General features: G+C 40.2%; 1 protein-coding gene and 1 long non-coding RNA gene across 21 annotated transcripts; one reads left to right on the top strand and one right to left on the bottom strand.

Moving 5' to 3' along the window:
* Positions 1-11646: 11646 nt before the first annotated feature.
* LOC145547156 (uncharacterized) lies at positions 11647-62557 on the bottom strand. Of its 2 annotated transcripts, XR_014083624.1 has the most exons (4): positions 62127-62557; positions 48396-48535; positions 19488-20051; positions 11647-14716 (listed from the first exon to the last, which is right to left on the bottom strand). It is a non-coding gene; the product is annotated as an uncharacterized LOC145547156 (long non-coding RNA). The 2 variants fall into 2 exon arrangements; XR_014083613.1 differs by lacking the exons at positions 48396-48535; positions 62127-62557 and having other exon boundaries at positions 19361-19566.
* Positions 62558-63191: 634 nt separating this feature from the next.
* Positions 63192-106615, top strand: FBXL5 (F-box and leucine rich repeat protein 5). 19 transcript variants are annotated; one of them, XM_081595011.1, is made up of 13 exons: positions 63192-63327; positions 63915-64776; positions 68663-68879; positions 71383-71598; positions 74346-74441; positions 75772-75958; positions 78084-78266; positions 81031-81156; positions 84129-84277; positions 84991-85073; positions 86305-87030; positions 98923-99071; positions 105826-106615. In XM_081595011.1, the coding sequence occupies exons 4-13, from the start codon at positions 71464-71466 to the stop codon at positions 105900-105902; spliced, it is 1911 nt and encodes a 636-aa protein (XP_081451137.1). In that variant the 5' UTR covers positions 63192-63327; positions 63915-64776; positions 68663-68879; positions 71383-71463; the 3' UTR covers positions 105903-106615. The 19 variants fall into 19 exon arrangements, with proteins under 19 accessions (XP_081451137.1, XP_081451049.1, XP_081451232.1 ...); XM_081594923.1 differs by lacking the exon at positions 68663-68879 and having other exon boundaries at positions 63915-64050; XM_081595106.1 differs by lacking the exon at positions 68663-68879 and having other exon boundaries at positions 63915-64050; positions 84132-84277.
* The last annotated feature ends 315 nt before the right edge of the window (positions 106616-106930 follow it).

Raw genomic sequence — 106930 nt, forward strand, 5'->3', positions numbered from 1 at the left:
TCGAATGTTACAGACTCCTTTCCAGATAGATGCAGAATTCCTGAGATATCAGTGCAGGGAGCTAAGATTAGCAGAACTCCATGTGGAGGGCCAAGTCCTCAGTCCCTCGTGATGATAACTTTGAACTGAGTGCCAGGCAAACATGTGATAAACGTGGGAGGTCTGTGAGAGGTAGGGTGGGAGGATTCTAGAATTTACATTATTAAATTTACATTTAATAAATTTAACTTTTAATGTAAATAATAATTTACTTTATTAAACTTACATTTAATAATTTACAGCATTTACATTATTAAAGTTTTATTTTTATCTCCTTTTTTTCTGTTTTTGAAGTTTTAATCAAAACCCTCATTGTCCTGTCAAGTCCCTTCCTAACTGAAGTCCACTTTCCAGAAATAGGCGTTTTAAATTTTTTCAGCAGGTTTTTTTTCCCCCTGGTATTGACTTCCACATTTCCAAATAATAAACCTATATGCTGTTTCTTGATGTTTCCATCTTGGATAGCATCTTTGACTTCCCATCGTGGAAAAGGAAATTTGAACTTCAACTCCACATATCCTCAAAAGGCAGCTTTAGGACTTCCCTGGAGGTTCAGCAGCTAAGACTTCATGCTCCCAATGCAGGGAGTCTGGGTTTGATCCCTGGTCAGGGAACTAAATCCCACAAGCTGCAACTAAAAGTTTGCATGCCACAGCTAAAGATCTCCCATGCTGCAATAAAGACCTAGTGCAGCCAAATACACCGGGGGAAAAATGCAGCCTCTGTATCTTCCTTTAGGCAAGTCTTTTTTGTTTTATTTTTAAGACTTATTTATTTTTATTATGGCTTCCCTTGTAGCTCAGTCGGTAAAGAATCTGCCTGCAGTGCAGGAGACCCAGGTTCAATCCCTGGAGAAGGAAATGGCAACCTACTCCAGTATCCTTGCCTAGAAAATCTCATGGACACAGGAGCCTGGTGGGCTGCAATCCATGGGGTCGCAAAGAGTTGGGCACGACTGAGCGACTAACACTTATGTACTTACTATGATGGCTGCACTGGGTCTTGGTTGCTGCCTGCAGTCTTTCTCTAGTTGCAGTGAGCAGGGGCTCTTCTAGTTGCAGTGCACAGGTTTCTCCTTGAGGTGGCTTCTCTCCTTGCGGAGGACAGGTTGTAGAGCTCAGGCGCTTCAGTCTTGTGGTATGTGGGCGTAGCTGCTCCGAGGCATGTGTGATCTTCCCGGACCAGGGATCGTTGGCAGGCGGATTCTTTACCACTGAGTCACCAGGGAAGCCCCCAGGTGGTTTTTATCAAAAGCTTTAACTCTGTAATCAGCATTTACATTATTATGACTTGTGAGTATATCATACTTTGGCCACCTGATTCGAAGAACTGACTCATTTGAAAAGACCTTGATGCTGGGGTTGATTGAAAGCGGGAGGAGGAGAGGACGACAGAGGATGAGATGGTTGGATGGCATCACCGACTTGATGGACATGGGTTTGAATAAACTCTGGGAGTTGGTGATGGACAGGGAGGCCTGGAGGGCTGCGGTCCGTGGGGTCGCAAAGAGCCGGACACGACTGAGCGATTGAACTGAACTGAACTGTGAGTATTATTCATGGTTGAATTGTAGTATTCTGCGGTTCTGTTTCCTTTCTTGTGAACTTCATGCTTACCCTGGAAGTAGTCACTGTCTTTCTCCCACTATTCCCCACCACTGGCTTATTTGTTTGCTTGGTGTAATATGTACACTTATGATTATGGTCAAATTCTCTGCAAGGCTTGTAAATCCCTCAATGCATTTTAAAGCATCAGTCAATATTTCAGGCTCTCTCTCTTTTCTTTTTGTTTCTTGGAAACATCCTTTCTTGTCCAGTTTCCTGGCCCAATCTGAGCTCACCGCTCTCAGGTTGCTGCGTACTTGTCTTGCAGAGGTCCAGGAAGATGCTGGTTCTCCTCTCTCTTGGGTTGATGTCCTGTTTGCTAGATCTCCCGTCTTCTTTCTTGTTTTTTAGATTGCATCTTCCAATAGCATCTTCAGAAGATGCCATAGGGGCAAAAATTTTTGACTTTTGAATAATAATGTAAAATGGCATTATTCTACCCTCACACTTTACTGAGAGTTTGGTTGGAGAGAATTTTAAGCTCAAAATCATTTTCCCTCAAAATTTTGAAGGTAGGGCGCCATTGTTTTCTGATGTCTATGTTATTGTTGAAAGAGCCAAGGCCATTTTCCTAATCCTGTTTATTTGACTTTCTCTCTGGTAGTCTTTAGGATAAATCTCAAGAGTATGAAATTTCAGAGATGAACTTGAGAGCAAGCCATTTCCGTTCATTGTGCTGACAGCTCTAGGAAGGATGTTTCCAAGAAAAAAACAAAAACAGAGAGAAAGAAATCACCTGAAGTATTGACTAATGCTTTTGAATGCATTGAGAGATTTATACATCTTGCAGATAATTTAACCATGATTACAAATGTATGTGTTAACAGAATACTGAGCAAATAAACTTGGGAGAAGGGAGACAATTATTACCTCTAAGTTAAGCAAGTTTACAAGAAAAAAACATAATCACAGAATACTCTAAGCTCAGCTATGAATAATATTCATGAGACACAATAATGTAAATGCTGACTACTGCTTCAACGCTTACATCCAGAAAATAGAAAGAATTCAACAACTCAAAAATAAGAAAAACCACCCAAAATTTTAAGTGGCATCTGCTTTTAAAATATGAGCAGACACCTCACCAAGGAAGATATTCTACTACTAGGTATTTGCCAAAGAGAAAAATGAAAATATGTCTGGAGTAACAGGAAAATTTGGCCTTGGAGTACAAAATGAAGCAGGGAAAAGGCTAACAGAGTTTTGCCAAGAGAATGCACTGGTCATAGCAAACATCCTCTTCCAACAACACAAGAGAAGACTCTACACATGGACACCATCAGATGGGCAATATCGAAATCAGATTGATTGTATTCTTTGCAGCCAAAGATGGAGAAGCTCTATAAAGTCAGAAAAAACAAGACCTGGAGCTGACTGTGGCTCAGATCATGAACTCCTTATTCCAAAATTCAGACTTAAATTGAAGAAAGTAGGGAAAACCACTAGACCATTCAGGTATGATCTAAATCAAATCCCTTATGATTATACAGTGGAAGTGACAAATAGATTCAAGGGATTGGATCTGATAGAATGCCTGAAGAACCTTGGATGGAAGTTCCTGACATGGTACAAGAGGCAGTGATCAAGACCATCTCCAAGAAAAAGAAATGCAAAAAGGAATAATGGTTGTCTGAGGAGGCCTTACAAATAGTTGAGAAAAGAAGAGAAGCTAAAGGGAAAGGGGAAAAGGAAAGATACACCCATTTGAATGCAGAGTTCCAAAAAATAGCAAGGAGAGATAAGAAAGCCTTCCTTAGTGATCAATGCAAAGAAATAGAAGAAAACAATAGAATGGGAAAAACTAGAGATCTTTTCGAGAAAATTAGAGATACCAAGGGAATATTTCATGCAAAGATGGGCTCGAGAAAGGACAGAAATGGTATGCACCTAACAGAAGCAGAAGATATTAAGAAGAGGTGGCAAGAATACACAGAAGAACTGTATAAAAAAGATCTTCATGACCCAGATAACCACAATGGTGTGATCACTCACCTAGAGCCAGACATCCTGGACTGTGAAGTCAAGTGGGCCTTAGAAAGCATCACTACGAACAAAGCTAGTGGAGGTGATGGAATTCCAGTTGAGCTATTTCAAATCCTGAAAGATGATGCTGTGAAAGTGCTGCACCCGATATGCCAGCAAATCTGGAAAACTCAGCAGTGGCCACAGGACTGGAAAAGGTCAGTTTTCATTCCAATCCCAAAGAAAGGCAATGCCAAAGAATGCTCAAACTAACACACAATGGCACTCATCTCACGCGCTAGCAAAGTAATGCTCAAAACTCTCCAAGCCAGGCTTCAACAGTACGTGAACCATGAACTTCCAGATGTTCAAGCTGGTTTTAGAAAAGGCAGAGGAACCAGAGATCAAATTGCCAACATCCGCTGGATCATCGAAAAAGCAAGAGGGTTCCAGAAAAACATCTATTTCTGCTTTATTGACTATGCCAAAGCCTCTGAGTGTGTGGATCACAATAAACTGTGGAAAATTCTTCAAGAGATGGGAATACCAGACCACCTGACCTGCCTCCTGAGAAATCTGTATGCAGGTTAAGAAGCAACAGTTAGAACTGCACATGGAACAACAGACTGGTTCCAAATCGGGAAAGGAGTACATCAAGGCTGTATATTGTCACCCTGCTTATTTAACTTATATGCAGAGTACATCATGCGAAATGCCAGGCTGGATGAAGCACAGGCTGGACTCAAGATTGCCATGAGAAATATCAATAACCTCAAATATGCAGATGACACCACCCTTATGGCAGAAAGTGAAGAAGAACTAAAGAGCCTCTTGATGAAAGTAAAAGAGGAGAGTGAAAAAGTTGGCTTTTAAGCTCAACATTCAGAAAACTAAGATCATGGCATCTGGTCCCATCTGGTTTCCAAATAGATGAGGAAACAGTGGAAACAGTCACAGACTTTATGTTTTTGTGCTCCAAAATCACTGCAGATGGTGACTGTAGCCATGAAATTATAAGACGCTTGCTCCTTGGAAGAAAAGTTATGACCAACCTAGACAGACATTACTTTGCCAACAAAAGTCCATATAGTCAAAGCTATGGTTTTTCCAGTAGTCATGTATGGATGTGAGAGTTGGACTATAAAGAAAGCTGAGCTCCAAAGAATTGATGCTTTTGAACTGTGGTGTTGGAGAAGACACTTGAGAGTCCCTTGAACTGCAAAGAGATCCAACCAGTCCATCCTAAGGGAGATCAGTCCTTAATATTCATTGGAAGGACAAATGCTGAAACTTAAACTCCAATACTTTGGTTACCTGATGTGAAGAACTGACTCTGGAAAAGACCCTGATGCTGGGAAAGATTGAAGGTGGGAGGAGAAGGGGATGACAGAGGATGAGATGGTTGGATGGCATCACTGACTCAATGGACATGAGTTTGAGTAGGCTCCAGGAGTTGGTGATGGACAGGGAAGACTGGTGTGCTACAGTCCATGGGGTCACAGAGTCAGACACGACTGAGCAACTGAACTGAACTGAAAGATTTATACATGAAATATGCATAGCAGCCTAATTCATAGTAGTCCCTAAACAATGCAGATACCCAACAAGAAAAGAATAAGCAAATTGTGATGTAGTCTACAATAAAATACAACTAAGTGACACAAAGGAGAAAACAATGAAGAATCTAAAAATATACACATGCTTAATGAAAGAAGCTAAACACAATAGAATACACACTTTTTCATTCTCCTTATATGAAGTTCTAGAAGAAAGAAGAGAATGCTAATATACAGAATTGGGAGAAAAGAGATTTCAGATGGAACCAATTGCCTGAGCAAAGGCAGAACAATGGGAAAGCATGGAGCTTCTCTTGAAAAAGGTGTAATTTTATTTTCACTGATAAATAGGGTGCAGATTGAGATCTGACTAAAAAAGTTAGGGTCATACCTTTTTTTTTTTTTTTTTTTTTGGCCCTACCTCAAGGCTTGCAGAATCTATTTCCCCGACCAGGAATTGGACCCGTGCCCTCAGCAGTGAAAGCAAGGAGTCCTAACCACTGAACCACCAGGGACTTTCCAGGGTCGTATTTTATATCTTAAAGATCTTGGACACAGTACTAATTTGAACTTTGTCCTCTTGAACAACAAATGCTTTCAATAATTCCTGAACTTCCTTACTGAAATTTTGTCTTGTTTGCTGGTTGGAATTTTTGGTTGCTGGAGGATGAAGCAAGAGACAGAATGAATTTGAAGGTTTGAACAACATTTCATAATGTTTTAAATACTTGTGCTCAGTTGTTCAGTCACATCCAGCTCTTTTGTGACCCCATGGATTGTAGCCTGCCAGGCCCCTCTGTCCATGGAATTTCCCAGGCAAGAATACTGGAGCTGGTTGCCATTTCCTACTCCAGGGGATCTTCCTGACCCAAGAGTTGGGATGGAAGCCATGTCTCTCTGTCTCCTTCATTGGCAGGCAGATTCTCTACCACTAGGGCCACCTGGTAAGTCCCTTTAAATGCTTATCATTGCCTTATTTGCTCCTTGTGTTTATTTTCAGTTGTGGTCAACTGAGTAATGGTCCCACAGAGATGTCCATGTCTTAGTCCTGTGGAACCTATGGATACATCAGCTTACATGGTAAAAGGGACTTTGCAAATGTGGTTAAATTAGGGATCCTGAGATGGAGGGATTATAATGGCTCATCTGGATGGGTCCAATAGATTCATAAATGAAGACAATCGTAGAGAGAAGGCAATGTGGTGATGGAAGCAGAGAGATATTTGAAGGTGCTTTGCTGCTGGCTTTGAAGATGCGGGAAGGTGCTGTGAGACAGTGAATGCAGGCAGACCCTAGAAGCTTGAAAACTCAAGGAAACAAGATTCTTCCCTGGGGTTTCCAGAAGGAACAAACTCTGATGACACCTTGACTTTAGTCCAATGAGATGATTATTGGACTTCTGTCTCCAAAGATAATAAATCCGTGTTGTTTTAAGCCATTCATATTGTGGTCATTTGTTACAGCAGCAATAGGAAGTGAGTACAGGTTTTGGTCTCTGAAAGTGTCTGTCTTTCTGCCTCCCTTTGCCTTCAGATCCAAGACTGAGCTTGGGAGGGACGTCATGAGCATTTACCTCTGGCTAATCTTGGCCAGAGTCTGCCAGGAGCATGCTCCAAAGAAGTGGAATTGGAGAAGGAGTGTGGTGAATTCAATCATCAGAAAAAAGATGTTTTTCCGGCTCCAAACTGTGCCAACTCTACCGTAACAAATACTAAAAATATGAAAGTGGTTTGGAAGTGGGTAATGGGTAGAAGCTTGAAGAAGTTTGAGGAACATGATAGAAAATCCTAGATTGCTGTGAACAGATGGTCAGTAGAAATATGGGTTTGGGGGACTTCCCTGGTGGCCCAGTGGTTAAGACCCCAAGGTGCCACTGCAGAGGCATGGGTTTGAACCCTGCTCAGGGAACTAGGATCCTGTATGCCATGTGATGCAGCCAAAAAAAGAAATATCGGTGTCTGCTGATAAAGTCTCAAGAGGAAAAGAGGAATATGTTTTTGGAAATTGGAAGCAAGGGGGTTCTGTTATGTAATGGTAATACTGTGCCCTATAAATTATACAGAAAACAGAACTTGTAAGCAATAAATTTGGGTATTTGGTTGAGATTTCCCAGATAAGTTTTGATGGTGTGACCTGGTTTCTCCTTGTTGCTTTTGGTAAAATGTGAAAGAAAAAAGTGGAGAGAAGTGTTACAAAAAGTTAGCAGAATTTTATTTGAGAAATTCGTAGACTACACAGGTTGCAAATAATGCTGGAGTTAAGAGATTTACTGTCAGGAAAGGATGCTCTAGAGAGTTAGCCAATGATGTGGTTGGTGAGGTATTGTTGTCTTTTTTTTTTTAATTAAAAATGTAACTGTGGTAAAATACACATTAAAGTTATCATCTTAATCATTTTAAGTGTGGATAGACTTTTGCTAGTGCTTGGCAAGTACAAAAGGTTATCAGATTCAAGTACATAGAGGGCTCTTTGAAGGGTTCTATGACTCAGAAGCCAGAAACAGAAATGAAATGGGTCAGGAAATACCTGTGGAGTAGCCTCTTCTAACAGAGTGAATTTATCACCCACAATGTTTATGAGACTGCTGTACCAACAGAAACATATAGCCAGGTTGGATGGAAAGGGACAGAGGACAAAATTGTAAACGCTGTCAGATTCCCAAAATTCTACAGACAGAAAACAGGCTGTGAACAACAGAGCTGTATTACTCTTCATAAGACGATTTCAAGTGTGGAGAGCTCCGGAGAGTGGAATCAGGAGTCCAGGGGGCAGAGGCGTGAGCCATGGAAGTTATTTCTACACTTTTAATGGAGTTTCTTAGGTGGACCTCACAAGTGATCAACTGGCTCTTTTCCTTCATTCTCTCATTGAATGAGGAAGGATCTGTTACCCTATGCCTGTCCCACTACTCTATTTTTGGAACACAAACTTACTTTCTAATTTTACAGGTCCACAGATTTTGCTCCAGGATAGGTAACACCCAGAAGTGAACCCATACATAATTTAGATGATGAGATATGAGATTTGAGTTGATGCTGTAATGGGCTGAGATTTTGGGAAGCCCCTGGAATAGATGAACGTATTTTTCATGTGGGACGTATAAGAGTCTATGAGGACTGGGGGTGGACTGTGATAGGCTGAATAATGGTTCCCACTAAAGATGGCCAAGTCTTAATCCCTGAAACCTGCGAGTATGTTGTCACACACGGTAAAAGGGATTTTGTAGAAGTGACATTGTTGTTCAGTTGCTAAGTTGTGTCTGGCTCTTTGTGACCCCGTGAACTATAGAAGTGACATGTGTTGGCCATAAAGATACAAGACCTTTGGGTCAGAGATACAACTTATTACTTATAGCAAGAAAAAAAAAAGAGGGGGAGCCAGATCAGTGTTGTGGGTTCGCTGACTATGCTCCAGTTCCCACAGGTGTTAGCTCTTCACGCAGTGCTTGCACCACAGGAGACGGGTTTTAAGGGGCTACTGGTATATCTTCCTACCCTTCTCCACAGAGAGATTACTCATTACTCTTGGAAGGCAAGCAAATGTCTCCAGGGAGACATGGAGAAGACTTGACCTTTACTTCCCAGGGATGTTCCTTGGGAAGAAGGATGTTTCTAGTCTCACCATTCTGGAATGTTCCCTTACACGCATATTCTTAATTTAAATCCAAATACTTTCATTCAGCAGCATGGAGAATTGTCTTCCAACTTAAAGCACCCAAGAGGGGGATAAGTCTATTACTTTTAACAGAGTAGAAAAATCTAAAAAAATCCCCAAAGATTACAATAATGCTAGGAGAGGCTGATGGAAGGGAACTGCTAATGTATGATTTTAGAGAAAGACCACGGTCCAGGTTCAATGCATGAGACAGGGTGCTCAGGGCTGCTGCATTGGGATGACCCAGAGGGATGGGTTGGGGAGGGAGGTGGGAGGGGGGTTCAGGATGGGGAACACATGTACACCCATGGCTGACTCATGGCAATGTATGGCAAAACCACTACAATATTGTAAAGTAATTAGCCTCCAACTAAAATCAATTTATATTAAAAAAAGACAGCAGTAATAGAAACATAATGTTTAAAAAAGTATAAAACCTACAATCCTGATTTTGAATTGCAAATATTAGTATAAATTTATAATGTATTTGGGTTCCAATTTGAATAAACCAAGCGTAGGTGGTGCTAGTGGAAAAGAATCCAAATGCCAATGCAGGAGCCGCAGAAGTGAGTTCGATCCCTGGGTCAGGAGGATCCTTTGGAGTAGGAAACGGCAACCCACTCCAGTATTCTTGCCTGGAGAATCCCATGGACAGAGGAGCCTGGTGGGCTACAGAGTGTCATGCTGCTGCTGCTGCTAAGTCGCTTTAGTCGTGTCCGACTCTGTGCGATCCCGTAGACAGCAGCCCACCAGGCTCCGCCATCCCTGGGATTCTCCAGGCAAGAATACTGGAGTGGGGTGCCATTGCCTTCTCCAGTGCATGAAAGGGAAAAGTGAAAGTGAAGTTGCTCAGTCGTGTCCGACCCTTAGCGACCCCATGGACTGCAGCCTACCAGGCTCCTCCGTCCATGGGATTTTCCAGGCAAGAGTACTGGAGTGGGGTGCCATTGCCTTCTCCGCAGAGTGTCATAGAGTGGAGTAAGTCAGAAAGAGAAAAACAAATATCGTATATTAACACATATATATGGAATCTAGAAAAATGGTATAGATGATCATATTTGCAAAGCAGAAATTGACACAGATGTAGAGAACAAATGTGTGGATATATAAGGGGAAAGGGGGGGTGGGAGGAACTGGGAGACTGGAATTTACATATATACACTACTGTGTATAAAATAGATAATTAATGATAACCTGCTATATAGCACCAGGAAGTCTACTCAGTGCTCTGTGGTGACCTGAATGGGAAGAAAGTTCAAAAAGGAGGGAATATAAGTCTATGTATGGCCGATTGATTTTGCGGTACAGCAGAAACTAATACAACATTGTAAAGCAACTATACTCCAATAAAATTAATTTTTAAAAAGTCAAAAAAAAAAAAAGAAAGACCACGCCCAAAGAAACAGGGGGGAGGGGGGTCAGAAAATACGAGAGGCAGAAGTTGAAAGCAGTTTGAGGAAGACGTGTTAAGCAATTACGTTGCTTAATTTTCAGCAATGATGTGAGGAAGCAACATCAATCAGTGCCATTTGGGGACACTTCTAATCTGACAAAGACCAGATTTTAAAAACACTTTTAGTCACACCTCGTGGCATTTGGGACCTTAGTCCCCTGGAGTGAAGTGAAGGTCGCTCAGTTGTGTCTGACTCTTTGCAACCCCATGGACTATACAGTCCATGGAATTCTCCAGGCCAGAATACTGGAGTGGGTAGCCTTTCCCTTCTCCAGGGGATCTTCCCAACCCAGGGATCGAACCCAGGTCTCCCACATTGCAGGCGGATTCTTTACCAGCTGAGCCACAATGTTAGTCCCCTGACCACAGTTGAGCCTGAACCCCCTGTACTGGAAGGCTAAGTCTTAACCACAGGATCACCAGGTAAGTCCCCCAAAATCAGATGTTTAAATGTACAAAAGGGCAAAGAAATTTGCCATACATTGACTAATTATTCCAGGGAATATGACCTCAGGTTACAAGTGATAGGTATCACAAATTCATTTGTGCCTCAGCAAATGTAAATGGAATATCCACTTACTATGTATCATGCAAGATGGGACAGAATTTCTGCTCCACATGCATTCCAAGGTGGCAGACTGACAGAACCAGAAATCAAATAAATACAAATATTAGAAATTACATACCACCAAGAAAGCAAAGCAAAAGGAGGAAGACTAATAAAGGATATACCCAAACTAAGGTGATTAGGAAGGACTTCTTTAAAGAGGCAACCTTTACATTCAATCTATTCTCAAAACAGAAGTCGGAGGAAGTTTTTGAAAACCTAATTTGCACCATGTCTCTCCTGCACAGAACCCTTCAATTGTTCTCCATGTCACTGACAAAACCCAAAGGCCCTTATAATGGTCCACAGTCCTTCGTGATTTGGTCCTCAAATACCTCCCTGACCTCCTTTCTTATTACTTTCTATAGCACTTGCTGCGTTGCATGCGTGCTCAGTCATGTCCCAACTCTTTGTGACCCCAGGGACTGTAGCCCATCAGCTTCTTCTGTCCATGTAATTCTCTAGGCAGGAATACTGGAGTGGGTTACCATGCCCTCCTCCAGGGCATCTTCCCACCCCAGGGATCAAACCCATGTCTCGTCTCCTGCATTGCAGGGGGATTTTTTACCATTGAGCCACCGGGGAAGCCCATTCCTATAGCAGTGATTATCTCCTAAACATTATAAAGGTTGTATTTATTACATTTATCGTCTTTCTCTCCTTGCCAGAACTAAAGCTCCATTAGAGAATGAACTTTTGTTTTCTTCATTTCGTATCCCAAATGCCTCTACAACAGTGCATGACCACTAATCAAAATTCATTAGATTTCTGTTCAATGGACATAAAATTATGATTTTATTAGTATTTAAATATAACAAAAATAAAACATAAGTTACCACATACACTGCTATATTAACATTTAAATACAACACAGGAAAGGATCACAAAATATGAAATGTAAACAAAAACCGGGTCAGATTGATTTAACGCGGGGAGTGTCCTGCCTGCTCATGAGCTCGTTCCAGTCTGGAACACAGGAAGAGAGTGCTACCCGCATTTCTGCTGCACCATTGAACCCTTTCCTTTCCTTTGTTTTTAATTGGGTTAAGACTGAAAACCCCGGTTCACACAAACTAGTTGTCGTGAATGGTAATAGTAGCAGGATGCTCTTTCGACTTAGCACAGGAAAGTCTTCCTTTATCTTAATCCAAAATGCTGATAAACTTAATGCTTCATAATTATTCTTCAATGTGAATGAAGAACTGAGCTGCAATAACTCATTCTCTTCTTCAGGCACCAGGTCTAACTCAGTTATTGATTCTGGGTTTCGAAAAGCAAATGGATCTTTTACCCAACAATTTTGTCTTAGTGTTTCAAATTTCTCTTCTGGGAAGAAATGGTTAAAAGTTTGAGAGAGAGACGTGAGATGCAACAGTATCTCTAGTTTTATTTCCTCCAAAATGTCCTCATTAATAACATTCTCTTCGATGTGCTGCAAAAATCTTGGAAACATGTAATAGCTAGGAAGGTTGCTTTTCAGTCTCGCTTGCCACAATAATGTCTTTCGGAATCCTTGGATCCGTTCCATCTGTTGGAATACGTCATTGTTTCTCCCCTGTAGTTTTAAACTGAGTTCATTAAGGATGCCAAAAATATCTGTTAAATATGCCAGTTTCATTATCCAAATATCATCCTCAAAAATAGTTGCAAAATGCGATTTCTTTTCAGTGAGAAAAATGTGGATCTCGTTCCTGAGTTCATAAACCCTTCTTAGTCTTTTCCCTTGAGATAACCAGTGGACTTTGGTATGATATAGCAAGTGGGTATAGTTAGCTTCAATCTCTGAACAGGTTTCAAGCAGGCGGCAGTTTAGTGAGCTTCCTTTAATAAAATTAACAACTTTCACTGCTTTTCAATGCTTCCATGAGATTTTGTGGGATCTCTCTGGACACTAGCGCTTCACAACGAATAAAACAGTGACCCCACGCGGCGCCCATCACCTCGAGCAGCCTTTCAGTTACTCTGCTCAGTTTCCATGGGGTCGCTAAGAGTCAGACACGACTGAGCGACTTCACTTTCACTTTTCCCGTTCATGCACTGGAGAAGGAAATGGCAACCCACTCCAGTATTCTTGCCTGGAGAATCTCAGGAATGGCGGAGCCTGGTGGGCTGCCGTCTATGGGGTCGCACAGAGTCGGACACAACTGAAGCGACTTAGCAGCAGCAGTTCGGTTTCCCAGTTAAGTGTGCTGCTCCGTCACTTGTGATTCCTTTGCAGTTTTTCCAGTTTAATTTATAGTGACCAACAATGCACTTTTCCAATTCTGTGAAAATATCTAATCCACTTAGGCATGAGGTTAAGTTTAAACAACACAAAAAATCCTCCATGAAGTCACCTTGCCACGTGTATCTAACATAGACTAAAAGTGCTGTGCAGCTTCCAATATCAGTGCTTTCATCAAACTGAACTGCAAAATCTATTCCTGACTGTAATCGAGTAGTAAGCGTGGCCTCTAAATGCTCGGCAATTGTACAAATTCGAAGAGCTATCGTGTTATCACTAGGAATAGTTTTTAATTTATCTGCAGATTTATCATCAAAAATTGTACGCACCATATCCAAGCATGCTGGAAGAATAATTTTTTCTGCAGCTGTGTAAGCCATTTTCTCTTTTGCCACACGATATGCAACTAAGTATGATGACAATAAGGCTTTCTCACTGACAGTAGGATAGCTAAGAAATGGTGTTGGTGACTTTACATCTTTTTTCTTCCTTTGAAAATATTCAAGAGGCTTATCAGTAAGTTCAGCATGCTGTGTTTCTAAATGCCTTTTTAATTTTGAAGGTTTTAAGCTTTCATTTGCAAGAATATTATTACAAATAACACACTGAGGTCTGTCACTTTCAAAGGGTTTTTCACATTTGATAAAACCATATTTTAAATAATCTTCATTATAACGTCTTACACTTACTTTTTTCTTTTTGAAATGTGGTTCAAATGCAGTTGGTTTGCAGATTAGAGTCAATATTTTTCTCATAATTGTTACTGGTCATACTTCCAGATCCAGAGGTAGAACTTGAACATGCGTTTGCATATTTTACATTATTCCTCTTTCTTTTAAAAAAGAAATGATCCATTTTAAAAGCAATTTTGAATGTTACAATTGCCACTAACTCAGATATATATGTATGTGTGTGTATAGATATTTATAGCCTAGATAACATCTTTCCAAAACATTCAATTTACAACTGAATCTCAGTTGAACATCTCAGATTTTATATCCAGTTGCAAGTTATAATATACAACTAGACTGCACATCAGCCATTTTGTTATGAAAACCAAACATCAATGAACAAATGACTGAAAAACCATTTCTTAAGCAATCAATGACACTATATTCACCATATACCCTCCATCAAATATCTTTTCACATATTGAAACTGACCTTAGTATTCCCTGCAAGGTGCATGATTCTGGCAAAGGATTTATGCAAAGCACTCTGATATTTCAAATTTTGTTTTGTTTTTAAGAATGTTCATCATGACTCACAAATTGATTTCATGACCTACTAAATGGGTCCTACGCAAAACATGAAAAATACTGATACAGAGACATTTTCTTCTGTTGTGTTGGTAGCTTGACTATGTCTGCTTGATGATCAAACGAACTAGCTGATCTGCTAAACTGTTGGCTGACACTTGAACTGGAACTTCCTTGAAGTGGTGAGTATATATCACAGATTTTTATTCCAGATACTTTCTGATGGGAAGCATATTTTTTAAGATGGCAAATTACACTTTGATCTAGTAAGGTTCCAATGAAGTTTTCCATGGCTAGGTCAACTATATGGTTGGAGCTGATGATATATCTTTAGAGCTTTCTTGGAATGCATCCTTGACCTGGGAATAAGACCAGAAATATGACATTAAGCATTACAAGACAGAGCAGTATTGTTCCCAGCTATAGTGACCTTTACAAAATCCAAGGTCATGGATGTTGAAGCAAAAAGCTGTAGTTCTCCTCACCTCCATGTTATACGGGTTTAGGGCCATTTCTAAAAGGCAGACCACTTCAACCAAGACTGGGAGAGAGAAAAAATGATGTAAGACCAGGGGGTCAATACCAGGAGATGCAGAGTACACTGCCAAAGCTGAACACAGCAGACCATGGAGGAGCACAGCTCATTCACCAAGTGTTATTTCCTCTTAGCTCACTTTGTGCCCATTTTGAAAGTACTTACTGCATTGTTTTCTTGAACTTGGGATGTTTGGGTCTTATCAGCATAATACAGCACTTCCTTACAAACCTCTCCATTACATAAAGCCACTTTGTGTGGGGGTTGAGGGTGGGGGTGAGAATGGAATGGAAGAAGGGTAAAGTCTTCCATTTGTGCTCAGTCACATCTGACTCTTTGCAATCCCAGGACTGTAGCCCGCCAGGTTCCTCTGTCCATGGCATTTTCCAGGCAAGAACACTGGAGTGGGTTGCCATTTCCTCCTCCAGGGGATCTTCCAAACCCAGGGTTTGAACCTAGGTGTTCTGAATTGGCAGGTGGATTCTTTACTGCTGAGCCATCAGGGAAGCCCACAAATGATCTGAATGCCATCAATTTTCATCAGTCTGTCACCACTGAATTTATTCCAGTCTAATCTTTTAATAATAATGCCAGATTTGAAAGAGGCATCATGTTTTGACCTTGAAACAAGATGCTGCCAGAGGGAGAAGGCCTTGGAGAGAGTCTTCTGTAAGACTTCATTAAATTGTATTTAACAGTAAACTTGACGGGGACTTATACTATGTCATGTATAATACATTTTTTTAAAATGTAATAAACTTAGAGAGCAACTTTAGGTTCACAGCAAAACTGAGCAAAAGGTAGAGATTTTTTCCCACATAGCCCTGCCCCCACATACGCAGTCTTCCCCATTATCGACATCCCCCACCACAGTGGTAAGTGTTACAGGTGATAAAGCCACACCAACACATCGCCATCACTCAAAGTCCATCACTTACATTAAGGCCCACTCTTGGGGTTGTACATCCTATGAGTTATGACAAATGAATAATGGCATGTATCCACCATATGGCATCATACAGAGTATTTTCACTGCCCTAAAAATCCTGTGTCTCTATTTATCCTTCCCTTCCTTCCTACCCCCACTGATCTCTAGTAGTCACTGATTTTTTTTAACCAGCTCAGCTTCACAATTTTGCTTCTTCCAGGATGCCATACTGTTGGAATTACATGTATATAGACTTCTCAGGTTGGCTTTCTTTCACTTGGTAATATTCATTTAAAGGTCCTCCATGTAGCTTCATGACTTGATAGCTCATTTCTTCTTAGCACTGAAAAATATTTCATTGCTTGGTTATAAGTTTATTTATATATTCACCTACTGAAAGACATCTTTGTTGCTCCCAATTTTTGGCAATTGTGAATAAAGCTGCTATAAACATGGACTGCCAGTTTGTGTGTGTAGAAAAGCTTCCCACTCTGGCTAAACGCTAAGGAACCTGACTGCTGCATTGTTTGTAAACATGCATTTTTAACAAGGATGCTCATTTTTAACAAGCCAGCCACTGGAAAAGACCCTGATGCTGGGAAAGATTGAGGGCAGGAGGATAAGGGGGCAGGAGAGGATGAGATGGTTGGATGGCATCACTGACTCAATGGACATGAGTTTGAGCAAGCTCAGGGAGATAATGAAGGACAGGGAAGCCTGGTGTGCAATAGTCCATGGGGTCGCAAAGAGTCGGACATAACTTAGCAACCTATGGGAGAGAGAATTCAGGGTCTGATAGATGCTTCTGACTTAATCTTCCTTAGATGTTTCCCCAAAGATGACATGTTCAAAATATCTTACCCTCATCTGAGAAAGCGGCAAAGCTTTTCTTTGGAGGTCTTCCATCCTGTCTGCCAAGGTAGTTAGCAGGAGTAATGAGTTTCTGGCAGATGCTTCCCAGATGGAGGCAAAGTATGGTGGATAGCATCACCATATTAAACCAGAACTAAACTGCTGGAAAAGCAACTGCATCTGGATCTCTTTGATGAATAAGAGCAATAATGCTCTTTAATCGGCTGTGCATCTAGCTTAGTCATTCTTTAGGAGAGACTTTCAAGAGTTAAGGTGACCAAATACTTGTAGCTGAAAGTATCTTATATACCAAGGTGTATTAATAGAGGCATGGGATACAGTTTCAGGTTAGTGACTTTCCACTAATGAATCTTTTTATCTACCTGTTCCTAGAATAGTGTTTGTCACATGGTAGGTTCTCAATAAATGCATTTGAAAGATTAAATGAAAGAATGAATGACATCTGTAGTAAACTGTACCATGGACATTCTGTTTTTATTAGTCAGTGAAAAATAAGCTACCAAACTATATTTGAACAATTTGGTGATACGTAAGACAAAGATTAGTGAGACCTTTAAAACTGGATCAACAATATTCTATTTCAAAATAAATTGCTTATAAAAACATAAACTATATTTAGATTTATCTTATAAAGCCAAACACGTAAATCTACCTGAAAATAAGAAACAGATTAAAAAAAACTAACCTCTCATTTATATTATTATGGGTATGAGTAATTCTTTTAGACAAAAACAACTGTCTTTAAATCATTCTCTTTTTTTATTTTACTATTCTCATTTCGACCCAATCCTCTTTGAAAGTGAAAGTGTTGGTCGCTCAGTCCTGTCCAACTCATTGCGACTCTCATGGACTGGAGCCCCCCAGGCTCCTCTGTGCATGGAATTCTCCAGGCAAGAATTCTGGAGTGAGCTGTCCGGGGGATCTTCCCGATCCAGGGATTGAACCTGGGTCTCCTGCTTTGAAGGCGGATTCTTTACTGTCTGAGCCACCAGGGAAGCCACAAAGAGATTATAGGATGATATACACTTCAGTTGACTCCATGGAGTATAGCCCACCTGCTAGGCTCTTCTGTCCATGGGATTCTCTAGGAATGAATACCGGAGTGAAGTGCCATGCCCTCCTCCAGAGGATCTTCCCTACCCAGTGATCAAACCCACTCCTCTTGCATCGGCAGGAGGGTTCTTTACCACTAGTGCTACCTGGGAAGCCTCTTTAGGAGTCCATTCAGCTGTGGGTTCAGAGAAACAGTGGACACTGTTGTATTCAAATGGTATTCTTAAAGGGCTTACCCTCTCTCTTCAGACAATTCACCTACAGTAATAGTAGACATAGTATATTAGTGTACAGACCTGATAAATGTGAGGAAGAAAGCATGTGGAAGTCCTTTTCTAACAGAAAGAGGATACAAGGTAACAACTGAATGGGACTCTGAAGCAGAAATTGTTGCAAGCTTGACAGAAGGTATGAAATAACTGTCTACAAAACTGCTGTGAATGGACTAGGAGAATGTTCTAAGGTTTTAACCAGGTCTGCACGATTGCCTTACATGCTTAACACAAAGATCATTATTATGATGCCTGACAGGTGTGGTCTTTAATTACCTGCCATGAATTTTTACCTCTTAGACATATTTCCATAGTGCTCGGAGTACTATCTTTTAAAAACAGAGCTGTGATCAGTTTCCTCTTAATTCAAAAACCTCTACTGGCTATGAATGAGTGCAATCTCTTCAGGATAATGTCATTTAAATTGGTATCTCCATACAATCTTACACTTCAAGCGCTAAGACTACTGTGAGTTCTTGAAATACCTTGTGCATTTCACACTTCTGCTTTCATTCTAGCTGGTATTCCCTGTGCCTGGAATACTTCTCTTGCCTTTAAAATCCTATTTGTTCTTTATGATTTAGCTCAAATGCCACAGCATTTATCCATTTAACTAACATGTAAGGATTTACAATGTGCCAGGCGCTGGGAATACAAAGCAAGAAAATGGATAGTGGATATATTCATACAAGGGAACACACCTGTTCAGATGTTAACGATGAATGAGCTAGAGTTACATACAACACTGTCAAATCTTACATTAAGTTAAAGAAACCTGCCAAAGGATATACACATTTCTGACTGTGAAAACTATGCAAAACAGCACTATACATTCAATTAAAAAATAAAACATAAAGGTGCTTTAAAGGGGAGGGATCTTGGTCAAGAGAGAACAGAATGGAATTGGATGGAGGAGACCAAGGTCTTCAAATATATAATAATAATTTTTCCAGCTGGGTGTTGAGTACACACGTATTAGTTATAGTTTTATTTCTACTTTGTGTCAGTCAAAAAATATATTTTTCAAAGGGATGGTTAAGGCGTGATTCATTCCTGAACGCACTGCCTGCTTGTCTCATAACCAACAACTTAAACTTACCTTCTGTCTCTGATATTCTCCTTTGTTTCCTATATTGTTATCGTGCACTCATTAGTTAATTATGCCTTAAGAAGAGGACTTTGCAGGTATGAGCTTTAAGTAGATTAGAATGTAATCCTCTTCCCAGGAGACTCCCGTTTCCTCCAGATCTCAAGGGAGCTAACTAGGTCTACGAACCCCAGCCTGACCCCTTCAGCCGACCAGACAGCATCTGCCCCCGGACCCCGGATCGCAGCTCCCTACCTCCGGTGAACGTCCATCCGTCCTGTGAGCAACACCAAAACGTGCCTCCCGCCAACGAACCCCGCAATGTCTCCCTTCAGCCGAATCCGGACCACTCCCACCAGAGCTCGCCTTTCTTCTTTCTCACCTCCAGCCCAGCGCCGCGAGCCTCCCGCCGAACCTGCCGACTGCCAGGGTACCTCAGCCTCCATCCCCTACTCAACACCACTTCCGGCCTCGCCTCCGCGCCCAGAGAATCCCATCCCACCGGCAACCGGAAGAGGGCCGGCTCGGCCCTCTGCGCACGCGCGAAGCCAGGAGGCGGCTCTGCTCTCGCGGTTGTCTCGCGGCGTTTCCTTTTCTCGCGGGAGGTGTTTGAACGCTCCGGCGGTAACCGAGCCCTCGGCTGTCTGCGACTGACTGACCGGAGGCGGTAGCGTCTCTGCTGAGACTCCGACGGTGGTCAGTCTCTGGCTACCGCCAAGCGCTGACTGGCTTCGCCTCGACCCGGTCCGGCGCCATGGGAGCGGAGAAGAGGCTGGTACCAATTAAGCAGACCTTCCAGCTGGCCCAGCAGCCGCTCCGGAACCGAGATTGGTGGTGATTGATGATGCTGGTGATTGATGATGTTGGTGACTGGTGATGCTGAACCGCCGCCTCCGGCCCGGCCGCCCCGCTCAGCCACACGCGAGCACGCTAATTTTGTCAGTCTCTGTAAAGGAATTTTAGAGATTTTTAAAATTGCCGAGTCATTGGAAAAGACCCTGATGCTGGAACGATTGAAGGCAGGAGGAGAAGGGGACGACAGAGGATGAGATGGTTGGATGGCATCACCGACTCAGTGGACATGAGTTTGAGTAAACTCCGGGAGTTGTGATGGACAGGGAGGCCTGGCCTACTGCAGTCCGTGGGGTCACAAAGAGTCGGTCAGGACTGAGCGACTGAACAACAGCAGCAACTATCATTTACCTTGTTTACTTATTTAGGAAGATTTATTTTAATAATCATTTTAGGTTTGTGTCTCTAGGTTAGCAGTTCATCGATTTTTAACATAAATCTGCATTTCATCAAATAGCTCATTTCATCAAATAGCTATGTATACAAGTAAATATATATATATTTTATTTCTGCCCTGTAAATAGTTTAACAGAACACGTTTTTTAGGCTCAAAATAAGTCAGTGCAAAGAAAAGTTCATTTTGTTACCAGACAACAATTTTTCAGGTGGATATACAGGTCTCCCCAACTTTTAAAAGTTTGCCTTAGGCCACTTCACTTTTAGGAAAGACCTGTATTGTATTAGTACCTGTTTTTTTTTTTTAATTGGAGGATAACTGTTTTATAATATGGTGTTGGTTTCTGCCATATTGTCAACATGAGTCAGCCCTAGGTTCTCCCTCCGTCTTGAACCTCCTTCCCACATCCCACGCCATCTTGCCTCTCTAGATTGTCACAGAGCACCAGGGTTGGTAGTTGAAGGAAATCTGGAAGGGTTTTCACCTTTACAAAAAAAAAAGCAAAGAGCAACAATAGTTGGTATGCTTAGTCTTCAGAGTCTGTTTCACTGGATCCTTTACAGGGGCAGTGGCCCTGCCAAGCTCCCCTCCCTGCAACTACACTGAGCACCTCAGATTCAGGGCCTCATAGCTTGGAACTATCTCTATGATCATCTAGGCTGCATCTCTGTTTATTTCATGCATCGGCAAGTGTGTTCTGAAGTATCCCAAAAGCTTAGTGTGAAACTGGTTGTAGTTATAAGTGTTTTGATCAACGTGAATGAAATGCCCAGTGTGTGAGTTGAATTTGCTTGGGTCCACTATTTCCATGCAGAGAGAAAGAATCTTGAAAGCTGCCAAAGTTAGTATTGCTTCTGTTGGTAACAAAGTTGTCTCAGTTGGCCTCCAATGATCAGTGAACAACAAATGGAATACCAAGGTAATCTTGGGCTTCCCTGGTGGCTCAGTGGTAAAAAGTCCACCTGCATTGCAGGCAATGTGGGTTCCATCCCTGAGTTGGGAAGGTCCCCTGGACAAGGGAATGGCTACCCACTCCAGTATTGCCTGGAGAATTCCATGGACAGCAAAGCCTGGTGGACTACAGTCCATGGAGTAGCAAAGAGTCATGCATGACTGAATGACTAACACACACGTCTCTTAATGTACTCCCCCTCCTTCCTTCCCAGAGGAAACCAGTATCCTGAATTTTCTGTTATTCATTACTTTGCTTTTCTTTGGAGTTTATTATAAGGCTACCTACTGTATCCCCCAGATATGCAATATATCTTTGCTTTTTTTAACCTTATTATAAATGTAGCTATTTTGCATGTATTCTTTGGAAATGAATTTTTTTCCATTTAACACTGTTTCTAAGAATGATCCAGATTTATGCATGTTGCTATGTGTGCTGAGTCACTCAGTTGTGTCTGACTCTTCGTGGTCCCATGGACTGTAGCCCGCCAGGCTCCTCTGTCCATGGGATTATCCTGGCAAGAATACTGGAGTGGGTTGCCATGCCCTCCTCCAGGGGATCTTGCCAACTCAGAAGTGGAACCCAAAGTTCCTGCATTGGGCAGGCAGATCCTTTACCATTGTGCCACCTGGGAAGCCCTGGTATGTAATTATAGTCTTTTCTTTTTCACTACTATATTGTATTTTGCTTTAGAAAGACAACACACTTGAATTATCTGCTATGTTGTTTACTATTATGAACTAAATGCTATCAGCATTCACAAACACGTACAAAAGTTTCTCTGGCTGATATTCCTAAAGGTGGTGTTATGGGCTGAATTGGGATTCTCCAAAATTCTTAATTGAGGCCCTGATTCTCAGCATCTCCCAGTATCTCAGGAATTGTCTGCATTTGGAGATAGAGTCTTTAAAGAGATAAGTAATTAAAACGAGACCTTTGGTGGGGAGTGCTCTAGTCTAGTCTGATTGTTGTTCTTTTAAGAAGACGAGATTGGGGAGGGGGGTTCAGGATGGGGGACACATGTACACCCATGGCCGATTCATGTCAATGTATGGCAAAAACCACTACAATATTGTATTTAATTGCCTCCAATTAAAATTAATTAATTAAAAAAAAAAAAGACGAGATTGGACATACAGAGAGACACTGGACATGTGCATGCAAAGAAGAAAGGCCAGTGAAGACACTGAAGAAGACATCTGCAGTGCAAGAAGAGGGGCCTGGGAAGAAACCAAGCTGTGACTTTGGACTTCTAGCCTCCAAAACTGAGGAAATAAGTCAGTTTTTAAACCACCCAGTCTCTAGCATTGTTGTTACGGCTACCCTAGCAAATGAATCGGAGAAGGCAATGGCACCCTACTCCAGTACTCTTGCCTGGAAAATCCCATGGACAGAGGAGCCTGGTAGGCTACAGTCCATGGGGTCGCACAGAGTCAGACACGACTGAAGCGACTTAGCAGCAGCAGCAAATGAATACAGTTAGAATTGCTAGATGGGATTATGCATAAGTTGAGTTTAATTAGTAATGCCAGTATTATTTTAAAGTGCTTGGACCAACTCACAATCCTATTGGCATGTGTGAGAATTCTTATTCTACATCCTTGCCCAAACCTGGTATTGTCAGACTTGACTTTCTCCAGTCTATTGGGATAAGAGTGGAATGTTACTGTTATGTTAATTGCGCTATCCTGAAAACTAAGGAGAGTTGAATATATTCATGTATTTTTAAAATTTCTATATCAATAAAATTTTTGTTATATCTTTGTCTACCTTTCTGTTATGCTATTTGTTTTTTTTTTACTGATCGGTAGGAGTTAATTTTAATGAAAGTAAGATTTATTCTTTAATGGCCTGTCTTATGTCTTATTTAAGAAATTTTTCCTAACCTCCAGAGTAAAAGAATATATTCTTTTTTTCTGAATGTTTTTCATTTCAATCCTTAATGTACCTGGAATTGATTTTTCTTTTTAATGTTTGATTTGAGGTAAATGTATAGTTTCATTTTTCCCTGCACTAATAACAGTTGTCCTAGCCCTATTTATTGAATAGTCTTTGGTAGCTCTGGCATATATCAAGTCTGCCTACGATGCAGTTCTCTTTCTGGTCTCTATTCTAATTATGATTTTTGTCTATCTCTAGGCCGTTATTACATTGTCTTAATTATTAATACTACGTGCATTGGTGCTCAGTCATGTCCAACTCTTGCGACCCCATGGACTGTAGCCCGCCAGGCTCCTCTGTCCATGGAATTTTACAGGCAAGAGTACTGGAGTGGGTTGCCATTTCCTCTTCCAGGGGATCTTCCTGACTCAAGGGTCTAACCTGCATCTCCTGCTGCTCCTGCACTGATAGGCAGATTCTTTAACACTGAACCACCTGGGAAGCCCCTTAATTATTATTATGGTTTTGTAATAAATCTTAATATCTTGTAGTAATTGGATTTCTTGTTTCAAATTATCTTTGGGATTCTCTGGTGGCTCCATTGGTAAAGAATCTGCCTGCAGTGTGGGAGACCCAGGTTCAATCCCTAGGTTGAAAAGATCCCCTGAAGAAGGAAATGGCAATCCACTCCAGTATTCTTGCCTGAGAATCCCATGGACAGAGGAGCCTGGTGGGCCACAGCCCATGGGGTTGCAGAGTCTAACACAACTGAACAACTAACACACACACAGTAAATGGATTTCTTGTTTCAAATTATACATATATATAATATAGTAAATAAATATATATATAATAAAATTGGCTTTCCTGGTGGCTTAGATGGTAGAGAATCTGCCTGTAATGCAGGAGACCTGGATTTGATCCCTGTGTTGGGAAGATCCCCTAGAATAAGTGAGTGGTTACCCATTCCAGTGTTCTTGCCTGGTAAATTACATGGACAGGGGAGACTGGCAAGCTGTAGTCCATCAGGCTGCAAAGACTCAAGACACGATTGAGTGACTTTCACTCTCCCACTCATCCACAATTAAATTATTTAACAACTGACCTGTCTCTTGAGAAACCTGTATGCAGGTCAGGAAGCAACAGTTAGAACTGGACATGGAACAACAGGCTGGTTCCAAATAGGAAAAGGAGTACGTCAAGGCTGTATATTGTCACCCTGCTTATTTAACTTATATGCAGAGTACATCATGAGAAACGCTGGGCTGGAAGAAACACAAGCTGGGATCAAGATTGTCGGGAGAAATATCAATAACCTCAGATATGCAGATGACACCACCCTTATGGCAGAAAGTGAAGAAGAACTAAAGAGCCTCTTGATGAAAGTGAAAGAGGAGAGTGAAAAAGTTGGCTTAAAGCTCAACATTCAGAAAACTAAGATCATGGCATCTGGTCCCATCACTTCATGGGAAATAGATGGGGAAACAGTGGGAACAGTGTCAGACTTTATTTTTTGGGGCTCCAAAATCACTGCAGATGGTGACTACAGCCATGAAATTAAAAGACGCTTACTCCTTGGAAGGAAGGTTATGGCCAACCTAGATAGCATATTTAAAAGTAGAGACATTACTTTGCCAACAAAAGTCTGTCTAGCCAAGGCTGTGGTTTTTCCAGTGGTCATGTATGGATGTGAGAGTTGGACGGTGAAGAAAGCTGAGCGCCGAAGAATTGATGCTTTTGAACTGTGGTGTTGGAGAAGACTCTTGAGAGTCCCTTGGACTGCAAGGAGATCCAACCAGTCCATCCTAAAGGAAATCAATCCTGGGTGTTCATTGGAAGGACTGATGTTGAAGCTGAAACTCCAATACTTTGGCCACCTCATGCGAAGAGTTGACTCATTGGAAAAGACCCTAATGCTGGGTAGGATTGAGGGTAGGAGGAGAAGGGGATGACAGAGGATGAGATGGTTGGATGGCATCACTGACTCGATGGACATGGGTTTGGGTAGACTCCGGGAGTTGGTGATGGACAGGGAGGCCTGGCGTGCTGCAATTCATGGGGTCGCAAAGAGTCGGACATGACTGAGAGACTGAACTGAACTGATATGTTTACGATCTTGAAGTTGTCAAATGTGGAGAATCGAGCTGGCTGTGTTTAAGCATAGGAAATTGTTTTTGCCCCAAAGACTTAAAAAAATTCTTTTCAAGGCAACTCAAACTAATGAACTTTTTAAAAAGCCATTTCTAATATGAGACCAGGGATTTGGGGGGTATTATGGATGGAGTTTAGGTGGAAAAAGATGGTTCATGAGTTGATCATTCTTGAGGCTAATTAGGTGCATTAATTTTCTAAGTATTAATGCCTTATTTTCTTAATATATATAGAATTATCAATTGTTAGCTAGTTCAGTTAGGTTTTAAAAAAGGTATTTATTTATTTGGTTGTTCCTTGTCTTAGTTGTGGCATGCAGGATCTTTATTCGAGACATGTGAACTTTTAGTGGCAGCATGTGGGATCCAATTCCCTGACCAGGGATCGAACCCAGGCCCCCTGCATTGGAAGTGAGGCATCTCCGTCACTGAACCACCAGGGAAGTCCCTCAATTGGGTTTTTAATGACTCCTTTTTTTTTTCATCTTTTTGTTTTCTTAGGATTTTGTACTTAGTTCAGAGCATTTCATATCTTCAACAAGGCCTAGTGATATATTAGGTGAATATAAAGTTAATAGATTTGAAAGTCATAACTTATTTTTACTATTATGAAAATTTTCAAAGAGAATAGTAAAATGAACCTAACAACCCAGCACCTAGCTTTAACCACTATTAGTATTAGACCAGTTTTCTCTTCCTTCTCTCTTCCCACAACCCAGGCCACATGAACACATTTCACACACCCCACCCCACTCAGTTAGAATTAGTTTAAAGCAAATCTTAGCTCTCATTTCATCTACTCTCCAGTGTTCAGATTTTTCTAATTTTCTCAAAAAAAATATTTTTCACACCAATTTCTTTGAATTAAGATCTAAACTATCTGGATATTTCATTTGCTACTTCTTATGTCTCTTTTAATATATAACAGGCTCTCTTCCCCTCTCTTTCCTTGAAATTTATTTGTGGTAGAGATTGGGTCATTTGTCTAGGTGAATTTTCCATATTCTGTATTTGGCTGATTTCATCCTCAGTATCACTCAGCCTGTGTATTTCATGTGTATTTCCCATGAACTTCTATTTAAGGGTAGATGACTGACTAGAATAAAGTTTGCCTTTTTTTCAGGAATTGGGGTAAAATACTTACGTGGTGTTTTATAAACATTTTATTGGGGTTTCTCAGGTGGTGTTAGTGGTAAAGAATCTGTGTGCCGATGCAAGAGTCATAAGAGACGAGAGTTTGACCCCTGGATTGGGAAGACCCCTGGAGGGAGATGGGCACCCCCACTCCAATAATCTTGCCTGGGAAATTCTATGGGCAGAGGAGCCTGGCGGGCTACTGGCCATGAGGCTACAAAGGGTCAGACACGACTGAGCGCAGCACATGAACATTCTATTGCGCTCGTATCAGGAGGTGAAAACAGTGTCCTAATGTGTATGATTAAGGATTATAGATGCATTCCTCTGTAGTCTTTTCATTTCTAATATTCCTGTTTTTACAGGTGGGGAAACTAAGTCCAACCTAGACAGGATATTAAAAAGCAGAGACATTACTTTGCCAACAAAGGTCCAGCTAGTCAATGCTATGGTTTTTCCAGTAGTCATGTATGGATGTGAGAGTTGGACCATAAAGAAAGCTGAGCACTGAAGAATTGATGCTTTTGAACTGTGGTGTTGGAGAAGACTCTTGAGAGTCCCTTGGACTACAAGGAGATCCAACCAGTCCATCCTAAAGGAAATCAATCCTGAATATTCATTAGAAGGACTGATGCTGAAGCTGAAGCTCCAGTACTTTGGCCATTTGATGCCCTGAACTGACTCATTGGAAAAGACCCTGATGCTGGGAAAGATTGAAGGTGGGAGGAGAAGGGGACGACAGAGGATGAGATGGCTGGGTGGCATCACTGATTCAATGGACATGAGTTTGAGTGAGCTCTGGGAGTTGGTGATGGACAGGGAAGCCTGGCATGCTTCAGTCCATGGGGTCGAAAAGAGTCGGACACAACTGAGTGACTGAACTGAACTGAAACTAAAGCCTAGAGAGTTAAATATTTGCCAAAGGCCAAACAACTAACTTAATAGAAGTAGAGCTTTTTTCCACCTAATACTGCCTTTCAAAAGTTTGCCTCAGGTGTGCAGACCTTCATCTGAAGATTTTCATGCATCAGAAAAAAGTCAGAAGTGGTCAGGATGGCATTTTTGCCTGTTCCACTAGAGTTTTTGTGACTAAGAAGGTAAGTCACAGTCCATATCTAACTGTGTAAAGTGTACACAGTAGTAAACTTTCAACTCTCTTGAGTGGTTCTGTTTTTTTTCACTGCCAGTGTGATAGCCAAGAATTGAAAGTGAAAGCAATAGTCAGAGGGGCCTTTGACAGGAACCTAAGCCTGAAATCCTGGTAAACCCAGCATAGGAAGAACGCAAGAAAATCTTTATAGACTACAATATGTGTGCAGTCACTCAGTCACATCCAACTCTTTGCAACCCCATGGACTGTAGCCTGCCAGGCTCCTCTGTCCATGGGATTCTCCAGGCAAGAATACTGGAATAGGCTGCCATTTCCTACCAGGGGATTTTCCCAACTCAGAAATCAAACTCCTGTCTCTTACCTTTACTGCATTGGCAGGTAGAATCTTTACCATTGCACCACCTGGGAAGCCCATAGCCTAAAATAGTCATTGGTTATTTAGTCCTAAATAATTTGTGTGTTTGTGTATGTGTGTTCACTTTATTTCTTTTTGTACTGATATGCTTTGTTTTCCATCTTTGTTTTTACTTGTCTAGTATCTGCAAGTTCATACCAATTTGAAGAAAATGAGTTATGTAACAAAATATAGGAAGTGAAAACTAGAGGGAAGTTATATTCCTCTAAAGCTTACGTAACTGAACAGATGCTGTGAAGTTAGTGATGCGAAAAATCTTCTACAAACCTGGTTACACTTCACTGAAGTATCTTAACCTGCTTCATCTTTCTGATGAGTAAAAGTGGACCATAGTGGCAAGTTCACTGCTTGCTTTTTCAGTAACTCTCAGGGAACTGACGGTAATTTGTGAAAACCATGATCATAGATACATGACAAATTTATCATTTAAAGCCGTTACTTTGATCATTTTCTAATACAGTGGAAATGAGCTGATAGGGAGGAAGGAAGATTTATGACTAAAAGTTTCATGAAATGATGCCTTTACTTTGTAGGGGAGAAATGTTATGATTAAATATGATTTCACTAATATTTAAATGCAGCATAGAAAAATAATCCCAAATAAACACAATACAGATAAAAATCAGGACTATTTTATTTACTGTGATTAGTACACTGTCTGTTCACATTTCATTCCAGTCTGAGATGCACAAGAACAATTCCACATATCTGATTAACTCTGTCTCCTTTGTTTTGATTGAATTAAATATTGAAATTGAATAGTATTACAGTAATTCTACTTTTCAATGAACAGTTATTTTTTTAATTTTATTTATTTTTTGGTTGTGCTGTGTCTTTGCTGCTGTTCACGGACTTTCTCCAGTTACAGTGAGCAGAGGTTTCTCTCGTGGGGCATGGGCCCTAGGGTACATGGGCTACAGTGGTTACAGCACAGGGCTCAGTAGGTACGGTTCCTGGGCTCTGGAGCACAGGCTCAGTAGTTACTGTGCACAGGGTTTACTTGCTTCGAGGCATTTGAATCGTCCCAGACTAGGGATTGAACCTGCATCACCTGCATTGGCAGGTGGATTCTTCACCACTGTACAACCAGGGAAGTCCATGAACAGCCTTATTTCATCAAAAGAATCATAAATTTAATGTCTCCTAATCATTGGTTTATGAAACGTAAGCTGTAATATTTCATATTCTTTAATTACCAAGTATCAGTTCAGTTTAGTTCAGTCGCTCAGTTGTGTCCTACTTTTTGCGACCCCATGGACTGCAGCATGCCAGGCCTCCCTGTCCATCACCAACTCCCAGAGCTTACTCAAACTCATGTCCATTGAGTCAGTGATGCCATCCAACCATCTCTGTCATCCCCTTCTCCTGCATTCAATCTTTCCCAGCATCAGGGTCTTTTCCAATGAGTCAGTTCAGGGCATCAAGTGGCCAAAGTATTGGAGTTTCACCTTCAACATCAGTCCTTCCAATGAATATTCAGGATGGATTTCCTTTAGGATCGACTGGTTTGATCTCCTGGCAGTCCAAGGGACTCTCAACAGTCTTTTCCAACACCACAGTTCAAAAGCATCAATTCTTCAGTGCTCAGCTTTCTTTATAGTCCAACTCTCATATCCATACATGACTACTGGAAAAACCATAGCCTTGACTAGATGGACCTTCGTTGGCAAAGTAATGTCTCTGTTTTTTAATATCCTGTCTAGGTTGGTCATAACTTTTCTTCCAAGGAGCAAGTGTCTTTTAATTTCATAACTGCAGTCACCATCTGCAGTGATTTTGGAGCGCAAAAAAATAAAGTCTGTCACTGTTTCCACTGTTTCCCCATCTATTTCCCATGAAGTGATGGGGCCAGATGCCATGATCTTAGTTTTCTGAATGTTGAGCTTTAAGCCAACTTTTTCACTCTTCTCTTTCACTTTCATCAAGAAGCTCTTTAATTCTTCTTCACTTTCTGCATAAGGGTGGTATCATCTGCATATCTGAAGTTATAGATATTTCTCCCGGCAATCTTGATTCCAGCTTGTGCTTCATCTACCCAGCATTTCTCATGATGTACTCTGCATATAAGTTATTTAAGCAGGGTGACAATATACAGCCTTGATTTACTCCTTTCCTGATTTGAAACCAGTCTGTTGTACCACATCCAGTTCTAACTGTTGCTTCTTGACCTGCATACAGATTTCTCAGGAGGCAGGTCAGGTGGTCTGGTATTCCCATCTCTTGAAGAATTTTCCACAATTTGTTGTGATCCACACAGTCAAAGGCTTTGTCATAGTCAATAAAGCAGAAATAGATGTTTTTCTGGCACTCTCTTGCTTTTTTGATGATCCAGCAGAGGTTGGCAATTTGATCTCCGGTTCCTCTGCCTTTTCTAAAACCAGCTTGAACATCTGGAAGTTCATGGTTCACGTATTGTTGAAGCCTGGCTTGGAGAATTTTGAGCATTACTTCACTAGTGTGTGAGATGAGTGCAACTGTGCAGTAGTTTGAGCATTCTTTGGCATTGCCTTTCTTTGGGATTGGAATGAAAACTGACCTTTTCCAGTTCTGTGGCCACTTTTGAGTTTTCCAAATTTGCTGACATACTGAGTGCAGCCACAGCATTATCTCTTAGGATTTGAAATAGCTCAACTGGAATTCCATCACCTCCACTAGCTTTGTTCATAGTGATGCTTCCTAAGGTCCACTTGACTTCACATTCCAGGATGTCTGGCTCTAGGTGAGTGATCACACCATTGTGATTATCTGGGTCGAGGAGATCTTTTTTGTACAGTTCTTCTGTGTATTCTTGCCACCTCTTCTTAATATCTTCTGCTTCTGTTAGGTCCCTACGTTTTCTGTCCTTCATTGAGCCCATCTTTGCATGAAATTTTCCCTTGATATTTCTAATTTTCTTGAAGAGATCCCTAGTCTTTCCCATTCTATTGTTTTCCTCTATTTCTTTGCACTGATCACTGAGGAAGGCCATGCTGTGTTGGACCACCCAAGACAGGTCGTGGTGGAGAGTTCTGACAAAATGTGGTCCACTGGAGAAGGGAATGGCAAACTAGTTCAGCATTCTTGCCTTGAGAACCCCATGAACAGTATGAAAAGGCAAAAACATAGGACACTGAAAGATGAACTCCCCAGGTCAGTAGGTGCCCAACATGCTACTGGAGTTCAGTGGAGAAATAACTCCAGAAAGAATGAAGAGACGGAGCCAAAGCAAAACAACACCCAGTTGTGGATGTGATTTGTGATAGAAGCAAGGTCTGATGCTGTAAAGAGCAATATTGCATAGAAACCTGAAATGTTAGGTCCATGAATCAAGCCAGATTGGAAATGGTCAAACAGGAGATGGCAAGAGTGAATGTCAACATTTTAGAAATCAGCAAACTAAAATGGACTGGAATGGGTGAATTTAACTCAGATGACCATCATATCTATTACTGTGGGCAAGAATCCCTTAGAAGAAATGGAGTAGCCATCGTAGTCAACAAAAGAGTCCGAAATGCAGTACTTGGATGCAATCTCAAAAGTGACGGAATGATCTCTGTTCATTTCCAAGGCAAAACATTCAATATCACGGTAATGCAAGTCTATGCCCTGACCAGTAACGCTGAAGAAGCTGAACTTGAACGGTTCTGTGAAGACCTACAAGACCTTCTAGAACTAACACCCAAAAAAGATGTCCTTTTCATTATAGGGGACTGGAATGTGAAAGTAGGAGGTCAAGAAACACCTGGAGTAACAGGGAAATTTGGCCTTGGAGTACAGAATGAAACAGGGCAAAGGCTAATAGAGTTCTGCCAAGAGAACGTACTCGTCATAGCAAACACCCTCTTCCAACAACACAAGAGAAGATTCTACACGTGGACACACCAAATGGTCAACACTGAAATCAGATTGATTATATTTTTTGCAGCAGAAGATGGAGAAGCTCTATACAGTCAGCAAAAACAAGACTGGTATCTGACTGTGGCCCAGATCATGAACTCCTTATTGCCAAATTCATATTTAAATTGAAGAAAGTAGAGAAAACCACTAGACCATTCAGGTACAACCTAAATCAAATCCCTTATGATTATACAGTGGAAGTGAGAGATCTAAGGGACTTGATATGATAGACAGAATGCCTGATAAACTATGGATGGAAGTTCGTGACATTGTACAAGAGACAGGGATCAAGACCATCCCCAAGAAAAAGAAATGCTAAAAAGTAAAATGGCTGTCTGAGGAGGCCTTACAAATAGCTGTGAAAAGAAGAGAAGCGAAAAGCAAAGGAGAAAAGGAAAGAGATACCCATTTGAATGCAGAGTTCCAAAGAATAGCAAGGACAAAGCCTTCCTCAGTGATCAGTGCAAAGAAATTACCAAGTATATACAACTCAATTTCTAAATCAGAGTTTTGGAAAGCAAATGAATATAACCAGATAGTTTTCCTGAATGCATTGAGTTTTTTAATTTTTTTTTCTGGAATACAATGGTTAAAAGTTTGAAATATGCCAGAAACTGTAAGAAAAAAAAAAAAAAGGCAACATATATCAAAAAATGTTGTTAAACACACTGGACATCAGGCAATGAAGAACAGGCAATAAAGTATGTGAACCCTGAGTAACAGGAAATGAACAAGGTGAGTTCTATGGTTGCTCCCCCTTACTGCCTTGAGAGAATCTCCAGGCTAAGCACAGCTGTGGGGAACACAGGAAGAGCTTGGTAGGACCCTAGGTTGCATGATAGAGAGCCGAGAGTCTGGTGAAACCACAGTGGCTAGAGTTTGCAGCACAGACTAATAGGAGAGAGTGGCACAGAAAAAGAACTCTAGAAATCTGGAAAGATGCTTGCTCCCTTGAGTTTTCAAGTGAGTACTAATCAGTGCACAAAGGTGAGGAACTTACCCAAGGCCAAGAAAAGGACCACCTGAACATATTACAAGTAATATATCCCAGCTCAAAGAGGGCTGGGGATAATGGCTGTTCCCACAAGACATAATGGAAAAACCTCACAGAGCAATGGATGGAGTACATAGAAGGGTCTTGCCAAGTTATGGGGAATAATTAGCCCTAGGCTGAGCACTGTTCTGCCTTGTATTTACAACAAGACCTAAAAATACCAAATTGTTTCCAAGTTAATGTGCCAGAGCAAAAGTCTTATAGGAATACAAAAATATCTAGTATCTAGAAAGGTAAATCTTTCAATGCTTGGCATCCACTCAAAAATTACCAAAGATGCAAATAAGTGGGAAAATAGGACCCACAGTAAGGAGACAAATCGATTGAAACTGGTATCAGTTCATTTCAGTCTCTCAGTCATGTCCGACTCTTTGTGACCCCCTGAATCGCAGCACGCCAGGCCTCCCTGTCCATCACTAACTCCCGGAGTTTAACCAAACTCATGTTCATCGAGTCGGTGATGCCATCCAGCCATTTCATCCTCTGAAACTGATATAGATGTTAAAATTTGCAGACATTATACTGTAACGTCTCAAGGGGTGCAGAGGTAAAGAATCCACCTGCCAGTGTAGGAGACTCAGAGACATGGGTTCCATCCCTGGGTTGGGAAAATCCCCTGGAGAAGGAAATGCCAACCCACTCCAGGATTCTTGCCTGGAAAACCCCATGGACAGGACAGAGGAGCCTGGCAGGCTACAGTCTACAGGGTTGCAAAGAGTCAGACACAACTGAGCAACTGAGCACACACTTTGCCTCTATTTTGGGGGGGCTTCCCTGGTGGCTCAGGTGGTAAACATTCCACCTGCAATGCAGGAGACCTCGCTTCCATCCCTGGGTTGGCAAGATCCCCTAGAGAAGGAAATGGCAACCCACTCCAGTATTCTTGCCTGGAGAAGCCTGGTGGGCTACAGTGCATGGAGCTGCAAAGGAAATGGCAACCACTCCAGTATTCTTGCCTGGAGAATCCCCATGGACAGAAGAGCCTGGTGGGCTACAGTCCATGTGGTCGCAAAGAGTCAGACACAACGAGTGACTAAGCACAGACACTGTAACTACTTCCTATGTTTAAAAAGTTAAGTAGAGACGTGTGAGATAGAGCAAACTTCTAGAGATGAAAACTATAGTGTGTGGGATATAAAACACTGGGTGGATTAATGGCAGATTTAACACTGTAGAAGAAAAGATTTATGAGTCTGAAGATGTTACAATAAAGACTATCCAAAATGAAGCACAGAAGCAGAAGACCAACTAGTGAGCTGCAAACCACTGCCTAATATGCGTGAATAGGAAACTAAGAGATGCAGAAGAAACCTGAAGGATTTATTTAAAGAAATAGCTAAACAGTTTTTTTTTTTATTTACAGCAATTATAAATCCACTGATCTAAGGCGATTGATGAATCCCAAGCACTTGAAGCGTGAAAACAACTACCCCAAGGCACATCATAATCAAATTGCCTAAAACCAATGATTAAGATAAAAATCTTAAGAAAAAAAAAAAGGAAAAAGCGTACTATTTCCAACATGAGAGAGATATCAGATTTCTTTTAGAAAATAATTCAGTTGAGCAGTCAGTAGACAAACTTCTTTAATGAACTAGAAAGAACTCTGTCAATCTAAAATTCTATGCCCAGAGAAAATACTTCAAAAACAAGCAAAATAGCTTTTTATGGCAAAAGCTGAAAGAATTCATCACTAGCAGATCTGTAATGCAAGAAATGTCAAAGCAAGTCCAGTCTTTCAGGCAAAAGAAAACACACTAGACTGGCAAACTGATCTGCAGCCTTGTTAGTTTACTGCCTGCAACCTAATAATAGCTTTTACATTTTAAAAATGTTATTTAAAAAAATATCTCCAGAGATTTTCAAATTCTTCTGGGGGTGCAAAACTGCCTCCGGCTGAGAACCACTGGCTCTATACCCCTGTTATAATGCAGAGATTGTTGGATTGGATAAAAGAGCAAGACCTAATTATATGCTGTTTATACGACACATGTAGGTTAAAAACAAAAGAAGGCAAAAAGAGATGTGATAGTGTGTGCATGCATGCTAAGTCGCTTCAATCATGTCTGACTCTTTGCAACCCTTTGGACTGTAACCCGCCAGTTTCCTCTGTCCATGGGATTTTCCAGGCAAGAATGCTGGTCTTGGTTGCAATGCCCTTCTGTAGGAGATATGATGGTAACACTAAAAGAAATTTGAATTATCTATTGTTACTAGACAAAGTAGATTTCAGAACAAAGAATATTGCCAGGGGTAAAGAATGTAAAAGCAGTGACAGATTTTCTTTTTGGGGGGCTCCAAAATCACTGCAGATGGTGACTGCAGCTATGAAATTATAAGATGCTGATCTTTGGAAGAAAAGCTATGACAAACCTAGACAGCATATTAAAAAATAGAGACATCACTTTGCCAACAAATGTCCGTATCGTCAAAGCTATGGTTTTTCCAGTAGTCGTTCAGATGTGAGTGCCGGACCATAAAGAAGGCTGAGCATCGAAGAATTGATGCTTTCAAACTGTGGTTGATGCTGAAGAAGACTCTTGGGAGTCCCTTGGTTAGCAAGAAGATCAAACCAGTCAATCCTAAAGGAAATCAACCCTGAATATTCATTAGAAGGACTGTTGCTGAAACTGAGGCTCCAATACTTTGGCCATCTGATGTGAAGAGCCAACTCATTGGAAAATACCCTGATGTTGGGAAAGACTGAAGACAAAAGGAGAAGGAGCCAGCAGAGGATTAGATTGTTAAATAGCATCACTGACTCAATGGACAAAACAAGCAAATTCCAGGAGATAGTGGAGGACAGAAAAATCTGGCATGCTACAGTCTATGGGATTGCAAAGAGTGAGACACAACTTAGTGACTGAACAACACAACAACAAAGAATGTAAAATGGTACAACCACTTTGGAAACTACTGTGGCAGTTTCTTGTGAAGCATCTCCCAAATGATCTAGCCATTCTGCTCTTAGATAGTTACCCAAAAGAAAATATTTGTCCATACAAAAACTTGTATAGAAATGTTCACAGTAGCTTATCATTTTACAATAACAAAACTTGGGAATAACCGAAGTGTCCATAACAGGTGAATAAACTGGTATCCAATAGAAAACATACAATAGAATACTACACAGCAATAAAAAGGAATCACCTATTGAAGCAAACCATGACATAGATAGGTTTAAAAAATAATTAGGTTTAAAAATAAATAGGTTTAAAAATAACTGAGTGAAAGAAGTCAGACAAATGATTCCATTTATATAACATTCTCAGAACTAAAGACATAGAGTCAAAAAGAGCATTAATTGCCTGGGGTGTTGGGACAGGGGTGGAGGGACAGGGGAAAGGGCAGGAAGGAGGGCTTCCCCAAGATACCATGAGACTTGCGGATGGTGAAGATATTCATTATCTTTATTCAGGTGACAGTTTCTTGTGTTTATACTTCTGCCAAGACCTCAAACTGTACATTTTAAATATGTGTGGTTCACTCTATGTCAGTGATACCTCCATAAATCTGTTACAAAAGTTTGTGCCAGAAACATTAGATGTACAACATCTTTCCTTCATGGACTTGCCTGCTGGTCCAGTGGCTGAGACCCCCACACTCCCAATTCCGGTGGTGAGGTTTTAGTCTCTAGACGGGGAAGTAGATTCCACCTGCCAACTAAAGACTCTACATGCTGCAGCTAAGACCTAGCACCATCAAATACATAAATATTTTTTTAAAATATCTTTTTTTTCAGTTTCAGCAGCTGAGAAGCTGGGCAGATGGCCTAGAGAAGGATATTGGATCTCATCTTCCCAGCCTTTCAACCTGTCCCCTGAAGTCCCACAATAAAATAGTTTGATCCCCCCCACAAAATATATCTTTCTTTCAAAATATCTTATTGTTTTCCATATGTTGTGAAAAATTGGGGAGTATTAGTATCTTGTGTGATTACTGCCATGACATTAATGCCTTTTGGAACGTTTAAATACATTTGTATGTGGAAATAAGTCCCTGTAGTTGTAAAGAAAGTTCATCAAGAATGCTAAAAATATCATTTATGTATGTCATAGTATTACTTAGATATTGTCTTCAGAAATGTTTGCAAAATAACAATTATTTTTCAACTATAAAAAATAGTTTACCATATAGCACTAAATATTTAATCTAAATAACTATATCTGTGTTTTTTAACACCTCAATGAAATTACCAGAATCACATTCAGATAACAGAATTTTGTTATACTGTATGTTAGTCGATAATTATTGAAGCTAATAATTATTGCTGAAAGCTGAGCACCGAAGAATTGATGCTTTTGAACTGTGGTGTTGGAGAAGACTCTTGAGAGTCCCTTGGACTGCAAGGAGATCCAATCAATCCATCCTAGAAGAGATCAATCCTGGGTGTTCATTGGAAGGTCTGATGTTGAAGCTGAAACTCCAATACTTTGGCCACCTCATGCGAAGGGCTGACTCATTGGAAAAGACCCTAATGCTGGGTAGGATTGGGGGCAGGAGGAGAAGGGGACGACAGAGGTTGAGATGGTTGGATGGCATCACCGACTCGATGGACATGGGTTTGGGTAGACTCTGGGAGTTGGTGACGGACAGAGAGGCCTGGAGTGCTGCGATTCATGGGGTCGCAAAGAGTAGGACACGACTGAGTGACTGAACTGAACTGAACTGACAATGTTCATTATACCACTGTCTCTATTTTTATTTTCATTTGAAATTTTCCATCAAAAATATTTCCCATCAAAAAAAATATTTTTTTAAACTTATATTACCAGCAATATATTATCTAAAATAAATATATCTAATTCAGTTTTGTGTGATGTTATAGTTACACAACATAACATATCCTGTTTGAACTGATCTTGCTGCGTATATCCAACAAACTAAAAATGTTATGCAGCTTATTTTCATCAAATTGGATTTTGAAATCTCTATGGACTTGTGATAAGTATTGCTTCTAGGTGTTTCACAGTAGTAAAACATAAATGAGCTACTGTGTTAGCACTCTGAATTTTTTATTAGATTTTTAATTTATACACACCACATCCAAACATGCTGTAAGAAAACATGTGAATTATCTTCTGTCTCTCAGTGGGCTTTAATAGTAAGGTTTAATCACTAACAATGCTTAGACTGGGATCTTGATGTATTTTTCCCTTTCCTTATCAATAAATTCAGCAGGTTTATGTCCAAGGAGATTTTTAATTTTGAAGATTTTAAGCTTCTATTTTAAAAATATCTTCGACAATTGATAAACCTACATATTATCTTCATCATGGGAGTTCCCTGGTGGTTCAGTGGTTGGGACTCCATACTTTCACTGCCAAGGGCCCAAGTTCAAGTCCTGGTTAAGGAACTAAGACCACACGAGCCACATGGAGTGGCCAAAGAGAAAAAAAACTTTATTATAATCTTTTGTATTATACTTTTTTCTGCTTTAGAAGGTGTAGTGAATGAGGTCAAAATTTACTGTTTAAAATAACTATTTTTTTCCTTATTGTTTTTACACCCCAGATCCAGTAAGTTGAACAGTTTCCACTTTATCATTCTTTATTCTTATTGCTTAAGAAGTATTACGTAAGTTCAATTTGTATTCATTTGATTAAAATATTATAAGTTACAAATTCAAAAATACCACACTATATATTTTCTGACAAATGGTTATTTAAGTTGACCATCTTATACCAGGAATTAATGAGAAGACAGCAACCAAAATATCCTGACCAATTCATGTTTTATTTATCACATCCTCTTCATTATTTTTTTTTTCTCATAACAGTGGCCATGGTTGAGTATGGTACTTGTGGCACAGGTATATTCCTTGCTCAGACTTTGAGTAAATTTCCCTGGCATTTTCTATGAAAAAGATTTGCTGGTTTCAGTCCACAATTAGCTTGTGACCTGTTGTTTTTAAAAGCACTATATTATGACTTTTCACTTGTATTTAGAGGCAATATAAGACTTTGCCTAGTCTCATATGAATGTAATGATGAGTCTTTCCACATCTACATGTCAAATGTACTTAGTCGCTTAGTCATGTCTGACTCTTTGCAAACCCATGGACTGTAGCCCGCCAGGCTCCTCTGTCCAGGTGGATTCTCCAGGCCAGAATACTGAAGTGGGTTGCCATTTCCTTCTCCAGGAGATCTTCCCAACCCAGGGATCAAACCCAGGTCTCCCACATTGCAGGTGGATTCTTTACCATCTGAGCCACCAGGGAAGTCCAAGAATACTGGAGTGGGTAGCCTATCCCTTCTCCAGGGGATCTTCCCAACCCAGGAGTCGAACCAGGGTCTCCTGCATTCCAGGTGGATTCTTTACCAGCTGAGCTACCAAGGAAAGCTCTACATGTCAAATAGGAAGGTGAATTTAGCTGAATTACACACTAAGTATACTTAGTAAGACTGTAAGTTGTTTAATATCTGTTAAACCTTTCACTTTAACAAGTATTGCATGCCTATACAATATGCCAAGTGTTATGCTAGGCACTTTTACACTGTTTTCTCACACATGGTCATAAAAGTTATTGAGGTTGTCCATGATCATGTAGTTGTTTAGTGAAAGAGACAAAGAACTATGAAATGTAGTCAAGTGCCCTTTGTATGACACCATGATTCTAACCAGTAAGGCTGAGATGAGATTTTCACGATTAATAGTTGCAATTTGTAACAGTACTAATATTGTTGAAATGTTCACATTAAAATGTTCAGCTTTAATAAGCTGAAAACACTACCAATGTTTAAAACCCTAATCTAGTTAGCAATTAGGTGAATTTTCTCCATTAATACCACTTGCCTAAAGGCTTCAGTGTCATCAGAGCAACAACAAATTTCATACATTTAAAATCTGAAAAGTCAAATCAACCAAAATGATTTGCAATGCAGGAACAAGATAATTAAATGGTCTTTTTCTTTTTTTTTTTTAAAGAAAAGAGTGTGTCAACAGGAACTTGATGCAATTCTGACTGCAATTGGCCATAAGGAAAGTGAATCAACTTCCTCTCTCTTCAGACCAAAGGGTGTGGCATGTGGTTGGGAACAATTAATTCACTTGTGACCCAGATTTCTTCAGAAGATTCCTCTGGAGAACATAGATGCATGTATACTGATGACTATAGTCTTAGCAACAGCTAAATTCATCTCAGCTGAGAGCCTGTGGTTTTTGTTTTCATTTTTGTTTTGTCTTTTCTTTTCCCCCTTAAATATCAGGATTTCTGTGTAGTTTTGACTGAAGGTCAGATAGTTTCATTCTAGTTTTTGTTCCTTTCCTCAGATAAACTTCAGTTCTCCTTAAGTGGCATAAAATTTCAAATATTACTCCATGTCTTAGAATACTGACCGAGGCTCTGGTATGAACAAAGCTCCATACTAGGCAGTGGAGTTGGTGAGGGGGATGGGAGGGGGTGAGACAAAGGTACCTTGGAGGGCATACCTTGGGCATCCCCTGTGGGCATTCTGGGATTCAGATAACTTTAGGTACCTCTGGCATACTGGTAGGAAGTTTTACCTAATTTACAGAGGTAATTTACGCAAGACAGATCATCTTAAGGGAAAAATAATTGAGCTGGACCAAGACTGATACCATGCAGGCCCCATGAGGCCCCTGGGCACAAGGACTTTCTGTGTCCCCCACTTCCGTGATTGCAGGAGACAGCCTTCACTCAGCCTCCGTGACCTTCCCTGACTTCCAACAGGCAGATTCAAGCAGTTGTCAATTAGGGAAGGGAGGGGATGACCGGGGAGAAATAAACAGTCAAGAGCAACCAGGGGGCAAAGTCCTATTTCCCCATCAATGGATACACACAACAATATATTTGAGCTAGGTGGCAGTTACCCAACCCTCTCCCCCTATGATTAATGATGGTATGCTGCCAACAAGCTTGTAGGCCTCAGAAAAGTTAGACCTGAAGGCTGATGATGTTGAATCCTACTTCAGTTCAGTTCAGTCGCTCTGGTGTATCCGACTCTTTGCGACCCCATGGACGGCAGCATGCCAGACTTCCCTGTGCATCACCAACTCCCGCAGCTTGCTCAAACCCATGTCCATCAAGTCAGTCCATCATGCCATCCAACCATCTTATCCTCTGTCGTCCCCCTCTCCTGCCTTCAATCTTTCCCAGCATCAGATTCCTGCTTACCTCACCACCAACCCATTAGAAGAATGACCACAGGTTGATCATGTTGCTAGCTTAACAGTGAACGATGTCAGATTCATGATCTCCGAAGATTTAGCTTCGGAACCAGGGACGAGGCTTGATCACTCAAGAGCTTTTGTGTAGCAGAGCTTTATTAAAGTAAGAAAAGAAACACAGAAAGCTTCTGACACAGACATCAGAAGGGGGATTGAGAATTCCCCCTTAGCTAGTCTTATCAAGGACTTACATATTTTTCAGACCCACTCCCATAACTTACATCTTAAATTAACAAGATTAAAATAAACAATAGAAAGATCTTATCAGACCCACTCTGATAATATACATTTTAAGATGTCAGAAGGTTCTTGTTAAGGAGAAACATGTCCTTGAGCAAGATACATTGTTATATCGACTAAGACAAAGCAATGTAGAAAAGAACCTTTGTCCATTTCTCCTAAAGAGCGCTAGACCCCTTTCTCCTTCTCGAGGGCTCTGGACCCCTTTCTCCTCCTTGGGGACCCTGGACTTCTTATCAACCTACCTAGAAATTGACTCTCTCAATGTCCAACCTAGACAATATATTAAAAAGCAAAGACATTACTTTGCCAACAAAGGTCCATCTAGTCAAGGCTATGGTTTTTCCAGTAGTCATGTATGTATATGAGAGTTGGACTATAAAGAAAGCTGAGGGCCAAAGAATTGATGCTTTTGAACTGTGGTGTTGGAGAAGACTCTTGAGAGCCCCTTGGACCACAAGGAGATCCAACCAGTCCATCCTAAAGGAGATCAGTCCTGAATGTTCATTGGAAGGATTGATGTTGAAGATGAAACTCCAATACTTTGGCCACCTGATGTGAGGAGCTGACTCATTTGAAAAGACCCTGATGCTGGGAAAGATTGAAGGCAGGAGAAGAAGGGGACGACAGAGGATGTGATGGTTGGATGGCATCACCAACTCAATGGACATGAGTTTGGGTAAACTCCGAGAGTTGATCATGGACAGGGAGGCCTGGCATGCTGCAGTCCATGGGGTCGCAAAGAGTCGGACACGACTGAGCGACTCAACTGAACTGATAGTCCTCTTTGAACAATTAGTATAAAACTTCTCACTATGTTCCCCAAGTTGGGACCCACGGTTTTGAGGGCATTAGCCTGCTTTGTCCCCCTTTGCCTGGCAAAGCAATACAGCTATTCTTTTCTACTTCACCCAGTACTCTGTCTCTGAGATTCGATTTGGCACCTGTGTACAGAGAAGCTGAGTTCTGAGCATCAACACTAAAGCCACTGTTGGAGTGAAGTGGGGATTCTGAATATGACGGTGTGTATGAACCTCACATTTTCCCTGACTCGGACCCCTGACAGCAAATCTGATGTCCAGGGAGCTGGAAGGCTGTAACTGAATACAGTTGAAAGCTATTTCACTAAAGAAAGAGTGCTGAAATAACCCTCCTATGGGACCCCTTTAACAATATGTTACAAAGAAGAAAGCCATTCTTTACAACTTGGCACCTAAGCTCATGATGATATGAGAATACAGGGCTCAGGGGAAGAAAGGAAGAGACACAATGGCTCTCTTGTTATCTCAGGTAGTGGCATACTATAAAGAGAGGGAATTTGTTACAGAGCCTGTGAGAAGTCAGGTATGGGTGTGAGAGTTGGACCATAAAGAAAGCTGAGCACTGAAGAATTGATGCTTTTGAACCGTGGTGTTGGAGAAGACACTTGAGAGTCCCTTGGACTGCAAGGAGATCCAACCAGTCCATCCTAAAGGAAGTCAGTCCTGAATGTTCATTGGAGGGACTGATGCTGAAGCTGAAACTCCAACACTTTGGCCACCTGATGCAAAGACCTGACTCATTAGAAAAGACCTTGATCCTGGGAAACAATGAAGGAAGGAGGAGAAGGGGACGACAGAGGATGAGATGGTTGGATGGCATCACCAACTCGATGGCCATGAGTTTGAGCGAGCTCTGGGAGTTGGTGATGGACAGGGAAGCCTGGCGTGCTGCGGTCCATGGGGTTGCAAAGACTGAACTTAACTGTGAGAAACACACCTAGGGGCTCAAAAGCACTTCTTAGTAATGCTGACAGGTTGTCCTGAAGCTACAGATTCTGCACTTGCTGGTTGTCGTTCGTCACTAAGTCGTTCAGTCACTGACTCTTTGCGACCCCGTGGACTGTAGCACTCCTGGCTTCCCTGTACTTGACTATTTCACTTAGTTTGCTCAAACTCATGTCCATGAGTCAGTGATGCCAGCTAACCATCTCATCCTCTGCTGCCCACTTCTCCTCCTGCCTTCAATCTTTCCCAACAACAGGGTCTTTTCCAATGAGTTGGTTCCTTAGCACCAGGTGGCCAAACTATTGGAGCTTCAGCTTCAGCATCAGTCCTTCCAATCATTATTCAGGGTTGATTTCCTTTAGGATTGACTAGTTTGATCTCCTTGCTGTCAGAGGGACTCTCAAGAGTCTTCTCCAGAGCCACAATTGGAAAGCATCAATTCTTTTGCACTCAGCCTTCTTGATGGTCCAACTCTCACATGCTGGTGGGGCAATGAATCATTCGGAGTCACATAACAGTATTGTGGCTTCATCCATATCTATGGTTCCGCTGGGACCTGGGGATTTATGGGTTAAATAAAGATGAACAAAACAGTATCCTTACCTTCAAAAATGGCCCACTTTAGTGGGGAAAAAGACATGGTCGTATGGATGAAAGTAAAATGTTAACACACTGAATATTGTTACTGAGGTTCTGTACCAGGTACCTCATTGAATGACACATGTATTTGCATCCTATTGAGTAAAAACTGGGGTGGTGGCATTCAAAGTTTTTAATCAAGGGACAGTTATTTATCAGATTTACCTTAGAAACCTTTTGACTGGTTGATTTGGCAGGATTGAATGAGAGGAAGCTAAAACCGAGGAGACTGGTCATTCAAGCAGAAGGTAGTAGAGCCTAAACTAGGTCTATGTCAGTGTGTGTAGAGAAGGGGATGGATTGGGGGTGTTTAAGAAGGCTGTGTATTTTATTAGATATTCAAGTGATCCAGAGTTAAGTCTTTAAAAATAACTCAAAAATCTCTAGAGGCCGTATCATGTATGTTAAAATAACAGGTTTAGGAGATTTCCTTGAAATACCCATGATTAGGACTCTGTGTTTTCACTGCAGAGGGCCCAGTGGGAGAACTTAGATCCTGCAAGCCTTGAGGTGTGGCCAAAAAATAAAAATAAAAAAAAAAATAACAGATTTGGGGGCTAGATTGTCTATGTTAAAATCTTGATTCTGTGTTAGTGGGATAACCTTGGGTAAATTTTGCCCCTCTTCCAACTCAATTTTTTTATCTATAAAGTTGTTGTTTTTGTTTAATCACTAAGTCTTGTGACCCCATGGATTGCAGCATGCCAGGCTTCCCTGTCCTTCACCATCTCCCTCAGTTTGCTCAAACTCCTGTCCATTGAGTCGGTGATGCTATCCAACCATCTCATCCTCTGTTGCCTTCTTTTCTTCCTGCCTCAATCTTTCTCAGCATCAGTGTCTTTTCCAATGAGTTGTTTCTTTGCATCAGTAATATAGGGGTGATAATAGTACCTACACTCCAAAGAGTCATTCTGAGAAAAGATATAATTTTATACTGAAAGTCCTTAGAATAGGGTCTTCTACTCAAGTTTGTTTGTTGTCATTGTTCTAGCTGGGGTGACTAGATGAACAGTGACAAAAGCCAGCGTGATGAGAATACAGAGACTTGGCACTCTCACAGGGCAGAGAAAACAGTGAGTTTGAAACAATGCACCTCAGGTTGGGACTTGAACCCAGCCAAAACCCTGACTGGGCTTTGAATCTGGAACAGCCTGAGGTCTTTTAACTGAGGTCACACACCTGGTCTCAGGACTCAACGAAGTTCAGGTTCTTGATGTCTCATCTCAGAAAAAAATCGGAGAGAGACAAAGTGATAGGTAATACGCGGATTTATTTAGAAAGAAACACACTCTGCAGACAGAATGTGGACCATCTCATAAGGTGAGTGTGGGTAACCCCAGGGTATGGGGTTATCTGTTTTTATAGGAGTGGATAATTGCATAGGATAATGAGTATGAGACGTACTTCAGCTATTTTGGGGAGTGTTAGTTTCTCAGTCATGTCCAACTCTTTGTGACCACAGTGGACTGTAGCTGGCCAAGCTCCTCTGTCCATGGAATTCTTCAGGCAAGAATACTGGAGAGGGTAGCCATTCTCTTCTTCAGGGGATTTTCCCAACCTGGGGATCAAACCTGGGTCTTCTGCATTGCAGGCAGATTCTTTACCATCTGAGCCACCAGGAAAGCCTTTTATGAGGAAGGGGTGGATATTTCTAGAAATTGGGCCACCACCCTCTTTTGATCTTTGATGGTCGGCCTCGGAAGTGTCATGGAACTGGTGAATGTATCACTTAGCTTGTTGATGTGTTACAATGAGTATCTACTGAGGCTCAAGGTCTAGTGGAAGTCAAACTGTCTGCCATCCTGGGCCTATCTGATTCTAATCAGTTTGTGTTGTGTCCTCGGGCTATGTCATTCTTATAAAATTTGTGCCCTACCCCCTCCCCCTGTCTTTCAAGTTTACTTTTGGCTATGTTGAATATGGAGTTTCTGACGCGAAGTGTTTGTTGGATAACGACAGAAATGAACAAGGTCTTCTTTTTTAAGCTCTTTGGTTATGTGCCAGACACTGTTATAAAGTTCTTACCTGTATAATCCATTTAATTCTCACATTTAATTTAATTTTCTGGTTTCAAATCGGGAAAGGAGTACATCAAGGCTGTATATTGTCACCCTGCTTATTTAACTTATATGCAGAGTACATCATGAGAAATGCTGGGCTGGATGAAGCACAAGTTGGAATCAAGATTGCTGGGAGAAATATTAATAACTTCAGATATGCAGATGACACCATCCTTATGGCAGAAAGCAGAGAAGAACTAAAGAGCCTCTGGATGAAAGTGAAAGAGGAGAGTGAAAAAGGTGGCTTAAAGCTCAACATTCAGAAAACTAAGATCATGGCATCTGGTCCCATCACTTCATGGGAAATAGATGGGGAAACAGTGGAAACAGTGTCAGACTTCATTTTTGGGGGCTCCAAAATCACTGCAGATGGTGATTGCAGCCATGAAATTAAAAGACACTTACTCCTTGGAAGGAAAGTTATGACCAACCTAGACAGCATATTGAAAAGCAGAGACATCACTTTGCCAACAAAGGTCCATCTAGTCAAAGGTACTGTTTTTCCAGTGGTCATGTATGGATGTGAGAGTTGGACTATAAAGAAAGCTGAGCACTGAAGAATTGATGCTTTTGAACTGTGGTGTTGGAGAAGACTCTTGAGAGTCCCTTGGACTACAAGGAGATCCAACCAGTCCATCCTAAAGGAGATCAGTCCTGGGTGTTCCTTGGAAGGACTGATGTTGAAGCTGAAACTCCAATACTTTGGCCACCTGATGCGAAGAGATGACTCATTGGAAAAGACCCTGATGCTGGGAAAGATTGAGGGCAGGAGGAGAAGGGGACAACAGAGGATGAGATGGTTGGATGGCATCACCGACTCAATGGACATGAGTTTGGGTAGACTCTGGGAGTTGGTGATGAACAGGAAGGCCTGGAATGCTGCAGTCCATGGGGTCGAAAAGAGTCGGACACGACTGAGCGACTGAACTGAACTGAACGGAATTCTCAGACATTGCTGTCGCGAATAGGTTGCATTATTTCCATTTCACAGTTAATTTAGCAGAAGAGTAAACAGGCTCATAGCCTAACAAGATTAACAAAGACATCATTCCCAGAAGGCAAATAAAGTTCTTATTTTCTCTGCTGGTAGTAAGTGAGAAAGTAGACCAGCTGAGATTGGAATCCAGACAGTCTGATTCCCATCTGAGTCTGCTGAACCATTATAATCGCTCAACCATTTTGAAAACTTTGGTCTTTAATATCTCTTAATACTAGATTCTATTAATATACAGTATCTTATTTTATATAGTTTTAAATGTTTAGTAACAAAAATACCTGTTATTAAGTGAATGGCTACTGTATCACCTGGGGAAGGGAATGGCAACCCACTCCAGTATTCTTGCCTGAAGAATCCCATGGATGGAGGAGCCTGGTAGGCTACAGTCCCTGGGGTTGCAAAGAGTCAGACACGACTGAGCGACTTTCACTCACACTCACTACTATATTTCAAGCATTATATGTTCAGTATCTTCAGTCTCCACAGTAACCCATCAAGGCATTATAATCAATATTTTACAGAAGTGGCAACATAGACTCAGAAGTGTTCAGGAACTTGCCATAGTTACATACCTATGAAGAGATTTGAGCTCAGCTCTGTTTACTCATGAATAAACAGTCTGCATCATTTCTCCAGTAATCTATCATGCAAATTTAGCTATATTACATTTAGGGTATCATGTCATTGTATTTTGCAAATGAAACCATGAGTTCCATGAATTCTACAATCACCTTATCAAGTCTGTGAAACAGTTTTAACTATGGACACAGTTTTAATTATGTACACATAGTTAGTAAGTGAAAGTTGCTCAGTCGTGTCTGACTCTTTGTGACCCCATGGACTGTATAGTCCATGGGATTCTCCAGGCCAGAATACCGGAGTGGGTAGCCTTTGCCTTCTCCAAGGGATCTTCCCAACCCAGGTCTCCCGAATTGCAGCCTGATTCTTTACCAGCTGAGTCACAAGGGAAGCCCAGGAACACTGGAGTGGTTAGCCTATCCCTTCTCCAGCAGATTTTCCCAATCCAGGAATCCAACTGGGGTCTCCTAATAACTGGAATAGTATTTTTGAAACTTCAGTTACATAGGAATCATATGTAACTAAATCATATGGTCTGAGACCTTGACCCAAATATGCTAACTCAGATTTCCAAAGGTGAGTCTCAGAAATCAGACCTTTAAAAGAATGGGGTGTGATATTAATTGAGTTCCAAAAGGACCATATTTTGAGAAACATCATCAGGAATAGGGCTAGTCAGGGACTCTTGGCACCACAGCTGTCTGGTTGAAGTGTTACTGTACTTGCATTGTCAGCACCATACCATTAACTCTTAATTATTATTTCAGATCTTCTCTCATTAATGTAGCTAACAGTAAGCTGACACTGAGCTTCAGAACCTTGCGGCCATGTGAACTCTGTCTCCTGTTCTGCCGTATGTTATTCCCCGCTGTCCGCACTTCTTCTAATTAAGCTCTCAGCAGACTATATTGTAGGACTTGTGTTTAACAGGAAATAAAGTACAGGAGAGAAAGAGTCTCATGGTGCAGTGAAAATGAGATACGACTTCAAATCCTACCTGCACCTCTGAGCTTTGGTTGCCTTCTGCGTCAAATTGAGCTGGCAGAGCCTACTTCACAGTGTTGTCAGATAAGGTGGCGTCTGGTATATAGGCAGTCTTTCCCTGACTGACGGCTGTCATCAGCGCATGATTTACCCCTACATTTGAAGAGGAAGATCATAGAAATATTAAAACTGTGTAAAAAAAGGGGGAAATTTCATTTTCTGGGAATGTTCATTTAGAGACAGGCAAGATTAAACATGTTTAAATCTGTGATTCTTCATGAATGATAGCATTCCCTTTATTTTGACCCATCCTAAAGCTGACTCAACTTGGGCATTTATATTTGGTAAGTATTTCACAACCATCTCTTCCTTATTCATTATTTCCCGGCAGACTCAGTCAATATGCCTTACTGTTTTATTTTATATGGCTAGATTGTCAGTTTAATTGTATTCTCATGAGAGAACCTGAGCTAGATTGACCCAGCTAAGCCACTATGGAACTCTTAATCTTCTGAAACTGTGGAACAAAGGTTTTAAACCACTAAGTTTTGAGTAATGTGTTGTACAGCAATAATAGCTAATACTATAAGACAAAGAGAAAACCTCTATCTTGTTTCAACCACTGACTGACATTTTGTGCTTTTTGTTACTTACCAGCCAAATCTAACTCTGAGTCCCTCTCTTCTGTTAAATTAATTGTAGAATTAACCTAAAGAAATATCTTTCAAGGTGCTATTTTGGGGTCCCAGAAACAGAACTGCAGGAGACCAAAGAGAGCATCTTGTCCAATCCCTTCATTTTATAGGTAAAAGTAACAGCTAATATTTAGTGTTTCCCATGCTGGGCTCTCTGTTCCACACAACATGTAATTCTCAGGATATACTGGAAGGTAAAGACTCTCACCACATCTTGCAGGTGAGGAAACTGGGTCCACATTACTACCCACTTTACCTTTACATTCTCTCTACTGTTAAGGAATACTTTCAGTTCAGTTACAAGCATATGTCAATGTCATTACAGTCTTGTACATAAGGGGAAAAGTCTGTAGTCAACCAAAGAATCATCCTGGCAGAGACATTTTAGGAAAAGTGGATGGAACAAATCACAAGTAAACTAGTTATAAAGAAAATAGTGATTGATTAAAGGTCAGTTAACTATTTTTTAAAAATATTTATCTATTTGGCTGCATCTGTGCTTAGTGGCAGTACATGGAATCTTTGTTGCATCCTGTGAGATCTTTTTTTCAGCATACAGGACTCTCTATTATGTTGTGGCACACAGGCTCCAGAGTTTATGGGTTCAGCAGTGTGGCACAAGAGATGGAATTAGATCTCAGGACAATGTTTTATGAATTAACCAAGTTGTCTCCCCCAAACCCAGCTGTTAGTCAATTAATGAGAATCAGGCGTGTATGTTTTGTTAAGTCACTCAATTGCATTCAACTCTTTGTGATCCCATGGACTGTAGCATGCCAGGCTTCCCTGTCCTTTAACTCAAGAGTTTGCTCAAATTCATGTCCATTGAGTTGATGATGCCATCCAACCATCTCATCCTCTGTCTCTGTCACCCTCTTCTCCTGCCTTCAATCTTTCCCAGCATCAGAGTCTTCTGATGAGTCAGCTCTTCACATCGGGTGGCCAGCATACTAGAGCTTCAGCATCAATCCTTCTAGTGGCTATTCAGGGTTGATTTCCTTTAGGATTGACTGGTTTGATCTCCTTGCTGTCCAAGGGACTCTCAAGAGTCATCTCTAGCACCACAGTTTGAAAGCATCAATTCTTCGGTGTTCAGCCTTCTTTATGGTCCAACTCTCACATCCGTCCATGACTACTGTCATGTGACAGCCCTGTTCCCTTCTGCTGATATAACTCTTGCCATCCATATGGGCTTCCCTGGTGGATCAGATGGTAAAGAATCTGCCTGCAATGCAGGAGACCCAGGTTCAATCCCTGGATCAGGAAGTTCCCTAGAGAAGGGAATGGCTACCCATTCCAGTTTTCTTGCCTGGAGAATTCCATGGACAGAGGAGCCTGGCAGGCTACTGTCCATGGGGTCACAAAGAGTTGGACACAACTGAGTGGCTAACACTTTCAGGACTTTCATATACCTCTTAGCATTTAAAAAATTTCTGAGAGTTGTCTTATACACCTGAGAATATTTTTTGTACTGTATTTTGGGTTTATGAGGAAGGAAACCAAACTGATACTTCTCTAACCACTCATCTCTGCCTGCACAGGCAGAGATTAAGCAATCACCTGCCAGATGTCATCATTACAATGAATGCAAGCCTGACAATTTACAGGAAGCTTATCATTCCTTTCCATTCCAGAAACTGATTATACTTTCCCTCACAACATGTTGAAAACAGCTGAAGCAAGTTGTCCATGATACTAGTCACCACCTTTCCCTCGGGCCATATACCTGCAAGTCAGCTCATAATAGAGTCTTTGATTGGAGTTGGTGTTGACTTGGCAATATTAAGAATAGGTAAGTGACACACAGGTATGTCTAGGAAATGGAAGTCTCTTATTTCTCTGGAAATTTTGCAAAGAAATATTATGGACCACTATGCATATCTTATCTCCATATTTCTACTGATGCCGAAAGCTCGGCTTCTCTGTGCTGAATTGAATCTTGGAGACAGAGTTTTGGGTGAAGTAGAAAAGTAGCTTTATTGCTTTGCCAGGTAAAGGGGGACACAGTAGGCTAATGCCCTCAAAACTGTGTGTCCCAACTTGGGGAACATAGTGAGAAGTTTTATAGTAATTGTTCAAAGTGGGTGTGATCAGCTTGTGTACATCTTTCTAATGAGTTGGTAGAGGGGTTAGTAGGAGTCAACATCATCAACCTTCAGGTCCAACTGGGGTCTACATGCTTATGGCAGCATTCCATCGTCAATTGTTAACTTCTCCCACCTGGGAGGAGTTACAGTATTTGCTGCTGCTGCTGCTGCTGCTGCTAAGTCGCTTCAGTCGTGGCCGACTCTGTGCGACCCCATAGACGGCAGCCCACCAGGCTCCGCCATCCCTGGGATTCTCCAGGCAAGAATACTGGAGAGGGTTGCCATTTCCTTCTCCAATGCATGAAAGGGAAAAGTGAAAGTGAAGTCACTCAGTCGTGTCTGACTCTTAGCGACCCCATGGACTGCAGCCTACCAGGCTCCTCCGTCCCTGGGATTTTCCAGGCAAGAGTACTGGAGTGGGGTGCCATTGCCTTCTCCACAGTATTTGCAAAACAGCTCAAAGGTATTGTTGTGCATGAGGCTTCCCTAGTGGCTGAGTGGTAAAGAACCCTCCTGCCAATACAGGAGATATACGTCCAATCCCTGGGTTGGGAAGATTCCCTGGAGAAGGAAATGACAATCCACTCCAATCATTTTGCTTGGGAAATCGCATGGACAGAGGAGCCTGTCAGACTACAGGCCATGGGGTCACAAAAGAGTCGGATGTGACTTAGCACCTAAACAAAAACAACATTTTATCTCTTCGTGGGGAAACAAGACCTTGCCCCAAGGCTGCTCTTGATTGTTAGTTTCTCCTGGTCTCGAATCCTCTCCCTTCCGCAATTAACAACTGTTTGAATCTGCTCTTTGGAACTCAGGGAAGGTCATGGTGGCTAAATAAAGGCTATTTCCTATCAACAAAGAAGACATGAAAGAAATAGAAGACATGAAAAGCCTTGTGCCTAGAAGCCCCATGGGGCCTTGCACAGTATCACTACTGGAGCAAACTATAGTCTTCAGTCAGTCAGTTCAGTCGCTCAGTCGTGTCCGACTCTTTGCGACCCCATGAATCGCAGCACGCCAGGCCTCCCTGTCCGTCACCAACTCCCGGAGTTTACCCAAACTCATGTCCATCGAGTCGGTGATGCCATCCAGCCATCTCATCCTCTGTCGTCCCCTTCTCCTCCCACCTTCAATCTTTCCCAGCATTAGGGTCTTTTCCAATGAGTCAACTCTTCGCATGAGGTGGCCAAAGTATTGGAGTTTCAGCTTCAACATCAGTCCTTCCAATGAACACCCAGGGCTGATCTCCTTTAGGATGGACTGGTTGGATCTCCTTGCAGTCCAAGGGACTCTCAAGAGTCTTCTCCAACACTATAGTTCAAAAGCATCAATTCTTCGGCGCTCAGCTTTCTTCACCGTCCAACTCTCACATCTGTACATGACCACTGGAAAAACCATAGCCTTGACTAGACGGACCTTTGTTAGCAAAGTAATGTCTCTGTTTTTTAATATGCTATCTAGGTTGGCCATAACTTGCCTTCCAAGGAGTAAGCGTCTTTTAATTTCATGGCTGCAATCACCATCTGCAGTGATTTGCATTATCTAAACTATGTCTTTTCCAAAGATAATCTAAGGAACTGAACTACTCTGTATTTAGACACTTATGTAGTTTGTGGTGTGGCCTATATTCTTCCTTGTCACCTTTGGCTCCTGTTCAAAGATTAATAGCACATGTTAGGTGTTTAGTATGTGGACTGATGACAGAGACCTGTTTTTCAGTGTAAGGTTAAGTACAGGTTCTAGGGTGCGGAAGACATAGATTAAATTCCTGACTTCCCACTCACTACTTCTATGACCTTGGACAAATAAGAACTCTAAACAGTATTTTCCTTTTCCCATCAAGTGGGAAAAAATGGTAGAACCTTCCACTTGTAGTAGTTGTGAGGATTACACATGACAATTCTCATGTGAAGCACTTAAGTACCTGGAACATGTTAAGACCTCAGTGCATTTTTAAAATTTTATTTATTTATTTGTCTCTACTAGTTCTTAGTTTCGGCACTTAGGATTTAGTTGCAGTGCAGGAACTCAGAGTTGTGGCATGTGGGATCTAGTTCCCTGACGAGGGATTGAACCTGGGCCCCCTGCATTGGGAGCATAGAGTCTTAGCCAGTGGATCATCAGGGAAGTCCTGATCACAATGCATCTTTTTTTTTTTTAATTGAAGGATAATTGCTTTACAGAATTTTGTTTTCTGTCAAACCTCAAGATGAATCAGCCATAGGTATACATATATCCCCTCCCTTTTGAACCTCCTTCCCGTCTCCCTCCCCATCCCACCCCTCTAGGCTGATGCAGAGCTCCTTTTCGAGTTTCCTGAGCCATACAGCAAATTCCCATCAATGCATCTTGATTATTGTTTTCTTCTGTTTACTTCCACCTATATCTTTCTTTAATCCTTCCCCCATTCCGCATTTCCTCATCTTTTAATTTCTGTCCTATCTTTTATGCCTCTTCTTCTCCTCAGCTCTTCTGTTCTCCTGTGCCTTTGTATATGTTCCAGCATTTCTTTTTCTCGCTTGGGAGGCGTCTGTAAACCTCCTCTAGGGGAGAGAGCACCACACCTTGAAAAAAAGGCTCGAGAGAGTAGCACCAGTATTCCGATCTGTTGCCTTCTTCTTTGAGTCAAGAATGTGCTCCAGAAATGCAAACTTGAAGTTCTAGAAATGGACACAGACTCACTGTGAGCACAGAGGGCCACCAGACAGGAAAATGCCCAATGTGGTAGATAACCCCCAACTTTCTAGCAGCTAGCTGCAGTTCATTTTTATTATTTACTTTTCTGTTTGTTTGTGGCTGCGCTGGGTCTTGGTTGAGGAGCAGGGGCTTTCTCTAGCTGTGGTGAGTGGGGGCTACCCTCCACTTGCGGCTCAGGGCCTTCTCATTGTGCTGGCTTCTCTTGTTGTAGAGCATGGGCGCTAGGGCACTTGGGCTTCTGTAGTTGGGGCTCGAGGGCTTACTTGTGCCATGGTATGTGGGATCTTCCCCTACCAGGGATCAAACCCTTGTCCCCTATATTGGCAGGTAGATTCTTAACCAGTGGACCACCAGGGAAGTCCAGGGTGGCCTAGCCTTGGTGAAGAGGGTCCTGTGTCTATGTCCTGTAGGAAGTGCCACAATGGCCTGGTGGTCTAAGGAAGAGAACTCAGCTAGAACTCATTGGAATGGCTTCCTAGTGACAAACTGGGAGAGACCCATGTCAGAAGATGGGACCGTGTAGCAGGAGATGCATGCATAGGTCTCCGGCACAGGTACAGGAAGCATCTATGTCTGGGTGGTAGAGCAGGGCTTCCAAGAAACTGATATATAGCTCTGCAATGGTGGATCTAAAGATGATTGGTATTAATTAAACTGAAACTTAAAAAAACAAAACAAAACAAAAAAACCTTAATTTTGTTTTTCAAATACAAAATTTGGAAACAAATTTGTTGCTAAAATTTTGAGGAACAAAAGCAGCTCTCCACGCCTCCAGTCAGTCGTAGTCCCACCACCAAAAGCCAGTGCCAACATTTTGATACACAGCATTTCCTTTTATCCCCTTTTAAAATGTAGTGAAGTCGCTCAGTTGTGTCTGACTCTTTGTGACCCCATGGACAGTAGCCTACCAGGTTTCTCCATCCATTGGATTTTTCAGGCAAGAATACTGGAGTGGGTTGCCATTTCCTTCTCCAGTCCCCTTTCAGAGGTATTTTAAAATATAGTTGTTGTAAGATTGTTTGTAATATATTCATTTCTGTATTCTGACATCAAAAGTAAACATGCTCATTCAAAACACTGGAAAAACAGAAACATATAAAGGAGGGAGGGAATCATCTGTAACTGTGTCTCTCAGAGGAGACTTAATAAGACTCTGTGCCATTTATTTGCAATCCTTTTTATGCATTTTTATAAGCTTGGTGTGGATTATGTGCAATTTTGATCATGTCGTTTTCAGTTAACCTTCTATCATACCTATTTCTACAGGTCATTAAAAACCCTGTCTCTTCCCTCAAGGAGGCTTCCATTCCTACTGGAAAAATAGATGTGGACCCAAGGGCAGTGTAATCAGAGTAGTCAGAGGCAGGGCAGATTAGAATATAGTTTTGGGGCAAGCATAAATAGAAGGCGAAAAAGTGGAAGCAGTGATGGGTTTTATTTTCTTGGGCTCCAAAATCACTGCGGATGGTGTCTGCAGCCATGAAATGAAAAGTCACTTGTTCCTTGGAAGGAAAGCTATGACAAACCCAGACCACGTATTAAAAAACAGAGACATTACTTTGTTGACAAAAGTCCATATAGTCAGACCTATGATTTTTCCAATAGTCATGTACGAATGTGAGAGTTGGACCATAAAGAAGGCTGAGTGTCAAAGAATTAATGCCTTCAAACTGTGGTGCTGAAGAAGGCTCTTGAGAGTCCCTTGGACAGTAAGGAGATCAAACCAGTCAACCCTAAAGGAAATCAACCCTGCATATTCACTAGAAGGATTGATGCTGAGGTTGAAGCTCTAATACTTTGGCGACCTGACATGAAGAACTGATTCTCTGGAAAAGACCTTGATGCTGGGAAAGATTGAGGGCAGAAGAAGAGGGAGGTAGAGGATGAGACGGTTAGATAGCATCACCGACTCAATGGACAAGAATCTGAGCAAACTCTGGGAGACAGAGGACAGAGGAGTCCGGGCTGACACAGCCCATGGGGGTGCAAAGAGCTGGACACAACTGAGCAACAACAGCATAAAATGGCTCTACCTGAAACTAGAACTGTTGCTACTGATTATATACAATCAAACATGTTAGTATTTTTAATGATTTAAAATTCTCTTAAAGTGCATTACTACTGACAGATTTTTATAACTATAAGGAAAATAGGTGAACATAGCAAAATATTAAAACTGTACCAAAGGGTATGGATGTATTTAAAAAACATTTAACTGTTTCTCATCCTAGGAGCCCTGCTTACAAATTTTCGCTGTCTTATTCTGGAAACACATACTGTATTTTTAAAAAGACAAAAAAACAAAGGAGAACATATTTAACAAAATGTTCTCTCCGTTGTTTTTTTCCTCTTAACTTGGAACACCTTGGTTTCATTCCATAGCAGCAAATATAGATCTATCTTATACTTTTTAGCAGGTGCATATTTATTTGTCTATTGAATGAATGTACTATAATTTATCAACTATCCAGTATTCTATTGAGAGACATCCTGTTGTTTCCCATTATTTTTTTCATTGTGTAAAAGCCTTTATTATATCTTTTATGACAAGCTTTTCTTTCTGTAGAGTTAAAGGCTGAATTGTGTTCCCTTCAAATTCATATATTGAAGTCCTAACCCTCAGTATCTCGGTGACTGTATTCTGAGATAGGGCCTTTAAAAAGGTGATTAAGTTAAACTGAGGTGGTTAGGGTGGACCCTAGTGCAATCTTACTGGTGTCCTTATTTGAGAAGGAGATTAGGACATAGACGCCAGACATGTCCAGGCACAGAGCAAAAGCCATGTGAGGACACCGGGAGAAAGTGGCCATTTGCAAGCCAAGGAGAGAGGCCTCAGAAGACACTAAAGCTGCTGACACCTGGATGTTGGACTTCCAAAACTGTGAGAAACAGTTTCTGTTGTTAAGTCTGTGATATTTACTTTTGACCACCCGAGCAAAAGAATACACACAACCACTCATCTCTGTTTAGTGAAAACCAATGGGAAAATGATAATAGCACTTGTTATTTAAGTTAAAAGAGAGAAAGGAAAAGCTTGCAGCAAAATGCAGGCCTATGTATATTTCATATTCTGAGCTTTATGTGAAAACACAGCATTTGAAAGGAAAATGAAAAAACAAACAGAAAAATGAAAAACAAAACATAGCATTGGGCCTCGCATTGCAACTCAGTGGCTATCTTTTCTTTCAAGAACGCCATCATCCTAAATCAATCAACCTAGCCTGTGCGTGCGTGCGTGCGTGCGTGCGTGCGTGCGTGCGTGCGTGCGCGCGCGCGCTTAGTTGCTTATTTTGACTGACAGTAAGAATCAGCTCTGGTACTGAGTTAGGTCTGGGGTTCCAACTGTTGAGGGTAGCCAAGGCCTTTCATTGCTCACTTTCATAACCAACGCACTGCTTGCCGGGAAAACTGCAGTGTCATAAACTCGGTTAAACACAGTCAAATATAAATGCCTTAGAATGGACTTTCCCTGACTCGTAACCCTTTCCAGGGCCCTCAAAACCAGGGCTGGAAAATAGTGTTGCTGCCAAACTTGGCTTTCTCTGTTTACCAAATATGAATTAAAAAAAAAAAATGGAGACAGAGTTTGGAGGAAATAGAAAGGTGGCTTTCTATTTCTAATCTTCAGCTGGTGGAGTGGTGGGGGCGGGATGGGGTGGGGAGACGCCGTCAGCTCAGGCCCCTGGCCCTTCCAGGAGTCTAGGGGCTTATATAAGATGGGAGGGAGGAACAAAGGGGTCAGGATCTTGTATTCCTCCTCCCCTTGCATTGTTTCAGTAACAGTCACAGGCTGGTGTCAGGTAACCCAGTCATTGAGTCTGGCAGTCTGGTAGCCCTGTGGCCTTCTTTCTACAATGCAAAAAGAAAAAAAATTGGAGGGGTGGTTTTTAAAGGTGAGCCCCAGAAACAGGATGTAATTAGCATAGAATCAAATGGTAACAGGTGTGAAATGTAGCTCCTGCAGATTTAGGGGGCAGAAAAGCAAATTTAGTTACAGATTACAGATTGTTGTTCAGTCACAAAGTCCTGTCGGATTCTTTGCAGCACGCCAGGCTTCCCTGTCCGTCACCAACTGCCATCTAACCAACTCATCGTATACCGCCCTCTTCTCCTTTGGCCTTCAATCTTTCCTAGCATCAGAGTCTTTTCCAATGAGTCAGCTCTTCGAATCAGATGGTCAAAGTAACAAGGTAAAAACTAGGAGTGATCAGGCTTGCTCACTATCTTCTTTGTTCTCAGGAAAGAAAAAGAAAAACCCAACTCATTCCTCTTTTTTCCTTTTCACTGCAACAATACCAGTAAAGAGGCCTCATGTCATCAGACATTTAGGTCACCAGGGAATGATTTGGCATTTTTTCCCCCACAGCGTGCTGTTTTCAGAGAGAATGAGAAAAGGAAAGGCGTTACCAGTCCACTAGGCACCGTGCATTTTTGCTGCTCTGTTTTTATGCCTTATCCAGTCCCTTGTCACCTGTGACTTCTCTGTGCTTCTGTTTCCTCATATGTAAAATGGAATTAATACAGCCATGACTCAGTGCTTGTGCCCTCATCAAATTCAGATTCTGAAACCCTACCCCTCACGTGATTTTATGAGGAGATGGTTGTTAGAATTCCTTCACTTTCATATCTCAGAAGAAATCATAAAGGCATGATTAAGCCAATAACCTTGACCTTAATACCAGTTCCTGATCTGCTGTAGTTGCAGGAACCCATAAAAATGGTGCTAGGCAGATCAATGTCTTTTTTCTAGGGCTAAAGTTTAATGTAAATCAATCATGTATTCTGGATATATCTGGTGATTAATTATTACCTTACTCAGCACATGGTGCAAAAGTTAATAGCTTCTGCTGAAGGGGAGAATGACCCACGGGACTTACTACTTTTTTTTTTATTACTTTCTTTCATTCTATCATCTTAAATTCCCTGAAATGACCAGTCCAACATGGCTGTTACTACTGTTCAGCTAACTACACTGCTTCAAGGTCTAGGTTACAGTGAAACTGTGTGGAATGCCTTTTTTTTTATTTGTTAAACACCTATTCAATGTGCCTGGTTCTAGGGGTATACTGGTGAACAACAGACACAAACTGGTATTGTGAAACAAAATATGGTGAGAATCTGCCTGCAATGCAGGAGACCAGGGTTCGATCCCTGGGTTGGGAAGAGCCCCTGGAGAAGGAAATAGCAATCCATTCCAGTATTCTTTCCTGGAGCATCCCATGGACAGAGGAGCCTGGCGGGCTACAGTCTGCGGGGTTGCAAAGAGTTGGACACAACTGAGTGACTAACACACAAAATGGGGAAATTACAGAATGCCATGAACTTCCCTCATTCCTTCTCTCTTTATTCAACAAAGATTGAGCAATCAGTGTATGTATGACAGGCATTGTTCTAAGTGCTGAGGATAAAACCATGTGCCTGGTCTCATGGTGGAGAAGGCAATGGCACCCCACTCCAGTACTCTTGCCTGGAAAATCCCATGGACGGAGGAGCCTGGTAGGCTGCAGTCCACGGGGTCGCTAGGAGTCGGACACGACTGAGCAACTTCACTTTCACTTTTCCCATTCATGCACTGGAGAAGGCAATGGCAACCCACTCCAATATTCTTGCCTGGAGAATCCCAGGGACGGTGGAGCCTGGTGGGCTGCTGTCTGTGGGGTCGCACAGAGTTGGACACGACTGAGGCGACTTAGCAGCAGTAGCAGCAGTCTCATGGAGCTCATTGCTCTGTGTAACTGGTTGACCTGAGGTCTGGGTCCACATTTGGAGACAACTTGAGTGACAGATCAGAATAGGGTAAAGAAACAGAAGGAAAATAAGAAAATGTCTTCTGGGGGATATCAGAAAATATAGATGCAAAGCCGTAGTGAAATAGTAGAGTTTAAAAAGAATAAAGACAGGGGGAGAGGATAAGAGAAAATGAAATAGCTATCAAGGACCTTCTCTATATTCTATTATACAAGAATTGTTCCCATTCCTAAGACAGACTATGTATATGCTCTGTATCCCACACAACTAACAGAATGCCTGGGATGGTGTTATTGGGCCTAGATTCATATGGCCAGATTCCTCACTTACTAATTAGTGGGATGCTAGGCAATTATTACCAAGACTTAGTTTCCTGCAGTACACCTCACACAGTTCAGTCACTTCAGTTGTGTCTGACTCTTTGTGACCTTATGGACTGTAGCCTGCCAGGCTCCTGTCCATGGGATTTTCCCAGCAAGAATATTGGAGTGGGTTGCCATGCCCTCCTCCAGGGGATCTTCCTGATTCAGGGATCAAATGCATGTCTCCTCTGGCTTCCGCATTGCAGGTGGATTCTTTACCACTGAGCCACTGGGGAAACCCTACTATGTGTGAGGTACTATTATAAGCAATTCAACTATATGAACTCTCTTAATTCTCATAACAATCCTGTGAGGTAGGTATTTGTCTCAGTTGCTCAGACTGTTAAAATACCCTGGACAGTGAAAGTCCCTCAGTCGTGTCTGACTTTTTGAGACCCCACGGACTGTAGCTGCCTGACTCCTCTGTCCATGGAATTCTCCAGGCACGAATACTGGAGTGGGTAAGCCTATCCCTTCTCCAAGGGATCTTCCCAACCCAGGAATCAAACCCAGGTCTCCTGCATTGCAGGCAGATTCTTTACCAGCTGAGCTACTAGGGAATCCCATACATAGGCAGGGTGGCTTATAAGCAATTGAAATTTGTTTTTCCTAGTTCTAGAGGTTGGAAGTCCAAGATCAGGTGTCAGCATGGCGAGGGCCTTACTGTTGATTTTCAGGTTTTCACATGCAAATGAGCAGAGAAGGGTAGTGAGCTCCTTAGGGACTCATTATTAGGGTTTTATTTTCATGACTTCATCTAATCCTATTACCTCCCAATTGCCCACCTCATAACATCACATGAGGAGTAGGGTTTCAATATTTGAATTTGAGGGGGGCAGAAGCATTGAGTTCATGGCTGTATTAACCCCATTACATATATGAGGAACCTGAGGCACAGAAAAGTTAGGGAAGCTTGCTCAAGGTCACACATGTAGTATTCCTCAAACCAGGAATCCAACTTCAGCACCAATCTGTGCTCTTAAACACTGCTCATGCTGCCTTTCAATAAATGGCACATGGTAAGATTAGAAATAAATGAAAGCATTCTTATGCAAAGTTTTTATATTCTTCTACTCCATCATTTATTGAATATTCATCAAACCCCTATGATGTCTTGGAACTCTGATAGTATGGATGTAAGGGTTGAACAGAACACACTTGGTTCTTGCTCTCCTGGAGTTTATAGTCATTAATCAAATTACTTAACAGGGCCTCTCAGATGGCTCAATGGTAAAGAATCCATCTACCAATTCAGGAGATGCAGGTGACATGGGTTCGATCCCTGGGTCAGCAAGATCCCTTGGAGCAGGAAATGCCAACCCACTCCAATAATCTCACCTGGGAAATCCCATGGACAAAGAAGCCTGATGGGCTACAGTCCATGGGGGTCACAAAGAGTTGGAGGTGACTGAACACACACACACACACAACCCCAGGTTTTCAACCTTTTTTGTTTTCTCTCCCATTTCTTTGTGTGCTCATGAATCCTCCAGCCAACCAGTAGCCGACTAAAAAACACAGTCACAACCTGAAAGTAGAGAGTTATTTTATCTGACGGGACCGGTTAGGACCCAAGCCCGGGAGACAGCATCTCAGCAGCTGCAAGAAAACTGCTCCAAGGAGGCAGGAGAGGGGAGTCAGGCTATATACAAGTTTGCAACAAAGGGAGCAGGCAGTCTGAACATGAAAGACTATTGTGAGGTAAGAAACACCAAATATCTAGTTAGGGACTTTAGCGTGCTACGCATAGGAAGATGCCAGCCTCTGGGCTCACTGCATTCATCCCTTTCTTAAGTTCCTCAGCTATATGGGGCCAATCCTGTTTTCTGGATCACCTTAAGGAGTGGCAGATAGCTGCGTCTTACTTCCGCCCCCCTCCGCCCCGACGCGACAGCCCCCCAACTCCTCGGCAATCACTGTGGTGGGGGTGGGGGTGGGGGTGGGGGTGGGGGTGGGGGTGGGGGTGGGGGTGGGGGTGGGGGTGGGGGTGGGGGTGCGGGTGCGGGTGGGGGTGGGGGTGCGGGTGCGGGTGCGGGTGCGGGTGGGGGTGGGTGGCAGCATCTGTTGGATCACAGACATTGTGTTCCACTTTGGGCGCCCTCATTCACATTGGGATGCCAGAAATCGCTGATGGCTGTAAAACATTTCTTACTTATTGACGTGGCAGGCAATACTTTTCATTTCACAGTCCGGGTCTGATCTGGACGAGCAAAGCCCATAACAGGATCTTCCTAGGTCTCCTGGAAGGCTGAGGCCAGGATGAGGCGACCTGTCCGGAAGACTGACCTTTTTCTTGCCAGTGACCTGGTTGAAGTCTCCTTTCTGAGTCTCAGCTTAAAATGGAGGGATGTGTCCTGCGGTTCTTTCCCTGCAACTGACTTTCTGGGATTATTTACCCTCGAGACTCCCCAGCACCCAGGGCCCTTACTGACAACCCTGACCGGCTATCGCTGAGCTTCAAGCGTCTTCCCGCCTTTGATTCCCAGGAGACATTTTCCCTCCCAGGAGTCGCCCTTCACCATTCCACTTGGCCTTCCGCTCCTGCCTGTCCCTGAGGCGAAGCGTGGTCCCCGCCCAGCCCCCAGCCCCGGGGTTCCCCGCCCGCCCTCAAGCCCAGGGGCCGCCATTGTCCGGTCTCGGCCTGCTCTCGGGTTTCCCTGAGAGGCGCAGTTCTGGAGCCCCCCAGGCCCGGTTCCCCTCATCGCTGGGGGCCCCTGACCGGCGGGCAGGGAGGCCAGCGCCCCGGCTGGGGGGCCGAGCAGGCACCAGGAAAGGCCGAGAGGCGAAGGGCGGTTCGTGGGGGCCGTGGCGCGCCCAGCGCAGGCGCTCAGGCGAACTGGGCGGCCGGGCCGACCGACCGCGGCCCTTTGTACTCGGCGCCTCGGCCTCAAGGCCTGGTGGGCGCAGCGGCCAAGAGGAGGGCCGACAACGCCTCTGAGACGACACCTTGTCCCCTCAGATCGTGTCTTTTCTATCGCGAAACGTTAACAGGGAAACAAACAGGGGACAAGGCTCGGTTTCTTTCTCGGGCAGACGAGGAACGAGAGTGGAGCGAGGAGGTGAAAGCGCGAGCCTCCGCCGCGCGTCGGGTCACGTGGTGCGGCAGAGCCCGCATGGCGGCGGCGGCCCGCGCGCGCCCCCGCGCCTCCGCCGGCTGGGCAGCCCGGGCGCGCGCGCCGACGGGGCGGGCGCATGCGCAGGGGGGCGCGCCGCCTCTGCCCCGCGGCGAGGGTGTCTATGGAGAGGCGGCGGCTGCTGAGGCGGTGGCGATGGCGCCCTTCCCCGAAGAAGTGGACGTCTTCACCGCCCCGCACTGGCGGATGAAGCAGCTGGTGGGGCTCTACTGCGACAAGGTACCGCTGTGCGGCGCCTCGGGCTCCGGGCGGCGCGCGGGCGGAGGGGAGGCGCGGGCCGGGTCTCCCTCCGGGCGGGCCGGGCCTGCGCGGCGCCCTCAGCGTCCAGGGGCCGCGCGCCGCGCGAACCGCCGCCTGCGCAGCTGTCAGCGCGGCGCTTTCCCCGGGAGCCCGCGCCCTGCCGGGCCGGCCGCCTCGGACGTGTCCCCGGGAGCTCGCGGCGCGGCCCCCTCCCGGCCGAAGGCCTGGCCACCCGCCGCTCTCGGGGGCGCGCTCCCCTCGGCAGCGCCGGGCCTCCCGCCGGGTCCCCCGGGGGAGCGGGGCCCCTTCGCCCCCTGCCGACCCCTGGGGACCCGGGCCGGCCACCTGCGGGCCTCCTCCGCCCGACGCAGGCCGTCCTCGCAGCTGCACCCCCTCCCCTTCAGCCTTGCCCGCCTCCGCCCTGCCCCGGCCGGCTTTGGGGGGGCTCCCCATGCCTCCTTAACTATCACCCATTCATCCTTCTTATGAACCCCTGACCTGTATCCTGGCCCCGCGGGTACCTTCTTCCCAACTCCATCTGCTCATTTTCTCTTTTTTTTTTTTAGCGCCCTCAGCTTTGCAGGGGCTTGATTTGGGAGAAAGGTTTCTTGGCTTACGAAGCAGAGAACATTCACTCTTTTATTTGCGGTCATTTTTTTTCCCCTCCCTTTCAACTTGGATTGTCCGGAGCGTTTACTGGAGGTCGGTTTTGTTATGAGACAGCTATTCTCTGCTGGAATTCTTTACGTGGGCTCGAATAAAAGGGCCTGGGAACAAGTTGGTGGAACTGCGAGAGCCGTTTTGTACTCTAAATAGGTGCAGCCTAAAGCTGAAAAAGCACTTTTGTGGAGCTATCCCAGGGCTTTTTGCCTATGATTTTAAAACAGTGTTAAGAGTCCGCATTTTTGTCAAACATTTGTGTTGGGGAGAGTCCACCTACGGGTATTCTGAGACCTTCTGGCAATCTTGCTTTGTGTAGCAATGAATCAAACAAAAAAGCACTTAGAGACCTCTAATGCTTCAGCATAGAAGCAACTTTGATGAACTTTGAGAAATTACAGCACTGTTGAGAGAAAAGAGGTTTTCTTACAGCCCAGTGAGTTGGTTGGAGGATGCCCTCAGTGTTCAGTGCCAAGCCACACTTAAAAAAAGCATCCACAACCATCTTTTTCCTCCCTCCATTTTGAAAATTAAAAATACACGATTCAGATATAGGTTTATATACCAGGGTAGTCTAGGATAGTGGTTCTCAACCTTCTTTGCTCATTAGAATCACCCTGAAAGCTGTTAAAAGTCCCGATGCCCTAATCGCTACAATCAGCATCTCTGAGGGTGGGACCCGGCATCAGGTATTACTTAAAGTTCTCCTTGAGTCCAGCGTGCAGCCAAGGGTAAGAGCCACTTATCCAGGAGAAACATAATAAGTAGGTAAGTGGTCAGTTAAGTCTATAACTTTGGATTTTTGAGTTAGCCTACTGTAGTGTTTTTACCTGCTTTGACCTTTGAACTTAGTTATTCTGACAGTATCCTTCAATTGCAGGAAAGAAAAAAAATTGGGGAGGTTTTTTAACTTTCTCAAAATTGAAAAGGTAAAGTTAATGAGGAAGTAATAGAATTTGAAGTCTTCTATTATAGATTGGGGAGAGGTAGTCCAGGACCACCTGGAATCGTTTTGAAAATTTTAGTGCATTTTTCTAAGGGCTTAATGGCTTTCATCAGATTTCCAGATGATAGTGACCCTCCCCAAATAGTTAAGGATCACAACTTTATTTAGTTACATGCTAGACTAACCAGCCCTATTTAAAAAAATTTGAAGCAGTCAGTCACTAATGTTGTGTGTCATTACCTGGTGATTGAGAATGTTAGAACAAATTTTGAAAATACAGTGCCCTTTTTAAAAGCAATATTTTAGTCAAATAAGATTCTTGGTAGTTCAGTGTCCCTTCTTGAAAGCATTTTCAATTTGATATAGCAGAAATTAAAATTATCACTAATTTTGAATTAATTAGATTGTTGTATATATTCATCAGGAAGATTAAAAATTCCAATTTTTATGAACTATGGATCAGAGACCAAGGTAGTTTAGGGGGACAAATGCATAGGAATTCTACATCTGTATTTCTTTTTGATGCTAATAGTTAATTGAAATTTCTCCTAGTATGCCCTTGGGAGCTAGAAGAGAAAAAAGTGTTTTATGATGGCTGAATTGTTTCAAAGGACTTTATATTTTTATTCATTTATCACATCAACTTTTGCATTTACCATGTTTTGGTTGGATAGACCAGGAGTATCCAATGCAAACAGCATATAGTAAAACCTCACAAAATGAGAACTAGTTTTTGTACTTAAAAGGATACAAGATATGTTAATTCATGGTATTCTTTATGTTGTCTCTGAATGCTCAGTAATTATAAAGAAGTCAGTTTTATTTTGAATATTGACTCTTCAAGTATGGTGTATTTTAGAAGCATTCGTTTGTTTATTAGTAACAACCATTATTTATGTGTTTAGGCTACTTTATTTAGAATAATTTATTTTGAAGTTGTGAGCCATTTTAAATATTGCTGTATAACACCTAATTTAATCCTTTGCTCATGGGTTTTCTTTTACGTTTATGGAAGGTTTTATGGAAAAGTTTTTCACTCTTGTTATCCAGATAGCAGTCTTTAGTTAGGTAAAAGCAGAGATATTTTTGTTCTATAGCTGGGGATGTGTAGGCTTAGATTAGTTAGACCAAGTTTGCATAAGTAGTCAGTGATGGATCCAAATGGAAGCCAAGTCAGGATCCTGATTCCTAGTTTAATTTTCTTTGTATGAAACCAGAGTAGTTTAGGAAAAAGTTTTTTGGTGACAATCTATTATGAAATCTTGCTAATTCACTCACCTTCCAAATTGGGATGATTTTAGGCAATATTTATATTGGATCACATGCTTTTTCCAGTTTATTCTAATGCCTCAGTTTTTCCCTAATCCTCAAAACTTAACAGCTAATTCTGCCAGTGAGTGTGGAGTTTTTACTGTCAGTTGGCCCTGTAGTAGCTTGTATTGGCCCTTTGAGAAGTAGTTCCTGTTCTTCAGATGATAGTATAAGGTTTGTGCTGTGTGGAAATCCAGATGACCTATGGTGGCAGCAAGGGGGCGATATTTGGTCAGCTTTACATTAAAGGGTCAGAAGTGGGCTTACAGTCTCTTTGAGTTGATTTCTGAGAGCAAAGTTGGTGATGGTTGTAAGAATGTGCATGGTACAGAGATTTCCAGACTTATACATTGACCAGCTATAAAAAGTTGAGTTGGTGGAGGCTTTATGGAGTGCCCAAGTTTTTCAGATAAGAATCTTATGCCATCTATTTTATCATTTTATAAAGATACGACATTTTATGACCAAAGCCTTAGGGAGAAAACAAGCTCAGAATAATTTGAATAGATTATTTTTTTAAAAAATTGAATGAGTATAGCTTTATGAAGAATATATTTAGTTTTCCTTGTTTTTCTATTTCTCTGCATACCTGTAAAAACTGTTATTGACTGACATGGGGAAGATTGATTTATTGGAGAGAATATTGAATTGAGAGCTAAGGAGGGGAAAGAACAGGGAACTCAATGCATTCTTATTTCGTGCTTCCTTACTTTTAATCCTCACAAGAGCACTGTGAGACAAGTATTGTCCTTATTTAAAGATGAGGAAACAGACTTAGTGGATAAGTATTAATAACTTACTGAATTAACTCACTCAACTAGTAATTAGGGGAGGCTGAATTTTCGTCTTTAGTACTCTTTTTTTCCTTTCTGAAGCCCATGTCTTTTGCGTTACCGTACTGGTTCTGCTCCTTATTACTAATTATATGATTTTATGCAGAACATTTCATCGGTGGATAGTAAATTTTTCTGTCAGTTTGAGCAGATAATTACTAAGGTTTCTTCATTCAGTGTAAATCTGTCTTGATTAAATGAAAGGATTATCTGGCTGAGGAACGAAAAAGTAAAAACTTACTTGGGGTAATATTATTTGAGTTTTTGTTCTGCTGTTTTTCATGTCTGTTTTTGAACTTAATACATAGTCTTTTTTAAGTGACACACAACTTCAAATCAGTTTAAAGCCAGGCTGTAAGTATGATTTTACATTGTAGAGTGTCTGAGACAGAAAGTCAGTTATAAATTCTTTGAAAATATAGGAGATACTATGTTACTGAATGTTGTTATTTGTTGATTATATGTATCCTGGTCCTGTGTTAAGTTTGCTGTACATCAGAGGATACAAGCTTACAGATCACTTTGGAAGTTTTATAATCCTACAGAGTTTTTCAGAGTGAGTTCTGTGACCCATTAGTGGGTCATGGAATCAGTTTTGTGGATCAGAAATAGCATTAAAAACATGAAATAGAAAAGTGAATGATAAGAGTACAGCACAGGTTAGGGAGGGAAGTATTGTTTCCTGAAATTTGGTTGAAGTGTCTGTGATGTGTATGTGTCTGGACTGGACTGTATTTCATACCAAAGGTCATGGTTAAACATGGTTGAAAAAAACACTTCTTTGGAGCTGTACTTCTCAACTGCAGCACTGTTCACATTTTGGGCCAGATGATGCTTTGTTGTGGAGGCTGTCCTGTGCATTGTAGGATGTTTAGTCCTTTCCTGCCATACCCACTAAGATGCAGTAGAGACAACTAAACATTCTCTAGACCTTGTCCATCAGTTCCTTGGGGGGCAAAATCAACCTCTTAGTGAGCAGGAGTCCTTTAGAGCAAGCATTCTGACAGTTTACTCTGTTGGATCTGAAAAGATGGCTTTATGATGGAGACTAACATGGTATCTTGTGGGAAGTAAGTAGGTTTCACAGGCCCAGAGGCTTGATCTCTGTTTTGTGTCTGTGAGTTGTATGGTTTGGGATAAGTTATTTTCTCTGAGCTTCAGGTTTTTCACCTATAAAATGGTAAATGTAACATCAATTTACTAGGATTGTTGTGAAGAATTAAGTAATACATGAAATTATTTAGTATAGTACCTACCACATTAGGCCTCAGTATGTCCCAGATGTTATTAATGTCTAGGGTTTTTTTTTTTCCAATCAAGTCTCTGTGATTGAATAAGTTTGCAGAGGCAAGCAATTTTAAAAAATGATTCATATACGTGAATTTTTTAAAAGTTAATTTGTTTATGCTCAGGTTATTCTTTTCACTGCACTGACTTTAGATACCTGGTTAAAGACAGTTGCTCTTTGCAAGTGGAGAAAAACTGTCCGGTAGAATAGGACTTACAATAATAACTTTATTTAGGCTAAATAGTTCAGTTGGTAAAGAATCTCTTTGCAATGCAGGAGACCTGGGTTCAGTTCCTGGGCTGGGAAGATCCCCTGGAGAAAGAAATGGCAACTCACTACAGTACTCTTTGCCTTGAGAACTCATGGTCAGAGAGGATCCTGGTGGGCTGCAGTCCATGGAGTCACAAGAGTCGGACACAACTGAGTGACTGACACTTTCACTTTCACTTGTTCATAGGAATAAGGAATAAGAGAAAAACCTAAGTAGGATTATGTATGTTATATTCCTTGTTCTTTAAATATATTAACTTATTAAATTGTCACAAGAGCCTTATTAGGTAGTTAATATCATTAGACCTATTTTAGTGAGGAAGAAACCGAGTGAGGTACAGAGCTGGCGGAGACGGGTTCACACCTCAGCAGTCGAGCTGCAGTCAGCATCTTTAACCACTGCGGGACTGACTCGATGTACTACGTACAGTCCTTTCTTCTAATTTGGGTTCTCAGTCTGTAGCATGACCTGGTCTTTACCTGAGCTTGTTACTAAACATGAAAGATTTTCTAGTAGTCCAGTGAGAATATATGCAAAGCTTCCTGCATGTCTTTTAAGATGTTATTTTCCAAAACTTACACGAGAACATTATTTAGTTTTCTGCTATCCTTTTTGTTTTTTAAAAAATTTTACAGTTATCATTAATGCTTTTATTTGTTATACCTCATCAATATCTCTACTGACTCATTTTTAATTTCTTTTAATATAATGACACATGATAGTATTTGCTGAGATTAGCCACTAGTAAATTTTGTTGTAATTTTGTGTGACATTTCTTAGGATAAAATTTACAACCTTGGATTAACCAGCTCTATCCAGTCAGTTATTTTTGTGTGGCTAAGGAGCTAAGAATGGTTTTTACATTTTTAAGTCACTGGAAAAAATAATAATATTTTATGACATGCAAAAATTATATGAAATTTAAATTTTAGTGCCCATAAAATTTTATTGGAATATGGCCACGGATTCATGTGACTACTTATGTGCTACAACAGCTGAATTAAATAGTTGCTACAGACGGGTATGCCCCACAAAACTTAAAATATCTGGCCCTTTACAGAAAAAGTTGCCAGCACCTGTTATATGTAATTTATTTATTGTGGCTAATTTGTTACCTTATTTCCCATCACTAGAATGTAAACTTCATGAAGGCAGAGATGTCTGTTTTGTTCACTGAGCTATCCCAACTACCAGAAACAGTGACTGGCTTAAAATAGCTGCTCGTTAAATATTTGAATAAGGTTAAAAAAACCCACATGAATTTTTATAAAAATGAATAATTAATTTTCAAAGTAATGATAGCTAATATTTATTAAGCACCAATTTAATCTCACAGCAGCTATGTGAAGTACAGGTAGTTTTATTATTCCCATTTAACACCGAGAAGAAACTAAGACATTGGCGAAAAATAGCTTGCCCAGAGTTACTGAGCTTAATAGACAAGTAGGAGGGAACCACCCCTAGAGAATCTGACTCTAAAGTCTGTTGTTTTGTAAATGATCCTTATGCCTCATTCCTCAGCCTTTCACAGAAAATCTTGGTTAAATTATATAGTGGAATAGTCTTATTTTAGGAGTCTGTCATCTTTCTGATGCTGCGTCATGAGCCTGGTCTTCTTGCCCAAAAGAGGCAATTAAGACACCATAGACTTGTCTCCGTTTTCAGGATACTAGATCAGACTTGGCAGAACAAGTCTAGGAAGTATGGTGTTTTAGCTTCTTCTTCATTTACTCTGTGTTGTTTTTAACCTAATCAGATTTTCACTTTTAAAATGGGTTTTGACACTGGAATTGACATCATAGAAGAAGGATTGAATATGACAGTGGAGATAACAGAAGGTTTGAATATTACTTTGAACTTCAGCTTGAATCAAGTTTCTTGATAATATGTATGCTTTCAACATGAGAATTTAACTTGACATTAAATGCAGAAAAATAAAATTATATCAGGATTGTCATTTTCTCTTATTGAATAGAATTAGAGGAAATGATAGTGCATATATTTATTTATATTTTCATTGATTTTTAGCCTTTCCTTCAAAAGCATGTACTTTCTCATGCCCTGATGTACAGGTTTTCACACTGTACTGCTGAAGTGCCTCCACTCTAGAAAAGTACATATATAAACTGCTAAGTGTTTACTGTGGTTTTCTTTAAAAAAAAAAAAAAATCTCCTAAAATTATCTAATAATGTTCTAATAGCTCAGTACTTTATTTTCTGAACAAATCAGACTCATCTTGATATTCAAGTTAAAACAATTTATGATAGAAAGTTCTTGAGTTTTTTTATATTGTAAAAGCAGTATAATAGCATACAGGGCGTTTGAACAAAGAAAAAAGTGTGTCACTTTATCCTAACACAGCTCCTTTAATGTTTACATATAACTCTATGAAGTATTTGTGTTTAGTATATGGAATTTAGTATATGGAATATAAAGTAATAGAATTTTAGGTTTTGAGGGAGTCTGGTTTAATCTCATATTTAAAGAAACTGTGTGATTTGTTGATGTATACATCCTTTCTTTTAGAAATCAACATCTTCCTGACCTGGGGCACTTTTTATTACACCATTAAAACTTACAATTTAGGAATTTCCTTTTCTACTTTAACAAAGTGTAAGGGAGGTATTTTGCTCTGTACAAAACTAAATAGGAATGCATTTGAATATTTCCTTTTGATGCATATTTGCATGTACTTATTATGCCTTCTTTTTAAATTTTTTCCAGCTTTCTAAAACCAACTTTTCCAACAACAATGATTTCCGTGCTCTTCTGCAGTCTCTGTATGCTACTTTTAAGGAGTTCAAAATGCATGAGCAGATTGAAAATGAATACATTATTGGTTTGCTTCAACAACGCAGCCAGACCATTTATAATGTACATTCTGACAATAAACTCTCTGAGATGCTTAGCCTCTTTGAAAAGGGTCTGAAGAATGTTAAGGTGAGTTGTACAAATGGATATTTATCACAGCTTGTGCCATCTTCTGATATGTCATTGGCAAAATTTGTTAGTGTTTCATAGCAAATGATGTTGTGTTAAAAAAAAATGACACTTGTTAAAGACAGTGAGGAAGACTTTTTTCAGGGGATTACTGCAGTGGAGTTTTGCAGTCAGGGAGAGAGATTGGGCTGAACTCTGAATATGACAAGGACCAGTGGGAAAAGCCAGAAAGTAGGCTAAGGATCGGGAAAATTACTAAGAGGAAACATCAAGGCTGGGAGATTCCTGCTAGACTGACCCTTGTTGCCTTTTGCTGAAGACAGACCAAGGTGGCAAGATATTGAGGATCCATAGATAATTGAGGGTTATCAAATGCTGAGGGTGGTGGGGGTAGGGTGGATAAACTGATTCTGGATGATTTTTGCTAAAACTGGAATAACTGGGCCAAGGACAGAGCTCAGGGTCAGAGCCTAATTGAGAAGACTCAGTGGAGCCTGAGAAGACTCGGGTTTGGTGAGCGTCTTTGTCATACCTCTTTCTTGATGGCTAGTCGCTGTTTTGCTACCCTATGGCTGGTAGCCTGCCAGAGTCCTCAGTCCATGAAATCTCCGGGCAAGAGTACTGGATTGGGTTGCCATACCTTCCCAGGCATCTTTCCGACCCAGGGATCGAACCTGGGTCTCCTGCTTTACAGGAGATTCTTTATCACTGAGCCACCAGGGAAACCCCAATAGATGCAGTTATTGGTGACTAAAGGTAAGATGGGCTTTTCTCGTAGTTCAGTTGGTAAAGAATCCACCTGCAATGCAGGAGACCTGGGTTCGATTCCTGGGTCCCAAAGATCCCCTGGAGAAGGAAATGGCAACCCACTCCAGTATTGTTGCCTGGGAAATCCCATGGACAGAGGAATCTGACAGGCTACAGTCCATGGAGTCACAAGAGTTGGACACAACTTAGTGACTAAACTACCACCAAAGGTAAGATTGTAACTTAGAATGAACAGGGCCACAGGGCTGATTACAATGAATAATTTTAAATTGTGTAACATAAGATTAAAGGTATTTTGGGGTATAGTTTAGGATAATTGTATAGAGGAATTTCTCTATTATATTTATGTATTATAGGGTGTTTGAAATTTGATCTTCATCTGTCCCCCTTTTGGCTTCAGTTCCAATTTTGTCAGACCACCATGCACCTTTCGTTGATATGTTTGTGTTCTAGAAAGAGTGTTGTGCAGCAGGGAAGAGGATATATTGAAGGGAAAGAAAAGGCTCAAGCAGGATGATTGTTATAAAAAGATGATTGTAATAGTCTCTAGAAGAGTACATGGTAGCAGCCACTTGTAGGGAGGTGAAGATTGCCTAGGGATAGGGTACTGGGAAGGAAGGTGGTATTTATTAAATGCTTCATTATACTCTTTGCACTTATATTATGTTCATGTATTGCCTATGCAATGAAATGGTTAAGATCAGAACTAAAGTAGTGACTAGCAAAGTTAGAGGGGAGGGAACAGACTTTGGAAAAATGCAGGACATGAGATTGATAAAGGTAGTGCTTGTGAACAGCTTCCCTAGTGGCTCAGTGGTAAAGAATCTGCCTGCCCGTACAGGAGAAGCGGGTTCGATCGCTGGGTCAGGAAAATCTCCTGGAGGAGGAAAGGGCAACCCACTCCGGTATTCTTGCCTGGGAAATCCCATAGACAGAGGAGACCGGTGGAAAGAGTCGTTCATGACTTAGCGACTAAACATCACCAGTGCTTGCATATAAAGGGAGGGAAGGAGAAAGAGAAACAAAGTGAAACAGAATTGAGCTTGACTTTCTAGGGAATATAGGTGAGACTTGGGGAATGAAGAGATCCATTATGGACAGGTTGAGTGTGACCTGTTTGTGCAGTCCAGGTGGACGTTGATTAGCAGGAGGAAGCATTAGTTGGGCTTCAAGCTTGGAAGAGTAATTTGGTTTGGAAAAGCAAATTTGAGCATGCTTAGGGAAAATGTGTAAAATCGAGAGAATAGGACACTGGATAGACTGTTAGGAAGCAGTTGACTATAACGTAGTTAAGAAAGGAGGAGACCAGAGAGGACTCAGCAGGGAATAAAATGTTCCCACATTTTATCAGTTTCACTATTTTGTAAATTCTCCACATGCATTACGTTGAGAGGACTGATACAGACGTGATGGATAAGTTACAGGGAGATATGATCTTAGTTCGTATGGGGAGGAACAGTTTAGCTGTTGTCCAGGGTTACAGTGCTTTACTTCAAGATGTAGTGAGAGCCTTGCCTTTAGAAATGTATATGGTGTTCTGCAGAGTTATGTAACAGCTATTCTGAATTGTTTAGTGGAGGATACACTAGGCGACCTTAAAGGGATTTTGTAGTGAATATAGTCCAGTAGACTCTCGTGGACTGCTCAGGGGTATATTAGGAAAATGAGCATATTGAAATGGTATAAATGTATGCATTAGAAATCAGTAAAACTTTTGAGCAAGTGCTTGCTATTTTTAGACTTTTTATGACTTTTTAAAAAGAAGTAGAAGATCACATTAGTAAAGGATTTCAGGATTCTTTAAAGAGATATTTTGAGGCTATCTTTTGTACTTAGAAAAGTACAGAGACCACTTTGGTATTTGCTAGTCTAATTTTTTTTCTGAAGTTTCAAGTAACATTTCAAACTGACTTTATAGGATCAGATATAATATAAATTACGAGGCAAAATTTTTATGAAATATAATTTTTTATTTCTAGAATGAATATGAGCAGTTAAATTATGCAAAACAACTGAAAGAGAGACTGGAGGCTTTTACAAGAGACTTTCTTCCTCACATGAAAGAGGAAGAGGAGGTAAGTATAATTTTTCCTCCTTGTGGTTTTGATCTATAAAATTAAAAAGTGTTGTTTTGATTCTTCAAAATAATACATAGGAAGATGAACCTCTAGAACATTTTAGAAAACAAAGAAAAACCCAAAGGAAAAAAGTATTAATTTTGTCTCCTTAGAGAGCTTATTGCTTTTCATTGAATGAGGGATGAATTCATTTACTCAACACATATTTATTGTCTTACTGTGTGGATGGTACCATGTTGAATGTTAACTTTTTATGCCTCTCGAATGTCTTTTCTGAACTGTTAGAAGATTTTTTTTAATACTTTTTAACATTTTCTGTGTATTCATCCTAAGTTTAAACATTTTTAGTGTTCTTTTTTTTAGTAGTGGATTTTAGTAATTAAATGGTGGTGTTGAACTTAGCAGCCTTATGCCTAGTGCATGCCTATTAGGATGTCACTGAATAAATGAGCAAAACACTTCCTCATTCTCTCTTTTCTCTAAAGTAGAGTGAGTATCAGGAAAGGAATAGAGGGAATATTTTGTGAGTTACTGGATTTTTGCTCAGCTGTGAATCAGATATTATAGTGGTTCTCACTGTAATAAGGCTTCACTGTGTAATCAGATGGCTATTTAAAAAAAAAAATCTACTTTTAAGCCCTTTCTAGATCAGTTAAATCAGATGGAAAGTAGATATTAACATGGGTATATTTTAAAGGCTCCCCAAATCACTGTAAAATGCAAATATGCAACCAGTTTTAAAACCACGGAGTTACTAAAGCAGTGTTTCTTAACCTGTGAGGCACACCAAGATTATCTGTGGAACAAAGGGGGAAAGTGCCCTTGACTCCACCTCTGAAGATTCTGATTCTGTCAGTTGGAGATTGGGACCAAGCATCTATTTTGAAGACGAAACTCCTAGATGATATTGAATAGTTGAAGGTGTCACTGAGCTCTGATTTTTCTGGTTCCAGCACATTGGGTACCATTCTCATATGATTCAGAGGCCCTCCTTGGGTAGAGGTCAGTTGCTGTCAAGGCAGAAGACAGTTAACTGACTTAAATGTCTCACCAGAAGAGGATGATTAAGAGTGTATGATGCAGTGTATGCAGGAAGACCTTCTGGGTCAAATACTTTCAACTCGACTGGAAAAGCCATAGAAAGAAGGATCTTCATGGTGGTATTCTTTGCAACTTTTGGGTAAATCAGCTTAGCGTTAACAACAGCTTTTATACCTTCTAAATATGTGGTCATAATACTACACTTGAACTGTTAATACTTTAAAAGATGTAGATTAAAACAAAACTTATTAAGCATATTTCCTTATGAGTGTTGTGTTTCCTTTAGGTTTTTCAGCCCATGTTAATGGAATATTTTACCTATGAAGAGCTTAAGGATATTAAAAAGAAAGTGATCGCACAGCACTGCTCTCAGAAGGATACTGCAGAACTCCTTAGAGGTCTTAGCCTCTGGAATCAAGCTGAGGAGCGGCAGAAGTTTTTTAAATATTCTGTGGATGAAAAGTCAGATAAAGGTGAGAGTCATATGTTCAGATAGCTAGTGATTTATTCATCCCAAGGCCATTTACTTCTTGTTGATATGAACTTAATATTTTGTTTGAAAAGTAATTGAAGCCATTTCTTTTCGAGTATAGTAAATTTAATTGATGACAATAGTTTCTTAGAATTTAGTATTGTCTGTGATAATTTATGGGCTTTCCTGGTGGCTCAGTGGTAAAGAATCTGCCTGTCAATACAGGAGACATGAGTTCGATCACTGGGTGGGGAAGATCCCTTGGAGAAGGAAATGGCAACCCATTCCTGTCTTCTTGCCCGGGAAATCACATGGACAGAGGAGCCTGGTGAGCTACAGTCCGTGGAGTTGCAAAAGAGTCAGATAAGACTTAGCAACTAAACACCAGTGATAATTTATACAGCTCATTTATTTGGGCCACATGCAATATAGTGTTTCTTAAAGTAGTTTATATATAATAATAATAATATTGATTAGCAATAATAACTGTCAATACTACTACTTATATATAATAATTTAATAATATTTCAGTAATACTAGCTATTATTATTATTGCCAATCAAAATTATTGGAAACTACCATATGTAGAGCACTTCCGCATTGTCATCCATTTTCTCAGCTCCACTGACCACAGTGGCTGTTTGTATCCATCCTTGTTTTTTTTTAGATCAGTTTTCAAAATCATTTAATGCTTATAGTTTCATCTTTACCCTTTCTCATAGCTTATATGCAGAAACACACAGGGGAGTGAGTATGAGAGGCGTAGTTTTTCTCTGTATAGTCACTCTGAGAAAATAAATGACAAATGGGAATAATATGCCTGCTTTTTTTCTTAACAGACTATTTTCTCATTTTTATTCTTTCTTTTCTTCAATAACTTTGCCTTTTAAAACATCATTAAATAGAATTATTGGTATATCCTTCTGCTAGTAAATATTTGCTTTTGCTAGATGAGCATAGCAATGACATTCCTTAAATTGCTTCAAAGTCTTTGAAATTAGTCCTTTTCTCTTATTTTTGTTTAACAAAGTAGGTGAGATGCATATTGAACGTGTTGAAACAAAATTATTTTCATAGGTTAAGCTATAATTAAACCCATAAAGCTTATGTGCTTCACTCTGAAGTACAGCTTCTGCCTTACACACCAAGCCAAGACTTGTTTTGTCTGGTTTAGTTGTAATTATAACATAGGATTTAAAAACACCACTCTTGTTACATTGAATTTTCCCATTCCTTCAAAGTAAATTATAGCCATGTTGTGTTTAAAATAATTTGCTATTTGAAAAGGATTAGGTTAAAGTAATTTGATGATAACATTTCTTTAAGTTGCTTTGTGAAAGACAAACGTGTAAGATACTCAAATTTTTCTCACTACTTAATGATGAAACTTTTTTTATCTTACATTCTTTATTGTGTATGTCATATTCAGTTTTCCTTTGGAATATTGCTACTGAAATAGTACATTATAGGCGATTGGATATCCAGCGACTGTTTTCTGTAATAGTTGCTGACAAAGGATCCTTGGTAAATGTATACCAGCATTAGAAATATTTACATCATATTGTCTCAACTGGCTCTTAAACAGGATAAGTAGATTAGGGCATCTAAAGGTTAAAGAGGTCAGATTTCACGAGCTCTTACATGAAACGTGAAAATAAAAGAGGAAACACAAGGGAGATACTTGTCATGCATGAACGGAAGACATGGTGAGGTTGGTATGCCATTGTAAATGCCTTGGAGATCTTGTAATCTGGCCAACTCGATGCTTGCTGACTTAAAGCTGTGTAACCTGTTGGATTCCTTTTTCAGATGATGCTTCTTATAATAAAGTGAGCATTTTTTTTTTTTTGGTGACGCCTTTGTAAAAGGAAGTCAGTTCTGTGTTCATTACTGTAGCTCCCACTGATGTAGTATGATTTGGGCCATGATAGTTTAACCCTGCAGATCCTTAACAAGTTTAACATCTCCATGTTACCTCTAGTCCATGTTATTTCCTTTTCACATCTTGCAAGCAGGAAGGAGTGGACTTTAGGCACTGGATTTTACTTACAGAAATGTGATTGTAATTTCTTACTGCATTTGCGCTTATAGCCTTTAATGTTAACCTTTTCCTTTTTTTATTTCAGAAGCAGAAGTGTCAGAACAATCCACAGGTATAACTCATCTTCCTCCTGAGGTAATGGTGTCAATTTTCAGTTATCTTAATCCTCAAGAATTATGTCGCTGCAGTCAAGTGAGCAGTAAATGGTCTCAGCTGGCAAAGACTGGATCACTCTGGAAGCATCTTTACCCTGTTCATTGGGCCAGAGGTAGGTAAAGAGATGCTTAATTTGTTTTAAAAATGTTTTAGTCTTTTTTTTTTTAGGTGAATACATATAGACATTAATAAGCAAGGCCAGAGAGGGAAACTCTGAAAGGTTGACTAAAAACTAGGTTTTATAGTTAGATTATAGGTCTTTCTTTGTATACAGTTTGTAAGAGCTAGCAATGCTGAAGTATTCATGGGTGAATTGTGTGATGTCTACAATTTTCTTTAAAATAATTAGGAAAAAATAATTGGGGATGGAATGAAAAATAATCGGCAAAACGTTCATAGTTGTCGAAGGCAGGTGATAGGACATAGGTGTTCGTTATCCTGCTTGTTTAATGCTACTGATTCCTGCTTTTGACTACATTTGGAATTTTCCATAACAGAAAGATAAAACTAAAATTAATAGGTTGTCAGAGCAGCTTTAAATATTTAGATGAGTATTTTAAAAATACAGAATAAATTAATCTGATAAAATTTAAAAATGAGGCAGTATTGTTTACATTTTGATAGTGGCTCAAGATAACTGAATCTGTTTTTGTCTATAGCATATTTTTTTATGATTAGTAATGCCTCATTCTATAACTTAACCATTTTGTATTAGTTAATTTCATTGTGCTAAGTTAGTTTCATATGTAAAGAAAGAAAATTTTGTTTTCATGAGCATATGATGCAGTCATGGTGTAAATGCAACTAATATGGCATTTATTCTTCTGTCACTTAATTAAAACAATTTTTCTAGGTGGATATTCACCTCAAATTTACATTGATTTTTTTTTTTTCTGTAATTTGTCACTTTGATATGGGAATGTATATTATTTTACATAAGCTATGAACCTAATTTTAAAAGTTTTATTTTCTATATTAATATGTAGCACTTTTAAAATAGCCTTTTGCTGGGTACTTAATGTTTTTTCATTAAGCTGTTTGGAATATTGGGTAGACTTACATAATCCAAATGATTAGAATTATTATTTTAATGTGGAATAATTTTTCCTATTGAGGATAATAATATATTAAGTGAAAAGTCAAATAGCAAGTATGGCTCTATCAAATATTCTTTTTTTAGCTGTATCTTTGATTAGGAAAAACCATAATTTTTCTATATCTTTGATTATGAAAAATCATATCTTTGATTATGATTACTTATTAATTAATACATAATTAGGTACTGTTTGATATAAAGATCAAATATAACAATAGTAGGCTAGATTTCTGTGACGTTAATTAGATCTTGTATATACTGTAAGTTGCTTTTTTTTCTGTTTTTAATATACTTAAAAAGTTCCAATAAAAATGATTTTACTTTAATTTATTTACGGTATTTGTTTCCTGTTGTTCTTGATCACAATTGATTTTACCCCTTGCAAGGGATGTTTTGAAATGTCCCCTGTTTTGAAATGGAGGCATTCTTGTTTGTCCCACCTTGGAGTATTACACTGACATCCATTGAGTGGAGGCCATAGTTACTGCTCAACACCCGCCCGTGCACAGGAGGGCCCTCTGCAATTAGCCAGCCCAGAATATCAGTTCAGTTCACTTCAGTCACTCAGTTGTGTCTGACTCTTTGCGACCCCATGGCTCGTCCTCTGTCGTCCCCTTCAGAATATCATTGGTGCTAAGGTTGAAGATCCTTAACCTTAGAATCCAGTCCATCCTAAAGGAAATTAGTCCTGAATGTTCATTGGAAGGACTGATGCTGAAGCTGAAAACTCCAATACTTTGGCCACCTGATGCGAAAAACGGACTTACTGGAAAAGACCCTGATGCTGGGAAAGATTGAGGGTGGGAGGAGAAGGGGACGACAGAGGATGAGATGGTTGGATGACATCACCGATTCGATGAACATGAGTTTGAGCAAGCTCCAGGAGTTGGTGATGGACAGGGAAGCCTGGCATGCTGCAGTCAATGGGGTCACAAAGAGTTGGACTTGACTGAGTGACTGAACTGAACTGAAGATTTAGGAGCACTAAGTTATTGATAGAGTTACTTATGTTAGGAGTTCAGGAATTTAATTGTGCATAGTCTCTTCACAATCAAGTAATTTAATTTCAGTGCGTTCTGCGGGATCTTTAAATGTATGGTTTACCTTACTCTTTTCCTTTGACTTCTGTTCCCACCTACTTCTGAATTGCTGACCTATTCACTGCTGAATAGAAAGTCTTGCTTCCTTTTGTTTATTAGCTGTTGTAATGGAGGTATTGCTGGAGCCAGTGTTGAAGCCACAGCAGGGGAAAAAGGTTTGGTTGTTTTCAGTGATTTCTGAAATTGCATGTTAAGACTATTGATAATTATTTGCCATAGTTCTTTTGGTGTGTCTGAAATTGAATTTTGTGCTTATTTAATAAGTGTACTTTTTAAAATTGCAATTGAGTATTTCTAACAATAGCTAGCTCATTGCCTAGAGCTCATGTATTTTTTTGTGCAGAGATTTTTGTTATAAACAAGTTACTTTAGGAGAAGAAGAAAAATAAATAGTTTTTTTTCTTTTTTAAATGATAGCCAATCTAATCTTGGGCTTCCCTGCTGTCGCAGACAGTAAAGAATCCGCCTGCAATGTGGGAGACCTGGGTTTGATCCCTGGATTGGGAAGATCCCCTGGAGGAGGGCATGGGAACCCACTCCAATATTCTTGCCTGGAGAATCCCATGGACCAAGGAACCTGGTGGGCTACAGTCCATGGGGTTGCAAAGAGTCGGACGCAACTGAGAGACTAAGCACACAATCGAATCTTACTTCGTTCCTTTTGTTTATTTGTTGAGTAGGTGACTGGTATAGTGGTCCTGCAGCTGAACTTGATACTGAACCTGATGAGGAATGGGTGAAGAATAGACAAGATGAAAGTCGTGCTTTTCAGGAGTGGGATGAAGATGCCGATATAGATGAATCTGGTAAGCTTTGTTTGGAATTAAAACTGTTACATAGTGCTTTAATAATTAGTGTTACATTTAACAAGTACTTAGGTGCTAGGATTTATGTAGTTTGTGTTTTCTAAAGTAACTGGTGTTTTTAAGCCTACTGCTTTTAAAACTTTGACAGAATAGTAAGTGTACTTAAAATTCTGTTTAATTTTTAATTATGTATAGGCTTGATTCCCATATGCTTTTATATTTATGCAAACACCTAAAAAATCAGAAAATGATGGCTTTTTTCCTTATTGAAATAATATACATTCATTACAGTGCTCTGCAGTTTACCATGTGTTTTTAGGGCCACTGCATTTGATCAGTTCAGTAGTATTTATGAGTTGTCCATGGCCCAGAGGAAGCAACATGAAGCTGTTGAACCTGTTTATTCATTTGTAAACAGTCATGCCACTTGCCTCATGTGGTGGCTGTAGAATTAAGAAGTAATATGTATGGGAACTCCTTGTAAATGGTAGAGGATTTTATAAAGTAGTGTAGGCATTCATTAAGCACTGTGGGAGAATTCAGAGGTGACTAAGACTTGATCTTGCCCTCAAAGAACTCACAGATGGGAGAATTGACAATACAAGATTCTTAATCATGGTGCATATTGGAAAATGCTGTAGTAGAGGTGCAGAAAAATGCTTTTTGGAAATATGGAGGAGAAAGACACAAATTCTGTCTTGATATTATCCTAGATGATGATTATTGAAAGATGATGAAGTAGTAAAAAGATTTGATGAATAAGATATTATTACATGTCATAAAATTGAACCTGTAGGAATTTTTTATTTGTAAGCCGCCCACTTATAGTCAGCTGGTCTGGCAAAAGAACTAACCTTGTGGAAAGTAAGGACTATAAATACAGAGATGACTCTTTCAGTATCAGGTTTATTGTTATGAAATAAACATTGTGGCATAGTTTTAAATGTTTTGAAGGTGTCCTATAAGGAAGAGGTCTATTCCAGTGGTATTTGGTGATTTGCTTACCCTGTGGCAGGCACTTTTTTGGCACGAGGTTAATAGTGAACAAAATGGAAAAAAATGCTTGGCTTTATTTAGCTTAAAATTTAGAGGAGGTGGCTGACAGTACACACAGGCAAAATATGTACTTTATTAGGTAGTATCAAGTGCTGTGGAGAAAAGTAATGGAAAAGTGTGCCAGGAAGAGAGGAAAGAAGTTACCATTTCCCATAGAGTGGGTAGTAAGGTCTCTTGAGAAATTTGAGCAAAGACCTCAAGGAGTTATGGTCTTTAGTCTTATGTCACCTTAGGGAAGTGAAAGTCATTCAGTTGTGTCTGACTCTTTGCGACCGCATGGCCTATACAGTCCTTGGAATTTTCCAGGCCAGAATACTCGAGTGGGTAGCTGTTCCCTTCTCCAGGGGATCTTCCCAACCCAGGGAACGAACCCAGGTATCCCGCATTGCAGGCGGGTTCTTTATCAGGTGAGCCATAAGGGAAGCCCAAGAATACTGGAGTGGGTATCCAATCCCTTCTCCAGGGGATCTTCCCAACTCAGGAGTTGAACCGGGGTCTCTTGCATTGCAGGCGGATTCTTTACCAACTGAACCATTAGGAAGACTTGACTTACCCATTCTAAAAAAAATCAATTCATAGTATCTGTGTTGGGTTTTTAAAGATCTTATCAAACTTAATGTGTTTATCTCAGCTCTTAAAGACAGACAGACAGACGACTGTTGTTTTCTTTCACATTGAAAAGGATTAAGGTTATAATGATTGAGACTTTCTAAGGTAATGTATCTGTTTAGCTGTGTAGTATGTCTAGACTAAACTTGGATCTGCCATCTATGTTAGTGCTTTTTCAGCTTAGCTGTCTTTACTAGTCTTGCAGAGAAGTTATTACTCTTCATAGGATGTTTTGTTTTCTTTTTCTTAGGATTTCACAGCAAACAGTACATATTTAGAGACAGCCACGGAAACAAAAGAATCATTTGGAAATAAAATTATAGTAGAATAAATAGGGTTCACTAAAAGTCATTTTTATCCCTATATTTCACATTTATGTTTGGCTAAAGGAAGAATTTAGAATAATATCTGTAACATGGGAACATTAGTCACAAATTCAGAATTACTCTTTCTACTTAAATTCCTTTTATCTACTACACTCAGTTTTGTGTTAAATAATACTTCCTCAGCTTCTCCTGTTGAACTGTTTTATGTTCAGAGGCATTCGAGTTAGATCTTCAGGTAAGCAAGAAAGCAATAGGATAAGATTATTAATTCATTATTTTTAGTATAGTGTGTTTATTTTCCTTATATCAAATTGGGTTTTTTGTTTGTTTGTTGGTTTTGGTACTTGTTATAGTATTGCATCCTTTTTTAAACATCTAGGCTTTATAGAAGTTATTAAGCAAAAGGCAAAAGCTTTGCTCGTTTTTAACTTCTTAAAATTCGAAGGTATTTTTCCTTCCTTGACTCATTATGGCCAGCTTAACTTAATTGTTTCAAATCTCTTCTAGGTCCGTGTCCCTTTTATTTATGTAAGATAATGAATGATACTTTTTATTATTTTTACTGTGGTTCGTTTTCCTCTTCATATCCTGTATTCTTTTGAAGAACTTGGACTGTTCTTTAAGCAGTCAAAAGTATTTTTTCCAAAATTTTTTCGGTACCTGAAACTGGAGTTATTTTTAATCTTCCCTCTGTTAATTAGCTTGAGAAGAAAATTACCTTCAACCTTGAATCATGTAAAAACTTTCTCCCTTCCTTCCCATTTAAACTTTTTTTCCCCCTTTGTCTCTTTTCAGTTGATATCAGAACTGTTAAATATTAAGTGCTGGCTCATGAGAACTTGTCCATTAAATTTGCTTTGCATATATAAGGGAGTTTAAGGAGAGCAAAAAGTATTTCACATTTAATGATATAGTGATTCCTTGAGTAGCCTGATTATAATTGGTGTATCATGGTCTTAGACTTTTGAATTCATTTTCCAGAAGAGTCTGGAGAGGAATCGATTGCTATCAGCATTGCACAAATGGAAAAACGTTTACTCCATGGCTTAATTCATAATGTTCTACCATATGTTGGCACTTCTGTAAAAACTTTAGTATTAGCCTACAGCTCTGCGGTTTCCAGCAAAATGGTAGGTATAAATTTGCACTAGCTTAGATATTAAGAAAAAGTAGCAATGATCTCCATTTGGTTTGCTTATTGCTAAGCTTAATTAAGAAAAATAACTACCCACGAGTGTACCTTCCCATAGGTAGGCATACACTGCTAATTTTCTTCTTTTTTCATTTCAGTTCTCATAGTAACCTTTGTACGTAGATATCATTGCTACACATTATAGAAAAGGAAACAGAGACTAAGAGAGGTTAAACAATTTACTTAGTTTCACAGATGTTAAGTGATGAAGCCCAGGGTTTTTGTTGTTAAATTTTTTTTTGCTGCACCATGCGGCATGTGGGATCTTAGTTCCCTGACCAGGGATTGAACCCAGGCCTCTTGCCTTGGATGCATGGATTCTTAACCACTGGACTGTCAGGGGAAGTCGTACATGACTCTGTAATATGTAAGGCATGGTAAGATGGGCAGATGAGATTAAATCATGGTTTTATAAAAGATAATCTTGTGACATCCTACATCAAAATCTCCCTGGGTATTCCTTAAAAATATAAATTAATAAAACGGATTTTCTGGGGTTTCATCACGATATATATTTGTAATGCAGAATTGAAGTGATTTTTACATGCAGAAAAGTTTGAGAACTCCTGGATATATTGTTTACTAAAAGTTATATCTCTAACCCTAACTGAGCGTCTGCAGATCTTCACAGTGATTTTTCCCCCCTTTTAGGTTAGGCAAATTTTAGAGCTTTGTCCTAATTTGGAGCATTTGGATCTCACCCAAACTGACATTTCAGATTCTGCGTTTGACAGGTTAGTTATTTTTGAGTATTTAAATTTGATGATTTCTAGCTATGAATTAATAGAATTGTTCTGTAGTTTTTTCATTTGCATAATTGCAGTTTAATCATACTATTATTTTTTGCTATCAGATTTTGGTCATGTTATGGCAATAACTTGATGGCACCCTCCAATTCTTTATTCTTGTCTTTAGGTCCCAAGACTTATTTTTGTATCATCCTGTCATCTTTATAATCTCCTCCTGTGTCTAGGCTTTTGAGCTGTGCTGTCCAATGGTAGAGATTGGGGCTTTTTTTTTTTTTTTTTAGCTAGCATTTTTTATTGTCAGACTTTCTTGAGCCAAGAAACAATGATTCCGCATGGCTGTCCATAGGGATAAGGCAAGTTTCTTCTCTTGGTGGGTAGACTTAGTTGGCCTAAGTCTTTACAAGTTTTCTGTATAAAAATGGAAGTCCAAGACCAGATTATCTTTCTTCTGGTCATAAATGCTGATTTATTTACAGGGGCCTTATTCAGGCCACCATTATAAACTTGGGATAAAATAGGTGTGTATTTTATTAAAGCCTCAGCATTGAATGTCAGGGTCCTTTAAAGATTTGCTTAAGTTGCTTTCAAGGTTTTAAAGATGTTTTCATTTTCAGTTGGTCTCGCAGTACCGTTTGGTACAGCTTGCTCTTACTCTTTGTACTTATTCTGAAGTTCTAACACTTTTTTTCAAGCTGCAGTCAGACTTTATTTCCTTGGAGGCTGCTACTGTCCTTCTTCTGCCTCACCCTGCACTTTCCCACCCTAGTATTTACATCGGTACCTGTCTTCCTGTTTCAGAGAGGGCAGTATGTGCTTCCCTGGCTAAGGCTAATTCTCTACCAGTTCCTGGAGCTTGTTCTTCTGAAACAATTAAGAGAACACTCCTCTTAATTATTATTTTCTTCTCTCGTGTGTATGCAGCTTTTCTCCTCGACTGGTTATTTTTCAGGATGAAAAACAGTCTTTCCTTTCCATACCCTTCTCCTTCCCTCCCCTTCTGTTGGGTTAACAATACTCTTAGTTCCCAGTTACTCCTGTTATCTTTTCATATTCCCAGCATCTAAAAAAATGTTTGATAATAGATATTCAGTAAATGTTTGATTGATTATATTAGATTTAAACTCTTCCTGTAGTTTGCATTTATTTACGTATAAATAAATGCTTGTGAAGAATTTAACGATATTCACTAATAGTCTTGTTACCTCTTAATTAATAGTTGGTCTTGGCTTGGTTGCTGCCAGAGTCTTCGGCATCTTGATCTATCTGGATGTGAAAAAATCACAGATTTGGCGCTAGAGAAGATTTCTAGAGCTCTTGGAATTTTGACAACTCATGAGAGTGGCCTTTTAAAAACTTCTACAAGCAAAGTTACTTCGACTACATGGAAAAATAAAGACTTAAGCATGCAGTCCTCCAAGCAGTCCGCGTGTTTGCTTGATGCAGCTGCCAGGGATCTTGGAGAAGAAGTGGATAATGAGCGCCCCTGGACTCAGCCCGCTCCTTCCCAGGATTTCACGCCTCCTTATGTGTGGGTGTTAGATGCTGAAGATTTGGCTGATATTGAAGATGCTGTAGAGTGGAGACATAGAAATGTTGAAAGTCTTTGTGTAATGGAAACCGCATCCAACTTCAGTTGCTCCTCCTCTGCCTGTTACAGTAAGGACGTTGTTGGACTAAGGACTAGTGTCTGCTGGCAGCAGCACTGTGCTTCTCCGGCCTTTGCGTATTGTGGTCATTCGTATTGTTGTACAGGAACAGCTTTAAGAACTATGTCAGCACTCCCAGAGTCCTCCGCGCTGTGTCGAAGAGCACCAAGGACTAGACTGCTTAGGGAAAAAGACTTAATTTACTCTGGGAGTGAGAAGTCGGATCAAGAGACGGGGCGTGTGCTTCTGTTTCTCAGTCTGTCTGGATGTTATCAGATCACAGACCATGGTCTCAGGTGAGTAATCAGTTGCGGAGTATTAGGAAACGGACTCGTCCTCCTCACTGGAGTGTAAAATTTTGAATCTAAGTCATTCCTTTCCGCTGGTTTGTTTAACTGAAAGAGTTAACCACTTCTGTATCACACTGTTGGAGTGATGTGACTTCAGCATGACGTTTCAGTCAGTTCAGTTCATTTGTGACGAGGAAGAACTTAAATTTAAAAGTTTAACAAATACTTAGCAAATACCCCCAACACATTTGCTAAGGTGCTTTAGTGGATGTAAAGCTGAATAAGATAGTTTTTACCCTCTAAGACTTGTAACAGAGAAGGAATACACATCTTCTGTGTATTATGTGTGTACACTCTCTAAGGGATGTTGGATTAAAGATTCTCTGAGGCTCAGAGAGACAGGCCTCTCATCCAGTTGCAGCAAATGATCAGAAAATGGAATGAAAAGATGACCCTGAATTGAACTTTGAAGAAGGACGAGGGATATTGATGGATGACAGAGGGAGAAGAGACCATTTCAAGCAGTAGCGGTCATTTGAGCCCACAGTAAAGTGCCTACCAAGCAGGAGACGCGGGTTCGGTCCTTGGGTCAGCAAGATCCCCTGGAGAAAGGCATGGCACCCCACTCCGGTATTCTTGCCTGGAGAATCCCATGGACAGAGGAGCCTGACGGGCTGCAGTCCACGGGGTTGCAGAGTCAGACACGTCTTATCAGCTAAACAGCAACAAAAGTGCTGTGTAGCTGTTGTTAGGTTATTTTGTTGTTACGGTTGTTTGCAGCATTAATAGTGTGCAGTAGTTGTTTTGATTATCTGTGACATGAGCCTTCAGAAATTGATTTCATGTTTTCTCTTTTACCCTGTCATAGACTTGAATTTTACTCAGGCTCTTTAATAATGGGTGTCAGGCATGTTAAACAGCGAGTATTCATCCAGCATAAAGCCTAATAATCTCTCTTGTCTTTTAAGTATGGTCTTCAGCAGATTAAGTTGGACTCTTGGAAATATTCGAAGGAGACTCGGTTTTCTGGTTTGGTTGTAGTGAAGGATGTGTATTGGGGGAATAATGGGCAATAAGGCTGTGCCAGAGTTTAAATTCAGGGAAGAATTCACTGGGGGAATGGGGAACACAGGAAGTACTTTAGGAGCTGCAGTTAGAGCGCGGCTTTGATTTGGAAAAGCGCAGCTCTTCTAATCAGATTACCTTGGTGCCTATTGAGTATCTAATACGTGACTGCCCTCTTCCAACTGACGGATCCAGAGTAATGAGACGAAGTCCTCGCTTTCATAGAGTTTACACTCTGATGGTAGAAGTAAGACAAGAAAGATAGACTACCAGACAGAATAGTCAATCTTTTAAAATTTAGTAAGCCTTTTTAATTTTTAATGTGACCAAACATGTTCTAAGTATTCCTTGTGTACTTGAGAAGAATGTGTATTCTGCTGTTGACTGGAATGTTCTCTGTATGTTTGTTAGGGCTAATCAGTTTATAGTGCAGTTCAAATTCTCTGTTTCCCTCTTGGTCTTCTTCCATTGTTCTATCCATTATTGAAAATGGAGTATTGGAATCTCCAACTGTTTTTGGAGGACTGTTTATTTTTCCTCTTAGTTCTATCAGTTTTGTTTAGTGTATTTTGGAGCTCTATTAAATGTGTATATGTTCATAATTTTTTTAATCTTCTGGGTGGAGTGGTGAGCCTTTTGCCAATATATGACATCCTTTGCTTTTTAAAGGTTACCTTTTTAAAATTTAAAGTCTCTTTCATTTCACAATGTTATAGCCACCCTGGCTTTCTTTTAGTTACTTGGTTTTGGCCACGCTTTGTGGCAGGTTAGACCTAGTTCCCCAACCAGAGATTCAGCCAGTGTACCCTGACATGGAACTGTGGAGTCTTAACCACAGGACTGCCAGGGAAGTCCTCTCTTTTGGTTGCTTTTTGCATGGAAATCTTTTCTCATGCTTTCATTTTTAACCTCTTTGTGTTTTTGCATCAGAAGTGAGGTCTGTAATAGAGAGTGTATAGATGGATCCATATTTTTAAAATTTTTTGATTAAAATTTTAAAAAATCTGTTGTCTGCTAATTGCTACCTTTTGGTAGGAGAATCTGATGGATTCCTGTTTAAAGTAATTACTGATGAGGGGGAGTTTATGCCATTTAGCTGTTTCTTTTCCTTATGACTTACATGCTTTTGTTCCTTATTTTCTCAGTGATGTCCTCTTTTTATGTTTTGTTTGTTGTAGTATACCATTTGATCCCCTTTCTCCCCATTTTCGGAGAAGGCAATGGCACCCCACTCCAGTACTCTTGCCTGGAAAATCCCATGGATGGAGGAGCCTGGTAGGCTACAGTCCACGGGGTCGCGAAGAGTCGGACACGACTGAGCGACTTCACTTTCACTTTTCCCTTTCATGCACTGGAGAAGGAAATGGCAACCCACTCCAGTATTCTTGCCTGGAGAATCCTAGGGACGGCGGAGCCTGGTGGGCTGCCGTCTACGGGGTCGCACAGAGTCGGACGCGACTGAAGTGACTTAGCAGCAGCAGCTCCCCATTTTCTTTATTTTTTAAAGTCTTTTTTTTTTAGTTAAGGGATAAAATTAACACCTTGAAACTTAAAACAATGTAGTTTGATAATCAGCTTAGTTTCAATCATGTACAAATACCCTGCTCTTGACATCTGTCTCATCTCCCTTTATGTTGTTATATGTACAGGTTACTTTTTTTTTTTTTTAAACCTCAACATGAATCAGCCATAAGTATACATATATCCTCTCCCTTTTGAATCTCCCTTCCATCTCCCTCCCCATTCCACCCCTCTAGGTTGATACAGAGCCCCTGTTTGAGTTTGCTGAGCCTTACAGCAGATTCCCGTTGGCTGTCTGTTTTACGTATGGTAATGTAAGTTTCCATGTTCCTCTTTCCATACATCTCACCCTCTCCTCCCTTCTCCCCATGTCCATAAGTCTATTTTCCATATCTGTTTCTCCATTGTTGCCCTGTTTATACATAGTACAAAATACAAAGTGAAAGTTGCTCAGTTGTGTCCGACTCTTTGTGACCCCATGGACTATATACAGTCCATGGAATTCTCCAGGCCAGAATATTGGAGTGGGGAGCCTTTTCTTTCTCCAGGGGATCTTACCAACCCAGATATCAAACCTAGGTTTCTTGCATTGCAGGCAGATTCTTTTACCAGCTGAGCTACAAGGGAAGCCCAAGAATACTAGAGTGGGTAGCCTATCCCTTCTCCAGCAGATCTTCCCGACCCAGGAATCTTACCAGGGTCTCCTGCATTGCAGGCGGATTCTTTACCAACTGAGCTATCAGGGAAGCGCTTTATACTTTGTGTACCCTTTAACATAGATTCATAGTTAATGTTTTATGCTTTTTGTGGGTGCATTTTTAACTAATCACTCTCTGCTTTCAAATGGTATTATACGACTTCACAAAGAATGTAAGAATCTTAAAAGAGTAAGCTCTTGTTCCCCTCCCCATTCTTTGTGCAGTTTTTGTTATATATTTTATTCTATATAAGTTTTAAACTCCGTAATAACATTGTTAATATTTTTTCTTTGAACAATTGCCTTTTAGAAAAAAAAAACAAGTCTTGTTTCACCTTTTTCGGCATTCTTTTGTAAAGTTTCATGTTTCCATTTGGTATTATTTTTCTTTTGCCTGCCAAGTCCTCTGTAGTTTTTCTCACTGTAAGTCTTTTGACAGTAAAAGCTCTCTCAACTCTTGTCTGGAAGACTCTTTATTTCACTTCCATTTTATAAAGATTTTCACTGTGTATAGAATTCTAGGTTGGTAGTTTTGTTTTAGCACTTTTAAGATGTTTCATTGTCTTTCAGTTTGCATAATTTATGAAAATTGTATTCAGTTTTTATCTTCATCCTTCTGTATGTAATGCATGTTTTTTTCTTTAGCTGCTTTAAAAACTTCATTTCTACTTTGAAAGCAGTTAGCACATGGTTTGCCTTGGTGTGGCTATGGATAGCTTCATCATTATCTTGTTGGGATATCTTACTGAGATTCTTGGATCTGTTGTTTCTAGCTTTCATAAAATTGAAAAACAAGATTCAGCCATGATTTCATCTAGTACTTTTTCTCTCTTCCCTATTCTGTAACCCTTGCTTCCTGCTGGGAATTCATGTATGTCAGATTTCTTGATGCTGTCCTGTAGGTCACTTGATGGTAACGGTTCCCTAACTGTCATAACAAAGTACCACAAACAGGGTGGTTAAAATGATAGGGATTTATTCTCTCACAGTTCTGGAGACTAGAGTTCTGTAATCAAGGTGTTGGCCACCATGCTCCCTCTGGAAACTTTTAAGGGATCGTCTTTTCTTAAGTTTTCCTACCTCTTATGAAACTAGGTGTTGCTTGGGCTGTGGCACAGTAGCCCCGGTCTCTGCCTCGGTCTTCTTCACGTGGCCATCCCATTTTTGTGTCTGTGTATTTATGCATCTTCACATGGCATTATCTGTGTGTGTGTGTGTGGACATCAGTCATGCTGGATTAAGGCCCACCCTAATGACCTGATCTTAACTTGATCTTAACTTGATCTGCAAAGATCGTATTTCCAACTGGAGTCACATTTATGATACTGAGGGTTAAGACTTCAACGTGTTTTTTTGAAGAGAGAGAGGGGAAGGGGCACAATTCAACCCATAGTACCAGGGCTTTTTTCCCTTACTGTTTCTGTTTTTCTCTTGGCGCTTTGTTTTGGTTAATCTGGTTGTTCTTCAAGTCCACGAGTTGGTTTTGCAGTGTTTAGTCACTGCTGCTCTCATTCAGTGTACTTTTTATTTCAGATACTGTACTTTTCACGTCTTGAAGTTTCATTTGGTGTACTCCTGTTCGCCCCCATATACCTACACACGCACACATAAATACACAATGTATGTAAATGTATTAAAACATACCAAAATGGTAAAAATACATAAGATATTTTTCTGTTTCATTATGTTTGTATTTTCTTTTAAATCCTTGAGCATATTTAACATAAAATCTATTTTAAAGTCATTATGTATTTCATCATCTTTATCATTTATTGGTCTGTTTATTGTTTGATTTGTGTTTTTATTCTTTGTGTGTTTAATAGTCTTTGATTGGATACCAGATAATGTGAATTGTACAAAATCATTGAATTCTGGATTTTGTTCTGTTCTTTTAAAGATTACTGCTTTGAATCACTCCCTGATCTGTATTATTTCCATAACTTGATATATTTCTAAAACTTTTTTTTCTTATCACATGTATTATTAATACTTTGTTTAAATGTTTCTGTCTTTGGTTGAGGGCAGAGATTGTATTTTGCATTTTACTGTGTAGGCCTGTGCCTGGCATACTTGGACACTGGTGATAAAAAGTAGACTAGAGTCGTCTTTCTAGAATGCATTTCTTATTACTTGTTATTACTCCTTTATCTAAGTCTTTCAGTGAGTCTAACTGCCCTTTGATTAAAGTTCACATTCTTGGCCATTGCTTGCCCCTGTAGTTTATCTCGTGTTACCTTTTTAAAGTATCTTTTAGTTCCTCCCATCTTCACCTTTCACAAATAAAAGACATCAAATAGGTAAATATAAACGTGACACACACACCCGAGAGAACCATCCTTTCTTTAACTATACTCGTCTACTTCCTTTTCCTCCAACATGTAGGCGTATCTTGTTTTATTGTACTTTGCTTCATCATACTTTGCAGATAATTGCCTTTCACACAAATTGAAGGTGTGTGGCAACCCTGCATTGAGCAGGTCTGTCAGTGCCATTTTTCTAACAGTATTTGCTCACTTCACATCTCTGTGTTACACTTTAGTTCTTCAAACTTTCATTCTTACTATATTTGTTATGATGCTCTGTGACCAGTGGTCTCTCATGATACTGTTGTTTTGGAGTGCGACAAACCATAGAAGAGGGCAAACTTAGTTGATAAATGTCTGTGTTCTGACTGCTTCACCAACTGGCTGTTTCCCTGTCTCTCTCCATCCTGAGATACAAAAGTATTGAAATCAGGCCAGTAAATAGCCGTATAAGTGACCTCTAATTGTTCAAGCAAAATGAAGAGTCACACATCTCTCACTTTAAATCAAAAGCTAGAAATGATTAAGCCTAGTTAAGAAGGCATGCCCGAAGCCAAGGCAGGCTGAAAACTAGGTCCTTTGCACCAGTTAGCCAAGTTGTAAAAGCAAAGGAAAATCTCTGGAAGGAATTAAAAGTGCTACTTCATTGAACAAACGAATGATAAGAAAGCAAAACAACCGTGTTGCTGGTAAGGAGAAAGTTACAGAGGTCTGGATAGAAGATCAAACTAGCCACCGTATTCTTCGAAGCCAGAGCCTAACTCAGAGTAAAACCCTAATTCTCTTCAATTCTGTGGTGGCTGAGAGAGGTGATGAAGCTGCAGATGGAAAGTTGGAAGCCAGCAGAGGTTGGATCATGAGGTTTAAGGAAAGAAGCCATAATGTATTAAAGTGCAAGGTGATAGAAATTGCAGCAAATTATTCAGAAGATCTAGCTAAGGTAACTAATGAAAGTAGTTGCACTTAACAACAGATTTGCAGTATAGGTGAAACAACCTTATATTGAAAGAAGATGCTATCTAGGACTTGCATAGCTGTAGGGGAGAAATCAGTGCCTGGCTTCAAAGGACAGGCTGACTCTTGTTAGGAGTTAATGCAGCTGATGATTTTTAAGGTGAAGCCAATACTTATTTACCATTCTGAAAATTCTAGGGCCCTTAAGAATGGTGCTAAATCTACTCTGCCTGTGCTCTGTAAATGAAATGACAAAGCCTGGGTGACAGCACATCGGTTTACAACATGAATTATTTAATCCCGCTGTTGAGATCTACTGTTCAGGAACAAAAAAAGTTTCTTTCAAAATATTGCTCAGAGATAATGTTCCTGGTCACCCAAGAGCTCTGATGGAAGTTTACAGTGAGATTAATGTTGTTTTCATGCCTGCTAACACAGCATCCATTCTGCAGCCTGTGGATCAAGGCAAAACTTCCTAGCCCTGTTCAACTTTTGAGGCATTGGTTGTGCAGTGTGCAGTCGGTCATTGTCATGGAAGAGAATTGGGCCCCTTCTGTTGACCAATGCCGGCTGTAGGCATTGCAGTTTTCATTGCATCTCATTGATTTGCTGAGCATCCATTCTGCAGCCTGTGGATCAAGGCAAAACTTCCTAGCCCTATTCAAGTTTTAAAGCGTTGGTTGTGTGATGTGCAGTCAGTCGTTGTTTCGGAAGAGAATTGGGCCCTCTTTCTGTTGACTTATGCCGGCTGTGGGCATTGCAGTTTTCGTTGCATCTCATCGATTTGCTGAGCATACTTCAAAGATGTAATGGTTTTGCTGGGATTCAGAAAGCAGCAGCGGATCAGACAGGCAGCAGACCGCAAAACAGTGACCGTGAATCTTTTTGCTGTGCAAGTTTGGCTTTGGGAAGTGCTTTGGGGCTTCTCAGTCCAACCACTGAGTTGGTTATCACTGGTTGTCGTGTAAAATCCACTTTTCATTGCACATCACAATCTGATGAAGAAATGATTTGTTATTGTATAGAGACCCTTCAGAAGGACAGTTCTTTAGATTTGCGGTCAGCTCATGAGGGACCCATTTATCAAGCTTTTTCACCTTTCCAATTTGCTTCAAATGCTGAGTGACCTTGGAACAGTTGACTTTCTTCAGCAAAGTCATGTGTGGTTGTAAGAGGATCAGCTTTGGTGATTGCCCTCCATTGGTTGTCAACTTCCCACGGCCGCCCACTGTGCTCCTCATTATCTAGGCTCTCGTCTCCTTTGCAAAACTTGTTGAACCACCACTGTTGTACATTAGTTAGCATTTCTTGGGCCAGATGTGTTGCTGATGTTGAGAGTTGTCTCCACTGCTTTATGATCTATTTTGAACTCGAATAAGAAAATCACTCGAATTTACTTGTTGTCTAACATCATTTCCACAGTCTAAAATAAAATATGGTAAAGAACCCACCTGCCAATGCTGGAGACTCAAAAGATGCAGGTTCAGTCCCTGGGTCGGGAAGATCCACTGGAGAAAGAAATGGTAATTCGCTCCAGTATTCCAGGATTCCTACAGAAACCCGTGGACAGAGGAGCCTGGCGGTTCATGATCCATACGTCACAAAGAGTTGGATACAACGGAAACGACTTAACATGCACACAATAAGTCATTAGCAAAAAGACAAAGCAAGAAATGTGCATTGAAATGATGTATAACTTAACCACCTTTATGTAAGAAAGTATTCCAGTATCAAATGGCAAATTTCAACAATGCAAAATCTGCAGTTACTTTTGCACTAGCCTGTTGTGCAGTCACCCAGTCATGTCCGACTTTTTGCGACCCCATGGACTGCCAGCCTGCCAGGTCTCCCTGTCCCTCACCATCTCCCGATGTTTGCCCAAGTTCATGTCCATGTATCAGTGATGCCATCCAGCCATCTTATCCTCTGATGCCCTCTTCTTCTGCCCTCAGTCTTTCCCAGTATCAGGGACTTTTCCAGTGAGTTGGCTGTTCACATCACATGACCAGCATACTGGAGCTTCATCTTCAGCATCAGTCCTTCCAGCAAGTATTCAGGGTTGCTTTCTCTTAAGACTGGATGATTTGATCTCCTTGCTGTCTGAGGGACTTCTAGGAGTCTTCACCACCACCACAGTTGGAAGGCATCAGTTCTTTGACATTCTGCCTTCGTTATTGTCCAGCTCTCACAACTGTATGTGACCACTGGGAAGACCATAGCCTTGATTCTACAGACCTTTGTCGACAGAGTAATGTCTCTGGTTTTCAACACACTGTCTAAATTTGTCATAACTTTCCTTCTAAGAAGCAATCGTCTTCTGATTTCATGGCTGCAGTCACCATCCGTAGTGATTTTAGAGCCCAAGAAGAGGAAGTCTGTCACTACTTCCATCTTTTCCCCTTCTATTTGCCATGAAATAATGGGACCAGATGCCATGATCTTAGTTTTTTTTAGTATTTAAGCTGGCTCTTTAACTCTCCTCCTTCACCCTCATCAAGAGGCTCTTTAGTTCCTTTTTGCTTTCTGCCGTTGGAGTGGTGCCATCTGCATATCGGAGGTTGTTGATATTTCTCCCGCCTATCTTGACTCCAGCTTGTAACTCATCCAGCCCGGCGTTTTTCATGATGTGCTCAGCATATAGATTAAATAAACAGGGTGACAGCAGACAGCCCTGTCACACTCCTTTCTCAATCTTGAACCAATCTCGAACCAATCAGTTGTTCTATACAGGGTTCTACCAATTGCTTCTTGACCCTCATACAGGTTTCTCAGGAGACAGGTAAGATGGTCTGGTATTCCCATCTCTTTAAGAGCTTTCCACAGTTTATTATGATCCACACAGTCAAAGGCTTTGGTGTAGTTGATGAAACAGAGGTAGATGTTTTTCTGGAATTCCCTTGCTTTCTCAATGATCCAGCGAATGTTAGCAATTTGATCTCTGGTTCCTCTTCCTTCTCGAAACCCAGCTTGGACATCTGGAAGTTCTTGGTTTGCACAATGCTGAAGCTTAGCATGCAAGATTTTAAGCATGACCTTACTAACTTGGGAGATGAATGCAATTGTCTGATGGTTAGCACATTCTTTAGTACTACCCTTCTTGGGAATTGGGATGAAGATTGACCTTTTCCAGTCCTGTGGCCACTGGAATCTGGAATTACTTTTGCTCCAACCTAATACCAATAAAATATTTTTTATTAAGTTATGCATATAATTATTTAGACATTGCTGTTGTAAACTTAATAGACTCTACAGTATGATGTGAACATAACTTTTTTACATGTACTAGAAAAACAAATTTGTATGACTTGCTTTATTATGATAGGTGCTTTGTTGCAGCTGTCTGGAACTTGACCTGCGATCATCTCTGAGGTTTGCCTGTGCTGTATCTCTCTTGTCTCCATGCATTTGCTGTCTCTGTAACATGCGTGTATTGGCTGACTTCTGCTTGTTTCTGTCTTCATTCCAGTTAAAATGTCACTTCCTATGGGAAACCTTTTGCGACCCCCTCTCCCTCAGGCCACCACCACCCTTAACTATATTCCCGGAAGAGCATTCATCATATAATTGCTTGTCTACTTTTGTCTCGTTTGATATCCCACTAGGTTCGGTGAGGCGAGTGAATGCATATGTAGCTCACTCAAATGTGTTTGTGATATGAAGGTTTATATTCCATGCAGTCTGTCCTCAACGTCCTGAAAGTTTTTAAGTTTTAGAACATGAGGTAGTCTGTGCATTGAGGTATCTTCTGAGATCTTTTAAGTCACTTTTTAGAAGCTGTTTTATTTTTTGTTATGAACGATTCAACTTTACAGGAAAAAAAGATTGAATAAACTGTAAACCTTATATTGTCTTCCTTTAAAGATATCTGTCTGCAATTACTTGGCCCAGTGAAGACACAGAGGTTCTGAACTGCTGCTGTTATTAAACTCTGGATGGATCAGGGAATCTGTGATTTAAGAAAAAAAATCAGTCTTTTTCAGTAAAAATATCAGGGGAAGTGTGCATTTAAATCTCTCATGTATATTGGGGTCTTGATAAACCCTTTTTGATTGACCAGTTTTTTCTTTTAAACATGCAATGACAAAACATTAAAATGTATATCCTGATGTTTGTCCATCGGTGTTTCTGAGTGTATAAATATTTCCCTAGTTTATCCTGATTTCAATAGTTTACATACTTTTCCTCACCTTTACTTCCTAATTTCCATGTGCCTGTGTAATGATTCTAATTATCTGTCCTTTTTTTAAACTGAATTTATTGTATTACAGGCTTTTTGATATCCCTGTCCAGATGGACTGTTGCTAGCTTTCCCAGTTTTTGCTGTTGCATACTGCAATTTGATGTTCTCAATTTTGCTCTTCATATTTTTCAGCTTTGCCGTTGTCATTTTAGTCAATTTCTCATTTTACTGTTTTTGTATAAATAGTATTTTAAAAACTTTTTTTAAGGTATGCCATGAAACCTAATGTTTTCATTTTTAGTGAAGTGGAATTCACATTAAATCTGTTTTTGTAAAGGGTACAAATCAGTGGTTTTAGTATATTTACAAGGTTGGCAACCACTGCCACTATCAAATTAGAAACATTTTCATTAAACCAAAAAGAAGCCATATACTCATTAGGAGTCATTCCTCATTCTTCTTTGTCCCCAGCCCCTGGCAATCAGTAATCCACTTTGTCTGTTTTTTCTGCCTATTTTGGACATTTCGTATAAATGAAATTACCTAATATATGGTCTTTTGTGTCTGACTTTTCGTGTAGCACTGTGTTTTCAGGTTCATCCGTGCTGTAGCTGCATACTATTTATACTAAATTTTGTTTATCCACTCATTCAGTGTTGAACAGTTGGATTGTTTCCATTTTGGGGGTATTATGAGCAATGCTGCTGTGAACATTTGCTTGCAAGTTTTTCTGTGAGCACGTGTTTCCACTTCCCTTGGATATGCACCTAGGAGAGTAATTTTGGGTCACAGGCTGACTCTGTAACTCTTTGAGAAACTACCAGACTGTTTAGTAATTTTCTTGATAATTTTTACTGAGACAGTTTGGTAGGAGAATGAAGATTACAATTCCAGTATTCAGTATTTCCTTCCTGTAAGAATTGACTTACTATCATGTTCTTATAAAGAAAATTTCGTAGACTTGTTTATTGAATGTCTTTGTAAATGTCTCCATGAAATGTACAGTGTCCTACCTAAGGATGAAGTTAGTTGTCATGTTTTATAGAAATTCTTTAGTGTTCTCATTTCCAGACTGAAGGATCTATTCATAGTCCATTGGACCATAGACACGTAAGTTTTCATAGAGTCTGTCTTTTAAATGTTAATCTGTTCTCACTGTTGGCTTGCTTCTCTTGCAGGGTTTTGACTCTGGGAGGAGGGCTGCCTTATTTGGAGCACCTTAATCTCTCTGGTTGTCTTACTGTAACTGGTGCAGGCCTGCAGGACTTGGTTTCAGCATGCCCTTCTCTAAACGATGAATACTTTTACTACTGTGACAACATTAACGGTAATGCCTCTTTTAACAATGAGATAATTTTGGAGGAGTTGACGTAACACTTTTTAACAGTTCTGATAATTCTTAGGGTTTCTATTGTGTTTTCTAGATTTCTAATTACCACACATTTTTGTAATTAAAGATTTAGTCCTTTTCTAAATGTGAGCTTTTCTTACGGAGAGAGATTTCAGCTATCCATTCTACCAGATTTTAGGAATATGTAATAGTTGAATCAGTCCAAAGGGGCAAGTTTTTGTAGAATTACTTAAGTTCTTAAAAAATTTTGGAAATTTCCTCTAGTGAAAGAGCACTCATTAATGGTAGAGAGGTACTGACGTTCTAGATAACACCCAGTTCTTAGGGATGATAGTCAGTTTTCTTGTAGGGCAAGAAAGCTTCATAGTACAGTAGAAAAAGGAGGACTTGGGTGATGTGAACTCCTCAGGGACCTTGAGTCTGGTTCCAGATAAACCTCTTGGAAGATGGAGGAGGATGGTGAGTGTGGTAATGGGAAGAGACTGAGGTGCTTTAAATGTGACTAAAATTCCTATATATATTTTGGAGATTGAGTCCTGCACTTTCTTTTAACAGCATCAGGTAAATATTTTTTGATATTTTGTTTTGTTTTGTTTTTTAAGCCTATTCCTACCCTGCAGAGGGACTGTTTAATGTGCTTTGTCAAAGTACATTCACTGCCCTGTTGGTCATCTGGTAATCGCTGGTGGACAATTCAGAAGTCCTGAAGCATAAGCAAATCAACCTCCTGTATTTCTAACTGGGAAAAATTTGCATGGTTCAGATTCTGCTGTGTCTTTTTACATCATATATTGTTATTTTTGAGAGTCCGATTTCATCTTAAGATCATGGGAAGATCAACGGAGTTTCTCTCAGGCAGGAAACTGGACCGAGGCCAGGAAGACTAGAGGAATGGTATCTTCCTGAATGGCAGCCCAGTAGGCAGAGAAGTTAGCACAACTGCTGTTTCTCAGAGATGAGATTTTTCTTAAAATACATATGAAGAGATAGGATAGCAGAGAGATAGCAGCTCTTTTGTTTGTGGAATCACATTGGTGATGCAGGAGATTACCTCCTGTGTTCTGGAAATAGCAGCTCTAAGTTGGAGCATTTCTTTGCTCTCCATTGCCTGTGGTGTATGATAACAAATGGTGAAAGTGAATGTCATTGGTTGCAACCTGCTAAGTGTATGAAAGAAAGTGTGAGTGCTATGGTGGCGCATTTGCTTCTTTGGGAGTTTGGGAAGAGAGTTTTACTTATTTATTTTTTTTGTACAGTTATGTCATTGTAGTTTCACTGTGGTGCTTACTAAGGCTTATAGTATATATTATGAGAAGTAATCGGTAAGCAATTACTTTTTGTAGGAAAAATATCTTATTGGTAGGTTACATTTGATTTGTCTACATTGGTTTCAGCATAGGTTATGCTTGTGGGAATAAATCTTTGAACCTAATTTGTTATACTTATTTTGGGATATGTAGATGTTATTGGGTTGGTGGGGGGATTGGGTTTCACTTCATTTTTATGACCTGCCTGCTTCTTTTGCATGTATATTTTTTAAAACTTGTTAGTATGTTAGAATTTCTTTCATTTTGACCTATTTTCAATATATAAGTATTAAAGGAGCTGCTATATTCCTTTTGTTGAATGTTTGTTGAATTCCTTTTGTTAAGTTTTTTTTTTTTTTTGATAAAATGAGTGGTAATTTTCTATAAGCCAATTTTAATGAACATGTTTGTCTTTAAAGGGTTTGAAATGAAATAGACAGTGCTTGTATAATCCAATACCAAATCTCCTTTTACAGCTTCTTAAAGCATGATTTGGGGGAAGTGGAAATCCTTTAAAGTTTACAGGGTGACTTGTCATATGAACTTATGTTCCAGAGTTCCAGCCAGTTGCTCTCAAAGCAGTACTCCGATAACAGTCTTTTCCTTAAAGGACATTTCGACAACCTAGAAAGTGTTAAATAAAGTTGGCTTGTTTCCAGTTTTGCAAGATGACACAGGATTGATCCAGTATCTTTCATTACAGTTCAGCTTGTATAGTAAATATTTAGTGACTGCATAATGGCTCCCTTTTTATTATTATTTTTATTAGTTTTGAAAGTAGCCAGTATTTGTATACATGTTCTTAGACTAATAGGGGGCATATTCAGGTGACACATTTTATTTTAATATTTGAGAATAGCACAGTGAAAATTGATTTTGTCAAAAGAGCTTATTTACATAGTTAACTACCAGGTTACTACTAAAAGAAGTAAATGCTGATAAATAATGTTCATTAAATAAGTGATAAATGAAGCAAAATATTCTGTTTCCTAAGCATTAGTGGAGATTTTGGAGAAGGTAAATTAATTGTCAAGTATTGTCTCTTGTGAGCAAGACACGAAAATTCATTTTGTCAAAAGAGCTTATTTACATAGTTAACTACCAGGTTACTACTAAAAGAAGTAAATGCTGATAAATAATGTTCATTAAATAAGTGATAAATGAAGCAAAATATTCTGTTTCCTAAGCATTAGTAGAGATTTTGGAGAAGATAAATTAATTGTCAAGTATTGTCTCTTGTGAGCAAGACACTATACTAAGCATTGACATAAAATGACATTTTTGTTCTTCTGAGTGATTCTTCAGGACATTTAAATTTGTTTTTTGATTGACAAAAAAGTTAAGATTTAAGTATAAAGAAGACTTCTTAGCCATGACATTTAAAAAATTCTTTGTCGTTTAAGAAGCAGTAGATGGAATTGCATAGTTTTAGAACTCTGAACAACATCTGAACAATGATAGCACATAAACTTTTTGTACTGATTTGCATTTCAATGTATGTTTATGAATTAAGAGAGATCAGCTCATAGTAGGCGACACAGTCTCAGATGATTTGCTCATATGTTTCTAATTTAAGTTAAAAGGAATTTTAAAGGTAAGTGAAGGTAAGTGCAGATACACAGCATAAATCATGTGCTTAAAATCTAAGAAAAACAAATAATTCAGTAATAAAAATTTGGGAAGATAACGATAGCTAACATTATAGCTCTTCTTTTCTAATATTTTAAAGACATTTTCTTATTAAATTTATTTTTACCATGCATTTAAAGATTTTATTTGATGATTATACAGATGTTACTTTTCTGTTTATTATCCTGTACTGTAACTTAGCCCTCATATATTATAACCATCGTATTGTTTTTTAATCTCATATCAAGATCAGTATTTACTGGTAATAAGTCCAGTGTTTACCTTTTGAACTCCATGTCTACGTAAGTGCATCTAGAGATCCTTGGCAACCTAGCATATCTTAGTCATATCTCTTTCTAATTCTGCCTCACTTTTTCTGTGGCCTGTTTATTCTATTGTCCATTTATTCCTTTTTCTGAACAGTCCTGTGATACTGAAACATCTTAACTGTTAAGATGCTTACGACTTCCATGCTTTGGAAACTGCTGTTCACCCATTTCTGACAGTATGAAACTAACTTAAAAACAGTGGTTGTCTTTACCTTTGCTGTAGGCTTCCAACAAAATAAAATCCATTCATGGATGAATCCACTTTTATGGATTATTAGGATCGGTCACCTGGAATGTCATTGGCTTTCAATGGGATTGTAGTTTTGAGGTAGTGTTACAGTTATTGGCTAAGTACAGTTATGCCCTTAGACTTCCATTGAAACTCAGACAGATATCCTAGTGTGTGTTTGAGAAAAGGAGCCCATTTTACATCAATATGAGCAATAACTGTGACGAATAAGGAGAGACTGACAGGTATCACGGTAGGGTTATTTTCTACCTAATGTAGGGCACGTATTTTCATTCCTGCGTTTTCCTTCCTCTGTTAGCCCTACTGCCATCCCTGAGACTTTGAGAGCAAAGTGACTCAGGTCTCCAGAGGGAACACTGAAGATCCTTGGCCTCTGTTTTTTGGGGAGAATGATGAAAAACTGTGTGGTATAGGCATTCCTCGAAGATACTGCAAGTTTGGTTCCAGAGCACCATAATAAAGGAACATTGCAATAAAGTGAGCCACATGAATATTTTGGTTTCCCAGTATATGTAAAAGCTATGTCTGCACTATACTGTAGTCTATTAAGTGCAATAGCTTTATGTCTGAAAAAGCAATGTACATAATTTAAAAAATGCTAGCCGTCATCTGAGCCTTCAAAATAGTCATGGTAGTACATCAAAGATCAGTGACCACAAGTCACTGACCATAGCAAATATAATGATAATGAAAAAGCTTGAAATATTGTAAGAATTACCAAAAGGTGACACAGCCACAAGAAGTGAGCAAATGCTGTTGGAAATAGTGTCAGTAGACAAGCTCAGTGCAGGGTGGCCACAGACTTTTAGTTTGTGAAAAATGCAGTATCTGCAAAGTGCAGTAAAGCAGATCACAGTTAAATGGAATATACCTGTGTTTGGAAAAGTACGAATCTTTTGAGTGGCATCCTTGATCCACTTGGCTCCTATGAGGCTCCCTTTTATTTTCTCTCTTGCAAACCAGTAGATACTTTATTTCATTGCTTTCAGCCGTCGCTTAGGACTTTTTCCAAGGCTGCTTTTGATTTCAGTTTAAAATTTCTTCCTTACCTTTTTGTCCTTTTAAAGAAAATAGGAGTATAGACATTTTGAAGTATTATAAGGAGTTTCATTTTGGAATACTGCACTGAAGTCTCCGTGTCTCTTTCCTCGTATTTCTCCCTGTCAGAAAAGTTATAATAGAATTGTACGCTGAGAAAATGATAGATATGTTTCTGTAAAAGCCACCAGTGTAAACATTTCGTCACAGGGGCTGTGTCAGGGCAGGGCGGTGGTAGTGAGGCAGGGCCTTGGGTCTTGGAGAAAGGTGCCCCTCAGTGACTGGCAGGCCAAGCAGTGACCAGAGTAAGCTGGGAGGAGAGCAGACTCAGAAAGGAAGGTGGGGAGTATCAGTTAAAGCTGAAAATGTGTTCAAAGGGAATACCTGGTCAAAGGTTGTCAGTACGAGAAGATTTTCAAGCCACAGGATTCCTTCCCAGGGGGTTTCTAATATCTGATAACGTACTAAGATTTCATTTTGACTCTGACTAAGATTGCTAGCGTGTGTCTTAAGAGAGAATAATCTTAACAAAAGTGCTGCTTTGTGGATTTTAAGTTTTGACAGATTCAACTTTTTATTTTAAATGAACACATTGTAATTTTGATTAAGTAAAAAATAGGCTTTGTGGTAATTAAGTTTTATATTTGAAATGATTTTAAACTTAAAATTATGGAAAATTTTAAACATATAAACATAATAATACAGTGAAGCCTATGTCTCATTGGCTTTAGCAGTTACACACCCAAGGCCAGTCCTCTCTGATATACCATTGTGCATTCCCCTATCTGCTCCCTATATCCCAGACATAATATTACTTTAAGAAGTAAACGTAAGTATTTGGAGATAAATGGAATCATAAGCTATTGCAGTCCCACTATGGTTGTAAGGCCCATTTGTTTCTCTTCCTAAAGATACATTAGTATTTTCATAGTGAGCTATATGAATGCTATATTTCTTTGTATATTCTAAGAAATTAATCTTTTGTATTTTGTATATTGCCATTTCAAAAATACAAAGAATAGTTAAATTCTGGGAAATAGGTGTGTTCTGGGTGTTGATTTGCAAGTTATTTTCTTATGTTGGTATTAACATAGTTGCCTTTTGCAATGGTTTGGTACTTCAAAAAACAAAATGAAACTAATTTAGCATATTTTTCTGAGTTAAAGTCTTGGTATCCCAGAGTACTATGATTTTTCAGTTTTAATCCTTTTTAGAAAATGTTATTTTCTACAATAAAATTATATTTCATGTATTTTTATGGTCCTTAGTGTTACAAATGCAACAGTTTTGGTTCTAATTGATGAATAAAGAACTAATTAACTTTGTTCATGGTGCAGACATACTGAAAGGCTTCAACATAGTTAAAATGTCTTTTTCCACATTTGCTTGCCTTTATGAAAACTATGATTCATTCAGAGTACTTAACATTTGAATATGTGCCATGCTGTCTGTTTGACACTTTCTAATTCTCAGCTGCGTTCCTTTAATGCATCTTTCAGTCTAGTGTCTTGAATTGCATAATATGATTGGAATAAAATGTCAGTTATTCCACAGATGTTTTATTGCTTTCTTTGTAATTGAATCACAATTTTTATTATGTTTTAGATGTGGTTTTAATTATTCATTCATTGCATACTTAATTCTGGAAAGTAATTTAACCATAGGACATGATTTATTTTGGGGAACAAATGTTAAATAACAATATGGCAAACATGTTAAGGCTAGATCTACATAGTATATTTTTAACAAATTTTGAATATAGTATTTATTATAATTGCTGAATAGTGGATTCTTTAGCTTATCTATTACAGATGTGGTTGTTTTTGCCTTAATACTATTTTCTGGGAAGGATGTTCGTGGTGTAAGAGATCCATTGTTCCCTTAGCCTGGCAGTCTTGCTTCTGTGAGGTATCTTGCCTTGGATTTTTTATTTGTAGGATTGTTGCCAACAAAAGGATTTCTTTTCCTTCTTTTTCAGTTACCTGTATTAGTTAAAGTTAAACTGCTTTTGGTGACTTCTGTGCTGAATAATTTTTTATACAGTCATGGGGATTTCATTTCTATGGTATAAATGTATTACCAGTAAAAATAATCTGTGTTTTACACTTCTTTCGTTAGCAAGCTTACTTTTATGTGATGAGAATTTCCTCCTTTCACACTTCTCTGTTTTCACGCAGGTCCACATGCTGACACCGCCAGCGGATGCCAGAACCTGCAGTGTGGTTTTCGAGCCTGCTGCCGCTCTGGCGAATGACCCTTGACTTCTGACCCTTGTCTACTTCATTTAGCTGAGCAGGCTTCCTTTCATGCACTTTACTTATAGCACATTTCTTGTGTTAACCATCCCTTTTTTGAGTGTGACTTGTTTTGGCCCCATTTCTTACAGCCTCAGAAATCTTAATTTACCAGTGAATTGTACAGTGTTGTTTCTCTTTGCAAATCGTACTTTTGTTTTAGAAAGGGATTAGATCTTTTCATAGGGTGAGAACAGTTTTATCAGTTTCTTTTAAATTGAATACATTGAAAAAAATTGTCACTAATGCCATGCCATTTAAAGTCTTTTTTACGTTATTTTGAGTTTTGAAGTCAATGGTAATTGGTTCTCTTTATAAACACTGTACCAAGCTTTGCAGATCTTTTCAGACATACATTTCTGAAGTTTTATTTTCAGAGACTGCACGTTTTGGAAATCAGTCTCTTTTCCATAATGTTTCCTTTAATTTGAACAGTTCCCAGAGGGCCAATTCAAACATACCCACATGTAAGATTCTCTTAAGATTGTGAAATAAATTGGCTTCCTGGTGTCGGCTCCTCGAGCCGGCACAGCACCAGTGTCTTTGTACTTCCTTTCTTCAGAGACCCCGGTCCCCACCACTGTCCGAAAACATGTCACGTTTGGGAGGGGTTTTTAAAAGTCCCACAGGCATTTGAAGAAATACATAAATAAAATCTTCTTTGAGGACTTTACCAAGTAATTTCTTTTGTGTTTTGATTGTGTTATAAATCTCAGTCCAGAGTTACTTTACTGTGAAATAGGACAACATGGGTCTTTTGAACTCCCATGAAATCAGTGACCCTGACAAATAAGTAGTTTTAGACAGATACCTGATTTTGTTGAGCTGAATTTTCTCTTTGAAATTAATCGTGCTGTAGTTGAAATTCAGATTCATAGGCTTACCTTCTTTGCTGCGTGAAATGACGGTTGGAATGGAGACCTGTTCCTCAGAAAGGCACATACTGACTAAAGTTTACGTCATGCTGTGTATAGTGTTATATCAGCAG

Source organism: Giraffa tippelskirchi, chromosome 1, assembly GCF_054371585.1.
Source record: "Giraffa tippelskirchi isolate mGirTip1 chromosome 1, T2T-mGirTip1v1.2.pri, whole genome shotgun sequence".
In the NCBI taxonomy this organism is placed as follows: Eukaryota; Metazoa; Chordata; class Mammalia; order Artiodactyla; family Giraffidae; genus Giraffa; species Giraffa tippelskirchi.

Bases quoted from the DNA above. Each gene is read 5' to 3' on its own strand.
- FBXL5 (XM_081594317.1), top strand. From the start codon at position 63,244: ATGGCGCCCTTCCCCGAAGAAGTGGACGTCTTCACCGCCCCGCACTGG. The intron at 75,959-78,083 runs GTGAGAGTCATA...TTTTTATTTCAG, and splicing joins GGATGAAAAGTCAGATAAAG to AAGCAGAAGTGTCAGAACAA. The intron at 78,267-81,030 runs GTAGGTAAAGAG...TTTGTTGAGTAG, and splicing joins CCCTGTTCATTGGGCCAGAG to GTGACTGGTATAGTGGTCCT.